Source organism: Loxodonta africana, chromosome 2, assembly GCF_030014295.1.
Source record: "Loxodonta africana isolate mLoxAfr1 chromosome 2, mLoxAfr1.hap2, whole genome shotgun sequence".
NCBI classification, from domain to species: domain Eukaryota; kingdom Metazoa; phylum Chordata; class Mammalia; order Proboscidea; family Elephantidae; genus Loxodonta; species Loxodonta africana.
The window spans coordinates 31,155,688-31,299,866 of record NC_087343.1 but is presented as its reverse complement, the minus strand read 5'-3'; the positions used below and the strand labels follow the sequence as shown (position 1 = coordinate 31,299,866).

At 35.8% G+C, this 144,179-nt stretch overlaps 1 protein-coding gene across 4 annotated transcripts; it reads left to right on the top strand.

The window, feature by feature from the left end:
• Nucleotides 1–29,885: 29,885 nt before the first annotated feature.
• On the top strand, nucleotides 29,886–129,491 carry CDH9 (cadherin 9). Of its 4 annotated transcripts, XM_023545400.2 has the most exons (12): nucleotides 29,886–30,113; nucleotides 83,342–83,636; nucleotides 89,419–89,538; nucleotides 90,077–90,244; nucleotides 93,264–93,451; nucleotides 94,446–94,699; nucleotides 118,748–118,884; nucleotides 119,584–119,705; nucleotides 121,729–121,743; nucleotides 122,181–122,289; nucleotides 122,383–122,634; nucleotides 128,591–129,491. In XM_023545400.2, exons 1-12 carry the CDS (start codon nucleotides 29,886–29,888, stop codon nucleotides 129,076–129,078), a joined length of 2,376 nt encoding a protein of 791 aa, XP_023401168.2. In that variant the 3' UTR covers nucleotides 129,079–129,491. The 4 variants fall into 4 exon arrangements, with proteins under 4 accessions (XP_023401168.2, XP_064126957.1, XP_003407934.2 ...); XM_064270887.1 differs by lacking the exon at nucleotides 121,729–121,743 and having other exon boundaries at nucleotides 122,172–122,289; nucleotides 128,597–129,491; XM_003407886.3 differs by lacking the exon at nucleotides 121,729–121,743 and having other exon boundaries at nucleotides 122,172–122,289.
• Nucleotides 129,492–144,179: the final 14,688 nt, after the last annotated feature.

The window sequence follows — 144,179 nt, the reverse complement described above, 5'->3', positions numbered from 1 at the left end:
TCACCCTTATCCATTCCCAAATTTTTCCATCACCCATAACAGAAACTCAGTACCCCCTAAGCATTTACTATTATAAGCCTCTTAAATGAATTAGTTAGCAGCAAACTTATGAATATTAAAGCCCTGGTAGCACAGTAGTTAAGAGCTCAGCTGCTAACCAAAATGTCGGCAGTTCAAATCCACCAGCCCCTCCATGAAAACCCTATGGGGCATTTCTACTCTGTGTTATAAGGTTGCTATGTCCTATAGGATTGCTGTCGTATAGAATCAAGTTGGAATTGACTCGATAGCAATAGGTTTGGGTTTGGTTTATGAACATTATTATTGATATTGTTGTTATAATTAAGTCCATTTTTTCAAATTAAGAATCTGAGGCAGAGAAAGGTTAATCTCATACCAGAATCACTCAGCTAATAAGTAGCAAAGCCTTCAGGAACAATCCTGAGTTTGCAGCCTTAAAAACTCTTCACGTTAACACTCTATCCTTAATAATATGAAATCAATGCTGCTAAAGCATAGAAGAATAATCTCATTTTTATCTGACAAAATAGAGAAATTACAAATGGGTGATAATGATTAATATTTAATTGGCACTTACATATGCTAGTGAAACAGTCTTCACCACTTTTCACCAAATAATTCTGGCTATCTCTCTTCTCAAACACATGACAGGATTTGATTGTCCTTCTTCCCACCACCTCCAAATTTAGACATAGCCCTGAAATTTGCCTGTTGAAAGATGAGTCCAAGTGAGCGTGTCTATTATGTGTTGAAAATTTAAAAGACGATGTGGAATCATCCTTGTTCCTTCTCTTCTGTATTGGTAATCATGGAAGCATGGCGATGGAGCGTCCGTTTCCTTGGGTTCCCGAGGATAGGGTATATCAGAGTTTCCCAGAGCCCCACAGTGGTCTTACAGTCTGAGCAGGAATAAGCATTTGCTTTTAAAGCAACTGAAATTTTGAGAGGTGTTTGTTACCACAGCAGGATCCAGCCTATCATGACTTGTGCATTAATACGTACCAGAAGTGACATGCTGTCTTAGCAACAACATCAAAAAAAAAAACAAAACTGTAGCACTGACCTAAGGACTCAGTTATCCAGCAGTTCGTGAAAATGTTGTCAGAGTCAAAAGATGGAGTTTTATCTGACGCAGTGGTACGGCACTTGGTGAACCTGTCACCTGTGATACCTTAGAAGGCAGGTCTTGGACCCAATGAACTGTCTCCTAGGAGAAAGTATGAGGAAACAGAATATTTGTGGGGTGTGTTTCTCATTATGGATACATTGCCAAAGTACTATAAAAAAAACAAACAAAAACCAAAACTGAGTGCCATCGAGTCGATTCCAACTCAAGAAAGATCTATTCAGATAGCCTTTTGTCCGTTTGCTGGCAGGAATATAAGGGACTGGCAGGGTGGGAGAGCCAACAAATGATAGAATAGTTATACATTTTGTGAAACTTTTGTAGCAGAAAGCAAACCATGAAAATGGTAGTCAGTCACCTCTTTTTATAAAATTTCCAAATAGATTATTGAAATAAGATTTTAGATTAAGATTTGAATTTAGATTTAGAAATTTGGTTCTCAGTTGTCGTTATGTGATGTCAAGTCAGTCCTGATTCACAGGCATCCTGTGTACAACAGAATGAAACACTGCCCGGTCCTGTGCCATACTCATAATCATTGCTCTGCTTGAGCCCATCATCAAAGCCAATGTATCATTCTATCTCGTTGGGGAAAACATCCTTTCTTTTACTGGCCCTCTAGTTTACCTAGCATGATATCCTTCTCCAGGTACTGGTCTCTCCTAATAACATGTTCAAAATATGTAGGATGAAATCTCGTCATCCTTGCTTCTGAGGAGTATTGTTGCTGTACTTCTCCCAAGACAGACTTGTTTGTCCTTCTGGCAATCCATGATGTATTCAATATTCTTCTCCAACACCATAATTCAAAAACATCTGTTCTTAGGTCTTCCTTATTCATTGTCCAGATTTTGTGTGCATATTAGGCAAATGAAAATACCGTGGCTTGGGTCAGGTGCACCTTAGTCCTGAAAGTAACATCTTTGTTTTTAATGTTTTAAAGAGGTCTTTTGCAGCAGATTTGCCCAACGCAATACGCTGTTTGATTTCCTGACTGCTACTTCCATGGGCATATTACGAATCCAAGTAAAATGAAATTCTGATGCACAATTTTCCTGACTTCAAACCATACAGTATCACCTTATTCTGTTCTAACAAATACTTCTTGTTCTATGTATAGGTCCCCCATGAACACATTTAAGTGTTCTGGAATTCCTATTCTTCACAATGTTATCCATAATTTGTTAAGATTCACACAGTCGAATTTCTTTGCATAGTCAATAAAATACAGGTAAACGTCTTTCTTGTATTCTCTGCTTTCACCGAAGATCTATCAGACATCTGCAATGATATCCCTCTTTCCAAGTTCTCCTCTGACTGGCTTGAACGTCTGCCAGTTCCCTGTTGATGTTCTGCTGAAACTGCTTTGGAATTATCTTCAGCAAAATTTTACTTTCTTGATATTAATGATATTGTTTGATAATTTCTGCATTCTGTTTGATCACCGTTTTTGTGATAGGCGCAAATATTGATCTATTCCAGTTGGTTGGCCAGGTAGCTGTTTTCCAAATTTCTTCACATAGACAAGTGAGCGCTTCCAGGGCTACATCCATTTTGTTGAAACATCTCAATTGGTATTCTGTCAAATTGGTGGGTCTTTACTTTACCAAACATGATGTCCTTCTCCAGTGACTAATCCCTCCTGATAACATGTCCAAAATATGTGAAACGAAGTCTCACATCCTTGCTCTTAAGGAGCATCATGGCTATACTTCCAAGACAGATTTGTTTGTTCTTCCTGCAGTCCATGATATATTCAATATTCTTCGCCAACACCGTAATTCAAGGGCATCAGTTCTTTGTTCTTCTTACTAATTGCCCAGCTTTCAGAAGCATATGACACTATTGCAAACACCAAGGCTTGGGTCAGTGCACTTTAGTCCTTAAAGCAACATCTTTGCTTTTTAACACCTTAAAGAGGCCTTTTGTGGCAGATTTTCCTAATGCAATGTGTTGTCTGATTTCTTGACTGCTGCTTCCATTGACGTTGATTGAGGATCCAGGTAAAATGAAATCCTTGACAACTTCAATCTTTTTTCCATTTATTGTGATGTTGCTTATTGGTCCAGTTGTGAGAATTTTTGTTTTCTTTGTGTTGAGGTGTAACCCATACTGAAGGCTGTGGTCTTTGATCTTCATCAGTAAGCGCTTCAAGTCCTCTTCACTTTCAGCAAGCAAGGATGTGTTACCTCCATATAGCAGTTGCTAATGAGTCTTCCTCCAGTCCTGATGCCACATTCCTCTTCATATTGTCCAGTTTCTGGGATTATTTGCTCAGCATACAGATTGAGTAAGTATGGTGAAAGGATAAATCCTGTTGCATACCTGTCTTGACTTTCAAGCACCCAGTATCCTCTTGTTCTGTTCAAACAACTGCCTCTTGATCTGGATCTAGCTTTTCATATTATTTGCTCAGCACACAGACTGAATAAGTATGGTGAAAGCATACAACCCTGATGCACATTTTTCCTAACTTTAACCCCTGCAATATATCCTTGCTCCGTTCCAAAGACTGCCTCTTGGCCTATGTACAGGTTCCTCATGAGCACAGTTAAATGCTCTGAAATTCTCATTCTTCAAAATGTTATTCATAATTTGTTATGATCCATACAGTCAAATGCCATTGCAGAGTCAGTAATACATAGGTAAACATCTTTCTGGTATTCTCTGCTTTTAGCCATGTTCCATCTAACATTGGTAATGACATCCCTTGTTCTATGTTCTCTTCTGAATCCTGTTTGCATTAATGGCAGTTCCCTGTCAATGTACCGTAGCAACCAGTTTTGAATGATCTTCAGCAAAATTTTATTTGCATGTGATATTAATGATATTGTTTGATAATTTACACCCTTTCTTTGGAATGGGTACAAATACGTATCTCTTCCAGGTGGTTGGCCATGTAGCTGTCTTCCAAACTTCTTGGCACAGACAGGTGAGTGCTTCCTGTGCTGCATTGTTGAAATATCTCGGTTGATATTCTGTCAATTTTTGGAGCCTTGTTTTTCACCAATGCCTTCAGAGCAGCTTGGAACTCTTCCTTCAGTACCATTGGCTCTGTATCTATATGCTATCTCTTGAAATGCTTGAACGTTGACCAGGTCTTTTTGGTATGGTGACTATGTATGATCCTTCCATCTTCTTTTGATGCTTTCTGCATCATTTGATATTTTCCCTGTAGAATCCTTTCAATATTGCAACTCGTGGGTTGAATTTTTATTTCAGTTCTTTTTGCTTGAGAAATGCCAAGCTCGTGTTTCCTTTATGGTTTTCTAACTCCAGGTCTTTGCACATTTCATAATAATGCTTTACTTTGTCATCTCGATCTGCCCTTTTGAAATCTTCAGTTCAGCTGTTTTGTCATATATTGAATTCGCTTTAGCTGCTCTATGTTTAGGAGCAAGTGTCAAAGCCTCTTCTGACATCCATTTTGTTCTTTCCTTTCTTTTTACAATCTTTTTTGCTTCCCTTAGTGTCATTCCCAACTCACCTGGTCTTTGGAAATTAGTGTTCAATGTATCAAATCTAGACTCGAGATAGTCTCTAAATTCAGGCAGGATATGCTTGAGTTCATATGTTGGCTCTTGTGGACTTGTTTTAATTTTCTTCAGATTCAACTTGAACTTGCATGTGAGCAAATGATGCTCTGTTTTATTGTCAGCCCCTGGCATTGTTCTGACTGATAATATTGAGTTTTTCCATCATCTCTGTCCACAGATGCAGTTGATTTGATTCCTATGTATTCCATCTAGCAAGGTCCATATGTATAGCTGCAGTTTATGTTGTTGAAAAAAGGTATTTGCAATTAATAAGTCACTGGTTTTGCAAAATTCTGTCATGCATTCTTGGGCATAATTTCTATCAACAAGGCCATATTTTCCAAATACAATCCATCTTTTTTGTTTCTAACTTCCTCATTCACCAATAATTATGAATGTGTCTTGATTGCATGATTAATCAATTTCAGACTGCAGAAACTGGTAAAAATCATCTATTTCTTCATCTTTGACTTTAGTGGTTGGTGTGTAAATTTGAATAATAGGCATATTAACGGGTCTTCCTCATCGGTATGTGGATGTTATCCTATAAGTGACAGTGATGTACTTCAGGTTAGATCTTGAGATGTTCTTTTTCACAAGGAATGTGATGTCATTCACCTTCAATTTGTCATTCCTGGCATAGTAGACCATATAGTTGCCCTATTCAAAATGTCCAATAACAGTCCATTTCTGCTCACTAATGCCTAGGATATCGATTGTATGCATTCCATTTCATTTTCAACAACTTCCAGTTTTCCCCGATTCATACTTTAATACTCCAAATTTGATTTGCAGCTGTTTCTTCTCATTTTGAGTCATGCCACATCAGCAAATGAAGGTCTCGAAAAACTGCATCCATGTCATTACAGTCAATCCTATATTGAGGAGGCAGCTCTTACCCAGTCATATTTTGATTGCCTTCCAACCTGAGGGGTTCGTCTTCTGTCACTGTATCAGAAAACGTTCCACTGCTATTTATAAGGTTTTCACTGGCCAGTCTTTTCAGAAGCAGACCACAAGTTCATTCTTCCTAGTATGTCTTATTCTGTAAACTCCATTGAAACAAAAAACCTCTTCACCATGGGTGACTCTGTTGTATTTGAAATACTGGTGGCATAGCTTCCAACATCACAGTAACATACGAGCCACTACAGTAAGACAAACTGCCAGATGAGTGATATTTTGTATCTCAAGCATGTAAAAGTATGTCTGACTATAGTAGGCACCAAATAAATTAAATATTTGAAGAGTAAATGGATGATTCACTTGAAGAAGTTATTCATTGGACCACTGATACATAACCACATAATCTTAAGTGGGGCTCCCTAGTATCAGAGCCTTAGGCTTGGATTCAGGTGCATGTGATTGACTGAATAAGTAATACTGGATTTGGTTCCATATAAATTGATTGGCAAGGTCTTCTAAGGAGAAATCTGTAAGGGAGGAAATGAAGAAGGATAGAGAAGAAGAAAGAATCCAACAACAATGTGGTCTCAGGTTGAGTCTAGCCTTAGCCTTGGCCTGCTCCACAGAGAGAAGCCTTTGAAGCATAAAACAGAATGCAGAGTTGACTCGCCTGAGGCAAAGGGCTGGCTACTTATACTCTAGTATCATTAAATATAAAGATCCCTGGTGCTTCAATGGTTAAAGCGTTTAGCTACTAACCAAAACGTAGGTGGCTTGAACACATCCAGAGGTTCTGTGGGAGAAAGACTTGGTAATTTGCTTCAATAAAGACTACAGTATAACCCTATGGGGGAGTTCTACTGTGTCACATGGGGTACCTATGAGTATAAAATAGACTTGATGCCACATAACTACAACGTCATTGTTTGTGGTTCTTAACAACTCTGGAAAACCCTCAGATAAAGCAGGTAGTTATAAGCAATTAGCAGCCAGATCTCACAACAGCTGTTTGGTGAGTGTACCGGCTTGGTAAGTGAGATCTGCATGGGGCACCACGGTGTCTACTACATAATCCATGTTAACACTTACTATAAACAATGCTTATGCCTTTAAAATGGTTAATGTAATACCTTAAAATCTCTCTCATATCTCATTTGTAGTTTCACAGACAAATGTTTATTGTTTTATTACATATTGAGAGAGCATAACGGAGCCCTGGTGGCTCAGTGGTTAAGAGCTCTGGTGCTAACCAAAAGTTTGACAGTTTGAATCCACCAGCTGCTCCTTGGAAACTCTATGGGGCAGTTCTGCTCTTTCCTATAGGGTCGCTGTGAGTTGGAATCAACTCAACAGCAATGGGTTTTGGTTTTGGTTTTAATCAATAGTTTCGCTTTGAAGAAATAGAAAAGGAAGTTTGCAATTATGTATTATAGGACTACTTTAGAAACTCTGGTGGTGTAGTGGTTATGAGCTATGGCTGCTAACAAAAAGGTCAAAAAAACAAAGGTCAGTAGATCAAATATACCAGGTGCTCCTTGGGAATCCTATGGGGCAGTTCTACTCTGTCCTATAGGGTTGTTATGAGTTGAACTTGACTTGATGGCAATGGGTTCGGATTTTTTTTTATATATGTTTTGGTTTCTTTCCACACACATCATTTTATTTAACCATTATATCCCCTTGTAAGGTATCCTTATGATTTCTGTTCTAGATATAATGAACATAAAACCTAGTTAATTAACTTGCCTAAGCTCATTATGAGAGTGACAAACTCAGAATATTAATCCATATATCATCACTCCAGTTTTACTGTTAATTCTACTTCTCTACTTATATAAATAGACATCAGCAATATCTATGTAAAAGTTCATAATTTTCAAAATTTAAGTCCCCCCTACCTCTGAATGTTGTTCTAAGGGCTCCGAATCTGGAGTCTATACATTTGGATTGAAAAACATTGCATCGTATTTATACTAATCCCTCATTTTACCATATCCCTCAATTATGATTATGAGTATCAATCCGAAGCAGAATTAGAAACATCTGTGAATATATCACCAATAGATATTACATATCATTTAAATATCTTGTATATGCTTTGATTCTTTGAAATTATGGTAGTAGGCAAATCTGCAGCTAATTTTGTATTTAATATATTAAGAAGCACATGTTATTTTAATACAACTTTTTAAAATATGTTGATCACTGCATTTTTATATAATTTCCTTTGCCATGCTATATATAATTTGTGCTTTTAAAACATTATTTTGTTGTCAGACCGACTGGAGGTTTCATGGAACAAACTGACAGACATGTGGGGGAAATACACATTAAAAGTCTTAAAACTGTTTACTCTGTTTAAGACTGTGGGGGCTTGCATGTTGCTGTGATGCTGGAAGCTATGCCACCGCTCTTCAGACACCAGCAGAGTCACCCATGGTGAACAGGTTTCACCTGAGCTTTCAGACTAAGACAGACTAGGAAGAAAGACCTGCCCATCTACTTCTGAAAAGCATTACCCAGTGAACACCTTATGAATAGCATTGGAGCATTGTCTAATATAATGCCGAAGATGAGCCCCTCCAGATTGGAAGGCACTCAGAAAATGACTGGGGAAGAGCTGCCTTCTCAAAGCAGAGTTGACCTTAATGATGTGGATGGAGTCAAGCCTTTGGGATCTTCATTTGCTAATGTGGCACAACTCAAAATGAGAAGAAACAGGTGCAAACAATCATTAATAATTGGAATGAGGAGGGATCAGTCCCTGGAGGAGGACAACATGCTTGGCAACGTACAGGGTCAGCCTAAAAGAGGAAGACCCTCAATGAGATGGGTTGATGCAGTGGCTGCAACAATGGGCTGAAGCATAACAACGATTGTGAGCATGGCACAGAACTAGGCAGTGTTTCATTCTGTAGTACATAGGGCCACTATGAGTCAGAACCGACTCAACGGCACCTCACAACAACAAATATGTATTGCCTATTTGCTTTAAATTAAAATTTTATGAATTTTACTCTCGCCAGTAATAATAATCAAATAAATATTTTGGTTTCCTTTTTGTACCAAGGACTATGCCCATTCTTAGTTGTTGCTTAGTGCCTTAGAGTCATACTCATAGCCACCCTTTATGAGAGAGTAGAAACAGCCCTATAGGGTTTCCTATGCCCATTCTACTATCCCTTTAATGGCATTAAATATTGTCCCTGTTTTTTTTTTTTTTTCAGTGTTTTGACTTTCTAAAGGTAACCTCAAATCTTAATCACAAAATTTTCATCTTCTTGCTTTCCATTCAGGCTGAAACTGTATTATTTTTATTTCATGTGTGATTTCAACTATTCAATTGTATTTAAATATTTTGATGGATCTCAACATTTTAAATCTAATCCTGATGATTACTTTAAATTTCAGACATGAATATCCAAATCCATACTGGATATTAAATAAATCATATCAATTTTAATATGGTCAAAATCAAAGCCTTGATTTTCTAATCCCACAACCTGAAGCCTTCCAGTGCATCTCATCAGTAAGTTATAGCTCTAATCAATTATTCAACCAAAAGCCTTAGATTTATCCCTAACTCCTCTGTCTGTACTAAATTAATCCCAATGAGCGCATTCTTTCATCAGGATTATTTCAATTGTCTTCTCACCATTCTCCCTGTTTCTTTCTTGCTTTGTGAAGTCATTTTTCATATAGCAACCAGAGTTACCCATTTAAAATGTAAGTCATGGTATGATTCTCTTCTGTCAAAAAACCTCCACTGATTTCAATATTATGAAGGTTAAAGCTCCTTATCATGGCTTGCAATGTGCTTGAAGACCTCTGCTTCTCTGAACTCATTGTCTACAATTCTCCCCTTGTTCCCTCAGCTGTAAGAATACTAGTCTCTTCTGTGCTCTCAAGTCTTCTAGTACACACATCACCCCTCCACCAAAGAATATTCATTTTACTGTTCCCTTCTGTAATTCTCCTCCCAGTGAAATCCTCATAGTTCACTCCATTCAGATTTCTCCTCAAATGTCTCCATAACTTAACTTGATGTTTTTTAAATAGATTTTTTTTTTTAGAAATGTTTTGAATTTAAGAAAACATTGAAATGATTAAAGTAAAGAGACTTTCAATATAACCCTCACCCCATTTTACCTATTATTAACATCCTACATTAGCATGGCATGTTTGTTAAAATTAATGAACCAATGTTGATGTAATTAGCTAAGTTTCATAGGGAGGCAGTGGTGGTTCACCGATAGAATTCTTGCCTTTCATGAAGGAGACCTGGGTTCAGATCCTGGCCAACGCACCTCAAGGGCAGCCACAATCTGTCTCTCAGTGGAAGCTTGCATGCTGATGTGATGCTGAGCAGGTTTCAATGGGGCTTTCAGACTCAGAGGAACTAGGACAAATGATTTGACAATCTACTTTCAAAAAATAGTGAAAGCCTTATGGATCACAACAGTCTGATCCTGCTGCACACGGGGCCTCCACGAGTTAAGGGTTGACTCTATGGCAGCTAACAGCAACAATGAAGTTCATAGTTCGTTTGGATTTCCTTAGCTTATATCTAATGTCTTTTTTCTGTTCCGTGATTCCATCCAGGATATCACATTTCATTTAGGAGCCCTGTCTCCTTAAGCTCCTTTTGGCTTATACAGTTTCTCCCACTTTTCTTTTTTTTCTTTTTGATAATCTTGACAGTTTTGAGGAGTACTGGACAGATATTTTATAGGATTCTCCTCTATTGGAATATGTCTAATGTTTTTCTCATGATTAGACTGGGTTTTTTTTTATGGATTTTTAGGAAGAAGTTCACAGAGGTAAAGTACCTTTTTCATCATATAATATCAAGGGTACGGATTTAATAATCTTGATATTGATCTTGACCACCCGCTTGAGTACAGCAGTAATTTCCAAGTATATCTACTGTAAATCTACTCATTTATCCTCCATGTCATACTGTACTCTTGGGAAGGAAGTCACTATGTGCACCCAACACTTAAAAAGAAGGGATTTATGAACCTCTTTGAGGGTGGATTACCTATATAAATTATTTGGAATATATCTGCAAGGAAGTCTTGTCTCTTCTCTGTGATTTAATTTATTCAATCCCTTATTTATATCAACGTGGACTCATGGATATTTATTTCATAAATTGGGTAACAATTCTATATCTCTTTATTTTGTTGCTCAGATTGCTTAAGCTTTGACCATTTGGGGAAACCCTGGTGGCGTAGTGGTTAAGTGCTATGGCTGCTAACCAAAGGGTCGGCAGTTCAAATTCACCAGGTGCTCCTTGGAAACTCTATGGAGCAGTTCTACTCTGTCCTATAGGGTTGCTATGAGTCAGAACTAGCTTGACAGCACTGGGTTTGGTTTGGTTTTGATTTTGACCATTTGGAGCTCTTTCTTTAGGATCCTGTATCCCTTAGGCATGCACCCATCAATGCAGTTTTTAAAAGCTTAATCATTTATTTCTTTAGTTAGTGAGTTAGTTAGTTAGTTGTGTTTTTGTAACATTATCTTACGTTCTGCCTCTGTCGCACTAAGATTTTCGAGGCTTATCTTGTATGATTCTAGTTTTAGTCCTGGAATCAGCCATTTCTCAAAGAGCCATAGTTCTTTTTATTGGGAAATGGTATTAGAAACCAGTATCTGTATGCTAGGTAAGTTCATTCCTACTGGGAAATCATTGTTTCTAAGCCATCTCAGCTGACAAAAGCAAGGAAAGATATGTATATACTGTGTATGCATATAACTGTACATATTTCTATGTGTAACTGACTGTATCTATGTTTAATTACATGAATTCATATTCATATCTCTAACTCTAATCTCTTACCACATGGAACACTGTAATAACCTCTTGTAAATTTCTCCTCCAAAAGTCAGAAACCTGGCTCACGACGCCTACCATTCATTTAATTTTTCAATTTCAGTATACATATATAGCAATATCAAACTTGTTAATCCTTTCTGCCCCTATGATAAAGAATTAGAGTGCAATAACTATGCAGAGTTCATTCTGCATTTAATTTTAGAGACTCGACTCATTCCATAGTTACTTAGGTCAGCATCCCTTCCTCCTAGCCCTCCACTGAATTTGTTTCATAAATTTGTAATACAGGTGTATTCTCTTGTCACATCCTACATTTGTTCCTGAAACCCTCCAAATTAAAAAAAAAAAATTTGGATTTTAAGATATCAGGGTTCACTCTTTGAGCTGTAGGGTTTTATGTATTCTGACAAACGCCAACATGACATACCTACCATTGTAATAGTACTCATAATAGCTCCATCGCCCCCAAATTCCTCTTTGCTTCAATTATTCATTCCTGTGTTGCTGGAAGCTATGCCACCGGTATTCAGATACCAGCAGGGTCACCCATGGAGGACAGGTTTCAGCTGAGATTCCAGACAAAGACAGACTAGGAAGAAGGACATGGCAGTCTACTTCTGAAAAGCATTAGCCAGCGAAAACCTTATGAATAGCAGTAGAACATTGTCTGATATAGTGTTGGAAGATGAGCCCCCCGGGTTGGAAGGCACTCAAAAGATGACTGGGGAAGAGCTGCCTCCTCAAAGTAGAGTCGACCTTAATGACGTGGATGGAGTAAAACTTTTGGGACCTTCATTTGCTGTTGTGACACAACTCAAAATGAGAAGAAACAGCTGCAAACAGCCATTAATACTCAGAACCGGGAATGTAGGAAGTATGAATCCAGGAAAATTGTAAATTGTCAAAAATGAAATGGAACACATAAACATCGATATCCTAGGCATTAGAGAGCTGAAATGCACTGGTATTGGCCATTCTGAATCAGACAATCATATAGTCTGCTGGGAATGACAACTTGAAGAGGAACGGTGTGGCATTCATCGTCAAAAAGAACATTTCAAGATCTATCCTGAAGTACAACGCTGTCAGTGATAGGATAATATCCATAAGCCTACTAGGAAGACCAGTTAATACGACTATTATTCAAATTTATGCACCAACCACTAGGGCCAAAGATGAAGAAATAGAAGATTTTTATCAGCTGCTACAGTCTGAAATTGATAGAGCATACGATCGAGATGCATTGATAATTACTGGCAATTGGAATGCAAAAGTTGGAAACAAAGAAGAAGGACCAGCAGTTGGAAAATATGGCATTGGTGATAGAAACAATCCCGGAGATCGAATGATAGAATTTTGCAAGACCAACAACTTCTTCATTGGAAATACCTTCTTTCACCAACATAAACGGCGACTATACACATGGACCTCGCCAGATGGAACACACAGAAATCAAATTGACTACATCTGTGGAAAGAGACAGTGGAAAAGCTCAATATCATCAGTCAGAACAAGGCCAGGGGCCGACTGTGGAACAGACCATCAATTGCTCATCTGCAAGTTCAAGCTGAAACTGAAGAAAATCAGAGCAAGTCCACGAGAGCCAAATATGACCTTGAGTATATTCCACCTGAATTTAGAGACCATCTGAAGAATAGATTTGATGCATTGAACACTAGTGACCGCAGACCAGACGAGTTGTGGAATGACTTCAAGGACATCATCCATGAAGAAAGCAAGAGGTCACTGAAAAGACAGGAAAGAAGAAAAAGACCAAGATGGATGTCAAAGGAAACTCTGAAGCTTGCTCTTTTGTGTTTCGAGCAGCTAAAGCAAAAGGAAGAATTGACGAAGTAAAAGAACTGAACAGAAGATTTCAAAGGGCCTCTCGAGAAGACAAAGTAAAGTATTATAATGACATGTGCAAAGAGCTGGAGATGGAAAACTACAACACACTCGGAGTTTCTCAAGCTGAAAGAACTGAAGAAAAAATTCAAGCTTCAAGTTGCAATAGTGAAGGATTCCGTGGGGAAAATATTAAATAACACAGGAAGTATCAAAAGAAGATGGAAGGAATACACAGGGTCATTATACCAAAAAGAATTAGTAGATATTCAACCATTTCAAGAGGTGGCATATGATCAGAAACCGATGGTACTGAAGGAAAAAGTCCAAGCTGCTCTGAAGGCACTGGTGAAAAACACGGCTCCAGGAATTGATGGAATATCAATTGAGATATTTCAACAAACAGATGCAGCGCTGGAGGTGCTCACTCGTCTATGCCAAGAAATATGGAGGACAGCTTCCTGGCCAACTGACTGGAAGAGATCCATATTTATGCCTATTCCCAACAAAGGTGATCCAACCGAATGTGGAAATTGTAGAACAATATCATTAATATCACACGTAAGCAAAATTTTGCTGAAGATTATTCAAAAACGGGTGCAGCAGCATATTGACAGGGAACTGCCAGAAATTCAGGCCAGTTTCAGAAGAGGACATGGAACCAAGGATATCATTATTGATGTCAAATGGATCCTGGCTGAAAGCAGAGAATACCAGAAGGGTGTTTACCTGTGTTTTATTGACTATGCAAAGGCATTCGACTGTGTGGCTCATAACAAACTATGGTTAACACTGCGAAGAATGAGAATTCCAAAACAGTTAATTGTGCTCATGAGGAACCTTTACATAGATCAAAAGGCAGTTGTTCGGACAGAACAAAGGGATACCGATTGTTTAAAAGTCAGGAAGGGTGTGTGTCAGGGTTGTATTCTTTCACCATACCTATTTAATCTGTATGCTGAACAGATAATACGAGAAGCTGGACTATATGAAGAAGAATGGGAGATCAGGATTGGAGGAAGACTCATTAACAACCTGCGCTATGCAGATGACACAACCTTGCTTGCTGAAAGTGAAGAGGATTTGAAGCACTTACTAATGAAGATCAAAGACCACAGCCTTCAGTATGGATTACGCCTCAACAGAAAAATCCTCACAACTGTACCAATGAGCACCATTATGATAAATGAAGAAAAGATTGAAGGTGTCAAGGATTTCATTTTACTTGGATCCACGATCAACAGCCATAGAAGCAGCAGTAAAGAAATCAAAAGACGGATTGCATTGGGCAAATCTGCTGCAAAGGACCTCTTCAAAGTGCTGAAGAGCAAAGATGTCACCCTGAAGACTAAGGTGTGCCTGACCCAAGCCATGGTATTTTCAATCACATCATATGCATGTGAAAGCTGGACAATGAAGAAAGAAGACTGAAGAAGAATTGACGCCTTTGGATTGTGGTGTTGGCGAAGAATATTGAATATACCATGGACTGCCAAAAGAACGAACAAATCTGTCTTAGAAGAAGTGCGGCCAGAATGCTCCTTACAGGCAACGATGGCGAGACTGCATCTTACATATTTTGGACCTGTTGTCAGGAGGGATCAGTCCCTGGAGAAGGACATCATGCTTGGCAGAGTGCAGGGTCAGCGGAAAAGAGGAAGACGTTCAGCGAGGTGGACTGACTCAGTGGCTGCAACGATGAGCTCAAGCATAACAAAGACTTTAAGGATGGCACAGGACTGGGCAGTCTTTCGTTCTGTTGTACATAGGGTCACTGTGAGTCGGAACCGAGTCGACAGCACCTAACAGCAACAACAACATCCAAACTTCTAGCAAACACTGAAATTTTTATTGTCTTGCTAGTTTTTCCTATTCCAGGATGTTATACAATCAAAATTATTCAGCATGTAGCATTTCAGTGCCTTCTTTCACTTAGCCGTGTATATTTAATACTCCTCCTTGTCTTTTCTTGAATTTATAGTTCATTTTGTCCTGGAACCATATTCCATTATATAGAATTTTCACAATTTTGTATCCATTTTTCTATTAAAGGGTGTCTGTCTCTTTGTTTTTATAGTTTCAGGAACCTAGTTTCCTTCCTAGTCCTTGTTGATTATGAATAAATCGTCTGTAAATACTCACATTAAGGTTTACGTGCAGACATAATGTTGTAAACCAGTTGGGTATATACCTAGGAGCATAATTATTGTGTCATGTGGCAAGAATGTGTTTAACTTTGTAAGAAACTTTCAAGCAGCTTCAATGTGGCCAACCATTTGCAAACATTTTAGCAATGAACTAGACTCCCTGTTGTGCCACATCCTCACCAGCATTTGATATTGTCTGGACTTCTTTTTTTTAATTTTAACTGTTCTAACAAGTGGGTAGTGGCATCTCTTTGTTGTTTTAATGTGCAATTCCCTAAAAACAAATTGTTCTGAATGTCTTTCCCTAGGCTTAGTTGTCATACGTGTATCTTTTTAGGTGAGATGTCTGTTCAGACCTTTTGTCCGTATTTAATTGGGCTGTTTGTTTTCCTGTTGTTGAGATGTAAGGACTCTTTGTACAAGTACTTTACCAGATAGATGTTTTGCAAATATTTTCTCCCAGTCTGTGACTTGCCTTTTCATCCTCTTAACAGTTTCTTACAAAGAGCAGAAGTTTTTAACTTTATTAAATCAATCTCAGCAGTTTTCTTCTTCTTTTTTTCCTTTCGTAGATTCTGTCTTTGTTAATGCAGCTAAAACTAATTGCCAAAATCAAGGTCATTGAGCTTTTCTTCTATAATTTTTCAACAATTTTATAATTTTTGCAATTTATATTTCCATCTATGATGCATTGTGAATTAATTTTTGTAAAAAGTGTTTAGATGGTGTTTAGGCTCTTTTTTTTGTTTGTTTGCTTCATGTGAATGTCCAAGGCTCTTTTTTTTGTTTGTTTGCTTCTTGTGAATGTCCAATTGTTCCAACACTATTTGTTGGAAAGACTATCCTTTCTCCATTGAACTGCCTTTTCTCTTCTGTCAAAGAGCAGTTTTGTTTTTTTTTTTTAATTCTATGCTCTCTAATTTGTTCAATTGACTTATGTTAATATGGTTATATCAACAGCATGCTGTCTTGATTATTATAACTTCATAGTAAGTCTTGCAGTAATTTTGCTTTAGTTTTATTTGTAACACTTAGTACTACCTACCATTATATTTATTTATTTGTTATTATTATTTATCTTTTGCTACCAACATATGGAGCCCTGGTGGTGCAGTGGTTAAGATCTTGGCTGCTAACCAAAAGGTCAGCAGTTCAAATCCACCAACCACCCCTTAGAAGCCCTATGGCACAGTTCTACCCTGTCCTGTAGAGTCTCTCTGAGTCAGAACTGACTCCATGGCAATGTTTTTTTTTTTTAATTCCCCAAATAAATGTGTTATTGCACATGGTTAGGCAGATAGCCTGGGTATGGATTCTCCTTGGTTTTCTTTATAGTCCAATTGCATGCTGTATATTTGATCTATTGGCAACCAGTTGCAAATCTTTTTGTCCAGTTTCTAGCATTTAAGAACACATTGAATAAACATGTCACCATTAATCTGTGATAATATTCAATTCTGCTTGCAACCCACCCATTACAGAAATAATACCTGGTTAGCAAGCATTCTTAAGCAAGTTATGAATATAGAAAATTTTCTCTAAACATTGATTTTTCCATCTAAGATGATAACTAAAATTATTTACTTATAAAGCATGTATCTCAATTAAATGTCTCCAAAATAAAACTACCCCCTCAATATTCTTCCTTTTGTTTGTCCTGTTATACTTTCTGGGTGACACGTTGATTGAATTCACATAACACCTCCAAAGGGAGCATCTTTGCAGTAGAGAATCACACATAATGTTGTTGTCATTTGTTCATACCCTTGATCCCCATTCATGGAGCCAATACTGGGAAAGAAAATTTTCATGCCTTTGTCCTTTTCACTGAAAGTAGATGTTCTTCACACATCATGGAAAGTCATTGATCATTGTTTATTTTCTCAATCTAGATCCACTATCCTTATAGACAGTGGTGATTTTTTTCTCAGATTCTGATATTATATTGTCTTTATAGCTTTATATTCTATTGTGCATAATGCTTCTATTGTTGTTTTGTTAGAGTATTTGCAAAAACTGGTTTAAGAGCTTCTTTCCTGGTACCATTTTATACTGCCAGTTTTCTAGGGAAGACTGAAGCTAAACCATTAAAGCTGGGGGGGTGGTAGCAGTAGCTATTAAGCATTGCTATACAAAGCTAAAGCCCCCATTTCTACCATCTAATTTTGTTTTCTGTTTTAAATTATTCTTATGGCATTTATTTAGATAAATTCAGAATCCCAAATCATAGATGACAAGAGTTAAACTTAGAGTTCTTGAAAAAAACAAGTCAGTAAGTGTTTTCAGAAAACTCTAATACCTACAAAATAAATATAACAAAATAATTATCAGTTATATACCTCACATACTTTGGATATGCTATCAGAAGGGAACAGTTCCTGCAAAAGGACATCATGCTTGGTAAAGTAGAAGGTCAGCAAAAAAGAGGAAGTCCCTCAACGAGATGGATTGAAACAGTAGCTGCAAAAAGGGGCTCAAGCATAACAATTGTGAGGATGGTACAGGACCAGGCAGTACTTCATTCTGTTGTACATGGTGTTGCTGTGAGTCGGATCAGACTCGATGGCACCTAACAATAACAAAATAACATATAACCCCGTCACCCTTGAGTTGATTCTGACTCATAGAGAATCTATAGTACAGAATAGAACTGCCCCGTAGGGTTGGTGGATTTGAACTATCTTTTGGTTAGCAGCCAAGCTCTTAACCACTGCACATATATAATCGTGTAACCAATATAATAAGCAATTATCAATTATTATGAACAACAGATGTGTTAAAGCATATATCCCTAAGTATTTCCTTGATTGTGTAAGACCCATCAATCTTGTGTCTGTTCAGATTTGTCCTTTATATACGTGTTATTTTCCTATCTAATCTATGAGAATTGTCTCTCCAACTGATTTAAGAAGCGCAATAGATTGCTGTAAAGGTCATGGACCAAGGATGCAAACAACATGTCTGATTTTTGCCAAAACCACAAAAGACGTCAGTAGTCGTAAATGATTTACTTTATCCCACCAAGCCTCAGCTTTCTCATCTGAAAAAGGATTTAAATTATATCACCGTATTCCATAGTTTTCATCAATCACATGCACTTATGTGTTATATATACATTTTGTCTGAGAAATTTTGCCTTAACAGTAAGATTAGCGTCATGAAAATTCCTGATCTGAGTTAATGTTGCTAAGTGTGTATGAATAGAGACAGGGATAAGAAACAGCAATAAAATTTAACTTTGGATGCAGATTTGTATGCTACAACATTCTCTTAACTATAAGAACGCACATTTTTCTTCTTTCACAAATAGCCAACAGACATTTTTCGCAAATGCAATTGAAATATAATTAAGGGAATAATAGCAAAATAATTTACAGTTTTTAAAGTTAACAAGATTCTAGTGAATTCCCTGATTACAAAATCAAAGTTAAACCAAATTTAAAATATTGTACTTTATGATGCATCTGATGGTATTTATTTATCAACAAAAATGTGATTAAAATGCAGAGCATTTAAGGCTGATAGAGATAATTAAGCATGGAAAATTTAGTAATCAGCTTGTTGCTATTGAGGGAATAAAGGATGCAAAGAATTTTTAATAAACCCCGTGGGATATGAGTGTGCTAACTAAAATCAAATGCAAAAAATGCCTTTTAAATTGTGCACTTTGTCTAAGACAGAGGGGTTTACAGGTGTTAAATTGGTCACAGGAGGGTTGCACTAATATTCCCTAAATGCTATAGAAATTTGTCAAGAATGATGAGGAAAACAAAGGAGATTGTTACTTAAAGTGCTTCAAAGTTCAAACAAATATATTCTGTATTATATACCAGTCACATTGTTGAATGCATACTTAATCCCATTTTATGTTCATTTTTATGACTATTACTCTTCACATCAAATATTCTGTTAGAAAAATCTAAAATATTTCAAAAGACTTGCATATTTTCTTCTCGGTCAACTCTTTTCAATACCTCTGTTAACTTGTTTCTATAATGGAATATCAAGTCAATCTCATGTCACCCTAGGCTCACATTAGGAATTATCCAGTTTAGATACTAACCGATTAACCAATTGTTGTTAGGTGCTATTGAGTTGGTTCCAACTTATAGCTACCCTAGGTACTACCGAACTAAACGCTGCTCAGTCCTTTGCCATGCTCACAATTGTTGTTATGCTTAAGTCCATTGTTGCAGCCAGTGTGTCAATCCATCTCGTTGAGGATCTTCCTCTTTTTTGCTGATCCTGTACTCTACCAAGCATGATGTCCTTCTCCAGGGACTGATCCCTCCTGATAACATATCCAAAGTATGTAAGACGCAGTCTCACCATCCTTGCTTCTACGGAGCATTCTGGTTGTACTTCTTCTAAGACAGATTTGTTCATTCTTTTGGCAGTCCATGGTATATTCAATATTTTTCGCCAACACCACAATTCAAAGGTGTCAATTCTTCTTCGGTCTTCCTTATTCATTGTCCAGCTTTCACATGTGTAAGATACAACTGAAAATACCATGGCTTGGATCAGGCATACCTTAGTCTTCAAGGTTACATCTTTGCTTTTCAACACTTTAAAGAAGTCTTTTGCAGCAGACTTGCCCAACGGAATGCATCTCTTGATTTCTTGACTGCTGCTTCCACAGGTTTTGATTGTGGATTCGAGTAAAATTAACCAATTAGATAATTAAAATTGTGCTAAGTAACGTGAGGGAAATAAATCAATGATAACATAGAAAGCAATTTCTACTGAATAGGAGGAGAATTGTTTTTGAAAAGGCTGTTACAGAAGACTTCTCAAGAAAGCAAAATATGGTATTTTTCTATATACCCATTGCCATCGAGTCAATTCCAACTCCTAGCGACCCTATGAGACAGAGTAGAACTGCCCCATAAGGTTTCCAAGGAGCACCTGTTGGATTCGAACTGCTGACCTTTTGGTTAGCAGTCGTAGCTCTTAACCACTACGCTACCAGTGTTTCCATTTTTCTATATACATTCTGTAAATTATGGTATGTATATAGAAAAGGTGAAAAAAAGAAAAGAAGTTGGCTATGGGTGATCTAGCTAATATGATCCAGGTCAGAATGTAAGTGAAAGCAAAGGCCCTGCACTGGAGAAGTGTTTACAGCACATAAAAGAGGCTTTTAGGTGGACAGTTATGGGGCAATGTTACCTGGCAGCTACACAGTTAACATCAGGAGTTATGACATTAGTCAGACAGAATTCAAATCCTCCTTCCCCGACCTGTTGTTGTTAGTTACATTGGATTTGGCTCTGACACATGGCTACCTCATATGTAACAGAGCAAAATATTATCCAATTCTACTCCATCTTCATGATTGTTGGTATGTTTCAGCTCATTGTTGTGGCTATTGTGTAATGTCTTTCAGCCTAGAGGCACTATAACAGACGATATTCTGTTGTGATCCATATGGTTTTCATGGATTAATTTTCAAAAGCAGATTTTGAGGCCTTTCTTCCTAGCCTATCTTAGACGACTCGACCTCCACATAGTTCACAAGCTATTAATCTATGAGTTATACTTTACTTCCCTTTTCTCTCAGCCTCTATGAACATTACATAGTACTGAGCATCTACTCTTCTTAGTATCTGAATATGTGACATCTATCCATGTCCTAGGTCTGGTTTCCTAAAAGCAGACACCAAGGGGCAGATTCATGTAAGCAAGAGATTGATTAAATAATTACTTCAGGTAAGGAAGTAGGGAAGGAAATGAGGGAAGGACAGAGAAGCCAAATAAAAGTGTAGTTTTTGGCAAAGTTTCAACTGCAGTGTGGTTCTGTAGGGGAGCTCTGGATTTGAAATGTTGTCTGGGTTTGCACATTTGTGCAATGGCGAGGCACTGGCTAAGCAGTTTTGGTGGGGGAACTGTTATAATCTTGCAGGCACTTCAGACTCCCAGTGCATGAGAACAAAGTGGCCCCAGAAGCCAAGGGAAGTTCTCCAAGAGAGTTACAAGTTCAGGCGATTAGAAGAAAAAACACACAAAAATTGTAGTGTATGTGGTATGTGTATATGAGTGTGTGTGCCTGCGGCCATATTAAATGCTCAAAGTGAATCTGACCGGAGTAGCAGTGTCCACTTCAAACCACTTCACTATATGCCAGCAATATCTCTTATTGGACTGTAACAATAGACTCTAAATGAACTTCCCATTAGTCAAATTCCTTTCCTACCCTCAAATCTAACTCAAGAGCCAAACTGAATTTTTCTGTAATGGACAATGAATAAGACCGACCAAAGAAGAATTGATGCCTTTAAGTTGTGGTGTTGGCGAAGAATATTGAATATACCATGGACTGCCAAAAGAACGAACAAATCTGTCTCGGAAGAAGTAAAACCAGAATAGTCCTTAGAATTAAGGATGACAAGACTGCGTCTTACATATTTTGGACATGTTATCAGGAGGGATCAGTCCCTGGGGAAGGACACCATGCTTGGTAAAGTACAGGGTCAGCAGAAAAGAGGAAGACCTTCAACAAGATGGATTGACACAGTGGCTGCAACAATAGGCTCAAGCATAACAAGGATTGTGAGCAGGGCGCGGGATTGGGCAGGGTTTTGTTCTGTGGTACATAGGGTCACTATGAGTCAGAACCGACTTGAAGGAACCCAACAACAACAACAGCAATTGACTGGGATCATGTTATGTAAAAATCTTCCAATGGTTTTCCATTGCACTGAGAGTGAAGATGAATCCTTAAGCTAGTTTACAAGGGTCTGTGTGTCCTGATCCCTTCCTAAGTCTCTGACACCAAATAATGCAATGGCCTTTTCTGTTGAAGGGCCTACATGCCACAAAGAGAAAGTGGGCATCTTAGAGAACGGACGACAGTTAAGGAGGAGTGTGCACTACAGTTCCCTTTGTAAGGGTGACCAACAAAGACAATGGCCATGAGAAACTCTGGGGAAAAGAAACCAAGGTCACCCAGATGGTCAACTAAGGAATATATTACAATTTAGCAAAGTGAGACAGCGGCTGTCTGTGAGGTTGTGTGGCTGTTTGTTTACTGCGTCATCATCCATCTATACAATATGGGGCATGTTCTGGGCCAGTGGTCACTAGAAAGTTTTTTTTTTTTTTTCATTACTCTTTTTTCTAAATGCTATTTGACATGATAGTTTCTGACATTTTACACATGGTTGTACATTTGTTGTGGTTAAATTTATCTATTATTACATAGTATGGAAGGTGAGAATGCTCCTCAGAAGTGACGATGGAGAGACTTTGTCTCATGTAGTTTGGACATATTACCAGCAGGGTCCACTCCCTGGAGGACATCATGATTGGTAAAGTAGAGGGTCAGTGAAAAAGAGAAAGATCTTCAATGAGATGGTTTAACACAGTAGCTGCAATGGGCTCAAATATAACAACAACAATGAGGACCAGGCACTGTTTCATTCTGTTGTACATAGGTTCACTATGAGTCAGAACAGACTGGACAGCACCTAACAACAGTAATATTGCAAGGTTAGTTGTTGTTGTTAGGTGCCGTCAAGTCAGTTCCGACTCATAGTGACCCTATGCACAATAGAACGAAACACTGCCCAGTCCTGCGCCATCCTTACAATCGTTGTTATGCTTGAGCTCAAAGTTCCAGCCACTGTGTCAATCCACCTCATTGAGGGTCTTCCTCTTTTCTGCTGACCCTGTACTCTGCCAAGCATGATGTCCTTCTCCAGGGACTGATCCCTCCTGACAACATGTCCAAAGTATGTAAGACGCAGTCTCCCCATCCTTGCCTCTAAGGAGCATTCTGGCTGCACTTCTTCCAAGACAGATTTGTTCGTTCTTTTGGCAGTCCGTGGTATATTCAATATTCTTCGCCAGCACCACAATTCAAAGGCGTCAACTCTTCTTCGATCTTCCTTAGTCATCGACCAGCTTTCACATGCATATGCTGTGATTGAAAATACCATGGCTTGGGTCAGGCGCACCTTAGTCTTCAGGGTGACATCTTTGCACTTTAACACCTTGAAGAGGTCCTTTGCAGCATATTTGCCCAATGCAATGGGTCTTTTGATTTCTTGACTGCTGCTTCCATACGTGTTGATTGTGGAACCAAGGAAAATGAAATCCTTGACAACTTCAATCTTTTCTCCATTTATCATGATGTTGCTCATTGGTCCGCTTGTGAGGATTTTTGTTTTCTCGAAGTTGAGGTGTAATCCATACTGAAGGCTGTGGTCTTTGATCTTCATTAGTAAGTGCTTCAAGTCTTCTTCACTTTCAGCAAGCAAGGTTGTGTCATGTGCATAACGCAGGTTGTTAATGAGTCTTCCTCCAATCCTGATGACCCATTCTTCTTCATATAGTCCAGCTTCTTGTATTATTTGTTCAGCATACAGATTAAATAGGTATGGTAAAAGAATACAATTCTGATGTGCACCTTTCCTGACTTTAAACCAGTCAGTATCCCCTTGTTCTGTCCAAACAACTGCCTCTTGATCCATGTAAAGGTTCCTCAAGAGTACAATTAAGTGTTCTGGAATTCCCATTCATTCTTCGCAGTGTTATCCATAGTTTGTTATGATCCAAACATTCAAATGGCTTTGCATAGTCAATAAAACACAGGTAAACATCCTTCTGGTATTCTCTGCTTTCAGCCAGGATCCATCTGACATCAGCAATGATATCCCTGGTTCTTGTCCTCTTCTGAAACCGGCCTGAATTTCTGGCAGTTCCCTGTCCATATACTGCTTCAACCGTTTTTGAATGATCTTCAGCAAAATTTTGCTTTGTGTGTGGTATTAATGATATTGTTCTATAATTTCCACATTCAGTTGGATCACCTTTCTTGGGAATAGGCATAAATATGGATCTCTTCTAGTCAGTTGGCCAGGAAGCTGTCTTCCATATTTCTTGGCATAGACAAGTGAGCACCTCCAGCGGTGCATCTGTTAGTTGAAACATCTCAATTGATATTCCATCAATTCCTGAAGCCTTGTTTTTTGTGAATGCCTTCAAAGCAGCTTGGACTTCTTCCTTCAATACCATCAGTTCCTGACTATATGCCACTTCTTGAAATGGTTGAATATCGATTAATTCTTTTTGGTATAATGACTCTGTGTATTCCTTCCATCTTCTTTTGATGCTTCCTGTGTCATTTAATATTTTCCCCATGGAATCCTTCACTATTGCAACTTGAAGCTTGAATTTTTTCTTCAGTTCTTTCAGCTTGAGAAACGCTGAGCGTGTTCTTCCCTTTTGGTTTTCCATCTCCAGCTCTTTGCACATGTCATTGTAATACTTTCTTTGTCTTCTTGAGAGGCCCTTTGAAATCTTCTGTTCAGTTGTTCACTTCATCAATTATTCCTTTTCCTTTAGCTGTTCAACGCTCAAGAGCAAGTTTCAGAGTCTCCTCTGACATCCATCTTGGTCTTTTTCTTCTTTCCTGTCTTTTCAGTGAGCTCTTGCTTTCTTCATAGGTGATGTCCTTGATGTCATTCCACAACTCGTCTGGTCTGCAGTCACTAGTGTTCAGTGCATCAAATCTATTCTTGAGATGGTCTCTAAATTCAGGTGGGATATACTCAAGGTCATATTTGGCTCTCGTGGACTTGCTCTGATTTTCTTCAGTTTCAGCTTGAACTTGCAGATGAGCAATTGATGGTCTGTTCCACAGTCGGCCCCTGGCCTTGTTCTGACTGATGATACTGAGCTTTTCCATCGTGTCTTTCCACAAATGTAGTCAATTTGATTTCTGTGCGTTACATCTGGCAAGCTCTATATGTTTTTTTTTTTTTATAGTTGCTGTTTACGTTGGTGAAAGAAGGTATTTTCAATGAAGAAGTCGTTGGTCTTGCAAAATTCCATCATTTGATCTCTGGCATTGTTTCTATCACCAAGGCCATATTTTCCAACTACTGATTCTTCTTCTTTGTTTCCAACTTTTGCATTCCAATTGCCTGTAATTATCAATGCATCTTGATTGCATGTTCGATCAATTTCAGACTGTAGCAGCTGATAAAAATCTTCTATTTCTTCATCTTTGGCCCTAGTGGTTGGTGCATAAGTTTTAATAACAGTCATATTAACTAGTCTTCCTTGTAGGTGTATGGATATTATCCTACCACTGACACCTTTATACTTCAGGATAGATTTCGAAACATTCTTTTTGACGATGAATGCCACACCATTCCTCTTCAAGTTGTCATTCCCAGCATGGTAGACTGTGTGATTGTCCTATTCAAAATGGCCAATACCAGTCCATTTCAGCTCACTAATGCCTAGGGTATCGATGGTTATGCGTTCCATCTCATTTTTGATGATTTCTAATTTTCCTAGATTCATACTTCCTACATTCCAGGTTCCCATTATTAATGGATGCTTGCAGCTGTTTCTCCTCATTTTGAGTCATGCCACATCAGCAAATGAGGGTTCCAAAAGCTTTACTCCATCCTCGTGATTAAGGTAGACTCTACTTTGAGGAGGCAGCTCTTCCCAAGTCATCTTTGAGTGCCTTCCAACCTGGGGGGCTCATCTTCCAGCACTATATCAGACAATGTTCCGCTGCTATTCATAAGATTTTCACTGGCTAATGCTTTTCAGAAGTAGACTGCCGGGTCCTTCTTCCTAGTCTGTCTTAGTCTGGAAGCTCAGCTGAAACCTGTCCTCCATGGGTGACCCTGCTGGTACCTGAATACCAGTGGCACAGCTTCCAGCATTACAGCAACACACAAACCCCCACAGTACGACAAACTGACAGACACGTGGGGGTGGAAGATTATTAGAAGACACAAATAGTCCTGATAAAGGATAATTAAATCCTTTGCTGAACCAAACTTATTGCTGTCAAGTCGATTCTAACTCAAAGCAGCCCTACTGGACAAACTAGAACACATAGTCAGTAGGGTTTCCACGTCTGTGCTCAGAATCGACTCAACAGCAATGGATTTGATATATCTATCTTTTTTTTTTTTTTTTTTGGAATCTTTGTGGAAGCAGCCTGCCACATTTTCTCACACAGAGAGGCTGGTGGTGGGTTGGAATTGTCAACTTTTTGGTTAGCAGCTGAGTGCTTCACCACTGTACCAGCAGGGCTCCTTAAAGGATAATTACCATCAGCTTAATATTCTAGAGTCAGGAACTGAAGTAGTAATGATGTGACCTTTGATTTTCTTTCACTCTCAAGTGTATGTGTTTGTGGTTATGTGCATTCATAACGTTAACTAAGAGTATTTTTTAATACTAGGTTCAGAAATTAGGGCGTATGTATATGCTAAGAAAAGCCAAGAACTGTAGATAATAGATACCATCTGTCTTGAGAGAAGTACCACCAGAATGCTCCTGAGAAGCAAGGATGGAGAGACATTATCTCTCATATTTTGGACATATTATCAGGAAGAATCAGTCCCTGGAGAAGGATATCATTTTTTGGTAAAGTAGAGGGTCAGCAGAAAAGAGGAAGACCCTCAACGAGATGGATTGACACAGTGATTGCAACAATGGGTTCAAGCATAATAATGATTGTAAGGGTGGCGCAGGACCGGGTAGTGCTTTGTTCTGTGATAGGTAGGGTCGCTACGAGTCGGAACTGACTTGATGACACCTAATAACAATAACAATAGTATTACCTGCCAATGACTCTTCTCTTTTAGCCTGTACCAAAAACATATCTACTTGACTATATGGGAGCAGCAATGGTTGATGATGATGATGATGGTGGTAATATTTACATTTTGAAAATTTATATGCTATCACTGTGCTAACTACATTCACTATTTTATGTAAAATAGTAATGTCTAAGGCTGTGGGATTGAAATCTGGCATCAAAACTTAAATTGCCTATATGACCTTGGACAATTTACTTAAATTCTCCATGCCTCAGTTTTTTCAACACCGTATATGAAATATGGCATTGTAAAAATAAAATAAGTCCATGTAATACATATACCTATTATTCTGTATTGATAAAATTTCAAAAGTACAAAATTAATAAGTGTCTTGTGTCGTGATGAGTTGGAATTGGCTCAACCCCAATGGGTTTTGTAGTGTGTGTGTGTGTGTGAGGTACTTATTATTTCAATTTTGTAGATGGAGAAATTGAGATGCAGTGATACTGGGTGAGTTGCCCAAAGTCTCATAGATAGTAAATTGCCCAAAGTCTCACAAATAAAGCCAAGATTTGAACACAGAAGTCAGAATATAGAACCTGTGTATATGACCTTTATGACTTCATAACCCCACGCATGAATGCATAGTTTTTTGGTCTGGGATAGGGTACCTAACTGAAGCCAGGCAAATCAGAATCCATTCCCAGGAAATTTTAAACTCTGTTTAGGAAAAACTCTCAGTTGCTTTCTGGGATGGAAAATGTTGAATATGAACTCTGGAAATAGTATCATGCATATCCTCCATTAAACTGAGGAGGTTTAGTTCAAAGTGAGAAAGAAGAACCAAAATGTAAAGAGAAGTAGATAGAGCCTGTGGATGGAGAGAGAGAGAGAAAATGGAACTACATGCTCAAGCCCCTAATTCTTGTTTTCAAGAGCAGGAAATTCTTAGCTACTTATTTTCTCCTGTCATTTTTTTTCCCCCACACTTATTGTGATTCCACAATCCCATTAATTTTTTCTATGCTTATACTAGTTTGAGGTATGTTCCTATTGCTTACCAAATAGTAATGATAATAGTAATACTCTTGTGCTATAAATTGAATGTCTTACTATTTAAATAATTTCGCTAATAAATAAAACTAATTCTGGAATACTAAATTAATTAACTTTATTAATTCAAAAAGAACCAACCATCTCAGTAGAGAGAAATCGTTTAAAAATTCTCCATCAAACTATTCTACAGGTAAAGCAGTGTTTTAGGCTGGATTCTCCAGAGAAGCAAAACCAGTAAAGCGTGTAAATATTATATATAGAGAGAGATTTATATCAAAGGAATGGCTCACGTGATTCTGAATCTGAAATGTCTCAAGTCTGTATCAGGATAGAGGTTTCTCTCAATTCACTTAGCTGCAGCGGCTGGTGAACCCAGGATTGGCAGGTTGGAGAGCGGGGTTCCTGCTCTCAGGCTGTGAAGACTGATGAATTCCAAGATCTACAGATAAGTTGATAGCACAAGTCCCAAGAGCCAGAGGTCAGATGAACAGGAGGCAGCACAGGATCCAGAATGAACAAAGAATCTAGAACATTTGCTTATATTTGGATGCAGGCCACACCCCCAAGGAAAATCCCTTTCAACTGATTGCCTACTCACAGTAGATTCAATCATGGGAGTGATCACATATGAACACTGAGAATCATGGCCCAGCCAAGTTGACCCACAGTCTTAACCATCACGTGCAGCCATGTCTAAGCTTACAGTATCATTGTATGTGCTCTTCTATCATATTATTTTAGGAAATAAATATGTGTTGTTTTTAATAAGCAAGTAAAATGTTTCTGTTTATGATCACATGCTCCTAAGATTAAACAAATTCAAGTGGCTTACTCAAATGCTTGTTGGAAAAAAACAGCTATCAACTGTAAAAGATCTTTGAGAAGTATCTATAGGATTAACTTGAGCTGTAAACCTTCACCTAAAGCGCAATGCAAAAAAAAAAAAAGGTATAGGGGATCAGATTGACAACAGCAACTTGAAAGATAGGAACCTTAGGGGGCAGTGAATTTATGTTAATGGGGGAGGAACAACTCAGAAAAAGAGGGTGAGAATGTTTACACAACTCGAAGAATGTAATCACTGTCTCTGGATGGTACATGTAGAAACGGTTGAATTGGTGTATGTTTTGCTGTATATGTTCTCAACCACAAAATAAATAAAGTTATTAAAAAAAAAAAAAAACTGCAAACAATCAGCATGGGGTTACCAATCTCAAAACACAACCCAAAGTGTATTTGTTGCAGTTTATTTTGTTTTTAGTCAACATCTCAACCTATTACCTAAATTAAATAAATAAAATTGTAAAAATTGGTAGATTGTGAGCAGAAACCAACATCTGTAGAAGTGTGTAGGTTCTCACATATAAAATACGTGTATACCAATGAAGTTTCTACTTTTATTTATTATAAAGATTTTGGGACTCTCAATGTAAACACTAAAAATTAACTGGTGTATTGCAGTTTCTTTTTTTTTTATATTTAATATTTTGAATTATATATTCACACTTGTATGGCTAGAATATAATAATTTTAAAATCATGTTAAATTCCTGCTCTAATTTACTTGAACTATGTATGTCTCCCTACTTACCTATGTAATGTAAATTTTTAATGCTAGTTTACTGGATGAATTTTATGTCATATATACGTCATAAATAAAAATGTCTACATATTTTTTTATATTATCAAATTAAACAAAAAACTAGGGTAAATTTTATAGTTTACAGGTTACATGAATTTGGACCACAAGCTAATAAAATTATATTGTCTCCCTCCACTCCTTAGGGGACACAGAAAATACATTGAATTTGACATCTTGTTGAAGCCGCAGATAATGAGGACTTACCATTGCCTGCCATTATTAATTTGGACCTATATGTTCCATATAGTTGATGCCATTCCATTCCAAGAGAAAACTAACAATTATTTACCAAGCAAAAGGACTTTGGATCTGACAAAAGATAATGGTAAAATGTTACGTCGCAGCAAACGTGGCTGGATGTGGAATCAGTTCTTCTTGTTGGAAGAGTACACAGGTACAGACACGCAGTATGTAGGCAAGGTAAGAAGTTTTATATGGGAAATATGAAGACTGAATGTGAGAGCTATTTATCATTATTATTTTGTACAGAAATTTGCATACCACTAAAGGCTATTTTTTTTTTTTCCTTAAAGGCTATGTAAAAATATTTGACTAATACCATGGCAGAAGGGGTGGTATTTCAAAGTCTTTGAGTGGGTTAGGGTAGGGATGTGATTTATTCAGGTAGTTAAATGTAGGTCAGTAAGCATGTTGTCGTTAGGTGCTGTCTGGTCGATTTCGACTCATAGGGACACCATGTGACAGAAAAGAACTGCCCCATAGGGTTTCCTAGTTGTAATCTTTATGAAAGCAGGAAACTAGGCCTTTCTCTCATGGTGTTGCTGGGTGGGTTCAAACCACCAACATGTCAGCAAGCAGGTCAATACCCATAGCAAGCATCAAAATTAAATAAGTCATATATTAACTTGATTAGTTATTACTAACCAAGACGTGATTTAATTTTATGTATATGTATCTAAGAAAAAAAAAAAGGTTTTATTTAAATTTAATTGAAAATCATGGGTAAATAATAATCCGGCATGTTAAATAAAGCAAAAAAAATTCAATTGTAATATACCAAAAAAGGGGGAGGGGGAAGAACACTAAAATATGTTGGTTAAAATTAGAATGCTCTGTGTGAGAGAAAAGATGACTTGCGCTACATCTAGATGCTTCTATTTCTTATTATTAACAGAACTGGACTACTTCCTGCCAGGTTCAAGCATTCTAGACATGCAAAGGAGGGAGAAAGAATATCACGTTTGCAGTAGCAAAGTCAACAGTTTTTTATTAACAGTTACGGGGAAATGGCAATAGAAAACCTGTAACTCCTTTCTGGAGTCCAATTTTGAGGAAATCGGGTTTTTTTTTTTTTTCTTGTCTTTCTCTTTCTTTCCTGTCTCAAACAAGTGACAGAATCTTTCCTACATCCGTGGTTTTCCACATGCTTAGTCACCCTCCATATTATCCACACTCGGAAACCCAGGTGGCATAGTGGTTAAGTGCTACGGCTGCTAACCAAGGGGTCGGCAGTTCGAATCCACCAGGTGCTCCTTGGAAACTCTATGGGGCAGTTCTATTCTGTCCTGTAGGGTCGCTATGAGTCAGAATCAACTCTACGGCACTAGGTTTTTATTATTATTATTATCCATACTCAGGATTCTTCCCAAATTAATCTCAATACTGAGACCTATTTCCAAATTCTGAGAATAATAATAATAAAAAAAAAAACAATTATGAATACTAACATTGTCTGGAGATCATATACATATTTACCATGACACTTGGCACATGAGTTTGTAAGTATTTGTCCTGGTCAGAGTATCAAAGAATCAACTGGCACCATGAGGGAAATATGATAGAATAAACCAAAAATAAAAAACATACGAAGAACCTTGTACCACAAAAGGTATGCCTGTAGCTTTTAAAAGATAAATATATTTATTTGGTGGAATTGGCAAAATCTTGCCCAACGTCTTTATTTTTTTTTGAATGTGGCAATATAGTGTATTTTTCAAATGCAGCCTTCTTTATCGAAAGCCTATTATTTCCTCTTCTGGATTCATATAGTTCACTTGCTGAGCCTTTTTTCCATCTTATTTTTCCTCAGGTTAGTCATATGACATCCTCCAGCATCCCTCATTTGACATCAATTTTCACACTATACTTAATAACTAACGTCAGGATATTTCAAGTTCAACTGGAAAACATTTGTGTCTAAGGACCTGAAGTTGCCTTATGATCCTTATTCAGAAGCAGTGTATAAAGGACAAATTTAGGTTTCAGGGTCTTACATGAAGGATTTTATCTTTGGAGATTCACAGATACACAATAACAGCCACAGAGAGACTGGAGATACTCGTAATCTTAAGGCAATCAAATCTCCACTATAAATATTTTTTTCTTGTTAAAAAAAAAAGTTTCCTTCTAAAAATTGCATGTGCATTGATTAATTCTTAAATTGACCACCATTATTGCAATGACATTTTGCTACACATGTTGCACCTTAGATCTTTTTGCACTATCTTGCTTAATTTTTAATCAGCTCTCTAATCCATTATAAGCAATTACTAAATGTGCTTATTTTTATTTAATTACTTTTTGTACAATATTTTATCATTTGCCTCGGGAACACCATCTCTTTTATCACCCAAGGACAGGTTAAGGTGTATCATTTATTGCATCTACTTATCCTTGACAATGAGATCATGAGCCTAAGATGGAAAATCAACTACAGTAGTCAAGATTTTTGGTTTAGTGAGAAAAAGGAAACCAAATTTTACCTGTCAACTATATATATATATATATATGTATTTTAATACTAAATTAATTTTTTATGAGAAAAAAACATGTATATGAAACAGAAACTTCAACAAAACAAAATCCCCATATTTTCTTTGTGGGAAAATTGCTTTCACTATTTTGTTGTAGGTCCTTGTCTTAGATAAGCCATGTGACATATTACTGTTGTTGTTAGCTATCCCTAACTCATGGCAACCTCATGCACAAGGGGTCAACCTTTATAATTGATAGAGTTTTCATTGGATGATTTTTCTGAAGTAGGTTGCCAATATTTTCTTTCTAGTCTATCTTAGTCTAGAAGCTCTGCTAAACCTGTTCCGCATCACGGCAACGTGTAAGGCTCTACTGACGGATAGGTGGTTGCTGAGTGTTGGCCAGGAATGAAAGCTGGGTGGGCTGCTCATTCCTCTTTAACATTTGTTAAGTTATTAAGGGCCTACCTACTCTCTCCCAAAATACTCTTCTGGTTTTTTTGTCATTATCTATTTACATATTCAGAGACTAGCCAGGCTCTTCCCTCTGAACTTATTCAAAAGCATGAACTCTGATAAAGGTTTAACTTCTTGAACACCACAAACACTATCTTTTTAACCAGGCTGCTTCTGGTTTCTCTGGTAAACCCAAATCTAGTCTTCCAGGATCTACAGCACTGGTTATATCCTCCGTGCAGTGTATCTACGAAACCAAACCCATTGCCTCGAGTTGATTCCAACTTACAGCAACCCTATAGGACAGAGTAGAACGACCCCATAGTGTTTCCAAGGCTGTAATCTTTACAGAAGCAGGTTGCCACATCTTTCTCCTGTGGAGGGGCTGGCAGGTTTGAACCACTGACCTCTCTGTTAGCAGTCAAGCGCTTAACCACTGTGCTATGAGGACTCCTTCCTATGAGGTATAGACCTGCCATGTTCATCATGCCTCATATTTGGAAAAAGATGAGTGGCTTCTAATGGGAAGCAATTTTTCTAGCTTGTTTTTAGTTTTGCAGAAGGTAGGTGTCACAGAAAATGACAAGAATCATTTTAATTTATAGGTGATATAAAATTTTGTGGCATCAAGTAGACATATGGTTCGTGTGTATGAAAACCAGAGTTTGATTTTGAATTTAGAGGAAACAATCTTAGAACAAATAAAGTGGTGGGAGCATAACTTAATAAGCTACACATGTGAACACACACAAACAGTGAACTTATAAGTTCAATACAGACTGTACCTTTCAGTAACTGTCTAGAACTTGGCAATCACTTAGACTTTCTAAGCCTTGGATACTTGGGAGATTAAATTAAATTCTTAAAATTTCTTTTATCTCTAAATTTCTGATTTTTTTTTTTAGGATTCCCAAAGAGGGGAAGTGCCACTGTGGGCAGAAAGAGCAAGGAACTAGTAAAAAATTAATAAAATTTTTCATATGGATAAACCCAAGGATGGAGGAAGTGGGATTGCATATGACATGATAAAATAAATTTTTCAAATGGGAAGATTAGTCTAATGGGATGAGGCTAGACTGCTACTTTGGGCCCTGAATATCTGTTAAAAGCTCTGGTTCAAATAGGTGTCCAGTGTGCCTTCATTGATCAGGTTGGATTGAAGAAGGAAGAAAATGATTTAAGACAATATTTTAAGGAAAAATGTTGTAGGATTTTTCCTTCTGTTGTTTAAAATATTTGTAATCAAGAAGAAAAACAAAAATGTTGGAATTAATATCAAGGTTTTGTTTTTCACAATAATATAATGTCAAATGTGATCGGTCACTTTTGACTGAAACTGTCAGAGATTTACAAATTCTGTTCTCTGTAATAAAAAAGAATCCTTTTGTTCTTACTCAAGAGAATTACAAAGTCATAACAATTGCTACCTAGCTTCTGTATAATTTGAGTAGATACATGGGACTGGATTACATAAGCTTAATAATAACGCAGCTCAAGAGAGGAATTAAAATAATTTTAACAACAAGCATAGCAAATGCTACTAGTCTGCTAGAGAATCTTCACGTGCTTGAGATTTTCTACGCATTAAATCTAGGTCCTAAAATATCCCTTGTTATTATAAATTGATCTTATGTGAATTTTTAATGACAATTGAGCAGAATCTAATGTGATTTCACCAGCTATAAAACCATAGTTATTGCATGAAGAGATACAAACTTCCAGTTGTACTGCTTATTTTTTGATGGAAAATATTAGAATTCATGCAATAGTTTGGAAATACTGACTTAAATGACCATTACATTTTAATGTAAAGATATGCATTTAGCACTTGTTTTATGCAGGGCAAGGTACAGGATGTCAATGAAATCCTTGTAAGTAGTTACTAGGAGAATAAGATATCTTTGTGTCAGTGTCAGTTCTCCGTTTTTTACATTTTAATTCAGTAAATTGTTATTCCAGAGTTGAAATCATCATGAGTATAATCATAGAATTCTCGAGTGGCAAGGGAATTGACATTATAGAGTACAAACTTCTTGGATGGAAACCCTGGTAGCATAGTGGTTAAGTTCTACAGCTGCTAACCAAAAGGTCGGCAGTACAAATCCACCAGGCACTCCTTGGAAACTCTGTGGGGCAGTTTTACTTTGTCCTATAGGCTAGCTATGAGTCAGAATCGATTCAAAGGCAGCGGGTTGTTGGTTGGATTTCTTGGATACAATCCGTTATGTGTTGCCAAACACATGAGAAATACAAGTACCAGATGAAAAACTAATAGGAGTCTGGTTTTTATTAAATTGGAAAATCAAACTGTGGCGTGAATCTCTTTTGGACTTTACTGCATTGATACATTGACAATGCACTAAATAATATTTCCTCAGAGCCTATATATAAGAAATGTATGTACTTGAACAGAGAATTTTCTCCTTAACCCTCAGGTTATGGCAGTTTGCTGTGCGCAAGTAATATGCAAAATAGAAATTAGAGAAATAAAATCTCAATTTTACTGCGGGAGGGTTGGTGAATTTTTATAGTATATTACAGGGTTTTTCAGAACCGAAATAAAATGTCTTTTTGAAGGTTTTAGAATGTTATTACTGTAGAGCTGTACAGTCATGTCTGCTACTGATTTATGGACACATTTTATTTCAAAATTCTCTTTATATATTGGTTGTTTAAAATAAGCCACATGAGAAAAATATTAAGCATATGACTACATTCTGAAGACAGCCTACAAAACCACATTTGAACTGAGTTCTATAGAAATCTACTTTCATAATACAGCCCCGGCTTTTAATACTTATTGCCAATACCCTAGATAGTACAGTTTTACCTCTACACTGGACCATTGCATTGGCCCATTAAACTAGCTTTTCCTTTTCCTTTTCTTTTCAGTTCTGAAAAACAAAATTATACACTGTCGCTTGAATAACGACAACCATTTGTGCAAAGTATCTATTGAAAACTAATCCAAATTTATTTGAGTATAATACAAAGTATCCATTATTCTTGAATATGCTAGTTTATCTTCTATTTCCCATAACTGTAGCCTTACTTCTAGCTAAAATGAAATGTTTTATTTTCCATGATCCTGATCTCTATTTCATCATGTCTACAGGCCATTTCCTGGGGAATATCTTACCTCCTTTTCCAAAATCTCATCTCTCCTCCTTGATTTATGTCCTATCACATATAAAACCAAAAGCCAAACCCATTACCGTTGAGTCAATTCCGATTCATAGTGGCCCTATGGGACAGAGTATAACTGACCCATAGAGTTTCCAATGAGCGCCTGGTGGATTTGAACTACCAGCCTTTTGGTAAACAGTGATAACTCTTAATCACTATGCCACCAGGGTTTCCTTATCATATATACTTCCTCTTATATTCAATTTATCTTTATTCTTCCCAGCTAGAATCCCCCTTTAAATCGCTGAGATAATCTACCACAATTTTCATACATGGAACAATTTCAATTTTCGGCGTCTAACTTCCATTTCATTTCCTAGAATCTTTGAAGTTTTAGCATTGAATCTGTGTTGGGTTTCAGTGTTTTTTGCCTTTTTTTTTTTCCTTCCTCAAATGCTTGCAATCATACTTTCATTCAAAATAACTATTTTGCTAATAATACAATAGCTATTAAACATTTTTTTATTCCTAGTTTTGAGAGATTGACACTGTAAAAAAAAAAAAAAAAACAGAAAGAGTAGAGAAAGTTAAAAGTAAATGTTTTACCTTTTCTTGAGTTACTGTAGAGTCAAACTGAATATATTTGGTTTGTTTTTGCTGTTCTTCCAATTTTTTTCTTGTATTTCCTTAATACTCAAGAGTCCTAACTATAATCAAGCCCCTGCCATTTTCTCTAATCCCTCTAACTCCACATGATTTAGAATCACTACGACTCCAAAACAATTCCTATGTCCTTAATGTAGACAGCTTTAAGTTGGTATAAGGAATTAAAAGCTGGAATTAAGCACATTTTGACTGATTGAGATATTGTATGTAGTCCTAGGCATATTTGCATTTTAAAATTTAAGTAAACCACCCCCCTGCCCTGACCCAGCTTGAATCTAAGTGAATATTAAGCCATTTAAAAAATTACAATGTGGGAGAAGGTGTTTATTAATATGATGACAAAATTATGTGTGATTTTTTTCTGAAACATTCCACTGCTTTCAATGTCTCTTCCTCTTCTTCCAAATTTGCAGATCATCAAATTTACTTTACCTACTCCTCGCTGAAATAAATAAATAGTTTAAGTGACAGAATTCATTAGGATAGAAGAATGGGGATTAGGAAAAAAAAAAATTTAAGCACAATCTTTACTGTTATTACTGTTATTGTCGTTGTTGCTGCTGCTATCATTATTATTTAATAAAGCAGTATGTTCTTCCAGGTCTAGAAAATTAAAAATTAAAGAAAAAAATACAAATGACTGTATTCACAGCCCTGAGACAAAGTTAAAGTATTTACATATTCCTTCTACTTATTTACTTGTTATATTTTTTAATACTGTTGAGTTCAGTAGCTTATACCTGATAGTTTATATCTAAGAGCTTATACTAGTTTTTATCTTGCCTTTCTCTTACTGTGTTTTTCATATTATTAATGAGTTAGTATTAGCCATGTCATATTATATCATATACACAACCATACTAATGTAAACTTTTCCCCAGTGTTCACAGACAGAAAACACATACAGTCACATGCACGCCCCTCTGTGATAGAAATTTCGTACTTGATGCTTTTAGTGTATCTTAAATTATCTTTTTAGGCTAGATGGCTACAAGTGGAATTCCCAGAGTCAAAGGTACTGTTTTAAAACTCTGGGTACATTTTAGCCAAGTGCATTACAGAACTTTATAATGTGTCCCTTCCAACAACAGTAAATCAGTGTACCAATTTAGTTGGCTGACATGTTGGATGTTTATTTATAAGGTTGGGATTGTGCTTTAACACGAATTTTCATCATGTGTATTACTATTAAATTGATTTTTTTTTTTTAATGAACATCTACAATGTGTGGCACTATGCTAATCCTAGAAATAAGAGTAAAGGTGATATGGTCTTTATCTTAAAGACATTCTCTTTCTACAAAAATCAAAATACTACCATTGCTAGCCTGCTGTGAGAATGATCTGATACAAGGCTCAGTTTTTAGAAAAGCTAATTTTTCTTTTCTTACCCAGCAGACTGACTTCCTAACACCAGAGCTCTATTTAGCTTACTCTGGCACGAGAACCACTTTCTAAATTATTGTTTGTTTGCTTGCTTGTTTATTTAAGAACTGCCATATTCCTGTATTCCATTGAATACAGAAATGTGTACCAGCTGTTCACAAATACTCACAATTTATTTGTGCAAAGCCTTTGTAACTTGTCCATGTTGTTGTTGTTAGTTGCCCTTAAGTTCCCATAGATTGCTACCTACTCACAGTGACATTACGAATAACAGAACAAAACATTGCCCAGTCTAGTGTAATTTTCACAATCATTGGTATATGTAAGCCCACTGACATGGCTATTGTGTAGTGCCTTCCAACCTAAGGCGTTTGTCTTCTAGCACTATTAAATGATATTTTATTGTGATCCATAAGGTTTTCATTGGCTAAATTTCAAAATTAGATTACCAGGCCTATCTTCCTAGTTTGTTTTATTCTGAAATCTCCAATGAAACCTGCTATCATGGATGACCCTGCTGGTATTTGAAATACCAGTGGCATAACTTCCAGCATCTTAGTAAGATGCAAGCCACCAAAGTATGACAGAATGACAAGAGGTAGTAAAATTTGTCCATAGTATATCACATGTTTTATAGTTATGGTGAAATTGCGGGTTGTAGGGATGTTTGAAAGATATCCTGAAAATATCTACTCCTCTTTATACTGATTTCATGAGGTAATTGAAGTTGCTCTTGATAGACAATTGAATACACACTTGGCGGAATTCCCTCCGTAAATATTTTACTTCATAGCCAGAATCTCTTATAGTAGAGATTAGAATGAACCCTCATATTCACAACTTTACAACCGAAAACAGAGGTTAACAAGTAAGAGAAACTTAGCAAATATAAGGGGAGAGGTCATTTTCCAACAATGGGAATAATAAAGTATTTCTTTTTATTTGTCCATGCTATGAAAAATCTGGCTTTCTTTCAAACGAAGGTTTTTCTTGGCAAATTGAAACCATATTCTCTTACACTCTATAGTTTATTGATCTTGTTGTTGTTAGGTGCCATCGAGTTGGATCCTACCCATAGTGATCCTTTGTACAACAGGAGGAAACACTGCCCAGTCCTGCACCATTTTTGCAATCCTTGTTATGCTCAAGTGTATTGTTGCAACCACTGTGTCAATCCATCTCATTGAGTGTCTTTCTTGTCTTCACTGACCTTGCCAAACAAGATATCCTTCCCCAGGTTGCTGATGAGATTTTCTCCAATCCTGATTTTGTGTTCTTCTCTATATAGTCCAACTTCTCAGATTATTTGTTAAGCATACAGTTTGAATAAGTACGGGAAAAGAATACAGCCCTGATACACACCTTTCCTAACTTTAAACAGTGCAGTGTCCCCTTGTTCTGTTCGAACAATTGTCTCTTGACATATACACAAATTCCTCATGAGCACAATTAAGTGCTCGGGAATTCCCATTCTTTGCAATGCTATCCCTAATTTGTTATGATCCACACAGTTGAATGCTTTGGCATAGTCAATAAAACACAGGTAAACAACTTTCTGGTATTCTCTGCTTTTCAGCCATAATTTATCTGACGTCAGCAATGATACCCCTTGTTCCATGTCCTCTTCTGAATCTTGCTTGAACTTCTGGCAGTTTCCTGTCAATGTACTGCTGCAACCATTTTTGAATGATCTTCACCCATATTTTTCTTGCACGTAATATTCATCATATTGTTCAATAATTTCCACATTCAGTTGGATCACCTTTCTTTGGAAAAGGCATAAATATGAATCTCTTCCAGTTGATTGACCAGGTAGCTGTCTTCCAATTTTCTTGGCATAGATGAGTGAGCACTTCCATTGCTGCATCCATTTGTTGAAACATCTCAGTTGATATTCCATCAATCCCTGGAGCCTTGTTTTTCACCAAAGTCTTCAGTTCAGCTTAGACTTCTTCCTTTAGTATCATCGGTTCTTGATCATATGCTACCTCTTGAAATGATTGAATTCCTACCAATTATTTTTGATACAATGACTCTGTGTATTCCATCCATCTTCTTTTGATGCTTCCTGCATTGTTCAGTATTTTGCCAACAGAATCCTTCACTGATGCAACTCGAAGCTTGAATTTTTTCTTCATTTCTTTGAGCTTGAGAAATTCCGAGTGTATTTTAGTTTTTCTTCTCAAGCCATTCTTTGAAATCGTCTGTTCAGCTCTTTTACTTCATTGTTTCTTCCTTTTGCTCTAGCTACTTAAAGTTCAAGAGCAAGTTTCAGAGTCTCTTCTAACATTCATTTTGGTTTTTCTTTCTTTACCATCTTTTTAATGACCTCTTGCTTTCTTCCTGTATGATGTCCTTGCACAACTCCTCTGGTCTTTGGTCACTATTGTTCAACGTGTCAAATCTATTCTTGAAATAGTCTCTAAATTCAGGTGGGATATACTCAAGGTCATACTTTGACTCTCATGGACTTGTTCTAATTTTCTTCAGTTTCATCTTGAACTTGCATATGAGCAATTAATGGTCTCTTCCACAGTCAGCCCCTGGCCTTGTATTGACTGATGATGTTGAGCTTTTCCATCATTTCTTTCCACAGATGTAGTCAATTTGATTCTTGAGTATTCCATCTGGTGAGGTCCATGTGTATAGTCACCATTTATGTTGGTGAAGAAAGGTATTTACAATGGAAAATTCATTGATCTTGCAAAATTCTATCATGTGGTCTGCAGCATCATTTCTATCACCAAGGCTTTATTTTCCAACTACTAATCCTTCTTCTTTGTTTCCAAATCACCAGTAATTTCACATTCCAATCACCAGTAATTATCAATGCATCCTGATTGCATGTTTGATATATTTCAGACTGCAGAAGTTGGTAAAGATCTTCTATTTCTTCATCTTTGGCTTTAGTGGTTTGTGTGTAAATTTGAATAATAGTTTCATTAACTGGTCTTCCTTGTAGGCCCCTATGGATATTATCCTATCACTGACAGTGTTGTACTTCAGGATGGAACTTGAAATGTTCTTTTTGATGATGGATGCAATGCCATTCCTCTTCAAGTTGTCATTCCCAGCATAGTAGACCATACCATTGTCTGATTCAAAAGGCCAATACCAGTCCATTTCAGCTCACTAATGCCTAAGATATTGATGTTTATGCTAGTGGTGGAGCGGTAAACCATTTGTGCCACCAGGGCTTATGCAAGGGATATGAATGGTCACTCTTGACTTGTCACAGTCTAATTAATATTATATGTCTTAGCATATAGCATACATATTCTTTTTCTGCTTGTGTCATATATTTTCCTTCTGTATATGTTATAAGTTGTATAAAACATTGTTAATTTTTATTATTTGAAGGAGCCCTGGTGGTATAGTTGTTAAGCACTCAACTGCTACCCAAAGATTGGCAATTCGAACCTACCAGCCACACTGCTGGAGATAGATGTGGCAATATTTTTCTGTAAAAGTTAAACAAGAAAAACAAAACCCATTGCTGTCAAGTCAATTCCTACTCATAGCAACCCTATAGGACAGAGTAGAACTTCCCCATAGGGTTTTCAAGGTGCAGCTGGTAGATTTGAACTGTCAACTTTTTGATTAGCAGGCAAGCTCTTATGGCCTTGGAAACCCTGTGGGGGCAGTTCTACTCTATTTTATAGGATCACTATGAGTCGGAATTGACAGCAATGAATTTTTGGTTAATTTTATTATTTAAATAGTTACTTATTCATTTAAAACTTAGAAAAAAACAATGTGTTTATATTAACCTGTATAAGTACCATTTCTAATCAGTGCTTCTCATTTCTTCCTGAAGATTTGAATTTACTTGTGGTATCATTTCCATTCAACTTGAAACACTTCCTCTAGTATTTTTTGTAGTGTGGGTCTACTAAAAATAAACTTTCTTTGCTTTTGTTTGTGTGAAAATATCTTTGTTTCACTTTATTTTTTTCATAATATTTTCACTGGATATAGAAACCTTGGCTGACCTTAAACTTGTGTGCATGTGTATGTGTATTTTCTTTTAACACTTTAAAAAATTTTTGCAACATTGTCATCTGGTTTCTGTTAGTTGTAATAAGAAGTTAGCCATTATTATTACCATTTTTTTTCCCAATACAAAATCTATGTTTCTCTGCCTGTAAGGTTTTATCTGTATCTTTGGTTTTCAGTAGTATTTTTGGGCCCTCTCCCACTCTTTTTGGTATCTCCAAATACAAAGACGTTAGGGCACTTGAGATTGTCCCACATTCCTTGTGATTTTGTTTTACTTTTTTTCTTCAATACTTTTCTCTATGCTTCAATTATTTTAACTGTATTCAAATTTATTATTTCTTATGTTTCTTTATCCAATCTGCTATTATACATTTTGCTTTCATTGCAGATGTTATAATTTTCAGCTTCAGGTTTTCTTGTTTATATATTTTTATAAAATTCCTCATATCCTTGTCCATTATTTCAATATGCTCTGCAAATTATGTAATATTATTTGAAAAAAAATAGTACAGTGTAAACTTTAATCCTAATATAACTCCCTAAGTAATCATGTTCTGGTGTTTCATTGGAAAACCCAAAGTGTTTACCAAGCACATTTATCTAAGAGGAGCTTCGGCTTTAAACTCTTCTTTCCTAACACCTGGCCGTTGCTAAAATCTCTGCTCAATTTTTCCTCTTCCTGCTGTTTCTTTTCTCTGGGTTCCTTGGAGTCTCACTCTTTACATTTACCGTTTAGAAGTTAGTCATATGCCTAAGTAGACTGTGTGGGCAGGTTTTAGAGCTAACTCATCTGTGGCTTCCCTATTTCCTGGGTTTTCTCTTCTCAGTTTCAGCCATTATGGCCACCCTGAAGGTGGGGTCAAAGGTGAGAAAGAATAAACACATTTTAAGAGAATCCCTAGCACTTATTTTCATGGAGCACCTCATACAGTCAGTGCTTTTATCAGTTATGGAAAATTCTCTAGTAATAAAAGTACTGAAACTGTGTGACATTAAGAATGCCATTAAGTCCAAGAGGATAGTGCTAGAGAGAGTCTCTGATTATGAGCACTTGTAACATAGCAGAATTAATTTTAAAGAGGTTATTTATTGACCATCTCTTAGTAGGAGCCTTAGGGAGATTGAAAGAAGTCCAGAGAAGTCATAAATGCAAATTTAAAAACAACTCTTAGCAATCCCAGGAAATCAGTGTTACATTTTTTCTCATATTAATTTCTTTGCTTGCATAATTTAGCCATTATCACTGTATGCTTTGCATATCTCTTAAGGCCTTAGTCAAAGGCAATAATATAAAATGGGAAGATTTGGTATTAGAGGGTGAAAAATATAATTAGAATATTCCAGTATTTTTGAAATTAAAGGTAACCAGTAATAAAAGGGTCTACTTCATCATATAATAAACACGTTTTTATTCTAAGTATGCAAGCAAAAGTTAAATGCAAACATAGTAAAGAATGATGTAAGGAAGATAATGTAAGATGAATAATCCTACAGCTTATCAATAATTACTTTTATGTGAGATAAATTGCCTGTAGTGCTTTTTCTGTCATAAAATGTGTATGTGTTAAATATCTACAGAATTAGTGTTATACCTCAAATGCAAACTGTGTTCTGACCTTTGTATATTCATTGAAGCATGATCATATTCTGAGGTTTCAAAATAGTTTTTCAGAAACAGGTTTTTATGGTTATGAAATACTGTGTCATTTAGAAAATAATATTATAAAGAAACACATTGTAAATGACAGTGAATATAAATATTTCTTAATCAATGAATGTTGTTGTTGCTGCTAGGTGCTATTGATTCAGTTCCAACCAAAAGCAACCCAGTGTACAACAGAACAAAACAATGCTCAGGCCCACGACATCCCCACAATTGTTATGCTTGAATCCTTTGTTGCAACCACTGTGAAAATCCATCTTATTGAGGGCCTTTCTCTTTTTCATTGACCTACTACTTTACCAAACATGATGTCCTTCTCCAGGGTCTGGTTTCCCTTAATAACATGTCCAAAGTATGTGAAACAAAGTCTCACCATCCTTGCTTCTAATGAACAGTCTGGCTGTAATTCTTCCAAGAGAGGTTTGTTTCTTCTTCTGGAAGCCCATGGTATATTCAGCATTCTTTGCCAACACCATAATTCAAAGGCATCAATTCTTCTTCAGTCTTCCTTGTTCATTGTCCAGCTTTGGAAGGCACTCAAGAGATGACTGAGGAAGAGCTACCTCCTCAAAGTAGAGTCGACTTTAATGACGCTGATGGAGTTAAGCTTTCGGGACCTTCATTTGGTGATGTGGCACAATTCAAGATGAGAAGAAATAGCTGTAAACATCCATGAAAAATTGGAACCTGGAATGCATGAAATATGAATCTAGGAGAATTGGAAGTTGTCAAAAATGAAATGGAACACGTAAAGATTTATATCCTAGGCATTAGTGAGCTGAAATGTACAGGGATTGCCAATTTTGAGTCAGAAAATCTTATGGTCTACTATGTCTGGAATGACAAACTGAAGTGCAATGGTGTTGTATTCATTGTTAAAAAGAACATTTCAAGATGTACCCTGAGTTGCAAAGCTGTCAGTGATAGGATAATATCCATACACCTAGAGGAAGACCAGTTAATACAACTATTATTCAAATTAATCCACCAACCTCTAATGCCAAAGAGGAGAAACTCAAAGATTTTTTTCCAACTCCTGCAGTGTGAAATTGATCAAATATGCAATCGAGATGCATTAATAATTACTGGTGAACTGAATCCAAAAGCTAGAAACAAAGATGGAAGTTCAGTAGTTGGAAAATACAGCCTTGGTAATAGAAACTACGCAGGAGATCACATGATAGAATTTTGCACAACCAATGAATTCTTCATTGCAAATACCTATTTTCAACAGCATAAATGGCAGCTGTATCTGTGAACCTCACCAGATGGAAAACACAGGAATCAAATCAACTACATCTGTGAAAAGAGATCACAGAAAAACTCAATATCATCTGTCAGAAGAAGGCCAGGGGCTGACTGGAGAATGGACCATCAACTGCTCATATGCAAGTTCAAGTTAAAGCTGAAGAAAAGTAAAACAATTCCACGAGAGTCAAAATACGATCTTGAGTATATCCTACCTGAATTTGGAGACCACCGCAAGAATAGATTTGATGCACTGAATGCTAATGACCAAAGACTAGACGAGTTGTGGAAAGACATCAAAGATACTGTACGTGAAGAAAGCAAAAGGTTATTAAAAGGACAGGAAAAAAGAAAAGACCAAAATGGATGCAGAGCAGACTCTGAAACTTGATCCTGAAGGTAGAGTAGCTAAAGTGAATGCAAGAAATGATGAAGTAAAAGAGCTGAACAGAAGATTTCAAAGGGCAGCTTGTGAAGACAAAATAAAATATAATGAAATGTGCAAAGACCTGGAGTTAGAAAACCAAAAGAGAAGAACAAGCTTGGCATTTCTCAAGCTGAAAGAACTGAAGAAAAAAATTCAAGCTTCAAATTGCGATTTTGAAGTGTTCTATGGGCAAAATATTGAATGACTCAGAAAGCATCAAAAGCACATGGAAGGAATTCAGAGTCACTGTACCAGTAAAAATTGGTTGACATTCAAGAATTGGTTGACGTAGTATATGATCAAGAACCAATGGTATTGAAGGGAGAGTCCAATGTACAGTGGAGACACTGAGGAAAAACAAGATTTGAGCAATTGAGGGAATACAAGTTGAGATGTTTCAACAAATGGATGCAGTGCTAAAGATGTTCACTCACCTATGGAAGACAGCAAACTGGCCAACCAACTGGAAGAGATCCATATTTGTGCCCATTCCAAAAAAGGATGATAACCAAGATGCACAAATTATCAAAAAATATCATTAATTTCACAGTCAATTAAATTTTGCTGAAGATCATTTAAAGTGGTTGCAGCAGTACATCCACAGGGAATTGCCAAAAATTCAAGCCCAATTCAGAAGAGGACCTGGAATGAGGCATATCATTGCTGATGTCAGATGGATCTTGGCTGAAAGCAGAGAATACCAGAAAGATATTTACTTGTGTTTTATTGACTATAAAAATGTATTCAACTGTGTGAATCGTAACGAATTGTGGATAACATTGGGAAGAAATGAGTTCCAGAACATTTAATTGTGCTCATGTAGAACTTGTACAAAAACCTAGAGGCAGTCATTCAAACAAAGCAAGTGGATGCTGCATGGTTTAAAATCAAGAATGGTGTACATCAGGGTTGTATCATTTCAACATATTTATTCAGTTTGTATGGTGAGCAAATAATCCAAGAAGCTGCACTACGTGAAGAAGAATGTAACATCAGGATTGGTGGTAGACTCATTAAAAAGCTGCTATATACAGATAGCACAAACTTGCTTGCTGAAAATGAAGAGGGCTTGAAGCACTTATTGATGAAGATCAAACACTACAGCCTTCAGCATGGGTTATACCTCAACATAAAGAAAGCAAAAATCCTCACAACTAGAGAATCAGCTTGGTTAACTTCCTTAAGATATCACAGTTAGGCATACTGTAGATGTAGGACTTGAATCAGGTATGTAGGAGTAAAAAATCTAGTTCTAAACTACCTTATCATCCTTCCCTGCTATTGAGCAACTTTAAGAGAAGGTGAACCATTGGCAAAACCAGCACACTGTGCTTTCATGGCAGACATTAACAATCAATCCCAGCATCCTTTCCCACTACCCCACCCCAGTACCCCAGTGCCATCAAGTCGATTCCGACTCATAGCGCCCCTATAGGACCTTTCCCACTAAGTGTAGACAATCCACAGAATCTCGCTTCTTACAGTATCTCAGGGAACCAATACTCTAAACACTTATGCCAACTCCAGTTTAGAATTCTGAATAGCTTCGGTACAGCATTCAATAAATATTAGTTATTATAAGACAGTGGTTTACCAAGAAAATAGACATCTCCATTAGACCCAAACAGACCTCTGACTCTCCCATTTACTAGCTACAAAACTTGTTGTTGTTGTTAGGTGCCTTCGAGTCAGTTCCAACTCATAGTGACCCTATGTACAACAGAACGAAATACTGCCCGGTCCTGCACCACCCTTACAATAGTTATGCTTGAGCTCATTGCAGCCACTATGTTAATCCACTTTGTTGAGGGTCTTCCTCTTTTCTGCTGACCCTGTATTCTGCCAACCATGATGCCCTTCTCCAGGGACTGATCCCTCCTGACAATATGTCCAAAGTATGTAAGATACAATCTCACCATCCTTACCTCTAAGGAGCGTTCCGGTTGTACTTCTTCTAAAACAGATTTATTTGTTCTTTTGGCAGTCCCTGGTATATTCAATATTCTTCGCCAACACCACAATTCAAAGGTATCAATTTTTCTTCGGTCTTCCTTATTCATTGTCCAGCTTTCACGTGCATATGATGTGACTGAAAATACCATGGCTTGGGTCAGGCGCACCTTAGTCTTAAAGGTGACATCTTTGCTCTTCAACACTTTAAAGAGGTCCTTTGCAGCAGATTTACCCAATGCAATGCATGTTTTGATTTCCTGACTGATGCTTCCATTGCTGTTGATTGTGGATCCAAGTAAAATGAAATCCTTGACAACTTCAGTCTTTTCTCTGTTTCTCATGATGTTGCTCATTGGTCGAGTTGTGAGGATTTTTATTTTCTTTATGTTGAGGTGCAATCCATACTGAAGGCTGTGGTCTTTGATCTTCATTAGTAAGTGTTGCAAGTCCTCTTCACTTTCAGCAAGCAAGGTTGTGTCATCTGCATAACGCAGGCTGTTAATGAGTCTTCCTCCAATCCTGAAGCCCTGTTCTTCTTCATATAGTCCAGCATCTCTGATTATTTGCTCGGCATACAGATCGAATAGGCAGGGTGAAAGAATACTACCCTGATGCAAACCTTTCCTGACTTTAAACCAATTAGTATCCTCTTGTTCTGTCCAAACAACTGCCTCTTGATCTATGTAAAGTTTCCTCAAGAGCACAATTAAGTGTTCTGGAATTCCCATTCTTCGCAATGTTATCCATAATTTGTTATGACCCACACAGTTGAGTGCCTTTGCGTAGTCAATAAAACACAGGTAAACATACTTCTGGTATTCCCTGCTTTCAGCCAGGATCCATCTGGCATCAGCAATGATATCCCTGCTTCCATATCCTCTTCTGAAACTGACATGAATTTCTGGCAGTTCCCTGTCGATATACTGCTGCAGCCATTTTTGAATGATCTTCAGCAAAATTTTACTTGCATGTGGTATGAATGATATTGTTCTATAATTTCCACATTCGGTTGGATCACCTTTGTTGGGAATAGGCATAAATATGGATCTCTTCCAGTCAGTTGGCCAGGAAGCTGTCTTCCGTATTTCTTGGCATAGACAAGTGAGCACCTCCAGCGCTGCATCTGTTTGTTGAAACATCTCAATTGATATTCCATCAAATCCTGGAGCTTTGGTTTTCACCAATCCCTTCAGAGCAGCTTGGACTTCTTCCTTCAATACCATCGGTTCCTGATCATATACTACCTCTTGAAATGTTTGAACATCAACGAATTCTTTTTGGTATAATGATTCTGTGTATTCCTTCCATCTTCTTTTGATGCTTCCTGCGTCGTTTAATATTTTCCCCATAGAATCCTTCACTATTGCAACTCGAGGCTTGAATTTTTTCTTCAGTTCTTTCAGCTTGAGAAACGCCGAGAGTGTTCGTCCCTTTTGTTTTTCCATCTGCAGCTCTTTGCACATGTCTTTATAATACCTTACTTTGTCTTCTCAAGCTATCCTTTGACATTTTTTGTTCGCTTCTTTTACTTCATCAATTCTTCCTTTTGCTTTAGCTGCTCGACATTCGAGAGCAATTTTAAGAGTTTCCTCCGACATCCTTCTTGATCTTTTCTTTCTTTTCGATGACCTCTTGCTTTCTTCATGGATGATGTCCTTGATGTCATTCCACAAATTGTCTGGTCTTCAGTCACTAGCATTCAATGTGTTAAGTCTATTCTTCAGATGGTCTGTAAATTCAGGTGGGATATACTCAAGGTCATATTTGGCTCTCGTGGACTTACTCTGATTTTCTTCAGTTTCAGCTTGAAATTGCATATGAGCAATTGATGGACTGTTCCACAGTTGGCCCCTGGCCTTTCCCTGAGTGATGATATTGAGCTTTTCCATCATCTCTTTCCACAGATGTAGTCAATTTGATTTCTATATTTTCCATCTGGAGAGGTCCATGTGTATAGTCGCTGTTTATGTTGGTGAAAGAAGGTATTTGCAATGAAGAAGTTGTTGGTCTTGCCAAATTCTATCATTCGATCTCCAGCATTGTTTCTATCACCAAGGCCATATTTTCCAATTACTGATTCTTCTTCTTTGTTTCCAGCTTTCGCGTTCCAATCACCGGTAATTATCAATGGATCTTGATTGCATGTTTGATCAATTTCAAACTGTAGCAGCTGATAAAAATTTTCTATTTCTTTATCTCTGGCTATAGTGGTTGGTGCGTAAATTTGAATAATAGTAATATTAACTGGCCTTCCTTGTAGGTGTATGGATGTTATCCTATCACTGACAGCCTTATACTTCAGCGTAGATCGTGAAATGTTCTTTTTGACAATGAATGCAACACCATTCCCCTTTAAGTTGTCATTCCCACCATAGTAGACTATATGATTGTCCAATTCAAAATGGCCAATATCAGTTAAATTCAGCTCACTAATGCCTAGAGTATCGATGTTTATACGTTCCATTTCACTTTTGACGATTTCCAATTTTCCTAGATTCATACTTCGTACATTCCAGGTCCCGATTATTAATGGATGTTTGCAGCTGTTTCTTCTCATTTTGAGTCATGCCACATCAGCAAATGAAGGTTCCAAAAGCTTTACTCCATCCACATCATTAAGGTCAACTCACTTTGAGGGGGCAGCTCTTCCCCAGTCAACTTTTGAGTGTCTTTCAACCTGGGAGGCTCATCTTCCAGTACTATATCAGACATTGTTCCTCTGTTATTCATAAGATTTTCACTGGCTAATCGTTTTTAGAAGTAGACTGCCTGATCCTTCTTCCTAGTCTATCTTAGTCTGGAAGCTCAGCTGAAACCTTTCCTCCATGGGTGACCCTGCCCTTGTCTGAATACCGGTGGCATAGCTTCCAACATCACAGTAACACACAAGCCCCCACAGTATGACAAACTGACAGACACGTGGGGGTTAAAACAACTTAAGCAAGTAAAAAAGGAAAAAAAAAATCCTCACAACAGGACCAGTAAGCAACAGCATGGTAAGTAGAGAAAAGATTGACATTGTCAGGCATTTCATTTTACTTGAATCCACAATTAACAGCCTTGGAAGCAGCAGTCAGGAAATCAAAGGGCATATTGCATTGGGCAAATCTGCAAAAGACCTCTTACAAGTGTTAAAAACAAAGATGTCACTTTGAGGACTAAAGTGTGCTTGATCCACGCCACAATATTTTCAATCACCTCAAATGCACACAATAACTGGACAATGAATAAGGAACACTGAAGAAGAAGAGTTAACGCCTTTGAATTACTGTGTCGGTGAAGAATATTGAATATACCATGGACTGCCACATTGACAAACAAATCTTTCTTGGAAGAAGTACAGCCAGAATGCTCCTTAGAAGAAAGGATGGAGAGCCTATGTCTCATACTTTGGACATGTTATCAGAAGGGATCAGTCCCTGAAGAAGGACGTAAAGTAGAGGGTCAGCAAAAAAGTGGAAGACCCTCACAAGACGGATTGACACAGTGACTGCAACAATGGGCTCAAGCATAACAAGGATTGTGAGGATGGAGCAGGATCTGACAGTTTTTTGTCCTCTTGTACATTGGGTCACTGAGTCAGAAGCAACTCAGTGGCACTTAACAAAAACACAGCAATAACATATATGGAAGTATGTATACACATATGCTAAATGTACATTTAACAATATATACAACATGTTACATTATATAACATGGTATATTTTATTATTTACTACTTTAATTGTGTTAATATTCAATATTAATATTTTAAAAATTATATTTACTTAGATAGTTTTTCTCAAACCTCATTTTACCAGCAAGACCTTTATTATTATTTTTCTTCTTTTCTCTATGTAACAGTTAGTTGCTTATTGATTATATTTTTGTTCTCGTTGTTGAACCAGACTTTTTTTCTGATTTATTTTTAAACTATTTGTTTATCATTAGTTTATATTCATCCTACTTTTCTTGGTTTTGCTTGTTTGTTTACTGTGTATTGTCAAGGTATGGGTGAAGAAAAAAGGTATTTGAATTGCCTTTGCTTCCTGACAAAGCTCTTCCCAGTCACATAGCCAAGAAGGCTCATTGTTTTAAAAAATTTACTTCCTGGAAAAAAACTCAAACCCTGAAGTGGAAGTTTACAGTGGCCACATGTAACTATTTTGTTTTCACTTCCTGTCTTACAAGTTCCTTTTGAACTTTCTACTCTTTCATTGCATTGCATATGTAACAAAGTTGTTTGAAATAAATTAACATCACATCATCATGTTTTTTTTTTTTTTTACTGAATTTTATCATATCTATCTACACTGATTTATTCTTTAATGGTTTGGGTTTTTGTTTTGCTTTTCCCTAGTTCATTGAATGGCATATATTAGTATTCAATTCAATGTCATTTTTAATCTAGGTTTTTGAGCACAGGACTCTAAAGTAGTTTATAGCTATAATAATCACTGCACTGATTAAGCACAAAATATCACAGCTAAAAATGAACAGGAAGATATATTCCAAACCCATTTGATTGCTTTACTGAAGTTTTGCAAAGGGGGGGGAAAAAAAAAGCATATTTCACCTATTTACTTCTTTATTTTCATAAATACAAAATCATCATTCCGCTCACTAAAGATAACCTTTTCTTAACATGAATACATGATCTTAACAAAATGAAGAAGTGGGAAAATTCAAATATTAGAATATATTATGCAAGATATTTAGGTAAGACTGAACAATATCAAATAATATAAATATTACAAGTAATTTTAAATGTGAACATGTGTTGCTAACACAATTTTGAACTCTTAAATTCACTTGTGATATTAAGCAGAAAATGAGAACAATACCAAAAAAAAAAAAAAATCAATTCAAAGAAATATTCACTAATACATAGTCCTTTTTTTTTTTTTAAGGTGCATTAAGGTGGAGAGATACCCAAACCCACCCAGTGCCCTTGAAGGTGGAGAGATAGAGGCTCTGAAATCAGTGAAATATCAACTTTGTTAAAATCACTTGTAAATCTTTGGCCATGCAAGAGGTTAAAATTGATGAATACTAGCCTATAATTTAGAGTCCTGGTGGTGCAGTGGTTAAGAGCTCAGCCGCTAACCCAAAGTTTGATAGTTCAAATCCACCAACCGCTCTGTGGAAACCTTATGCAGTAGTTCTACTCCTTCCCATAGGGCCGTTATGAGTTGGAATTGACTCGATGGCAATGGGTTATTCTATAATTATATGCTTGTAATAAGTTTAAATTCAGTCACAACTTTCTATTGGTAATTAATATGACTTGTACGTTAATCTTTAAGGGACATATTTAGTAAATTAATACAAAATAAAATAGACACCTTAATGGGAACTTTTAGCTAGTGTACAAAAGAAAATTATATATTGATGCAATCAGATATCTAGCAAGCCTCTCCAAAGGCTATACACACCATTGCAACTTACAAAACAAACAACAACAACAAAAATACAGTTTTCCTCAAGTCGATTGTGACTCACAGCAACCCTGTGTGTTGCAGAGTAGAACCGTACTGCATAGGGTTTTCAAGATTGTGACATTTTGGAAGCAGGCCTTTGTTCTGAGGTGCCTCAGTAGGTTCAAACTGCCAACCATTGGGTTAGCAGCCAAACAGTTAACCATATGTGCCACACAGGGACTGCCATTGTACCTGAGGTTATCCAATGTCTTAAGCTGTAAGCTTAAGTATAGACATAGTATAGGAAACACATTAAATAATCAGTTTTAAAGCCCTGTCTTGCAATCAGGTATAACATCAAATTTGGAATGATAACTTACTATTGCATTCGTTAAAAACATGTGACATGCAGAAGGTACAACCTTGCTTGCTGAAAGTGATGATGCTTTGAAGCATTTACTGGTGAAGAACAAAGACTACAGCCTTGAGTATGGATTATGCCTGAAAGTGAGGAAAACAGAAATCCTCACAAGTAGACCAATAAGCAACACCATGATAAATGGATTTAAAAAAATGAAATTGTCTTATTTAGTTACTGCAACAGTCAAGCAATAAAAGCGCTTATTGCATTGGGCAAATATACTGCAAAGATGTCTTTAAAGTCTTAAAAGGCAAAGGGTGACTTTGACAACTAAGGTGTGCCTGACCCAAGCCATGGTCTTTTCAATCACCTCATACAAATGTCAACACTATTTTATTCATCATATATGATTGATTTCCTGGTTCTACAGATTTATCTTTCAAACATATAAGTGCAGCTACCTATCTGTTGCTTCTGTAAGTAGTTGGTCATTCAGTGTCTTTCATTAGCCCAGGAAAAACTGGATAATGAAAAAGGAAGACAGAAGAAGAATTAATGCATTTGAATTGTGGTATTGGCAAATACTGAATATACCATAAACTGCCAGAAGAATGTACAAATCAGCCTCTGAAGAAATACAAACAATGTTCCTTGGGAGAGTTGATGGTGAGACCGGTTCACTTACTTGGACACATCATCAAGAAAGACCAGTGTCCAGAAAAGGACATAAAGTTTTATAAAGTACAAGGTCTTCAGAAAGGAGAGAAACCCTCAATGAGATGGATTTTCGCAATAGCCACAACAATGGACTCAAACATTCCAGTGCTCATGAAGATGGAGCAGGACCAGACAACTTTTCATTCTGTTATAAGTAAGGTTGTACAACTAATAACAATAAGAAACATTGCTTCGATTAGCAATCCCAAGGATGACTCATTTTTCTCTTTCCTTAACTTGTTCTAGGATCCCTAACTTGCAAATAAAGAACTGGAACAGTGGACATTTTAAATTTTTGGCCACGTGCTGTGAGTCTTGATAACAGTTCTTTTTATATTTTTATGCATTGTCCCATTAAAAAAAAAATAGGACCACTAAAAGCCATCCATTAGAGAAAGTACAATAAAACCTGTGAAAGCTGAAACCTATGTAAGGCAAGAACCTGTCAGAGAAGGAAAACTCAAATATTTCCCACTAATCGAGAGTGATAGAACAGTGATTAGACTGAACCCTGTCCAAGGCAGAAAACTTGCAAGACCTGGGAAAACAAGAGTCCCAGGGAATTCTGGCTCTCACAGGTTTCGCTGTATTAAAAAAAAGATAAATTCAAGGAAAATAAATGCACTGAGTTTATTCTTTATGTCACCTCTCTTTTATTCATCTTATGTGATTGATCTCCTGGTTCTACTGGTTTATCTTTCAAACATGTAAGTGCGGCTATCTGTCTTTTGCAGCTGTAAGTAGTTAGGCATTGCTTGTCTTTCATCAGCTTTGTTATGTTGGATTCCTAACTGGTCTTCTTCCCTCTGATTATTTATTTCACTTCCAAATTAGCTTTCTATACTTTTACCAGGGTGTTGTGGTTGTTGTTAGGTACCATCGAGTCGTTTCTGACTCATAGCGGCCCTATGTACAGCAGAACGAAACACTGCAGCATCTTCACAATCGTTGTTATGCTTGAGGCCATCATTGGAGCCAATGTGTCAGTCCATCGAGTTGAGGGTCTTCCTCTTTTTCGCTGACCCTGTACTTTACCAAGCACGGTGTCCTCCAGGGACTGATGCCTTCTGATAACATGTCCAAAATATGAGACGTAGTCTCGCCATCCTTTCTTCTAAGGAACATTCTGACTGTACTTCTTCCAAGACAGATTCGACTGTTAATTTCGCAGTCGATGGTATATTCAGTATTCTTTGCCAACACCATAATTCAAGGACATCAATTCTTTGGTTTTTCTTATTCATTGTCCAGCTATTACTTGCATATGAGGCGGTTGAAACCACCGTGGCTTGGGTCAGGTTCACCTTAGTCTTCACGATAACACGTTTGCTTTTTAACGCTTTAAGGAGGTCTTTTGCAGCAGGTTTGCCAGATGCAATGTGTCATTTGAGTTAGTGGAGTACTTTTTCTAAATTTTGCATCAAAATATTATCCTCCTTCTTAAACACTTTTAATTCTTCTTCTTTTAGGGAAAATGTTCAAATCTGTCAAGCATGCCATTCTTTTAAAAGCCCTTAGCAATATGACATTTACTATTTGCTATAGGTCCCTATGAGTCAGAATCAACTCAAAGGCAACATGATGTGGTATTCTCCACATCATAATCACAACATATTTAATTTACCATTTGTAATTCTTTATTAATCCCCACACAGTCATAGCTTCTACATACCCTCCATTCTACGCTCCGATCATTAAATTCTGATCAGATTTTAGAAGGTCAATGTCTGATGTAACTTTTTCCACCTGGTAGTCAAAAGGGGTTGTTCTGTGCTCTGTAACTACACAGTTTATAGTATTTGTATAACTACTTATCACACAGTTGTGTGTGTGTGTGTGTGTGTGTATTGTGAGTTCAGCTGTGTACAGGCTCTAAGAAGAAAAAAAAATATTTAATCCACTTGTATTTCCAGTGGCCCCAGCATAGTGAATACGTGTTAAAGCACTAAGAACAAATTTTATTATAAAGGGATTAAACTCTAGGAGCAAACATGGCAAAGCAAATCCTCTCGTCAAAGTACATTTCAACCATGTATTTGATTTTGGCAACATGTACAAATAATGTGTTGCATGATAATGATTCACGCTAAATATGCTTCCTTTTGATGGCAGGTCTTACATTTAATGAATTTTATGCATTGAGAGCACAATGGATAATCCCATATAAAGCTAGTCCTACTGAACAGGTATTGCTCTAAAGTTGGAATGAAATAGTGAGACCAATAATAAATTGCTGTAGTTAGCATTCCCTAGAGTGTAAAAATTGCCTCTTGAAAATGATGCATTCAAGGCTATAACCTTCGTTTGTATTCTGTAAGGTATAATATGACCGATGAGTGAATCCTAATTTTCTCTCATGTCATTTCACTCGTGGTAATGTGTGCTCCATCTTGACCATTTATTTTCTTGGTGAATAATGCTAGAATCATACAGTACGCATTCCATTTTCTGACTTTGTGGTCAAGGCTAGAAATATAGGCTCCCATTTTAACTTTAAATAAGGTTGAAAAGAAGCAGAGTTTGCATTTATGTCAAAAGGAACTTCAAAGAATAAAAGGGAGCCGAAACGTGTGAATTGTGATAAGAATGGCCTCTTCTGTGTCAGAAACACTTCTGCCGTTTTTACTGCTAGCATTTTTCCCCCACTGTGGTTCAGAAAATGTAGAGGAAATGAAAGTTTATGTTGGTATTCAATCTGAATTATATATGAAGATCCCGGGACCATTTTTATTGTGTCCACACTAGACATTTGAATCACTGTAACGCTTGCAACATTTACTGGAAAAATCATCTTATTTGTATTTGTATTTGTACAGGTGTACAGAGTAAGGTTGATTTTGTAACATTAGTTGTTTTTTTTTTTGTTTGTTTTTTTAACAAATCATATGTAGTCTATGTAAATATATGGAAAGAAAATCAGCGTAGGCAGTGAAATGCAGGTCCTGATTACTAATGTACAAACTTCAGGGAGCACTCTACTCTGTCCTACTACTTTGAAGTTGTTACAGTGATTTAGTTATTTTCTATGCTTATTTTCAGCTAACAAGACTGGTAACATGATGAAACTTGAACAGTGAAGCTTGATAATGTATTTCCAAGTAAAGCTTTCTAGGTTGGGAGAAATATATATATATATATGATGACCTTGGCTGCCAACCAAAAGACTGGCTGTTCAAGTCTACCAGACCAGCTGTGCCTTGGAAACCCTATGAGGCAGTTCTACCCTATTGTATAGGGTCGCCATTAGTTTGAATCAACTTGACGGCAATAGGTTTGGGTTTAAGTGTGTGTGTGTGTGTGTGTGTGTGTATGTGTGCGTCAAATATAGAACTGAAAAATGTGTCTCAGGTAGCATGTTCTATAGATCATATATATGCATGTTTGGTGTATTTCATCTTGACCATTTAAGAGCTCAGCTGCTGACCAAAAGGTGGGCATTTCATCTTGACCATTTAAGAGCTCAGCTGCTGACCAAAAGGTGGGCAGTTTGAATCCACCAGCTGCCCCTGGGATACCATATGGAGCAGTTCTACTCTGTCTTATAGGGCCACTATGAGTCAGAATCAACTGGGTCGTAATGGGTAATCAGTGTTCTTTATTTCTTTCTATTAATCTTTAAACTCCAATTGAAGATACATTTTCTCAACTTATTTTGTGATTTAATTAGCATTCGTTGAGTTACTTCATTTATGGGGATCATTTCATAATGTCCATTGTAAGAATCTGTCTTTTTTTTTAAAGAATGGCAAAGGCATAATCACAAACATGCATGGGTTTTCATGGTGGCTTGGTGGTTAAGTGCTTGGCTACTAACCAGTAGGGTCACTATAGGGTTACTGTAAGTAGGAATTAACTCCACGCTGAATTTTTTTTAAATGTGTATTTTGTCCGTTGCTCTAGAAATAAAGATCCAATAATGAAGTAAAAGCAGCCCAGTTTTTCTACATCAGAGCCTTTTGGGCAGGGTTAGTGGTGGTGATTTATCATTCATTTATTTATTTTATACTGATTTTATATCTTTGTAGCAAGCAATAAATTAATTTTACAGCTTTGTAGTGAGCAATAAATTAATTTTCTGTACTATTCTGGTTTGGCTCAAGTGCCAGCAATGGACAGTTCACCATAAATAAAGATGAAATTGGGACTCAGTGCCTTTTGGCTTTGTCTCAACTTTTTGTACACATTTTGAAGATGTCTAGGACATGCTGGTGAAATTACTCACTTTCAAACACATGTACCTCTCATGAAAAAGAAAGGAGGATTCCAAGAGCAGAGAGCCCTGAGCCCCAGAGGATTATTCTCAGGCTTTGAAATCTAATGGAGGTTGCCTAGCTAGATTTCAGAATTGATTGGGACTAGTCAATTCTTTCTGCTTTCCATTTCCTTCTCTTTTGAATCTGAATGTTCATGTCTCTTATCCAATACCTATTCCATCATGGCACTGTTGGGGCAGATCACTTGTTTCTAGTTTCACAGGTGAAGAGGATTTTTGTTCCATGATGCATTATATCCAGATATGATTGTTGTTAGGTGCTGTCGAGTAGGTTCTAACTCATAGCAACCCTACGTGCAACAGAATGAAACACTGCCTGGTCCTGTTGCTATGTTGTTATCCTTGAGCCCATTGTTGCAGCCACTGTATCAATCCATCTCATTGAGAGTCTTCCTCTTTTTCCCTGACCATCTACTTTACCAAGTATGATGTCCTTCTCCAGGGACAGGTCCTTCCTGATAACATGACCAAAGTATGTGAGATGAAGTCTTGCCATCCTTGCTTCTAAGGGGCATTCTGGTTGTACTTTTTCCAAGACAGACCTCTTAGCTTTTGGCAGTTGAAAACACCAAGACTTGGGTCAGGCTCGCCTTACTCCTCAAAGACACTTTAAAAAGGTCTTTTGTAACAGATTTGCCCAGTGCAATGTGTTGTTTGATTTCTTGACTGATTCTTCCATGGACTTTGATTGTGGATCCAAGTAAAATGAAATCCTAATTTCTGATCCCTGGAAACTGTTAATACTTTCCTATAAGGAAAAAGGTTCTTTGCAGATTGATTGAGGATCTTTAGCTGGGAAGATCATCCTGGATTTTCTGAGGGGTCCTTACATCCAATCACAAGTGTCCTTACAAGAAGGAGACAGAGGAAGATTTGATGCCCACAGAAGAGGAGGATGCAATGTGACCATAGAGGCAGCAATTGGAGTGATGCAGCCACAAGTCTAGGAATGCTGGCAGACTCCAGAAACTGGAAGAGGTGAGGAGCAAATGCTCCCCGAGGGATTTTGGAGAGTTTGACCCTATAGGTTAATTGTCCATTCTCAAGTCCATTCTCTTTCTAAGTCAGTATTACCATACTATCTAATTATAAGGTAACTTTTTAAATTTTCTTTCTGTCTTTTCTTTTTTAATTGTGCTTCAAGTGAAAGTTTACAGTGCACCTTAGTCTCTCATACAAAATTTATACACACGTTGTTATGTGACCCCAGTTGCTCTCCATATAATGTGACTGGACACTTCTCCTTTCAACCCTGTTTTTCCCATGTCTGTTCAACCAGCTCCTGTTCCTTTCTGCCTTCTCATCTCACTTCCAGGCAGGAGCTGCCCATTTAGTCTCATGTATCTACTTGAGCTAAGAAGAACACTCTTCACAAATATCATTTAATATCTTAGAGTCCAGTCGCATATCTTCTGGAGTCCCTTCAGTCCCAGTCAGACCATTAAGTCTGGTGTTTTTACAAGAATTTGAGTTCTGCATCCCACTTTTCTCCTGCTTTGTCAGGTAGTCTGTTGTGTTCCCTGACAGGGCTGTCAGTGGTGGTACCTGGGCACTATCTAGTTCTTCTGGTTTCAGGCTGGTTGAGTTTCTGGTTTATATGGCCATTTCTGTCACTTGGGCTTATGTTTCCTTGTGCCTTTGGAGTTCTTCATTCTCCTTTGCTCCGGGTGGGTTGGGACCAGTTGGTGCGTCTTAGATGGTCGCCTGCTAGCTTTTAAGACCCCAGATGCCACTCACCAAAGTGGGATGAAGAACATTTTCATAATTAACTTTGTCGTGCCAATTGACCTAGAAGTCCCCTGAAGCTACAGTCCCCAGACCCCTGCCCCTGCTACTCTGTCCCTCCAAGTGTTTGGTTGTGTTCAGGAAACTTCTTAGCTTTTGGTTTAGTCCAGTTGTGCTGACTTCCCCTGCATTGTGTGTTGTCCTTCCCTTCACCTAAGATAATTCCTGTCTACTAGTTAGTGAATACCCCTCTCCCCCTGCCACCCTCATAACCATCAAAGAATGTTTTCTTCTGTGTTTAATGCTTTTCTTCAATTCTTATAATAGTGGTCTCATACAATATTTGTCCTTTTGTGACTGACTAATTTCATTCAGCATAATGCCTTCCAGATTAATCCATGTTATGAGATACTTCAAGGTATCATTGTTCTTTATCCTTGTGTAATATTCCATTGTGCAGATATACCATAATTTGTCTATTCATTCATCTGTCTGTGGGCACCTAGATTGTTTCCATCTTTTTGCTACTGTGAACAGTGCTGCAGTGAACATGGGTGTGCATATACCTATCCGTGTGACGCCTCTTATTTTTTCTAGGATGTATTCCAAGGAGTAGGATTGCTGGGTCCTATGGTAGTTCTATTTCTAGCTTTTTAAGGAAGCACCAAATCAATTCCCAAAGTGGTTGAACCATTTTACGTTCTCACTGGCAGTATATAAGTGTTCCAGTCTCTCCATAACCTCTCCAACATTGATTATTTTGTGTTTTTTGGATTAATGCTAGACTTGGAGTGAGATGGTATCTCGTAGTTTTGATTTGCATTTCTCTAATGGCTAATGATTGTGAGCATTTCCTCATGTATCTGTTAGCCAACTGACTGTCTTCCTGGTGAAGTGTCTGTTCATATCCTTTGTCTATTTTTTAATTGGGTTGTCTTTTTGTTGTTGAGGTTTTGCAGTATCTTGTAGAATTTTAGAGATTAGATGCTGATTGGATCTCTCTTAGCCAATTTTTTTTTCCCAGTTAGTAGGCTTTGTTTTTACTCTTTTGGTGAAGTCTTTGGATGAGGATAAGTGTTTGATTTTTAGGAGCTCCCAGTTATCTAGTTTCTCTACTGGTGTTTGTGCATTGTTAGTAATGTTTTGTATCCTTTTTACCCCATGTTTATGTCACGTTGCCCCATTTTTTCTTCCATAATCTTTATCATCTTAGGTTTTATATTTAGATCTTTGATCCATTTTGAGATAGTTTTTGTCCATAGTGTGAGGTATGGTTCTTGTTTCATTTTTTTGCAGATGGACATCCAGTTATGCCGGCACCCTTTGTTAAAGAGAATGACTTTTCCCCAGTTGATGGACTTTGGGCCTTTGGCAAATATAAGCCGCTCATAGGTGGATGAATTTATACCTGGATTCTCAGTTCTGTACCATGGGTCTATGTATCTGTTGTTGTACCAGTACCAGGCTGTTTTGACTACCATGGAAATATAATAGGTTATAAAATCAGGTAGTGTGTGTCCTCCCACTTCATTTTTCTTTTTCAGTAATGCTTTACTTATCTGGGGTATCTTCCCTTTCCTTATGAAGTTAGTGATTTGTTTCTTCATCTCATTAAAAAATGCCATTGGAATTTGGATCCGGATTGCATTGTAGCTGTAGATCACTTTGGGTAGAACAGACATTTTCACAATGTTGAGTCTTCTTATCCATGATTAAGGTATGTTTTTCCACTTATGTAGGTCTCTTTTGGTTTCTCACAGTAGTGTCTTATAGTTTTCTTTGTATAGGCCTTTTACGTCTCCGGTTAGATGTATTCCTAAGTATTTTATATTCTTGGGAGTTATTGTAAATGGTATTGATTTGGTGATTTCCTCTTCAACGTTCTCTTTGTTGGTGTAGAGGAATTCAACTGATTTTTTGTATGTTTTTCTTGTATCCTGATACTCTGCTGAACTCTTCTATCAATTCCAGTAGTTTTCTTGTGGATTTTTCGGGGGTTTCTGTGTATAAGATTATATCATCTGCAAATAGAGATACTTTTACTTCTTTCTTACCAATTTGAATGCCCTTTTTTCCAGGCTAATTGCTCTGGCTAGGACCTCCAGCACAATTTTGAATAGGAGTGGTGACAAAGGGAATTCTTGTCTGGTTCCCTTTCTCAAGGAGAATGGTTTCAGGCCCTCTCCATTTAGAATGATACTGGCTGTTGGCTTTGTATACATGTCCTTTATTTTGGTGAGGAATTCCCCTTCTATTCCTATTTTGCTGAGAGTTTTTATTATGAATAGGTGTTGGACTTTGTCAACTGCCTTTTCTGCATCAATTAATAAGATCAGGTGGTTCTTGTCTTTTTCGTTATGTAATGGGCTACATGGATTGATTTCTAATGTTGAACCATCCCTGCGTACCTGTTATGAATCCTGCTTGGTCATGGTAAAATTTTTTTTTTGATATGTTGTTGAATTCTATTGGTTAGAATTTTTTTTAGTATTTATATCTATGTTCAAGAGGAATATTGGTCTGTAATTTTCTTTTTTTGTGATGTCTTTACCTGGGTTTAGTATCAGGGTTACGCTGGCTTCATAGAATGAGTTTGGAAGTATTTCATCCTTTTCTATGCTCTGGAATACCTTTTGTAGTAGTGGTGTTCACTCTTCTCTGAAAGTTCACTAGAATTCTCCTATGAAGCCATCAGGGCCAGGGCTTTCTTTTTGTTGGGTGTTTTTTAACAGCTTTTTCAATCTCTTCTTTTGTTATACTTTTTTTTAGCTGTTCTACATCTGTTTTTGTTAGTTTAGGTGCATTTCTAGGAATTTGGCCATTTCCTCTAGATTTAAAAATTTATTAGAGTACGTTTTTTCATAATATTCTGTTATGATTCTTTTAATTTCAGTCGGGTCTGTTGTGATATCATCCATCTCATTTCTTATTCGGGTTATTTGCTTCCTCTCCTGTTTTTCTTTTGTCAGTTTGGCTGATTACTTATCGATTTTGTTGATCTTTCCAAATAGTCTGCTTTTGGTCTTGTTAACTGTTTCAATTGTTTTTCCATTCTCTGTTTCATTTAATTCTGCTCTAATTTTTATTACTTGCTTTCTTCTGGTATCCCAGGGCTTCTTTTGCTGATCACTCTCCATTCGTTCAAGTTGCAGGCTTAATGCTTTGATTTTGGCCCCTTTTTCTTTTTGAATGTGTGCATTTATTGCCAAAAATTGACTTCTGAGCACTGCTTTTGCTGTTTCCCAAAGGATCTGGTAGGATGTGTTTTCATTCTCATTTGATTCTGTGAATTTTTTATTCTGTCCTTACTTTCTTTCTTAACCCAGTAGTTTTTGAGCAAAATGTTGTTCAGTTTCCCGGTGTTTGATTTTTCTTTATTTCTTTTTTTTCCTTGCTTTTTCTGCTGTTGATTTCTAATTTTATTACTTTGTTGTCAGAAAAGATGCTTTGTAATATTTTGAGGCTTTGGCTTCTTTTACAGCTTGCTTTATGGCCTAATATGTGGTCTATTGTGGAGAATGTTCCATATGAGTTAGAAAAGAAAGTATGCCTGGCTGATGTGGGGTGGAATGTTCTCTACATGTCTATGAGGTCAAGTTATTTGACTGTGGCATTTGGATTTTCCATGTCTTTATGAGCTTCTTTTTGGATGTTCTGTCTTTCACGGAAAGTGGTGTGCTGGTCTCCTACCGTTATTGCGAAGCTGTCTATCTCTCTTTTCAGCGCTGTTAGAGTTTGTTTTATGTGTCTTAAAGCCATGTTGTTGGGTATGCAGATATTTACTATGGTTATGTCCTCCTGGTGTATTGACTCTTTAATCATTACATAGTATACTTCCTCATCCTTTTTATTGGATTTTACTTTAAATTCTATTTTGTCACAAATTAATATTGCCACTCCTGTTCTTTTTTGATTATTATTTGCTTGATATATATATATTTTTTCCATCCTTAAATTATAGTTTGTTTGTGTCTTTAAGTCTAAGATGTGCCTCTTGTAGGCAACATGTAGACAGATGATTTTTTTTTTAAATTGGGCTTTAAGTAAAAGTTTACAAGTTGAGTTAATCTTTCATACAAAAACTTATACACACCTTGCTTTGTACTCCTAGGTGCTCTCTGCCTAATGGGATAGCATGCTTTTCCTCTCCACCCTATCACCCTATATTCTCAATGTCCATTCTACCAGCACGTGTCTGCCTCTGCCCTCTCATCTTGCCTCCATATGGGAGCTGCCCATATAGTCTCAGTATGTCTGCTTGAGCCAAGAAACTCACTCCTCACCGGTATCATTTTATGTCTTAAATCCAGACCAATCCCTGCCTGAATATTTGGCTTTGAGAATTGTTTCAGGCTTGGCTTAACAAAGGGTCCAGAGACCATGACCTCCAGGGTCCGCCTAGTCTCAGTCAAACCATTAAGTCTGGTCTTTTTATGAAAATTTGAGGTCTGTTTCCCACTGCTCCATCAGGGATTCTCTGTTGTGTTCCCTGTCAGGGCAGTGATGGGTGGTTGCAGGGTACCGTCTAGTTTTTCGGGTCTCAGGCTGATGTAGTGTCTGGTTTATGTGGCCCTCTCTGTCTGTTGTGCTCATCTTTACCTTATGTCTTTGGTGTACTTCATTCTCCTTTGCTCCAGTTGGGTTGAGATCAATTGATGCATCTTAGATGGCTACTTGCTAGGGTTTAAGGCCCCAGATGCCACACTCCAAAGTGGGATGCAGCACATTTTCTTAATACATTTTGTTATGCCAATTGACCTAGATGCCCCCTGAAACCACAGTCCCCAAATCCCTGTCCCTGCTACTCTGGCTTTCTATGGATTTAGTTATAGTCATGAAACTACTGTGCTTTTGGTTTAGTCCAGTTGTGCTGACCTCTCCTTTATTGTGTGCTGTCTTTCCCTTCACCTAAAATAGTTCTTCTCTATCTAACTAGTGAATCCCCCTTGCCCTCCCTCCCCACCCTCCTAACCATCAAAGAATATTTTCTCTGTGTTTAAACTTTTTCTTGAGTTCTTACAATAGTGGTCTTATACAGTATTTGTCCTTTTGCAACTGCACTCATCATAATGCCTTCCAGGTTCCTCCATGTTATGAGATGTTTCAGGGATTCATCATTGTTCTTAATCACTGTGTAGTATTCCATTGTGTGACTGTACCATAATTTATTTATCCATTCATCCGTTGATGGGCACCTTGTTTGCTTTCATCTTTTTTTTTATTGTGAACAGTGCTGCAATGAACATGGGTGTCCATATATCTGTTCTTGTGGTGGCTCTTATTTCCCTAGCATATATTCCAAGGAGTGAAATTGCTGGGTCACATGGTAGTTCTTCTAGCTTTTTAAGGAAGAGCCATATCAATTCCCAAAGTGGTTGAACCATTTTACATTCTCGCTGGCAGTGTATAAGTGTTCCAGTCTCTCTACAACTTCTCCAACATTTATTATTTTGTGTTTCTTTTGCATTAATGCCAGCCTTGTTGGGGTGAGATGGTATCTCATTGTAGTTTTGATTTGCATTTCTCTAATAGCTAATGACTGGAAACTTTTACTCGTGTATCTGTTAGCCACTTGAATGTCTTCTTTGGTGAAGTGCCTGTTCATGTCCTTTGCCTATTTTTTAATTGAGTTTTCTTTTTGTGGTTGAGATTTTGCAGTATTATGTAGATTTTAGAGAACAGACACTGACCGGATTTGTCGTAGCCAAAAACTTTTTCCCAGTCCGTAGGTAATCTTTTTACTCTCTTGAATGATCATAAGTGTTTGATTTTTAGAATCTCCCAGTTATCTAGTTTCTCTTCTAGTTTTTGTGCATTGTTAATTTTGTTTTGTATACAGTTTCTGCCATGTATGAGGACTCCTAGTGTTGTCACTATTTTTTCTTTCATGATCTTTATCATTTTAGATTTTACACTTAGGTCTTGGATCCATTTTGAATTAGTTTTTGTGTATGGTGTGAGGTATGGGTCTTGTTTCATTTTTTTTTTTTTGCAGATTGATATCAAGTTATGCCAGCACTATTTGTTATAGAGGCTGTCTTTTCCCTATTTAATGGACTTTGGGCCTTTGTCAAATATCAGCTGCTCATATGTAGATGGATTTATGTCTGCATTCTCAATTCTGTCCTTTTGGTCTATCAGATAATGTTTTTTTTATCCATTCTGATACTCATTTTCTCTTTATTGGTACATTTAGTCCATTTACATTCAGGATAATTATTGATAAGTATGAATTTAGTGCTGTCATTTTGATGTCTTTTTTTGTGTGTCTGTAGTTGATAGTTTCTTTGATCCACTTAATTTCTGTGCTGAGTTATTTTTCTTTATGTATTTTCTTTTCATCTTTTGCATTGTTGTTGATTTTGTATTTGCTGAGTCTTTATGTTTTTCATGTCTTTTATTTTGATATGTAGAATTCTTAGTTTCCTTTGTGGTTACCTTAATATTTACCCCTATTTTTTCAAGTGTAAACCAATCTTTTTATTTCTTTATATTGCCTTGATTTCCTCTACAGATGAAAGATCAACACTACATTTTTTGTCCTTTTTTTATTTTAATGTTGTCATCTTTTACATAATGACATCTTTGTTTCCCTATTTTCAGTGTTTTAGCTTTGATTTATTTTTGTGATTTCCCTATCTGGGTTGATATTTGGATGCTCTGTCCTGTGTTCTAGTGTGGGGTTGTTATCTGATGTCATTTACATTCTAACCAGAGGACTCTTTAGTATTTCTTTAAAATTTAGTGTGGTTTTTGCAAATTACTTAAATATTTGTTTATCTGGAAATGCTCTAATTTTGCCATATTGTCTGAGAGACTGTTTTGCTGGATATATAATTCTTGGTGGCACTTATTTTCCTTCAAGTCTTTATATATGTCATCCCATTGCCTTCTTGCCTTCAAGATTTCTGCTGAGTACTCCAAGCTTAGTCTTATTGACTCTGCTTTGTAGATGACTGTTCATTTCTATCTAGCCACTCTTAAAATTCTCTTTATCTTTGGTTTTGGCAAGTTTATTTTAATATGTCTTCTGACTTTTCTTTTGGGATCTACCTTGTGTGGGTTTCAATGTGAGATTTTGGAAAGCTATCTTCTCATCTTTCACGAAATCAGGAAGTTTTATGCCAACAACTCTTCAACAATTCTCTCTATATTTTCTGTTATCTGCCCCCCTCCATTCTGGTATACCAGTCAATCGTAGGTTATTCCTCTTGATAGGGTCCCACGTAACTCTTAGGGTTTCTTCATTTTTTAATTTAATTTTTAATTTCAATTATTTCCTCTGATTTCCTCATATAAGTTGATGTCAAGTGTGTTATTTTCAATCTCACTCATTCTGACTTCCATTGCCTCAATTCTGCTCCTGTGACTTTCTATTGAGTTGTCTAATTTTGAAATTTTATTATTAATCTTCTGGATTTCTGTTCCCTGTCTCTCTGTGGATTTTTGCAGTCTGCTAAATGTGTCACTATGGTCTTCTGTAATCTTCTTAAGTTCCTCTTTTGCTTTGTCTGCATGTTACTTGTTCTGTGTTTTGCCTGATCTCTTTCCTGATCTCATTAAGAGTTCTGTATATTAATCTTTTTGTATTCTACCTCTGGTAATTCCCTGAAATTATCTTACTCCAGAAGATTTCTTGATTCTTTGTTTTGAGAGCTAGCTGAAGCCATCATGATCTGCTTCTTTATGTAATTTAATATTGACCATTGTCTACAAGCCATCAGTAATTTATTATATTTATTTATTTTATGTTTGCTTATTGTGTCCTAGCTTCTTGATTTGTTTTGTTTTGTTTTGATATGCCTATATAGGCTGCTTGTGTGGGCTAATTTTATTATTGGCACCTTTGAAGTTCTAAATTCCTGTCACCCAATAGTTAGGTCTGTTACTAGGTATGTGAGCCCAGGAGGCTTTTTAATTTTCTTGTATGGTTTGAGTTCAGGTGTCCAGCTATTTGGTCACTAAGCGTGTGGTATATACAGTCCTAGTTGGGCAGGGGTGATTGGTGTAGGCACAGGTATCTGGCTGCAGTAGGGGGTCATGTTCTGAGCAAGGCAGGGGGCTGACAGCACCCCTGAGTGTTTGGAAGTAAAGCTTCTCCCTGTTCCCTAGAGCACGTAAGTGGGTGGGTTTTACAGCCAGGCTATGGATACCCAGTGCCGTTGGCAGTAAGGACTGGGAGGCACCACTTATTCTTGGACCCATGTCATGGGTGGCTAGGTGGCATGGGTGGAGCCAGTAGTCTTCGGGCCCCTGAAGTGAGTAGGTGAGGTCCCTGCTTAATAGGCAGAGTGGTGTCAAATGTCACGAACTTGGCTGTCCACCATACAGGTGATACAACCGAAGTTAGGCTTCAGGTATATACCCTGTTGTACTGTGCTAATGAGGGCCTATGCTCGTGAAATGGGCCTACAAAGGTCTATGCAGGGGTGAAAGGCATTCAGAGTCCATGGACCCCTTTGCCTGTGCCTAGGCAAAGGAGCTGTGCCTGCCTTGAGTTCCCAGCTTAGAGGAGCTATCAGATTATTTTTTTCCTGTTTGTTAATTTGTTTCCTCTTCAAAGCCAGAAGAATGGGTCAGGGTGAGCAATGAACCCTACTTCTAGCCCAGGAGTCAGGGCTATCACTGAAGCCAGCTCAGGGCCCAGGGCAGAGCAGAAGGGGTGAGGTAAATGGGAGAGGAGTTTTGTCCAAAGGGGTGTTTTTTGATCCAAATGGTAGGTTAGACACATGTACTTATTTTTCTCTAGTTGAGCACCACTTTTCACTTGTTCTGGAGGCAAGGGTAGGCTCTCCACCACTCGGTATCTCCCATGTGGAAAACACGTCCCAAGTGGCACTGCTTGTCTCACCGTGCACAACTGATCCAGCTTGCAGGGTGTCAGTTTCTGCTGGGTCAGGTCTAGCAACCCCTGGCTACTTCTGAACTGTCTCTTCCTCTCCTGCCATTCAGTTCAATTCCTTAACTTTGCCTTTTCTATTCACAGCTCCTATATTGTCATATATAATTGATTCACTTGTTTTTTTTCTGATCTTTGTTGCAGGAGGGACTACAGGAAGCATTTGACTGCTCCACCATCTTTGCCCACCTCACTTTTTATTTTCTTGTATTTTCTGCTATATTTTATGCGATGAGTAATCTTACTAACACCATGGCAATGAATTAGATTTGATCCGTGTAATGGCTAATAGAAACTTTCTTTTCAAAGCCTATTAATCATGATGATATACCTTCTGAGCCTCAATCTGACCTTTCATGAACTCCGGATAGCTAGCTCTAATGATCTAAGTCATATCCTTAGCATTCCACTGTCCTTATAAACAGTTATTTAATTATCTCTCTCTCTTTCTTGCTTTTTTTGTTTGTTTCTTTCTTTCTGCATCTAAAAAAAAATGGATAAATCCACTTTATTTTTTTTCTTTAAATTTGGTTGATGACACAATAAAGCTATAGGCAAAGAATCTATGTGTATCCAAACACTTCCCTGAGAATAGAAACCTAGTAACTTTCCATTGTCATATCAATAGCTCTCAACTTTTCCCAGTATTCAGAATTGCCTTTGCCTTTTTCAATCACAGTTTTATTATCTGCAAAGAGTGTTTCTGCTGCTTGTCAAACATTAAGGCCACCATCATTCTATGATCTTTCAGGAGTGAACTAGGCAGCCTGCTGTGCCTTGACTAAAACAGAATGAAAGAGTTTGTATCACACAGCAATGGGGGTGGGGCAGGAGATTATTAAGAGACTGTACCTTCAACTTCTGGCCAATGAAGCAGAGAACTTTGTAAACTACCACCGAACCCCCCACCATCAAAGGATACTGTTTAATATAGCACTTCCACTTCATAAATTAACTTTACTCTTTTACTCCTCATCGCTTAAGATAATATCTATATTTCTAACATCAGAATTATCTGAAGACCTTTCATTGTGAAAGGATTTTTAATCAATATTAATGGATTGCCTTTCAAATAAGTTAAAACCATCAGTTTCTTTTGGGAGCCTTTGGGGGTTAAAAACTCAATAGGTCTCTGCTATGTAACCTGATAGATTTCTGCCAAAGGCTGCAGTCTGTGTATGTGTTACTTACAGATACTTCTAATATCAGTGAGCTGTTGGATTACAGGGCTTATTGGGACTTTCTGTGCTATAAGACCCCCTGTAAATACTTCAATACTTTTTTCTGCTCAGGGCTTCACTCAAATTTATATTTCTTCCTATAAGTAGAAATTAATAGAATTCCTGAATAAGAATACAATTATGTCAAAATTCAAATATTTATACCAGTCTCTGAGAGTCTTATTATTGGCAGAGTATATGGGATTTTTTTTTTTTTTTTCTTGTCATTTGAGGAATGTCACTGGTTGCTCCAGCTTACATAATTTTCAGGAACTTTACAGATTTCAGTGGGCCTTAAATTTTGCTCAAATTAGCAGCCAGTCTATGCTTTTTTTTTTTTTTTTTATGCTTATCATATAATTGATTCCAGCTCTTAATGATTCCTGAGATCCTTCTTTTGGCGGTGGTGGTGGTGATGGTGGTGGTAAGGGAGGGTATTTATTATGATAGCATCAACGTAAGATGCTAACTTGCTCTTAAAGATTTTAGGCCCAAACCTCTCATCACTAGAGTATGGCATTCAACTGTCTCTGAAACAAAACAATGAATGTATACGGAGAGCCATTCAAGAAGAATCCAAATTCTTCTTGACTGTGATCCACATTTGGGGTAGAAAAGAAGGCACTGCGGGGTCTATTATGGCATACCAACACCCCTTGACCTGTTGCAATTCTTATATAGTATTAACTGTATCAGGATCAACCAAAGGAATCAGAAAAACAGCCTCTTCAATACTTAATAGCTTTTCCTCAACTGTGAACTATCCTGTCATCTGCTGCTGCTGCTGCTGCTGCTGCTGCTGCTTCTCTCTCTCTCTCTTTTTTTTTTTTTGGTATTGTTTCTTTCTGAATCTACATAATACAGGATAACTCCACTTTAATCTTTTTTCTTTAAATTTCATTGATGATACAGTAAAGCCATGTCCGAAAGGGAGTTGGTTGGAATTAAATCTCTAACTTCAATCAGTCCCTTAGCCTTAGTATTAGTAGTGATCTATTGTTTATCCTTAGAATTTTGTACTGCTTCATATTTTCCATTAATAAGGACATTTTTGAATATTACCATTTAATCTATTTGAAGGGAAGACAATGAAAAAGTCACCTGTGAGAAGAGTAAAGCAGCATGCCCCATTCATACATAATATTCACAAATCACAATTATGGATTCTGATAAAAGTTACAAAACATTGAATCCTACTAGAGGGTAGAGTATCCCGAAAGTATAGTTCATTTAAGGGTGGTTGTTGTTGCTGTTCAGTGCCATCAAGTCAGTTCCCACTCGTAGCGACTCTATGTACAACAGAATGAAGCACTGCCCAGTCCTGCACCAACCTCACAACTGCATTGTTGTAGCCACTGTGTTCATCCTGACTTCCAAGGAGCACTCTGGATGTACTTCTTTGAAGACAGGCTTGTTCATTCTTCTGGCAGTCCATGGTTTATTCAATATTCTTCTCCAACACCGTAATTCCAAGGCATCAATTCTTCTTTGGTCTTCTTTATGCGTTGTCCAAGGGTAGCAAGCATATGAGGCAATTGAAAAAACCATGGCTTGGGTCAGATGCACCTTAGTCGTCAAAGTGACCTTTTTGCTTTTGAACACTTTAAAGAGGTCTTTTGCAACAGATTCACTCAGTGCAATACGTTGTTTGATTTCTTGACTGCTGCTTCCATGGGTGTTGATTTTGGATCCAAGTAAAATGAAATCCCTGACAACTTCAATCTTTTCTGTTTATCATGATGTTGGGTATTGGTTCAGTTGTGAAGATTTTCATTTTCTTTGTGTTGAGATGTAATCCATACTGAAGGCTATAGTCTTTGATCTTCAAATTGTGTCATTGGCATATCTCAGGTTGCTAATAAGTCTTCTACCAAACCCGATGCCACATTCTTCTTTATGTAGCCCACCTTCTCAGATTATTTGCTCAGCATGCAGATTGAATAAGTATGGTGAAAGGATACAATCCTGACACACACCTTTCCTGATTTTAAGCCACACATTACCCCTTATTCTGTTGGAAAGACTGCCATTTAGTCTATGTACAGGTTCCACATGAGCACAATTAAGTGTCCAAAATGTGTTATCATCCACACAGTTGAATGTCTTTGCATAGTCAGTAAAACACAGGTAAAAATCTTTCCCGTATTCTCTGCTTTCAGCCAGGATACATCTAACATCAACAATAATATCCCTCATTCCATGTCCTCTTCTGAATCTGTCTTGAATTTCTGGCAGTTGCATGTTCTGAGACTATATTTTTAAACAAATATTTTATTAATATTAAAATTTAATTTAAATTTTTGGTTTTATTATCATCTAAAAATATTGAACAATATGTATAAGAGATACAAGTAGAAATAAATGACATGTTTCTTCTTATTATTGAAAATGACACTACAATGTATATCCTTTGGAAGATATGTAAAGAAAAACAACAAAAGTGATGAGGATATAAAAAATACTGAAATATCTGAATATGTATTACTAGGATTCTTAAGGGGACAGAGAATTAAGTTATCAATCAGGGTCAAGAAATTTTGGAAAGTCATTTAGTTTTCATCAACTGAAAACCATCTCTACTGTGAAGAATCAAGAAACAAAAATGAAATTACAGAAAAAAAACCGTAAAGATTATAAATGGAAAATTATTGAGATAAACCAGGAATCAGTGGAAATTCAAAGTGTGATTATGTTGGATGAAGTAAAAAGTAGCATTTGCAGAGAAAAAAACTAAATGAATGAATAAGAAGAAAAATTTATGCCTGTAGTATATGTGGCATAAAAATAATTAAGAGAAAAAGAAAAGACAGGAAAAATGGTAGATATGATGCAGAGAAAGTAATAGAATGGAATGGTTTTGAAGAAACCAGAAACACTAAAAATGTAGCAATAATCAAATTTAATAAGCATACTTATAATACAAATATAAAAAAGTACTCTTATTAGCAATTTAATTTATTGAATACATGTTATATGCTAGAAATTCACCAAAGACTTTGCAAACATAATCTCATTTAACCTTTAAGTAAGGCTGTGAAATAATTGTTGTTGTTGTTAGGTGCTGTTGAGTTGGGTCCTACTCATAGCAACCCAATAGAACAGAGTAGAACTGCCCTATAGGCTTTCCAGGGAGCAGCTGGTGGATTTGAACTGCCGACCTTTTGGTTAGCAGTTGTAGCTCTTAACCACTGCACCACCAGGGCTCCAAAGTAGTTAGTTTAACCCAATTGTCACTTGAACTGAATCCATTTGTCTCTTAAAAACAAATGTTATAGAGAGTGTGTTGTAAGTCACATAGCAGTTTTTCATCTTGTGCGTCATCCTGCCCACTTCCATCTCCCAGCCAATTTCCAACGTCATGTGCTAAAAGTTTACATCCATTTTTCTAGGCTCAGAGCTTCTGTTGAAATCTGTTTGAAACAGTCTTAACCCCTTGAAATTTTAATTTAGCCTAGTCCTATCGTGACTAATTCTCTCTCCCCCTAGCTACTCTTTCCTCTCTGGATTCCTCATATTCCTGTGAGCCTGCTATATATACCACAATGGATGGTGCTGGTTATGTATGGTGAGACTTCCTGTTGCCATTGAGCCAATTCCAACTCATGGTGACCCTACAGGACAGAGTAGAACTTCCTATAGGGTTTCCAGGGCTGTAATCTTTACTGGAGAGGTTGGTGGGTTTGAACCTCCAGCCTTTTGGTTAGTAACTGTGCATTTAGCCTCTGAACCACAAGTGCTCCTTATGGGGAGAGTGTCAGGAGAAAAAGTGTTCACCACTGTCTCTAAACAGAGTTGAAAGATAATGATTTTTTTGTTGTTGTTTTTGTTTTTCTGTTTCTGGTGGTCAAACACACTTTGATGGTAGTATTGGGAGAAGAGTAACTTCATTCCAATTCATGGAACCCTGCTTGTTTGGTCTATTCCCATACACCAAGAATGTATTAATTCATGGGACCTCTGAAACAGGATTTCTTCATTTCTATCCATAGATGGTTCACCCGCAGCAGAGACTTCTAGGCATCAGGAAGATACCTTTTGCCTTAGGATTGCCCAAAAGCAAAACAAAGCAAAATGTATCAAAATCTTGATCAGATGATAAATCAACAATATAGTTTTAAATAATTTGGTTGCAGAGCATAGTCATTTATAACTCAATGATCAATTAACAAAGAGAGACTGCATAACCAGTTAAACCAGGCAAAATTAATCTACAGAACCCTAAATATTGTAAACAAACTGACCCAAGCTGCTGCTGGGGTAGTTTCAAACGTTAAACAGCATATTAGAAATCAATAACTAGTCCATCTTGTCTTGACCAAAAGTCAGTATCAGTCTTTCAGGCATCCGGTAGATAAGCAGAGGTCCGCCTAAATGCACTGGTAAAATAATTCACAGTGTAAGAGCACAATCATCCCTAAAATATGCAATAATTCAAAACCCAAGGTCGCTGTCCGAATAAACAGGAGCTTTTTTTTTACGCTCTGTGAAAGAAGAATAGAATTTGGAGGCATTGTAGTAGGTTCTGTTGTTTAGGCTCATTCCACTAATTTCTCTCTTAGGAATTGGACTCAGAATACTGGACCTCCAGAAGACTTTGGGGGTTTGAGATGAGAGCAAAAGAGTACCCTACATTCTATTCTTAACTCTGGAAAGCAATAGTTCTGTTCATGTTCTCCATGCCGCAATAACAAGAAGCAGTTGAGTAGAGAAATCTGCATGGTATGTTATGGGCAGTGAATTTCTGAGGTGGTACCGCCAGGACTGTATGGTCCCAAAGAGGCAAAGAAAAACAGCAGACATTTCTTCGTGGTTTGAGAAAGGGCCAGGATTTTACTTCAGACGAAAAGATCCAGTTGAGTAAAGCATGCTTATGACATAACAAAGTTAGGCTGCTATAGAAAACATCAAGATCAATTCCATGGACCCCAGGGAACACCAATCTGAAAGGGTGAAGTCTTCCCTGAATCTGGTTATTGTTCATCACTGTTTATATTTAGCAGGACAAGATACTCTCTAAAAATTTAATCAACCCAGTTGAAGAAGGTACAGTTTTATGTTAAGGAAAAATACTAATTGACTATGTTTTAAAACTGAACAATGCTGAATTGTTTGAATATATTTGAAAGTGAATAGTGTGAGAAGTTTTGTTTACGTGTGTTGAATGTTTGACAGAAGACACTCATTCACTTTTTCTTTCAAGGAATACTTAGTAAGCAGAAGCTCTGTGCCGTGCACATTTGAGTTCCATGAAAATCACACCTCAAATGGATAAGATTTATTCATTCAAAGTTGCACAATATGGGAGGTAGAAAATAATACCTCTCTCTTGCTCCTGGAGCCCTGGTGGTACAGTGGTTAAGAGCTACATCTGCTAACCAAAAATGTCTGCAGTTTGAATCAATCAGCTGCTCCTTGGATGCTTATGGGGCAGTTTTCTCTGTCCTATAGGATCACTATGAGTTGAAATTGACTCAACAGCAACGGGTTTGATTTTTTTTTTTTTAACTGAGCCCTCCTAGTATAGTGGTTAAGAGCTCAGCTGCTAACCAACAGGTCAGCAGTTCGCAACTACCAGCTGCTCCTTGGAAACCCTATGGGGCAGTTCTGAACTTTTCTATAGGGTTGCTATGAGTCGGAATCTACTCGACAGCGACTGGTTTGGTCAGGCTCCTGGAAATTTTTTCACAGAAGGTGAAGCAGGTTAAAAGCACAAGTCTTTTTTTTTTTTTTTTTTTCCAGTGTCTTCCTTCCGCATTAAGAAAAGTTTACAATATCTTAAGTCATTATTTGTCATTTCAAAGTATGTTGAACACAAACTTCTGAAGCACACACACACACACACACACAAATCACCTGCAATTCAAGTCTTTAAAGTAAGTATTGATTCAATCATCTTTTTCTCTAGAAATTTTGCTATCCATCCTACACGCATTCTTAACTTTTTAGTCAATAATTTCCCACAAAATTCCTCCATGGGTTATTTTTCGGAAGTATGAGTTTCAATTGTGTTTTCTCTATTAAATGATAGAGAAAAGTCATGACTACTTAAGCAATTCTCTGACATATTCTATTTTAATTATTTTAATACAATTTAGGCTATGACAAATAAGCATCTTTATAGACATACCTCAAGGTATGCCTTTTATATCCTTATGGAAAAAAAATTGCATTGGGATAATTGTCGAAGAGTATGCAAATTTAATTCTTTGAAGGAAGATGGTTATTTCCTTAGTATAATTTTTTTTTTTAACAAATTCACACACTTACCCCAAGTTTATATATCTTTTCCAAACATTACCTGTTATGATTCTTGTAGTCACTTTAAATCTGGGAGTAAAAAAAAGAAATTACTTTTCCAGTCTTTTAATAACCAGTCAGAATTAATAGATTTCTCATATAAATATATGTATTTTTTATCATGACATTTTATGAAATGTGATTATATCCTTAACTGAATTTTCAACTAGTATGAGGTTTTTACTGATTTGTAAAGCTTCATTTTATATGGGCAGTGTGAGTATTATTGTGAGTGCATGTGTGGATATTTCACCAATCTATCTTTTCTGCTTTAATTTTCTGCATTTTCTAGATTACAACAGCTGCTCTCATATTTCAGCTAGAATTTAAAACAGATTGACCAAGTTTCAACATAATTTAGAGATATTAGCGCTGGTGGTCCAGTGGTTAAGAGCTACGGCTGCTAACCAAAAGGTCAGCAGTTTAGATTCACCAGCTGCTCCTGGAAACCCTTAACTGGGCAATTCTACTCTGTCCTATAAAAAAAAAAATAGGGCCACTATAAGTCAGAGTTGGCTCCACAACAACAGGTTTTTTGTTTTTTAATTTAGAAATTAACTGGTGAGGGGGGCGTAGGGAGGATAGACATGTGTTTTTATGTGTTGTGCAGTTGGTTCGGAAACCCAGGTGGCGTGGTTAAGTGCTACGGTTGCTAACCAAGAGGTCGGCAGTTCAAATCTGCCAGGCGCTCCTTGGAAACTCTATGGGGTAGTTCCACTCTGTCCTATAGGGTCGCTATGAGTTGGAATCGACTCGACAGCAGTGGATTTGGTTTTGGAGTTGGTTCTGACTCATAGTAAACCTATGTAGAATAGAACAAAACACTGCTCAGGCTTGTGCCATCCTCACAATTGTTGCTATATTTGAGCCCGTTGTCGCAGACACTGTGTCAGTCCATCTCATTGAGAGTCTTTCTCTCTTTTGCTGACCCTCCACTTTATCAAGCATGATGTGCTTCTCTAGGGACCAGTCCCTTCTAATAGACCTATGTATAATATTAAATATTCCTTTCCAATAACATGATGAAGCTATTGCTTTAAACAGATAATTTATGTTCCATCCTGAAGATATGATATTGTCTCTGTACTGATACTACAAACTTAGTGAAAATATACTCAATATTTCATAATTTTGCATATCTGTAGCATTGTATTTTCTTTTCCTGCAACATAAAACTGATCACTAAAATAAATATGATAATCTATCTTCAAGGGTACATAGTACAACACAGTATTCTTGCAAATATTTTGAACATTTATTACACAATTATTAAAATATCTATAATGCTGTATCATATTTTAGCAACTGTCATCAATAGTTATTTTGGATTTCCTCATTAAGTATTGAACAAGAAGTTAGAAAACTCCAAAAATATTTTTGAAGGAAATGTGAGAATTTTGGATAATAATTATTGTTCATCTTGGCATGCCCCTGCATTAAAATCAGTTTTAGTCAAAAACACAAAACAAAGCAAACAAAAAAAAAAAAACCCAAAAAACTTACTCTTAGTTTTTAAAGGAAAATTGTTTAGCAATATGTGTTAACTTTGATTTTGCTATATTTAAGATTATTCTTTAATATTTAGTGACTGTGAGAAACCAGGTCATTCCCAGACTGATTTAAAAGCCCTTGTGCCTTCATAACGGGCCACAATTTTGCTCAAAGTTACTTCCCATGTTCATGAGCTAACTGGGATTGCAATATTGGCAGGAATATTGGTTTCAAACGTATGCTAAATATTTGGCCTATTTTGCATGTATGTATTTTAATTTTCTCAAATTCCTCAATGTAAAACAGAGTGCTACTGGAAAGTAATGATATTCCAAAAAGTCATCTAAAAATCATTGTGTTTTGTGTATATTTACCCAAGTACAGAAGAAGCAATTAAGTTATTTTCAGTGTGACAAGAGAGAAAACTAAGTGAGTCACCGAGATCTGAAGGAAGGCATTGTACTTCCGGTCCTGGTAATTCTCCAGGCACTTTGTGTGGGCTTCATTCTGTAATTAATAAAAACATATTCTTAAGATTTCTACTTCACTTTATTTGATCTTATGAAAATTTTTGAATTTTGGTTTCATGTAAAGGATTCTTATTTTACTTCGCTTATTGTATTTTTTTATTGTGTAATAGATTTTGCCACTGATTTTTTTTTTCAGGTCTAAATATATGGCTCAAAATCAATAATGAGCATGACACAGCAACTCGATATTTTAATAAAATAGTTTTCTTATTGTTAGATTGCACCAGACAATAGCTATTGGGAGTTTCATCCTTAAAATGTAAATGAAAAGACATCCTTTTAAAGTGTGTGTGATTGTGTGTAAGATAATTCTTTTAAAACAATGTTGGAAATTAACAGAAAAAAGAATATAGTTAAAATAAACCAAGGGGGAGAAAAAAAAAAAAAAACGTTGCCAATGAATCAATTCTGACTCAAAGCGACCCTATAGGACAGAGTAGAATGGCCCCATAGGGTTTCCTAGGAGTACCTAGTGGATTCGAACTGCCAACCTTTTCGTTAGCAGCCATAGCTCTTAACCACTACACCACCAGAGCTTCCATAGTTAAAACAGGTGGAAGGAATTAGAGAAGGTGGGAACTAAATGATAAATCTAAAGTCAAGATTTGAATGACTGAAATAATAATAAAATTTTTGCAAATATTTTATTTTATAACTAAAATTCATTATTTTCAGACAATATATTCTGAATATCCTATCATTTGCTAAAATATCTTAGTTTCTGTTTGGAAGTCATCTTCAGTCCAACCATCATAATTTTAAAATATACTTAATTTTCCTTGAGTTTTTTTTTTTTTAATCGATCAGAGAAAGTGTAGTGGCTATGATTACTATCACGTTTGGCTAAATATTTTTCCAGACTCCTAAATATTTGTCTGTCAGTTTGTCATACTGTGTTGCCTTGTGTGTTGCTGTGATGCTGGAGTCTATGGCACTGGAATTTCAAATACTAGCAGGGTCACCCGTTGCGGACAGGATTTCATGGGACTTCCAGACTAAGACAGACTAGGAGGAAGGGTCAGTTTATCTACTTCCAATAATTGGCCCATGAAAACCCTACAGATCACAGCAGAATATTATCTAATATGAGCCCCAGGTTGGAAGACACTCAAAATATCCAGTGTTCACAACAATGGACTTGAGCGCATCAACAAATCATGAAGAAAACACAGGGCCAGACAGTGTTTACTTCTGTTTGCATGAAGTTGCCATGAGCTGGAAGCAACTTGATGGCATCTAACAACATCAACATACTTGTATTTAGAGTTACCAGTAGAAGAGAGGACACAAAAGTAATTTGGAAAAAAAAACTTTTTTTTTTTCTTTTTTTTAATTTGGTGACAAACAACCCACTAAACTAACAATGTCACTGAATTCCAAGCAAGATAAACAAAAATCAAATCTAGATAGTAAAGTCAGGCTGTAAAGAACCAACAAAATAATATCAGATGTTTTAATGAGAATAAAATTCTTGAAAAGTGGGTTGTTTTCATATTTTTTTAAATATCTAATTAAATTATAATGTCATTATCTAATAATGTGTGAGAGATATAGATTTTGCTCCCCGCACATTTTAATAAATCAACAAAAAGTGTAAAATGAAACATTTCTTAATGGCAAAAAAATAAATAGCAACATGTTTTATTATTATATTATTACAATTATGTTAAATGACAGGAAATTAATTTTCAGTTGTGTATACATATGTAAAATTTCCTATGCAATTCATGTAACAATACAGACTTTTTTCTATTTTTTATTAACACATCATTTTATATTTTGTTTACTTATTAATATTTTCCATAAAATAGAGTTTTGAGATCCCTTTACATAATGCATTGGCTTTGCCAAACAGAACTTATTCTTCCACAGTTAATAGTAAAAGGCAGCTACACCCAGGATTTCCATTGTCTTAGTCTAAAAACCCTGGTGGTGTAGTGGTTAAGAGCTGTGGCTGCTAACCAAAAGGTTGGCAGTTCAAATCCACCAGGCACTCCTTAGAAATTCTGTGGGGCAGTTCTACTCTGTCCCATAGGGTCACTATGGGTCAGAATCGACTCAGTGGCAATGGGTTTGGTTTTTTTATGGTTTAGTCCAAAAAATTTATTGGACAATATTGACAATCATGTTTCTTTGTTTGTATTGTATTGTTTTCCTGAATGTATAAAGGTGAGAAGAGTACAGTATTATTTGAGGAAAGACACTTCATACTTTAATTACTTCAATTTTTGTTACCAATTCCTTTGACTTTTTTTCCCCATTTCATTGAGAAATTAATACTAATTTATTCAAAAGAATGTGTAAAACATCTCAGTTAAAATAGTAGAAAAATAAACAGCTGCTATCAACATCATCTGATGAGAGTATTTTTATGAAAAAGATGTAAAAAGATATAATGACTTTTTATAAACTGTGTTTTCATATGAATATCTTACTTAAAAGTATGTACTTTAATCAGTGATTTACTTCAAACTAGGTAATTTCACAGCAGAGGGATTCATTTTTTTTTTTTTTTTAGTGTCTGCAGATGATTCCATTGTATATTAATTAGCCTAACCACATCCAATAAGATGCATATTTCACTTGTTTATAATTTTTGTGAATCAAGTACAGCTTCTAATACATATCATTCTCTATGTACATATCTATCTGTTTCATTTCTTCCTAATTTTATTTCATTAAAAACATCTTTTCTTTCTTTCCTCTTGGAATAAGAATACCAGCAATGCAAGGATACATGTACAAAAATATGCATTATAATGTTGTTTGAAAAATTAAGATGTAGTCATTAAAAGAATATTATTTGCATATAGAAATGCCTGATATGCATTTTATTTAAAGAAATTTGATTTTATGATATGATTTTTCTAATAATCAATGATGAATAAGCTTGCATATATGTAAAAGGATACTATGAAAAAAGGGGAAACATTTGATCTTTTAAGTAACGTGTATCCAGATTCTAGGGATTTATTAGAAAAAATATTAGTCTTTCTCTTAAATTTTAGTTTAGTGGAGATGGTAAACAATTACAGAAAATATCGTGACTATTGAGAGTGGAAGTGAAGTGTGCAATGAATTCTATTGCAGGCGCAGCTACCCTATCTGGAGAGTCAGGAAAGGTGTCCCTGAGGATGAAACTTAAAAATTTAGTATGATAAATACATACAATTTAGGTCAAGGAAAATACAGAGAAGATAGAAGAGTGTTAAAGGATGAGTGAAGCATATGCAAACATCAGGAATTAGAGCTAGAACAGGCCCTTTGGGAAATGAAGGAAAAAGAAAAACATAACAAAGCAGAGCAATTGGTACGTATAGAATGCAAGAGGCAAAAGAGGCAGAAATACTTTTGGAGGATCAGTGAGATTATCAAGGATTGAAAAATAAGGCTACAACATTTGCATGCCATCCCTCCAGCAATTAGAAGTATGTTTGTTATAAGGTTTATTCCAATTCAAAATTTCTGTGACCATATGATAAAAGTAAACATTTCTTTTGTGTTGTTTGTTATATTACTCCCTTTTTATGGAAGAAGTTTAGAGAAACAAATTACCTTCCCCAATGTAACATGAGAAGCCCTGGTGGCGTAGTGCTTGAAAGCTTGGCTGTTAACCAAAAGGTCAGCAGTTCAAATCCACCAGCTGCTCCTTGGAAACCCTATGGGGCAGTTCTACTCTGTCTTGCAGGGTGGCTATAAGTTGGAATTGACTGGACAGCACCTAACAACAACAACAGCAACAACAATGACATAGCGAGTTGCATGACACAAACCCTGTATTTTAATGAATATTTTAAGCTAGGAAAAATATGACCAGATTTGTGATACAGAAAAGTGTTTGAAGTAGAGCAAGAGTGGAGGCAGGCATCAGTTCTGGCATTTCTTCAGTGGCCCAGATATGATAAGATGGAGGGCAACATCAGAATGGTAACCTTAGGAATGGATATAGGTAGATGAGTAGGGAAGATATTTTACAGAAGAAAAGGCTATTTTGATGATTCTTTGGATGTTGGGTTTGGAAGTGAAGGCTGGTTAAAATGTGAAATGTAGATTTCTAAGTTTGGCTGCCATAAAAAAAGAACGTGCAGATAGTCCAATAATTCAAAGATGTAATGGGACACAACTCAGGAAGAGGTACAGCCAGGATGTCAAAGGAATTGTGAAGCATATGATAGAAGACAGCATGGTGAGGACAGGTTGGTTAAGAGTCAAGTTTCAGAATAATATTTGAACTGCAAAAACTTTAAGATCTGGTCCAATTCAAACAATTTATGACAATGTGGTTGATTTGTCTATTTTAAATACTCAAAGATCATTCCTCCACTTTAATAATTAATTTTTACAGATTGGGATATATGAAATAAGGAAAGATAATTTATGAAAAAAAAATCCTAACTTTTTTCTTAAGAAATTATTTACATGGCCACAGGGTAGGGGAAACGCTATTTTACATGCCTCAAAAAGCTTATAAATCAATTTCTAAAAAAAGAACTTTATTATCTAAAGAATTAGGTACCCTTTCATGGCCATATACAGAATAAAAAATTACATTTCCAACTGTTCTCTCTGAGGACAGAGCCTGTGCTGCTAAAATTTGTTATGCTTCAGGGTTTGGGGTGATGTGGAGGTGAAGGAAAAATAGTTTATAACTAACGTATACATCCTAAATTTACCAAAATAGTGAGTTTGGAAATGCCTCATATCTTTAATTTTATTGATTTTAAAAGTTATTTAGTTTTCATCAAGATTTTTACAAGTTCCAGGACAATGGGTTTTATCTTTTCATTGCATTAGAGGCTTAGATCTTGGTAGCCATCTCTTTAGAAATATCCTGACAACACTGTATTGTGAAAAAATATTCATTTTTATTATGTTTTAAATCTAATCACTTATGATGTGTAAACATAATTGCTTAAACTTTTTTTTTTTTTTTTAGTATAATCAAAACTGAAATGTTTAGGTTCTCCTCAGTGAAAATGAACAAAACCATTGAGATCGTCACTACGGTGATGTTCTCTGGAGACTAATTGATATCTGTCAATATTTGTGTACTAACAATGCATATATTTACACAACTCTTCTTTTCTACCTCTCTGAAGCTTCACACTGACCAAGATAAAGGAGATGGAAATTTAAAATACATATTAACAGGAGATGGAGCTGGCAGTCTGTTCGTTATAGATGAAAACACAGGAGATATTCATGCGGCAAAGAAACTAGACAGAGAAGAAAAATCCCTATACATTCTTCGTGCCAAGGCAATAGACAGAAAGACCGGGAGACAGGTGGAACCTGAATCTGAATTTATCATTAAAATCCATGATATCAATGACAATGAGCCAAAATTCACGAAAGACTTATACACGGCCAGTGTTCCTGAAATGTCTGGAGTCGGTAGGTATTTGCTAATCAATTTAAGCAAACTTATTTCTGTGTTTGCCCAAGTAATTATGATGCTTTATAGTTATGATGTGTTCTTTTTCAAGATAAGAGCTGTAAATGGAATCCACTCTTTAGTATTAAGCAACTAGTTTTAATTATTTCAAATTCCATATATCTTAATACCACTTGCTATACTTTAAGTGATATCAAAGATGATTGCTGAGAGCGTTATCCCGTTACATTACAATCAACACCCTCACTTCTATCTACTCCACTGCATACAAATGGCAGTCAAGTTGAATATGTTTCTGCGTGAAACGAAAGGAATATGCAAACACAGTCAGCGTTTTTGGAAATTTTTGTTTGCATTATTTTGAGTAATAACTAATGCTTGCATTTGACAAATATCCTTTGGAATACTGTCTCATTTGATCATTAAAACAACCTTATGTGGTAAGCATGGTAGACTGAACTTTAAATCCCTATTCTGTTAATTAAGAAACTAAGGTTCAGGAAGATTAAACAAGTGAATTAAGATCAAATAACCTGGTTGCATCAGGACAAGATTCCGGGTCTTTTTGTTATTGTAGTTCACATTTCACTATTGAACACCGAGATTTTCATGCAAATTGAAAATAATTATTTAACCTTTTAAGGCTGCCGGTATTTTTATATACCACTTATTATTATATGATGTTTTCATCTGTCTGACTACCTTCATCTTTATTAGTATGAAAGATTCAGATTTATTAATAAGATAATAAAAGGGGATTCTTTAAAATTAAATGTTTCTGTAAAGCAGTGATATATACTTATTGTACTATAATATCCAAAGAGCCCTGGTGGCACAGTGGTAAAGTGCTCAGCTGCTAAACAATAGGTCAGTGGTTTGAACCCACCAGCCGCTCCGCAGGAGAAAGACCTGGCAAGTCGGCTTCTGTAAAAAGTACAGCCTTGGAAACCCTTCGGGGGCAATTTTATTCTGTCCTATAGGGTCGCTATGAGCCTGGACAGCACACAACAACAACAACAATATAATATCCAAAATATGCACCCAGGTTCCCAAATCTGTTACCACTTAGTTTAATGTAATTTCAAAAGCACTTTTAAGTATATGATTTCAATATTATCGTAGTTAATATATTTCAGTCTAAAATAATGCTTAATTAAGAGAATCAAACTTATGTCCACCTTTACTGAGTTATTAACGTAGATAATTTTCTTAACCATGTGTGCTGTCAACTCTGAAGGATCAAGAGATTGTAAAGAAGGTTCTTCCCTCTAAACCTAATATTGGAATCCCATCTACACAGTTCTACTGCTATTTCACATATTCAGTCCAATAATGTGAAAAAGACTTATTAAAGTACTGTGGGATCATAAAGCCCGAGATAAAACATGAGTCAATCTGTTTTCTTTGTTTCTTTCTTTCCTTTCCTTTTCTTTCTTTTTCTTCCTTCCTTCCTTCCTTTCTCTCTCTCTCCCTCCCTTTCTTTTCTTTCTTTCTCTCTCTCCCTCCCTCCCTCCCTCCCTCCCTCCCTCCCTCTCTCTCTCTCTCTTTCTTTCTTTCTTTCTTTCTTTCTTTCTTTCTTTCTTTCTTTCTTTCTTTCTTTCTTTCTTTCTTTCTTTCTTTCTTTCTTTCTTTCTTTCTTTCTTTCTTTCTTTCTTTCTTTCTCTCTCTCTCTCTCTCTCTCTCTCTTTCTTTTCTTTCTTTCTTTCTTTCTCTCTCTCTCTCTCTCTTTCTCTCTCTCTCTTTCTGTCTTTCTTTCCTCCCTCCCTTCCTTCCTTCCTTCCTTTATTTCCATTTTTATATCTCTTAGCCTTTTACAGTTTCCTGGATAGTACTGAATTGATTCATATAATAATATATGTCATATCCTCTTAATTGAAGTATATTTGAGATGATGCAACATCTCAAATTACAATCTCCAAATCAGTCTTCTATAACTGAGCCTTCTGTAGCAGTTTGGTTATCTGGTTAACAACTGCAACCTCTGTAAAATATTATTGCTTTTCTTGTATGTAAGTTTCTTTGCCTGTGGTTTTGGCACCTGTCAGCAAATACTTTTTCATTTGTCTTTCTCCAAGAATAGAGATACCTGGAGGAGAAAAAAGCGCAATTAAGATGACAGAAATATGTCATTATGAGAAATTTGCCTTATAATTTGTTTTGAGTATATTTTTATAATCTTCAAAGTATTATCTCACTTTATAACATAATCTTATTCTTTCAGACAATATTGATATATAGTTTTAGATAACCTGTGTTTTCCTCCTGTATTATTTTTTGATATTTGCCTTCTCCTCAATGTCCAGAATTCCAACAAAACTAAGGAAAACATTTGGAAGTTAGCCATATGATTCAGATGACCAGTGTTTGGAACTAATGGCTAATGTCCAGAATTCCAACAAAACTAAGGAAAACATTTGGAAGTTAGCCATATGATTCAGATGACCAGTGTTTGGAACTAATAAATAACGGTTTGAGAAGTACAGATAAATATAATATTATATCTAAATTAAAAAAAAAAAAAGATGTGTTCTCTATCCTGAAATAGTGTTGCTTTTTTACTGTAAGTCGCCTGTCTTATTTAGAAGAAAAAATTTATAAAAATTAACTTACTATAATATTTGAAGATATGATTTGCATTGCTTTTACCTATACAAATAAACTATTTTACATAGGAAAACTCAAGAGTGATATTCAGGAATCTTTTTTCAGGCTAAGTGTGATGCACATATTTATAGTGAAAGTCATGCCTTATCAAAAAAATAAAGTATGCATATTTAAATGAAGTAATTTGCAATGATTCAATACCAATTTTTTTTTTTTTTCATTGTATTAGTGATTTTCATTTAAATCAGAGTTGATAACTCCCACTAGTTAACTCTGGGGAAAATAGAAGTCTAAAGAAATACAACAAAATGCCTATTAATATCCTCTTCTTTCTAAAGCTACCCTCCAATGTTCCCCTTTAACATTGCTCTCTCCTACTTTCCCCCTTCTTTGTGTTCATTTTTATGTCAATGTATTTGTCTCTCATGTTTGTCTCTATCAACTCCTCTCTCTACTTTTATCCCTTCACTCTGTTTTTTTTTTTTTTTTTTTTTTCTGTCACAACCATATGCCATATTCAATTCTGGTGCTCAGAATGACATGTCAACTCCAACAAACTCTTTAAACTGAAACTAATTAGCATCTACTGATCAAAGCCAATAATCTGGATGACATAGAAGGATATATAATGAAGTAAAATGAAATATACTTTAGTTAGAATGTTTGTACCGGTTTCCCTACATTTTTTTTTTTTTTTTCATTTCTTATGGTCATTACATCACTGACTAAAGATTATGTGTCTACCGCCTTGTATATTTGCATGTATTCAGTTTCATTTGGACAAATTTCCAGAGTGTAAATGTGGTGGTTTTGAAAACATGCTTTCTGATTGATTGCATTTTCCTCTTAAATGTTCCCTCAAAACGTGATCCAGTTCCTCACTACTACCAGAAAACCCTAGTTAATTTTTCGCAAGTTACATACAAGTGTACTCACTTTGAATATGTCTTTTAACCATTTATAAACTTTATAGTGTAAAATACATACATTATTTCTTATCCAATTTTATTACTAAATCATATTAATTGTGTAAAAATTTCTGAGAAAACACTCCCACACAAGCAAATTAACTTTCCATTCCCTATTGTCCCTTAGGTATTATTTCCTTTTGTTATAATAAATAAAACATAAAATCATTTTGTTTATCTGTGTTTAAAACACTTCTAATAGTGATCCTGAGAGATGAGACAAGTAGTGTGTAAGGTGTTTGAAGCTATATAGCCACACCGTAGCATTGGTTTCTATTCTTTAGAATATAATTTAGAAATATAACTTGAGAGCATAACTTCAGAAAATAACTTCCTTACCGTTTATTTAAGTATTTTTGGATAAATTAAAAAAGGATACACCTACAATATGGAGCACAAAATCAAAGCAAAATTTAACAAAATAATTGTGTTAAAAGGGGTCAGAAAAGATACAGAAATCTGTTACCTTGTGTGCCCATTGTGAAAGCTTACAATGATACCACAGTAAAAGAAAAATGAAATTGGTAACAAAAGAAATGCCATTTTTTTAATTAATGACTACATTTTGACATTTATGCTCAATAATTCATATTTCAATAATATTTCCAGATGTGAAAACAATTCTTAGTCTAACATATATTCAAACAGAGTTTTATAAAATATAAATCAGAAAATTCTATTAATTGAACTGCTCAACATTATCATGGGAAAAAAAATCATTTATCACTTTTGCTTGTATCTGTGTGGAACGTGGGTACAATATTTTTAAATGATCAAATATTACAGCTGGGATAGATTGAGAGAGTATGTACTGTTTTCATCTCACATGGCACATTCATTCTGCTCAAGTTGAGGACACAGAGGCCTCAAAGAGAAGAGCTTTATCATATCATATTATGATATATATATGAATAAGCGTTTATTTAAATACATAAATTGCTCAATTCATGTGTTCATATTCATGCCTGTTGCTAAATTCCTGTGTTCATATTGAAATATACTAATAGAAAACTATTAGTTTACTATAATATACAGTATATTAATTTTTGGAATTTACATAAGCATAAACACATAAAATTTGAGAAGGATTCATTAAAGCTCAATTAGAAAGCTTTTTTTTTTTTTTTTTTTTTGAGTATGTAATGTTTGTGGGACATTAAAGTAGGTAACAGTACCAACATGGAACTGTCCCTGTCCTCAAGAATAAATCCTATGTAGGAGACAAACTTGAGAAAAATTATAATATAGTTGAAAATGTCCAACGAACTCATTTTTCACAAGTGAATACACAACAGGCTTCAATGGACAGTGGTTTTAGAACCATTCCTTGAATCTTTACAGAGATCCAGGGAAACATAAGAAAAAGTCCATCAATATATTTCATTACCTTTAGCTCCTGAAAATAGCTCCTTTCAAGTTGTTTTACATTTTAAAAGATGATTCGTAATAGTAAAAATAGAGTAAATTAAATTTCATAAAATTATAAACAGAGGGCAGTGTTGAATTACTGCACTGCATGTGACACAGAATCGCACTTTATCTTTTTATAATATCTACTGATTTGCTTACATTCAGCAAATAGCTACCACTACACAGCACAGTGACAGGCATGACCAATCGGAGTACGTAATCTATATTTTAAGAAAGACACAGGTGTTTCATTATCAGATACATCTTGTACGTAAAAATATTTCACAGTCAATTTTATGTGATTTTTTTTTATAAAAGCAGGCTTCTTTATATTTCATTCAATTTACAGTATAGTTCATTTATCCAAGTAAAAAGCAGTGTTATAATGTTATCAGTGTTACATTTTTTAATGTATCTTCCCAATTAGCAATAATTGTATTCATTGGAAATTACATATTCATTTTATTTAGTGGAAAATTTCAGGCCCTCACGATATTTCCAGCTGATTAAAAATGCAGTCCATTAGTCTCGTTATATTCCTTTGGGTGATAAAATATTCTTCAGATTTTCCATTTTTTTTTAATTTACTCCAATAATAAAATAAAGGGATGTTCAAATTAAAAAAGGATGGGGGGGGGACTGGATAAAGGCAATTTTTTAGAATGAGACCATTTAAATAAATTTCTTGAAATATTAATACCATTTTCTAACACATCACAGTATCAACACTGTTTTATCAGCAAGAGACTTGCAAATTGAGACATGTTTAAGTGTCTGCGTTTGGGGGGGCTTCACTTAGGTACATCTGTTATACAAGTGACTGCAACGGATGCAGATGACGCCAACTACGGAAACAGTGCTAAAGTGGTCTATAGCATATTGCAAGGACAACCGTATTTTTCCGTGGACCCAGAATCAGGTAAGAACATTTTACATTTGGTCTCTACTACGTCTGGATCCTTAGAGATGTTTGTGTATTTTAAAATCTATTCATTCAGCATTGTTTCAATTTGTTACCTATTGCTATTCTATAGAAACAAACTTTCTATTATTTGACTATTTAAATTGTTAGCTCTTTAGCCTACTGTTTATTAAGTTTAAATTTAAAACATTAAATCGAAAATTTCAGATTTCACAGAGCTTTTTCCACTGTGGTATAGGGAATACACAAAACCTAGAGTGTAAAATCATCTCAACTAAGGCAACTTGTTTCTCTAAATTATTTTTAACTAAAGGTTTGGTTTTGTAACAGAATGATACTTACACTGATTTAGTAAGCCTAATTCCTAAACAATAGCCATGGTGGAATTATTTCTTTTTCGTGAGTTAAGCTAAATTGGTTATGGTACACCAACATTTATCCGTTTGTTATAATTAACTTCTGTAAAATGGATCTTGCATAGCTTAAAAAAAATCAGAGAATAAATACCAAAACATCTGTCTTCTTTCTCCAAAAGGCATAATAAAAACGGCATTACCAGACATGAGTAGAGAAAACAGAGAGCAGTACCAGGTGATTATACAGGCCAAAGACATGGGTGGCCAGATGGGAGGCCTTTCTGGAACTACCACAGTGAACATCACCCTGACGGACGTCAACAACAATCCTCCCCGATTCCCCCAGCGTAAGGAAGGTTTCATTGATTCATGCTGAAAAGCCTCTCCAAAGCTACTAAGAGATCTGATATTTAATGAGTAGTTTCACTGCTGTGCTCAGGCAAAAACATAAAAGACAAATCTACAAAAAAAAAAAAAAAATCGCTTCCCCACAGTTGAAAATGACAGTGATTAGTTTGTACATTTTTGAGTTGGTAGTGGGGGAAAATAAGGATATGAGGTTCTTTTGACAACTTGAACTATTTCTTCTACCTTTTGAGGAGTTATAAAGTTTTCAGAATATCTTTCCCAATTTTTACTCTGCTTAACCTATCCTTTCTTTCTTTTCTCTTCCCTGGCTAGGAGTGTGGGTTCTGAAGTCCAAATGCCTAAATTCAACTTTTTATCTGACACCTGTCTTACGTTAGTTATCTGTTCTATACATAAAAATTATAACTCCTATTTAAACAAAGACTCAATTTTTTAACACCTCTGAAATCAGATAGTATATTAAAATCAATGCTGATCATTTTAATTGGCAGCTTTTTTTTTTTTTTTTTTTGCTGGCCATAGTTATAGTATACCTCAGATGTGATATCTTAGGCATAATTTTAAAAAAACTCATTGCTGTCCGGTTGATTCTGATTCATAGCAACCCTATAGGACAGGGTACCACTGCCCCATAGGGTTTTCAAGGAGCGCCTGGTGAATTCGAACGGCTAACCTTTGGTTAGCAGCTGTAGCTCTTAACCATTATGCCACCAGGATTTCCTAAATATAATAAAGGATGGTATAATTTATGTAATGAAATGGTAAAGACAAACAGTTAATATCCTTTCAATCATCATCATTTTAGCCATGGATGCTTTGCCTTCCATGAGGTCCTACAAAAACTGATTCCAATTTCTGGAAAAAATGCTTCTATTTTGCAGTAGATAAAAGTATAAAGGACTCTACCTTAAATTTTTCAAATAAAGAATCTCATATTGAAATTTATGACATTGATTCCAATAGAATAAAGCACTTTTCCAGGCTAATCAAATTTGAAATACTTGATGATATAACTTTCCTTGGTCAATATATTCATATTGTAAATGTTAAACAGAAGACTTGGCTGAGGAAAAGATTGATAGGTCTAAATAACATAACCTTAAACTGTGGATTCGGTTTCCTGAAATATAAACTGAAAGAGTATAATACTGAATTCTCCAATGACTTGCAACTCTGTAATTCTATGATATAATCTCAGCAAAAAGCTTGAAACCATAATAATAACAGTAAAGAGTCTCAACGAGAATACACTGAGCTAACTATGAATATTACAGACCGAATCCTATGCAATTCTCAAAAAAAAAACAACCCAAAACTATGAGTTAATTACTATCGTTTAACTTAGGTTCGGACTATTGGGTTAATATGAGTAGGAATCGAGATTTGACTAACTTGCGCAGTAGTGAGAATTCAAACTCAAAACAAACAAAAAAACCAAACCCGTTGTCATCGAGTCGATTCCGACTCACAGCAACCCTGTATACAGGACAGAGTAGTACTGCCCCACAGGGTTTCCAAAAAGCAGCTGGTGGATTCAAATGACCTACCCATTGGTTAGGCAGTAGGATTTATACATTTTAACTACCAAGAAAATTGGAAAGAGAATAGACTTCAAAGTCAGAAGGACTTAGTTTTCCATTCTGCTTTTCTCAAGACTGGAGGATTTCCTTGAGCCCTGCCCTTCAGGATATGATACCTATCTAATTGAGAGAATTAAATAAATTAGTACAAAATGCTTTAGGCCCTTGGGTGATTCTATCACAGATGGTCCTAGACCTGGCTTAACAAAAAGTGCAGCCTACTGACCAAAACCTGTGGGTGATTTTGGCTGGAGTAGTGAGATGGGTCCTAAAGGGTCAGCAGGACCCATCGGACAAGGAAAGATATTCTAGAGGGCATGGAGAGAGGGAACAGAAATTCACGGCCCATGTCCCCAGAAAGTTAAATTTTTCCTCAGTTAGTCCTGAACTCACTCAGTTTTCCCTCAATCAGGGGCAGCCCTGGTAGTAAAAAATCTCAGGTCCTAGAATCACCTTGGTCTCAGTTCTTAGCTCTGTTGCTGTGTGACTTTGGACAAGTCACTTCCCCTCTCTGAGCTTCAGTTTTCCCTTCTGTAAGATAATGGCAATGAAAGTAATTACCTTACCAGAGTATTGGCAAGAGAGAATGAGTTCATGTGTACTAACATGCCTAGAATATAGTAGGTACTCAATAAACGTTGCTGATTTCTTCTTAAAAAAAAAATGCTTTAGGCCTTGTGTGGGGCTCAGCACATAGTAAGCATTTAAAAATATTTCTGACTTTTATTAACTTTTTTTGTATTATCATCACTATTGTTTCTTGAACAAATAGTTTTATAAACAGCAGTATTAATATAATAAATGGCTGGACTTGCAGAAAGCAGAAGCTATGCCCTAATTAAAGGAATTAATATTAAAACAAGCAAAAAGGAAAAAAAATGTATATATATAAGCATATGTGTGTATATACATATATATATATTCCATGCACAAAAAGAAAACAATAGTTGGTTTTCTTATCCCTTTAAATAATTTTTTCTTTCCTTCTTTAAATTTCTACCCCAATGTAGAATATAGTAGTAAATGCACGTTCTTTTAGATAATTTAATATTAGTAAAAATATGTAATGGAAATTTGAAATCCCCAGATAACCAATAAATAATGGCTTTCTTGTCCTTTTAAGTCAAAAGTTCTGGATTCCAATACCAGATCTACCATCTATTACCTAAATAACCTTAGAACATTCAATTTGTCTTTCTGAGAGTTATATTTCTCATTTACAAAATGAGATTCTTCAGCCTTTCTAAGTTATTTTTCCAATTTAATAGAGCTATAATTTTTGACAGCTTACAATTCGATGTGATGAAAAAGCTCTCCCAGTTTTAAGTAAATTTATTTAATTGAAAAAGGCAGGGGAAATGAAAGATTTTTGTTATCTAAAACTGAAAATTCAAAACAGCTCTGATTTAATTTCCAGGTACGTATCAGTTTAAGTCTCCTGAGTCTGTACCTCTTGGAACTCATCTTGGAAGAATAAAAGCCAGTGACCCTGATGTGGGGGAAAATGCTGAGATGGAATACAGCCTTGCCGAAGGAGACGGAGCAGACATGTTCGATGTCATCACTGACAAGGATACACAGGAAGGGATTATAACTGTCAAACAGGTTTCTTTTCACTGTCTTCATTTTTTTCATCAAGGCCTCTGGAGTTTATTTTTTTGCTTTTCGGTAAGGGAAGAAAAGCCTAGGATTTATTTTATCCATCCTTTACGTACTGTCTATCCTTCATATTCCTGGGGATGGTCGTCGTGATTTCAATTCAGTAAGTTAAGCATCTTCATCACTGACCCTTATTATAATGGTATAAAACCTCAGCTTCTCGTGCAGGTAGACAACCACCAAACAAAGAATCCCTAAACTCAGAAACATTTGTTCATATTTCTCCACGGGAGAGAAAGCAGTCACACTGCCATCACTCTTATTTCATGCACTTTAAAACATATTTTAATTGTCAGTGTGATGGTCTTTTTAAACAGATGAAACATGAAGATGCTCTGTTCTCATATGTTTTGTTTTGTTTTTATTTTTGATGCAGTATGGGAGAACATTCTGAATTTCCATGACATAGAATAATCCAGCAAAATAGTCATTATTTTACATTGTTCTGGTTTCTGTCATTTCATTCATACCTGCCTTTCCATAAATGCTCACATTAATGACTTATAAATCCATTTTTATTTTTAAAATACCAATTTTAGGAAAGAAAGAGCTAAGCAAGGAACTTATATGAACAGTTTGCTAACCCTATTTTATCCTTCCTCTAAATTGCGATTGTGTTTAACTTTAATAACAATAATTTATATATCCATTAAATAATACTTAATTTCCATTTTACCACTTAAAACTAAAGTACATTACTAAGTGGGAATCAATCTAAATGTGTATACCAATACATTTAGCTAACTCCCTTTAAATAAGTACAAGGCAAAACAAATATTTACTAATTTATTTGACATACCAAAGAAACAATAATTGAGAAAGCTTTTTAACCATAATTGTTGTTACCCTCAAGAGAGCTAGTTATTAAATTTCAAAAATTGTGTTGCATTTGTATTTTCAACATTATGTTAATATTTTTTTTTTTTTTAATGAACTCCAGAATTTAGATTTTGAAACCAAAATACTGTACACTTTAAGAGTGGATGCAAGTAACACTCACCCTGATCCCCGATTCTCACACCTGGGACCTTTCAAAGACACAGCGGTCGTCAAAATATCTGTGGAAGACGTAGATGAGCCTCCTGTGTTCAGCAAAACGTCTTACTTGATAGAAGTAGATGAAGATGTAAAGGAAGGCAGCATCATTGGTCAGGTTACAGCATATGACCCAGATGCCACGAACAATTTAATAAAGTAAGTATTTTGAGAAAACCTAAGCTTTCAGAAGAATTTACAATTTTCTTCCTTATTTACAAAGTTTGTGGGAAAAAAAGTCATACAGTGTATGGTCAAACACAGTAATGATGCAAACACTTCCACGGCTCAAATTATTTGCTGGACTATTGTCTTAGATATAGATGCTCCTATAACAGAAATACCACAGAAGTGGATGGCTTTAAAAAAGAGAAATTTATTTTCTCACAGTCTAGGAGGCTAGAAGTCCAAATTTAGGGCACCAGCTCCAGGGGAAGGCTTTCCCTCTCTGTCAGTTCTGGAGGAAGGTCCTTGTCATCAATCTTCCCTTGGTCCAGGAGCTTCTCCGGGCAGGAAACTCAAGTCCGAAGGATCCACTCTGCTCCTAGTGCTGGTTTCTTGGTCGTATGAGGTCCCCCTCTCTCTCTGCTCGCTTCTTTCTTTTACCTCTCAAAAGATATTGGCTTAAGACACAATCTTTAATCTTGTAGATCTCATCACCATAACTGCCACTAATCCATCTCATTAACCTCATAGTAATAGGATTTACAACACATTGGAAAATCACATCAGATGACAAAATGGTAGACAGTCACACAATATTGGCAATCATAGCCTAGCCAAATTGATACACATATTTTGGGGGGGACATAATTCAATCCATAACATCTATCTTCTAAATGCTCTGGATATATGGTTTTATTTGACTGTTATCACTCTACAAGATAAATCCTCTTACTATATATTTTTCTGCTGATGGTAAGGCTGAAGCACTTAGCGTTTAAATGACTTCCGCAGTAGTTAGCCAGTGGCAAAACTGTGTTTTAGAACCAGGCATTCTGACTCCAAAATTTGTGATTTTAATCCTCTTGATTTGATGTTATTCACATTGCATTGTCCCTCTTGCTTAAAACACACCTCAGATAATTGATGATCTAAATAACTAAAATGAAAAAAAAAAAAAATTCTTTTTCTGGTAATGGTAGCCAGGCACTGCGCAGTTCTTCTAGTCTCAGGGCAAAGGAGACAGTTGTTCATGGAGAAAACCAGACATGCATTCAATTTCCTAGTCTGATCTCTGACTCTCCTTCTTCCTCTGTTGCTTCAAATGAATGGAAGCTAATTGTTGTAACTTGAATAGTTGCTTGCTAGCTTTTAAGACCCCAGTCATTACACAATGTAATAGGAAGTACAATAGAAATACTGAAAAACAATGTTAGGTCCATTGATTGGAATGTCCCTCAAAACCTTGACCCTAAACCACCAAAACAAGGAAACAAATCCTATGAGGTGTTTGGTTGTGCATAAGCAGTCTCAGTAGCTGCTTTTTTTTTTTTTGGTAAAAATACATATTGCACAGTATTTGATGATGCAACATTTTTCAGATGCACAGCTTAGTGATATCAATTACATTAATCAGTCATGCAACCATTATTTTAATTGATGCCAAATTTCTCATTACCATAAACGTAAAATCACTGCTTCCCAAACGAAAGCTCCCCTTTTCCTCCTCCCTCCCCCCAAGTAACCACTGTTAAACTAAATATTTTGATCAAAGATTATATAGAATCTTGATGAAAAGGGGGAAATATTGAACAGAATTTGATATTTCAGTGGAATCCAGACTTTGTACAGGCATTGAGGCTGAACGAACCCCCAAAACTATTTCCTTGAGATACCCCTTAAACTTTAAACCATAACTGTCACGTGAAGTTTTTTTTTTTTAATTCTGCTTTAGATGATTTACAGAGCAAATTAGTTTCTCATTAAACAATTAATACACATATTGTTTTGTGACATTGTTTGCCAATCTCACAACGTGTCAACACTCTCCCCTTCTCAAACTTGGGTTCCCCATTATCAGCTTTCTTGTCCCCTTCTGACTGCTCAGCATTGCCTCTGGTTCGGCGTGCCCATTTAATCTCATTTTGTTTTATGAGCCTGTCTAATCTTTGGCTAAAGGATGAACCTGAGAAGTAACTTCAGTACTGAGATAAAAGTCTTTTTTGAACCAAAATTACCTTATCTTAATTAGCAAAGTAAGTCTACTTTGAGCATTGTACATTTTTTTCAAAAGAGATCAAAGTTTCTTTTTTTTTTTTTTTAGTTGTACTTTAGATGAAGGTTTACAGAACAAACTAGCATCTCATTAAACAGTTAGTACACATATTGTTTTAGGATGTTGGTTAACAACCCCATAACATGTCAACACTGTCTCTTCTTGACCTTGGGTTCCCTATTACCAGCTTTCCTTGTGCCCTTCTGCCTTTGGGTCTTTGTCCCTGGGTTGGTGTGCCCCTTTAGGTTCTTTTTGTTTTATGGGCCTGTCAAATGTTTGGTGAAGGGTGAAGCTGAAGACTGACTTCATTACTGAGCTGAAAGAGTGTCTGGGGGTCCCACTCTTGGAGTTTCTCTGTCTCTGTCTCTGTCAGACCAGTGAGTCTGGTCTTTTTTCGTGAGTTATAATTTTGTTGTACATTTTTCTCCAGCTCTGTCAGGGGTCTTCTATTGTGATCCCTGTCAGAGCAGTCATTGGAAGGACATCAGGCTTGGTAAAGTAGAGGGTCAAGGAAAAAGAGGAAGACACTGGATGAGATGGATTGACACAGTGGCTGTAACAATGGGCTCAAGCATAGCAACTATTGTAAGGATGGTGCAGGACTGGGCATTGTTTGGTTCTGTTGTGCATAGGATTGCTATGAGTCGGAACCTACTAGGCAGCATCTAACAACAGCAGCAACATGTCAGCTGAGGTAGATGTTCCCCAAGACCATGGTCCCCTCAGCATTCAGCCCTGCAATTCCACCCCTCAGGGAGTTTGGATGTGTCAATGGAGCTTCCATGGCCTTGCATTGTACAAGTTGTGGTGGATTCACCAGTATTGTGTACTGTCTTACACTTCACCAAAGTTGCCACTTATCTATTGTCTATTTAGTGTTTTCGTGTCCCCATCTTTCCCCTCCCTCATAACCATCAAAGATTATTTCTTTTTGTGTATAAACCTTTTCATGAATTTTTATAGTAGTGATCTCATACAATATTCGTTCTTTCATAATTGACTTACTTCACTCAGCATGATTCCCCTCAGGTTCATCCATGTTGTGAGATGCTTCACAGATTCATCGTTGTTCTTTAGCTTTGAGTAGTACTCCGTTGTGTGTATGTACCATAGATTGTTTATCCGTTCATCTGTTCACGATCATCTAGGTTGTTTCCATCTTTTTGCTATTGTGAATAATGCTGCAGTGAACATGGGTGTGCATATGTCTATTTGTGTGAAGACTCTTATTTCTCTAGTATGTATTCCTAGGAGTGGGATTGCTGGATCATATGGTATATCTATTTTTAGCTTTCTAAAGAAGCTCCATATCATTTTCCAAAATGGTTGTGTCATTTTGCATTCCTACCAGCAGTGCATAAGAGTTCCAATGTCCCCACAACCTCTGCAACATTTGTTATTTTTTTTATTTTTTAATTGTGCCAGTAATGCTGGGGTGAGATGGTATCTCATTGTGGTTTTGATTTGCATTTCTATAATAGCTAGTGATCACGAACATTTCCTGATGTGTCTATTAGCCACTTGAATGTCTTCTTTGGTGAAGTGTCTGTTCTTTTTTTTTTTTGCCCATTTTTAAATTGGATTACTTGTCTTTTTGTTGTAGAGGTGTTGGATTTTCCTGTAGATTTTAGAGTAGACCTCTGTTGGATTTGTAATAGCCAAAATTTTTTTCCTAGTCTGTAGGTTCTCTTTTTACTCTTTTGGTGAAGTCTTTTGATGAGCATAAGTGTTTAATTTTTAGGAGATCTCAGTTATCGAACTCATCTTGAGTTTGCATGTTGTTGTTTGTGGTTTGTATCCTGTTAATGCCGTGTATTAGGGCCTCTAGCATTGATACTATTTTTTCTTCTATGATCTTTATAGTTTTTGGCTTTATATTTAGGTCTTTGATCCATTTCAAATTAGTTTTTGTGTATGGTGTGTGTTATGGGTCCTGTTTCATTTTTTTTTTTTGCAGATGGATATCCAGTTTTGCCAGCACCATTTGTTAAGAAGATTGTCTTTTCCCCATTTGATGAACTTTGGGCCTTTGTCGAAGATCAGGTGATCGTAGGTGAATAGGTTTACATCTGGATTCTCAATTCTGCTCCACTGGTCAATGTATCTGTCATTGTACCAGTACCAGGCTGTTTTGACTACCATAGCTGTATAGTAAGTTCTGGGGTCAGGTAGAGCAAATCCTCCTACTTCATTCTTCTTCTTCAATAGTGCTTTACTTATTAGGGGCCTCTTCCCTTTCCATTAAAAAAAAAAAATTAATGATTAGTTTTTTCCATCCCTATAAAGAATATTGGTGGTGTTCGAAATGGGATTACATTGTATTTGTAAATAGCTTTGGGTGGAATTGACAGTTTCACAATGTTGATTCTACCTATCTATGGGCATGGTATGTTTTTTCATTTATGTAGATCTCTTGGTTTCTTGCAGTAGTGTTTTGTAGTTTTCTTTGTATATGTCTTTTACATCACTGGTTAGGTTTATTCCTAAGTATTTTATTTTTTTAGGGGCTGTCGCTATGAGTCGGAATCGACTCGATGGCACTGGGTTTGGTTTTGGTTTTATTATTATAAATGGTATTGTTTTCCTGATTTCCTTTTCATCATTTTCTTTATTGGCATATGGGGTTACAGCTGAGTTTTGTATGTTTATCTTGTACGTTGCTATTCTGCTGAACCTTTCTATTAGTCCAGTAGTTTTCTCATGGAGTCTTTTGGGTTTTCTATGTATAGTATCATATTATCCACAAATAGGGATAGTTTTACTTCTTCTTTACCAGTTTGGATGCCCTTTATTTCTTTTTCTTGCCTTATTGCTCTAGCTAGGTGTCTTAGCCATCTAGTGCTGCTCTAACAGAAATACCACAAGTAGATGGCAAAGAGAAATTTATTCTCTTTACAGTCTAGTAGTCTACAAGTCCAAATTCAGGGAGTCAGCTTCAGGGGAAGGCTTTTTCTCTCCACCAGCTGTGGAGGAAGGTCCTTCTCGTCAATCTTTTCCTAGACTAGGATTTACTCCACTCAGGAACCCTGGGTCTAATGGATGCTCTCTGCTCCCATTGCTGCTTTCTTCGTTGTATGAGGCCCCCACTCTCTGCTTGCTTCCGTTTCCTTTTATCTCTTGTAAAATAAAAGGTGGTATAGGTCACACTCCAGGGAAACTCCCTTTACATTAGATCAGGGATGTGACCTTAGTAAGGGTGTTACAGTTCCACCCTAATCCTCTTTAACATAAAATTAAAATTACAAATTGGAAGACAACCACACAATACTGGCATTCATGGCCTAACCAAGTTGACACATATTTTTTGGGGACACAATTCAATCCATGACAGCACAATGCTAAATAGGAATGGTGATAAAGGCCACCCTTGTTTCTGTTCTCATGGGGAATGTTTCCAGCCTCTATCCAAAAGAAAGATGTTGGCTGTTGCTTTTGTATGAATGCTGTTGGTTTTGTATAAATGCCCATTATTATGTTGAGGAATTTCTCTTCTATGCCTATTTTATTGAGAGTTTTTTTTTTTTTTTTTTTACCAGGAATGGGTGTTGGACTTTGTCTAATGCCTTTTCTGCATAGATTGATTCTTTTATTTATGTGCTAGGTTACACTGATTGATTTTCTAATGTTGAACCATCCTTGAGTACCTGGTAGGACTCCTACTTCGTCGCAGTATATTATTTTTTTGATATGATGCCGAATTCTTTGGGCTAGAATTTGGTTGAGAATTTTTTGCATCTACGTTCATGTATTGGTCTGTAATTTTTTTTTTTTTTTTTTTTTTTTTTTTTTTGAGTCTTTGCTTGGTTTTGGTATCAGGGTTATGCTGGCTTCATAGAATGATTTCAGAAGTATCCATTCCTTTTCTGTGTTCTGAAATAGTTTGAGTAGCACTAGTGTACTCTCTTCTCTGAATGTTTGGTAGAATTCTCCAGTGAAGCTATCTGTGCCAAGGTTTTTGTTCTGTTTTGTCTTTTTAATTGGGAGTTTTTATTCTTATTATTATTACCTTTTCAACCTCTTCTCTTGTTATGGGTCTGTTCAGATTTTCAACATTACTTTGTGTTAGTTTAGGTACGTAGCATGTTTCTAGAAATTTGTCCATTTCCTCCAGGTTTTCAAATTTGTTGCAATATAGGTTTTCACTATATTCTGTTATGATTCGCTTTATTTCAGTTGGATCTGTTGTAATTTCCCCCATTTCATTTCTTCTTTGGGTTACTTGGGTCCTCTCGTGTTTTTCTTTTGTCAGTTTGGCCAGAGGTTTGTCGATATTGTTGATCCTTTCAAAGAACCAAATTTTGGTTTTCTTGATTCTTTCTATTGTGTTTCTATTCTCTATTTCACTTACTTCTACTCTGATTTTTATTATTTCCTTTTTACTGGTGGCTGTGTGCTTCTTTCACTGTTCTCTTTCTATTTGTTGGAGTTGTGTAGCTAATTTTTGTTATTTTGTCCCTTTCTTCTTTTTTGGATGTGTTCATCTATTGCTATAAATTGACCCCTGAGCACTGACTTTGCTGTGTCCCAAAGGTTTTGGTAAGATGTGTTTTCATTCTCATTTGATTCTAAGAGTTTTTGATTCCATCTCTAATTTCTTCTGTGACTTGGTTTTTAAGCAGGATGTTACTCAGTTCCATGTAATTGATTTTTTTTTCTTTGTGTTATTAATTTGTACCTTGATGGCATTGTTGTCAGAGAAGATATTTGTATTATCTCAAAGTTTTGGATTTTATTGAGGGTTGATCTCTCACCTAAGATGTGGTCTTTTCTGGAGAACATTCCATGTGCATTGAAAAAGAATGTGTACTTTGCAGCTGTTTGGCAGAGTGTTCTGTACATGTCTGTGAGGTCAGGTTGGCTGATTGTGGCCTTTAGATCTTCTGTATCTTTGTTGAATTTCTTTCTAGATGTTCTGTCCTTTACTGACAGCAGTGTGTTGAAGTCTACTACTATTATTTGGAACTGTCAGTTTCTCTTTTCAGTGTCGTTAGAGTTTATTTTACGTATTTTGGAGCCCCATCATTAGGTGTGCAGATATTTATTGTGGTTATATCTGCATGATGGATTGTCCCCTTAATCATTGTATAGTGCCCTCCTTTGTCTTTTATGATTGTGTTTTAAAGTCAGTTTTATCTGAGATTGGTATTGACACTCCTGCTCTTTTTTGGTAGTTGTTTGCTTGATATATTTTTTCCATCCTTTGATTTCTAGTAAATTTACATGTGTGTTACTAAAGTGTGTCTCTTGTAGACAGCATATTGATGGATCCTTTTTTTTTATCCATTCTATCACTCTCTGTCTCTTTATGGGTGCATTTTGGCAGTTTATGTTCAGTGTAATTATTGATAGGTGTGTTTACTGCTGTCATTTTGCAGTTTTTTTTTTTTTTTTGGTGTGTGTGTGTGTGATGCAGGCGTTTTCTTTGTTCCTCTTACTCTCCTATGCTGAATTCCTTTTATTTGTGGATTTTTTTTAATTTCTTTTGTTTTTGTAGATTTTGTGTCTACTAAGACTTTATGTTTTTCTACTTTATTTTGATGAGTAGGTTTCTTAACTTTCTTTGTGTTTACCTTGAAATTTACTCTTTCCTTCTTAAGTTTGACCCAGTCTATTATTACTTGTTATCGCCTTGCCTTCCACTCCATTAAAAAGTTCTATACCTACACTGTTTATTCCCTCTTTCATTGTTCTGATGTTGTCATTTACAGATTAAACTGTCTGCTTCCCTGTTGCAAATGTCTTGCTTTTGAATAGTCCTTGAGAGTTCATTTCCCAGGTTGGTATCTGGCTGGTGTGATATTGAGTCCTTAATTCAGGCTGTGGTCTGATGGTTCTTATTTTCAAACATTTTTTTTTTCTTTCAAGGTTGTATACGTGTCATCCCATTGCCTTCTTGTCTGCATGGTATCTCCCAAGTAATCAGAGCTTAGATTTATTGTTTTCCCTCTGTATGTGAGTTTTCGTTTTTTCTTGAGCTGCTCTCAGGATTCTTTCTTTGTCTTTGATTTTAGCAAGTGTGATTATGATATGCCTTCGTGATTTTTTTTTTTTTTTTTGGAATCTATCCCATATGGGGTTCATTGAGCTTCTTGTATGGTCACCTTTTCATCTTTCATGATATTAGGGAAGTTTTCTGTCAGCAATTCTTCAATGATCCTCTGTGTTTTCCATTTCTTCTCCTGTTCTGGAACTCCAATCACTGGCAAATTTATGCTTTTAACTCTATCCGACATCATTCTCAGGATTTCTTAATTTTTCTTCATTCTTTTTTTCTGACTTTTCCACAAAGTTGTATTAAAGTGTTTATCTTCGATTTCGCTGATCCTGTCTTCAGTTGTTTCAAACCTGCTCCTCACATCTTCTGTGACACTGTCCATTTCTGAAACCTTGTTTATCTTTTGGATTTCTAGTTGTTGTTTTTGTATGATTTTTAGTTCTGAATTTTTTTTGATATTTTGTTCCTGTATAATTTTCCTGAATTCTTTCATTGTGTTGTCTGTATTTCCCAGGAATTTGCCTGTCTTTTCATGAACTTGTCTATTTTTTCCTCATTTTCATCTGCTTTTTGCATCAACTTTTGGATAGCTCTGAATAGTAGCTATCAGTACCTATCAGGTATTTCTAGTGCCTTTTCTTCTCCTGGAAAGTTATCTGGTATTTTATTTTGGACACCTACTGGACCCATCCTGTCCTGTTTTTGTATATGCTTTTATATTATCTACTGTGTTTGGGACATGCAGTAGTTATTTTCTTTGTTTATTGATTGTAGATTTGTTTCTTTCATTCTGCTTTTTTTGTTTTATTTGGTTATGTTTGATTGGGGGGGGAGGCTCCATGTTCTTTGTTGTTTGCTCATCTGTGGGCACGATACTTTTCATCTCCTTGTCCAATGGGCAGGGCCAATCACTCAGCTATGGTGCAACAGGGCAGGTCCAGCAGGTGCTCTGTCTCCTGCTTTAAGCACCGTGAAGCTTTACTCCCATACTCCCTGTCTGCCAGGAGTCCACGATGGTGATTCTGTGCTCTCTTAGCTGATAGAGGACTTCTGCTTGTATCTCTGCTTTCTGTCCTTTCTCTTTCAGTTTCTTCTTCCATTTGGTGCTTGGTTGAGTTATCTCTTCATTTGACTCTTAGGCTTCCAGGATTGACATTTGTCTCTGTTTTACTTAGTTTTTTGGGTGGAGGGACAGTGTGGTGGTTCTGTCTATAACACCATGTTTGTTCCACCTCCTGCACTGTGCTTTTGTAAAAGAATTATCTATGTGAGATCAAATTAAGAAAAGCAGCTTGAAGGTTTAATGAGGAGCTTAAGGCCCAGCGAATTTAAGTAGATGGTGGTGGAATACTTTGGAAAAGGATAGCAAGAATGGTTGCACAACTTGAATGTAATCAATGCCACTGAACTGTATGTGCAGGAGCTGTTGACAGGCTCTATCTTTGGCTGTGTATATTTTCACCAATATTAAAAATAAGAAAATTAAGAAGTCAGTGATCCTTTATTCAAGGAGCTCAAAGATGAGAGCTGTAAAAACAATTCAAACAATTATAAACACTGTTAAAACTCAAAAAAAAAAACTTATTTGTTTACAAATGATATTATGAAATATCTTTTTTTGAAAATAGTCACTAGGCACACTTTATATCAAAATTTTAAAATAAGTGCATTTTATTTCCATAAAAAACAGAGAATTATCTGGAAAGAGTAGTGATATTTTACTCAGTAAGAACTGTAAAAGTATTATAATTAGCATAGTCCAGTATAGGATAGTATATTTTTCTGAAATTTTAATATCGTGTTCATTAAAATATTCTAGAAATTTAAAGGATCGTTTTATATAGTTCTTAAGGAAAATGCAAATATACTTTGTAATTGACATAAATGGATGAATAGGATGGGTGGAAGAGGATGGAAGGACATATGGATGAGACATACAGTGCTGGGGGATAGACAAATAATAAATTGCCTGTTAAATATGTAGCTAGTAAAATGCCTAAGATTCTGTTAGTTTAATTAAGGGAAATAAATGATTCAAATGTGATCAGGCAAAATTTTCTAGAATTTTTGTCAGATTGCCACACATAGAAAATTAATAATCACAATACTACATATATAATTAACTAATTTTAATTTAGGATATAATTACTATTCAGCTGTATTAATTCACAAAACAATGTTTACCAAACATACCCTAATGAAGATTTAATTTGTTGGTGGAATTAATATATTTTTGAGCATGTTAATATTTGCAGTAATGACAAAGTCCATACAATTTTAACCAGTAGTTAAAACCCACAATTTATATTACCTTGAACTATTTGGTTAGTTTTAGGTTAATTAGAATATAATTAAGGAACTTCCTTTTTTAGTAAGATATATGATTAAGTTCAAATTATGTATATTTTGTATATTATTCAACATTATTTAATAAAACTTAAGTTCTAATTATACCAATGCATAGAAGATTATTTTACTCTATCCAAATTTTATTAACACATATAAGGTATATTTACTTAAAGTGTCCACATTGTTTAAAACAAAGTTCCTAAAATGAAATCTAGTTTTCTAGTGGTCTATGTGTATAGTATTAGCTTGTTCAAAAAAAAAAAAAAGTTTATTTATATTTTGTTGAAATAGTATGGGGCTGGCTCACTTTGGAATTCCTTGTAGTTGGATCTAATCTGAATTTTTTTTAAAACAGTGATGAAAAAGGAAGTTTAAAGTTCTTTTTTTTTTTAATATTCTTTGTAATATTAAAATGGAAACAAATTCCCACCTTTATTAAACAAACCAAAAAAAAAAAAAACAATTACTCATAAAAGTAACTATAAATGCCCAATTCTAAAACAAAGGAGATTTTGGTTGTGCCTTCATTTCTCCTTAGCATTTCTTGCAAAAATACTTAGGCTAAAAGTCATACTCATGAAAAAAAGTGATTTCTTATAACTTTTTTCAGTTAAAATTATCTGCTGATAGAAAGTTGTAGACAGCAGCAGTTTTTTTTTTTTTTCATATGGTGAACCTTTCCATTGTCAAATTATTGGACATTCTAAGACTAAATGAGATGAAATATTGATGATCCATGTATTCATTAATTTTTCATCTAGTATGATATGTTGCATATCAGGGATTCAGTAAATGTTGGTTAGCTTGATGGAGGTATATTACTTTTTCCATGTAACTAAGGCTGTTTATTTACTGAGAAAAGAACAACAGGTGTTCCGTCAAGTGTGATCATGTCTTTAAATTGCACAAATTAAAATGTATGATTTGATAAATATTGGCATATTGGTACACCTGCAAAAACATCACTACAATCAAAATAATGTCCATGTTCTTTATCTCCACAAGTTTCCTCATGCCCCTTTGTAATCCCTTATTCCCAAACCTACCCAGAATCAACCCCATCCCCAGGCAAATACTGATATGCTTCCTGTCAATACAGATTCAAGTAGATTAGATTGTATTCTCTAGGATTTTGTATAAAAAAAAAAAGTGCATTTTTTTTGTCTTTTTTTTCCATTTAACATAACTATCCCAAGATTTATCCTTGTCACCGTATGCACCAATGGTTCATCCTCCTTATTGTGAATAGTATTCCAGTGTATAGAAATACCAAACTTTGTTTATCTTTTCACCCATTGATTATCATTTGGTTTGTTTCCAGTTCTTGAATATTACATTTGTACACATTTGCTTTCATTTATCTTGGGTAAATACATTAAAGTGTTATAGCTGGATTTTATGGCATATGTATGCTTACTTTTTAAGAAATGTCAAATTTTTATCTAAGTAAGTTGTGTGACTTTGTGTTTTCACCAGTGCGGATGATAAAACCAAACCAAACCAAACCTAGTGCCATCGAGTCGATTCTGACTCATAGCGACCCTATAGGACAGAGTAGAACTGCCCCATAGAGTTTCCAAGGAGTGCCTGGCGGATTCGAACTGCTGACCCTTTGGTTAGCAGCTGTAACACTTAAACACTACGCCACCAGGGTTTGGTTTCAATTATTCCACATTCACATCAGCACTTGATACGAACTTTTTTTTTTATCCTTTCTAATAGGTGCATACCATATCATTATGTTTTTAATTTTTATCCCCCTATGATTAATGATGTGGAAAAACTTCTCATATGTTTCTGTGCCATCTGTAAATGTTCTGTGATGCAGTATCTATTCAAATATTTTACCTACTTTAATTGGGTTATCAACTTTTTTTTTGCATACAATTTATAATGCTTTATGTATGAAATCTTTGCCTAATCCAAAGTCACAAAGATCTTTTATTTCTTTTCCAAAAGATGCAGTGTTTTAGGTATTATATTTATATTTTCGATCAATTTTAAGTTTTCTTTTGTGTGTGTGTGTGTGTAATATATGGATCAAAGTTCTTTGTGTTTTGCATATGGATAGTTAATACTTCCAGCAACATTTGTTACAAAGACTACCCTTTCTTCAGTGAATTGCCTTTGAATTTTGTTGAAAATCGGTTTTCTATATATGTGTAGATCTATGTCTGAATAATCTCTTCTAGTCCAATGATCTATTTTTTTATGCTTACATAAATAACATACTTTCAAGTAGCTTTATAACAAGTCCTGAAAGCAGGAGATATGTGACCCTACATTTATTTATTTATTTTTAACCATTTGGTTATTCTATGCCATTTGCATTACTAAATATCAATTTCTACAAAGTCTATAGGAATTTTGGACTGGGATTGTGTTGAATCTATACATCTATATAGGCAGAATTGAAAACTTAATGATAATGAGTCTATTAATTTGTAAACAGGGTATATCTCTCCACTTTATTTGGGATTTTTTTTTCAGATATGTTTTTTGTTTTATGTGTACAAATAAAAAATATATTTTGTCAGATTTAACATTTTGATTCTATTATTTTGATTTTTTTAATTTCAGTTTCTGGTAGTTTTTTGCATATAGAAATAAAACTGATTTTTATATGTTGATCTTGTTTCTCACAACCTTGCTGAACTCACAAATTAGAGTCGTTTTCAAAGTAGAGTTGATCTTAATGACATGCCTGGAGTTAGGCTTCCGGGATCTTCATTTGGAGTTGTGGCACAACTCAAAATTAGAGGGAACAGCTGCAAACATCCAATAATAATTGGAACATGATATATACAAAGTATGAATCTAGGAAAACGATGTCATCAAAAATGAAATGAAACTCATACAGATAAATATCATAGGCATTAGTGAGCTGAAATGAATTGGTATTGGCCATTTTGAATCTGACAATCTTTTGGCCCACTATGGCAGGAAGGACAAATTAAACAGTAATGGCTTTGCAGTTGTTAAAAAAGAACATTTCAAGATGTTCAATCCTGAAGTACAATGCTGTCAGTGATAGGATAATTTTCATAGGCCTACGAGGAAGACCAGTTAATATGAGTATTATTAAAATTTGAAAACTAACCACTAAGTCCAAAGATGATGAAATTGAAGATTTTTACCAACTTTTAAAGTCTGAAATTGATCAAATATGCAATTAAGACACATTGGTAATTACTAGTGATTGGAACGTGAAAGTTAGAGACAAAGAATAGTGACCGATAGTTAGAAAATAAGGCCTTGGTGATAGAAATGATGCCAAAGATCGCATGATAAAATTTTGCAAGACTAACAATTTCTTCTTTGCAAATACTTTTTTTCAACAACATAAACAGTGAACATACACATAGACCTCACCAGATGGAATTCAAAGGAATCAAATCAACTTCATCTGTGGAAAGAGATGATGGAAAAGTTCGATATCATCAGTCAGAACAAGGCCAGGGGCTAACCGTGGAAAAAAAAAAAAACAAAAAACTGTGGAACATACCATCAATTGCTCATATACAAGTTCATGCTGAAATTAAAGAAAATTAGAACAAGTCCTCAAGAGCCATAGTATGGCCTTGCATATATTCCACCTGAATTTAGAGACCATCACAAGAATAGATGTGATGCATTAAACACTAGTGACTGAAGACTAGACAAACTGTGGACTGACATCAAGGACATTATACATGAAGAAAACAAGAAGTCATTAAAAAGACAGGAAAGAAAAAAAAAAAAGACCAAAGTAAATGTCAGAAGAGGCTCTGAAACTTGCTCTTGAATGCCAAGTAGCTAAAGCACAAGGAAAAAATGATGTACTAAAAGAGCTGAACAGAAGATTTCAAAGGGCAGCTTGAGAAGACAAAGTAAAATATTGTAATGACATGTGCAAAGAGCTGGAAATAGAAAACCAAAAGTGAAGAACATGCTTGACACTTCTAAAGCTGAAAGAACTGAAGAAAAAATTCAAGCCTCAAGTTGCAATTTTAAAGGACTTTACTGGGAAACTATTGAATGATGCAGGAGTCATCAAAAGAAAATGGAAGTGTTACACAGAGTGATTGTACCAAAAATAATTGGTCAATGTTCAATCATTTCAGAAGGTAGCATATGGTCAAGAACCTATGGTACTGAAGGAAGAGGTCCAAGCTTCACTGAAGGCATTGGTGAAAAACAAGTCTCCAGGAATTGACAGAATACCAGTTGAGATGTTTACACAAAGGGATGCAACACTGGGGGTTCTCACTCATCTATGCCAAGAAATTTGGAACACAGCTACCTGGTCAACCAACTGGAAGCGATCCATATTTGTACCCATTCCAAAGAAAGGCGATTCAACAAAATGCTGAAATTATCAAACTATCATTAATATTACACACAAGTAAAATCTTGCTTAAGATTATTTAAAAGCTATTGCAGCAGAGCATGGACAGGGAACTGTCAGAAATTCAAGCCAGATTCAGAAGAGGACATGGAACCAGGGATATCATTGCTGATGTCAGTTGGATCTTGGCTGAAAGTAGAGAATAACACAAAGATGTTTATCTGTGTTTTATTGACTATGCAATGGTATTTGACTGTGTAGATCATAACAAATCATGAATAACATTTCAAGAATAGGAATTACGGAACTCCTTTTTTTTTTTTTTTTTTTTTTAATTGTGCTGGTGAAGAACCTGTACAGAGACCAGGAGGCAGCCGTTTGAACAGAATAAGGAGATAACCAGTGGTTTAAAGTCAGGAAAGGTGTGTATCAGGTTGTATCTTTTCATCATACTTATTTAATCTGTATCCTGAGCTAACAGTTGTGGACTATATGAGGAAGAACATGGCATCAGGATTGGAGAAACACTCATTAATAACCTGCAATATGCAGATACCACAACCTTGCTTACTGAAAGTGAAGAAGAATTAAAGTACTTACTAATGAAGATCAAGGACGACAACCTTCAATATGGATCACATCTCAACATAAAGAAAACAAAAATACTCACAACCCTACCAAAAAACAACATCAGCTGTAGTTTTTTCTCACTACACCACCAGTGTTTCCAGTAACCCTATAGGTTATCTAATTTTTATGTGTGCTGGTTTTTTATTTTTTCTTGATTTTTTTTTTCAGGGAATTTGTGCACGTAATTGTTGATTTTACTGACGTAAAGTTGTTTAAAGTACTTACACATTATCCTTTGGTTATCTCTATTGCTGGCTGATCTCCATGATATTTTTAATTTGTATTTTCTCTTTCTCTCCTTTTCTTTTTTTTTTTTTTAATGTTATCTTTTAAAGTTTTTTGGTTTTCTCAACGAATTAACTTTTGGGTTTTTTCTTTTCTAAAATTGTTTTTCTGTTTTCTATTTCATTTCTTTCTGTTCTGATCGTCATTATTTCCTATCTTCTGCTTAAAGTTAGTTTTAGTCCATCTCCTCTTTTTTTTTTTTAGTTTGAAATTGAGTCATTGATTTGAGACCTATGTTTTCTAATATGTGTGTTTTAGTGGTATCAATTCCCTTCTACATGCTGCTTTAGGGGTATCCCACAAATGCAAACATGTATATATATATATAAAACCCTCTTGACTAAGAATACTATCCTTTTCAGTAAACCTTCTTTATGTGCTTGAAAAGACTGGAAATTCTCTTGTATGTTGTGCTCTCCAATTATCCAATTAGATCATGATGATTGAAATTGCTATTCAATTTGTCTATATCCTTTCCGATTTCTTGCCTATTTGGCCTGCCAATTATTAACAGACAGGTGTTGAAATCTTCAGTTATAATTGTGGATTTCTCTGTTATTAATTTTTTCTCATTTTTTGTTTCATGTATTTTGAAATTCTATTGGGTGCCTAATGGTCTACAATTGTTATGAAAAAATGAGAAATTAAAATTTTTCTCATGTAGTCACCCATTTTTATCTCTGGAAATTTTCTTTGCTCTGAAAATTAATGTCTGGATTGAATTGTTTCCCTCCAAAAAGATATGTTGATGTCCTATCTATGAAAGTGACCTTGTTTGTGAAAAACATCTTTGAAGATCTTATCAGTTAACAAGAGGTCATACCAGAGTAGGGTGGATCCTAACTCATTTAAGTCTTATCCTTTAAAAGACCAGAACAGTTCCAGAGAGTTAAAAGAATGGCCATGTGACTATAGATGCAAATGTAAATAAAGGAAAAAGGAATTTCTGGGAGTCACCAGAAGCTAGGAGGAAGCCAGGGGACATTTTCTTTCCAAGAAGGAATCAACACAGCTAATACTCTGACTTGGACTTCTGGCCTCCAGAACTATGAAATAACAGGTTTCTCTTTTTTATAAGTAACCCAGTTTGTGGTGTATTGCTATAACAGCCCAAGGACACTAAGGTACAGGCATTGTATGATATTAATATAGGAACTTCATTTTTTTTAATTAATGTTTCCAGAGTAAATATTTTGTGTTCTTTTAGTTTTAACCTATTTCTGTCTTTATATTTAAACTAGGCTTCTTGTAGGAAACATATAGTTGAATGTTGACTTTTTATACAATCTAACATTCTGTGTTTTCGAACTGAAATGTTAAGCCATTTATATTTAATGTGATTATTGATATGGTTAAGTTTAATATAAAAAAAACTTTCTGCATTTGCCCATCTCTTTTGTTAATGTTATGCCTTTTTTGGATTAATTCTGCATTTTGAGGCAGGAAATTCCTTATCATTTCTTTTCTAGGCTTATTTACTATTGGTATTTTTTATGTGTAAGAATTACAGATTAAGAAATTTTTGTTTTACTTTCTTTCAGTACAGTATTAATGCTATTCTGCCTGTATTTTCCTTTATCTCTCTTTAATTTCTCAGTTGTGCATACAATTGCTTTTAAATTTTTCTCACTAGTTTTAAGAAATTTGATTATAATGTGCTCAGGTATATCATGCTTCCCTTGTAATTGGGGCTCATTGAGCTTCTTGAACGTGACTTTATAGCTTGGGTCAAAATTGGAAAAATTTCAGCTTCTCTTTAGCATTTTTTGTTCTACTCTTGTATCCTTCAAGGAAATTAATTACAATTATATGAGGTCACTTGAATATAACCATTGATATAAAGTTTGTTTTATCAACTTTTTTTTTCTCTTTGTCGTTTACAATAGTTCCTATTATAACATCTTCATCTTCAAGTTTACTCTTCTTCTGATATATTTAATCTTCTGTTAATTCCATTTAGCATATTTTTCATTTCACTCATTGTCATTTGTTTTCTAGAATTTCTGTATATATATATATGCTCTTCCTAAAATGTTTATTCTTTCCTCTATCTTAGTATGAACGTAGTTAAAATAGTTTTTTTCCTAATGTCATTTTCAGCTAATTCTATCAACTATATCATTATTTGCTAAGTTTTGATATATATATTTTTTCTCCTTTTTATGCAGTTATGTTTTCCTGTGACTTTGCTTGTTTTTAATATTTTAGTGCATGACAGACACTGTGACTTTTACAATGTTACACATTCTGGATAGCTTTGCATTTTTATAAACATTCTTGAGTTTGTTCTCATGTGTTAAGTTGTGTGAAATACCTTGATCTTTTTGGATCTTTATTTTGTGCTTTATTTGCTACAATTGGGAGGTCCTGAAAGGTGCAAATGGTTAATGTGTTTGACTACTAACCAAAAGGTTGGAAGTTTGAATCCACCCAGAGGTATGTCAGAAGGAAGGCCTGGTGATCTACTTCTAAATTATCAGCCATTGAAAACCCTAAGGAGCACCATCTTATTCTGATACCTACCAGTAGTCATGAGTCAGAGTTGACTGTGTGGTAACCTCTAAGTCAAGCAGTCCTTACTTAGTCTAGGACGTACTTTGCTTCATTAATGAGACAAGAACTTTCTGAGTAGTCTCCCCCAAATCCTATGAATTATGAGGTATTCCACTGTAGTTGGTGGGACCTGGAATTGTTTTAAATTAAGTATTAGCTCATAGTTTTCACTAAGCCTTCTGATGGGTTATTTCTGAACCTTCATGCTATCAGATCTCATGCATGTTCTAGTTAGTACTTTAATGAAGAGTTGAGTGAGATTCTCTTCAGATTCCGGTAGTTCTCTCCTTCTGTGAGACTCTGTCCTCTGCAGCACTCTTCTGTGAAACCTCTAGCCACCTTGGTCTCACTGGACACTTAGCATCATCTCCTAAATTTAGGGAGATCGACAGATTACATCTGGTTTCCCACTTCTTGCACCGTGTTCTGCAAAGTCTTTCCAGGCAGCATGTTGGGAAGTTTTAGGGATTATCTCACTTTTTTCCTTTTCTTTAAAGATTATTCTCCTTGTTTCCTGATGCCCAATGTTTACAAAAATAATTGTTTCATATATTTCATCTTTTTTTTTTTTTTAAGTTGTTCAGGATGGAATGGTAAATCCATCTCCTTTTATTTCATACTTGGCATAAGAAGACATTCAAGAAAATTGTTTTTAAACAGTTTTTGGTCATACAATCATAGTAATTTTAGATAACATGGAAGATGAAGGAAATTTTGTAGCAAGACATCTATAATTCTTTCCTTAATATATATTCTGCTGTCATTTTGATACATGTCCATCAAGTATTTCACAAATGCTTTTGTGCTTCATTTCTTATATTACTGAAGTTATGTACAAATAGGTCCATGCATTTTTTATAATTATGAATATTTTCTAATGTCATTAAACATCTTAATACATTTGTATCGTATAAATATCACATGATTATATAGGAGAAACATCAGTGATAGAAATTTAGATTGTTTGGAGATTATATGTATATATATATACATGTATATATCCTCTCTCATATCTGATAATTTCCTCAGGATACATTTTTAAGAGTAAAATTTCTGGGTGAAATACTGATAGTAAAATTTACTGTCTTACTTCCCAGTGTGTAAAAGTGGCTGATATTTTTTCTTTTTTCATGTATGTAGCAATCCCAAAATAGGTGTTTTTTTGTATAAGGTCTTCAAGCCTTGCAGGAACAATAGACAGTACTTTCACCTATAAAGGCTCAAGAACTATGACAATGAAAATATTGAGAACAAAATAATCTCAAACTGTTCCTTGAATTATTCTGCAAATTCTGCCGATGTATAAGGCTGTACCTGAAAACATAGGGGATGGTCTGATTCCTGTTCGCATATGAAATCTATGTAAAATAGAAAAGAAAATTAGATATCCCATTATAGTGTGAAGAAAGAAGAAAGAGCAGCAATAATTCAACAAGATGCAACATTGTAACATGAAACTCTTCTGTTTGCTCTGATGGATTTTAGAAGGATGGCTGATTCCCAGAGCAGAAATAGGCTATGATAAGCATCATGGAGGACTGTTTTTCAAGGCAGAGCTTGTGAACTAATTCCTATTCACTAGTAAATTTATTCATCAAACATATTTTCTGAAATACATCTGCCACTTGCAACCTGAGATTATGGTTACAATTAGCAGCTGTTGTCAGCTGTCTCACCTCATTAGTAATCACGGATACCCCAAGTTTTAGTGTTGATTATAGCTTTAGAGATTCTGAAAGAACATGTCTCATTTCACACTTCTTTTATGCTCACTATATTTAAAGTTCAACATATTTTAGAAGTAATCTTTTCTACTGCAGTCAAATTGAAAGCAAGTAAAAAAAAAAAAAAAAAAACACTTGCTGGCAAGAAATTTAGTTATGTGTCAATAAAATGCATGTGATCCTACCATAAGCTGTATCAGGGAATTGAACTCATATAGCAGTGTTTCCTTTATACATACACACACACATACATAGATACATAAAAAATGTTATTTATTGCAAAGAGAATGATAATAACAATAATAAAACAATGCCACTTATCTCTTAGAAACCGTGGTGGTGTAGTGGTTAAGAGCTATGGCTTCTAACCAAAAGGTTGGGCAGTTCAAATCCAGCAAGCACCCCTTGGAAGCCCTATGGGGCAGTTCTACTCGGTCCTATAGAGTTGCTATGAGTCAGGATTGACTTGACATGGCAACGAGTTTGGTTTTTGTTTTATTTATCTCTTGAAAAATATTTGAACTACTTGTTCAAATGAAATAATTATAATTTTATTATGTAGCCACATTCTCTTTTTGAGTGGGGATGAAGGTTTCAGATTTTATAGCTAAAAAAAATATTTGTGGGGTAAAAATCTGGAAAAGAAAGAGAAAATCCATAACCTAACTATACAAAGTTAGTGAAAAGAAGTACCTGGAATCTAGTTAAGGAAAGAAATATTTTCCTTTTCTTTAGCATATTTCTGCATTCATCTTGTTTGTTATGGTGCCCATAATTTAGTTTCGGTGTTTACTTACAGTGAGTAAAGCTACAGGGATTTGATACGTTTCTGGCTCTTAATCGTAGAACATAAAGATGAAAAGCAAACAACAAACAAAACCAGAGTTCAACTTCCACAGGCCCCGTTCTCCTGTGTTCTTTCCCAATTGTTATTTGCTGGGCTATATGTTTGGATCCTGTCCCTGCAGAAGGTACTCATATCAAAATTATACCAGTGGTCCTTTTTTAAACTTATTGTTCAAAATTCAATGTAGGGAGATCAATAAAATATTACTGTTATAATAGACCATCTGCTGGGAGATAGAGATACCTTTGCTCTTAGGTTAAGTGTTTTTCAGGCTTTCTCTGGTTATTTGTTGTAATTCAATATATTTATTATTAATAGGCAAACCAGAACATCCTATTCTGTGTTGAAAATAGAAACTCTGGCTGCTAAATAAATGAAAATTTTCTATGGGCCTTGACAAGTTATGAGAGACATCATTTGCACTGGGGCAAGATTTCTGAATATAGACCTGGATGTTTGCAATTTTCAAGTTAAGTGAACTATTTCTAAGTCATAGTGATTCTCCTTTCTAAATTTTTAATTTGACAAATAATGTCTTTCAAGGTTGAATTTAAGACTAGGTCAGCCGGAAACTTCAACTTATTTTGGTCCCACAAAAGCTCCAGATGAAACAATCTTGAGAGTGCATGACATTAGAATTGTTAATTATTCCTCAGTCTTATAAATCCTCATGCTAATAACATCTAGGGCAAGTAGCAAAAGGGGGCAAAACATATTTTTTGTTTCCTTCTTGTGGCTCAATGCAAACAGTAGGAAGAAATCCAAGATTTTTTCAGCCATAGGAAGATAATGGTTAATTAATGACCTTTTCAACAATGCAGAAAAAAATATTTATAGGAGAATATTGTGAAGTGTTAAGCCCTGGTGCACAATGGCTAGCTTGGCTGCTAACCAAAAGTCAGTGGTTCAAATCAAGCACCACCTTGATTTTAGCACAGTGAGACTGTAGTGGAATTCTGACCTACAAAAGTATAAGATAATAAATTTGTGTTGGGAACCCTGTGGGGCAATTCTACTCTGTCCTATAGGATCACTATGAGTTGGAATCAACTCAATGGCAACAGGTTTGGTTCTTTTGATTATTGTGAAGTGTCTTCCGTTAAACTCGTGGATATGGTTATGTTCTTGTACTTTGCTTTCTTTTTTGCTCATTTTAAGTTTGTTTTCATTCACAAGCAGAAATTGGTATAAGTATACAGAGAAAATAAAACTTTTTTTCTTTTTTCTGTGTTTTAGTAACTTTCTGCTTTTCTCGCAAATACCTTGTAAAAGATATGTGTACCAAATATAAATAAATTCTACATCAGCTACTAAATTGTGAGAGGGCTCAGATTATTTATTAAATTCAGCATGTTTCTTGTAACAATAGGCCAACTCACATATCCACATATCCTTTGTTAAAAACAACCCAAACAAAAATGAACTCTAGAATCTAGAAAAATATATTTTCATCCATTATAAAAAAGTCAATATTTCATAGTGTTTAGAAATGAAATACCTATCACTTATATTTGTTATAGCCAGTGCCAGATAGTGAGTATGTTACAGATTTTTACTGGGAGCCATAATTTGCCAATTCACACACACACACACACACACACACATCATTTGCTAAGAACCTTTAACATGATAACTAGAAAAGCGAGAAACACACCAGATACTGATTAGTCTGTTTGTTGTCCTTCATTGTTCCTCCTTTTCTCTGGCCTTAGTCCAAACACTTTATTCCTTGGTCTAAAGCCTTATCTACACAAGATCTGGCCCATGGACTTACAACATGGGTTTGACCAAAGGATTTGTTAGAAATGCAGAATCCCAGCTCACAAACTAACTTCCTCAATCACAATCTGCTTTTTTCACAAGATTCTCAGCTGAGACATATGATTATTAATACGTGAGAAGCTCTGTTAAAGAATCCACAACAGAAATAATCAGATGTAAAAATCATAGCTAGCACAGCATAACGTGGCCAGATGTAACTGAAGGATTTGCATATAAGCTAGCCTTTTAAATACCTCTCTCTTTTGAGTATGTGTTAGTTCTCTATTGCTGCCATAACAAATGACCACAAACTTAGTCGTTTAAAACAACACAAATGTATCATCTTATAGTTTTATAGGTCAGAATTTCACTACAGTCTCATTGTGCTAAAATCAAGGTGTTATCTGTCTGACTGCTCTAGAGAACAGTTTGCTTCCTCACTCAGGTTGTGAAGCTCATCTCAGTTTCTTGCACTTGGAGGATGAGATCCCTGTTTCCTTGGTGGCTGTCAGCTGAAGGACCATCCCCAGTTTTTAGGGACTGCCTTCAATTTTTGATTGGTGGCCCCTTTCTCCATCTTCAGAGCTGTGAATGATGGGTTAAGTCTTTCTTACACTTCAAATCTCTCCTCTTTTTTCTTTCTGTCACATTTCGGTGGCCCACTTTGCTGCTTTCCTCTTTCACTTTTAATGACTCATATGATTTGAGGCTATCACGGTAATCAAGGATAATCTTCCATTTCAATGTTGTTAACCTTAATCGCATCTACAAAGCTACTTTTGCCATGCAAAGTAACACGTTCCTAGGTTCTTCGTACTAGAGTGTAGATACCTTTGGAGGAGGGTGGCATTATTTTGTCTTCCATAGAGGAATTACAAAGTTGCAAGTAACTGATTTCATATCCAGTTCTGATGAGTTACAGAAATCTCTGATAACATATCATGTCATTTTTTATTTAGAATAGGTTGTAGGGATAGATTGGAGGAAAACCTTTGATGTAGCTGAGATGTTCTCTGAATAATATTCATTGAAGAGCAATGAATTTTATAATAACTTCTCTGTATTTTTTTTTTTTTTTTATTCACTTATAGAGGACTCAGGACACATTTCCTTAGGTTTTGTTTTGTTGTTGTTTTACATAATTTCCATTTATTCAATGCTGTTTTGTCTCTATCAAGTGATTATTGACTTGTTAATGTGTCTCAAGCACTGTGATAGTGCTATGATAGGATAAGTGAATCAAATGCCATTTAAAAGCTCACTTAAAAGCTGTCACAAGGACTCACAAGTACAAGTAATGACTAAACTGTACATAATTATAGAACAGTAACAACAGAAGCTGTTAAATATAGCAAATTGTTTAAATGAAAGTTCTTTTAAAAATGGAGTAAAGTTACTAGCATCTTACAGATTATGTCTTTGTCAGCTCATTGTGTGAATTGCCTAAAATTTAAGGAATAATAGAAGAACTAATGATCATAAGGCAGTGCTAGAACTTATGAGTCTATTTTCTGCCAGATACACTGTGGACCGGCACACTGATATGGACCGGATTTTTAGTATCCACTCAGAAAATGGCTCTATTTTCACCCTGAAGCCCCTTGATCGAGAATCATCCCCGTGGCATAACATCACCATTACAGCCACAGAAATAAGTAAGTTGGAGATAAACCCATATGAACACATTATCTTTAACTAAAGTGGTGAAAAATGGCATTAGGTAGATTCTTTTCCTTGAGTGAGATATTTTATCATTAGGAAAATCTGAAAGAGACGATTCAGAGTGTGTTAGATTTTTATCATTCTTTTTTTTTTTTTTTTCCTGTTTTAAAATGTCCTTTATTTCCTTAGATCTTTATGAAACATTTCACCTTATGCAGGTCATTGTGCTTTATAATAGATTGATGCATTCTTTTCCCATCTCCTTAATACAAAAAAGAAAATTATTCTATCAGTTATTTTCATCTGATATGTCACTAAGTATAGGATTCATAATGTCAACATTATTACACAGATCCACATATGTCTATCCTCAACAAATTATTCATTTATTTTAAACTTGATTCTTTTTTACACCTTACTCTAAGATAGAAATATAACTTAGCCTCATACAAATAATTATTTGGCCTAAGAAAATTATCTATTATAACTAACACTTTGTCCTCAATCATATGCTGCTTTTTTTATTCCTGCTTTCTATTTGCACCATGTAAGCAAGCTGAGATATTCGTAAACAATCCAGTCCAGAAGGTGAATACCGCAGAAATGATCCGTTGCTAAGTTACAAATGGGGCGAGTGGCATCACTGCTTCTCTGTAAATGAGCCTGAAGTCTTACACATGTTCTCATTGCAGATAACCCAAAACAAAGTAGCCATGTTCCTGTCTTCATCAGAATTTTAGATATAAATGACCATGCACCGGAATTTGCCACCTACTATGAAACATTTGTTTGTGAAAATGCAAAACCTGGGCAGGTAAATAAAAATTCTTATAAATTTGCTTGTTATTTTCTCCCAACAAATCAGAAGAGATTGCATTCATTTATTTTCACTACTTTTTCCATGCAAACTATTGTCATTCATCCTTGCCGCCTCTTTATCTCCCCTTATCAAAGACCTTGCAGTGATTAAAAAAAAAAATAATAATGTTAACTTATTTTACTATGGAACCCATGACACAACAGGGGAAATTTATACACTGGGTATATAACAGATACCATACATGTCAAAAGCCTTATTATTCATTATTAGGCTGATGTTGAGTTATATCCATGAATAGGATGGATATAAATTATTAAATAACACATGAAGCAAATTAACAAATTGCTCCCTGTTAATGTAAAGGGCATCACTATTTTGTGGATTACATTTTGCTCCATCTAATGATTCTGCCAGGACACTTCGGTTTGATGTATTTTGTTGTACTTTTCTCTTAATTTTCATGTTATTGGAATAAAAGTATATTTATAAAATAGTTACAAAGTCCTGTTATTAAGTAGTATTCCAGATAGCACTAAGATATTTTGGAATAAATATCTCATAATAATTTTCATATGAATTCTCCCAAAATTATTGAGGTTGAAGATTTTTTCATAAATCTTTATAGCCTATATATATTTTTTGACCACTTGTCTATTAGTATGCTCATCTTTTATTAATTCATGTGAGTTATTGAGATATTACACTTGGAGTATAGCATTTTTTTAATAAATTATCAATGATATTAACTAATTATAATGACTATAGTCTGTAATATTACTCTTAAAATTTCTGTGCCAAAGATCCATGTAGCCGGAGCAAAAATAATGTTTCTGTTAAAATGAATCAAGATTAATATATATATATATATATATATAAAGCAACTAATATACACTCTCTTAAAATATGGTTGAACAATGGCCCATATAATCACTTCAAGAGTCCAGATGTTAAAATCAAAGAAAAAAATATTGTTTATGACTTAACATATTACTAAAATTAGATTTGTTATTTGCTACTCAGAATGAGGAGGTAAATGAGCCAGGATATTAGATTTTGTATAAAATTTTTCTTTTGTTATGCTCTAATTTTCTAAGGAGAAGAGTATATTAAATTCATATTAATAAACATGTACTTTCATAAATGTACATAAAGAAATGTAAGGTTACATGTCACTCTGTCAATAAAATGAATGAAATATTAAACACCAAATTAAAGAGTAAAAGTATTGCCTGGTGAATGTGCAATGATATGGTTATAGAAGGGATGCAGTAACTGAGACAATGGGTAAAGTACTATGAAATTCAAATAATTACTCAACACTGAGTGTTGGACAATTATACTTGCAAGTGGTACAACTGTTTATTTTTGTAGAAGAGACATCTGAGAGTGAGGTAATTAAATGACTGTGATTTCAAATCACACAAATGGCTGATCCAGGACTAGAGAAACAGGCACCTTGATGGGTAGCTTAGTGCATTTTCCAAAATAAAATGGGATTATTCTGCATAGTCTGTTCTTTGCTGCACCATCTGACACTAGGGCATACCCCTGGCCTATATTGAGGGCAGCCAAGAGGTACTGTAATTTCTCAACTTTGATAATGTTTTTTACAAATCTTTAAAACCATTTATTTATACAATTATTTAAACTTTACAAATGTCATTCAAAGAAAAACAAGCAATTTGAATAGATAGTATTTAATAAAACAAAATAAAGAGTATTCATGTGGCCTCATACCTTTAAAATCTGTTGGTTTCTGATATATGATAAAATGTTATTTCTAAAAATGAGTTAATAGCCTTCTTAATCTGTGGATGTGACAATGCTTAACATTTTTGTCAAAAAAAAAAAAAAAAGGATTAACTATTTTTTTTGCCTTCTTTTTTTTGAGAAAATTATCCTCAAGTAGAGTCAAGAGATCAGTAGCAATTTATAATAAAACAGAACTTTATATTGGAGTATCTGAGTAGCACAAACGGTTGAGTGCTCAGCTATTAACCAACAGGTTGGAGATTAGAATCTGCCCAGAGTTGTCTGGGAACAAAGTCCTAGTAATCTGCTTCCGAAACATCACAGCCATCAAAAATCCTATAGAGGGCAGTTCTATTCTGAAACACATGGGGTCACAATGAGTCAGAATAAAGGGGACAGCAAAGAATGGTGCTAGTGGTGGTGTTTTATAAAAGTGCTGGAAAAGGATAGATATGGAAATGATCATGTTTTTTATGTATATGCTGATGGTGGGGAAAATGACAATGAGGCATAGTGATACCCTGCAAACTCATAATCAATGAACATTTTTCATTCTAAGTTAAGTAAATTACATTTGACAGAATCATTACAAACCTTTACATAATCTCTGGAAAAGCAATTTCGTTTTGCTTTGTTTCTTTAACTTCAGTAATAGATTTACGGTTTCTGTTTGTTTGTTTTGTTTTATTGATTGATTGTTGGTTCCAGTTGATTCAGACTGTCAGCGTCATGGACAAGGACGACCCTCCCCGAGGCCACAAATTCTTCTTTGAACCAGTGCCAGAGTTCCCCCTCAATCCGAACTTCACCATCATAGACAATAAAGGTAGAGCACATCTTTGAAAGTAAAATGTATGAGACTTTAAGATACAAAATGAAAAACTGGTCTGAGTTTCTTTTGCCTTTGTTTTCCCCCTAGATAATACAGCAGGAATTCTGACTCGGAAAGATGGATATAGCCGCAACAAAATTAGCACCTATCTATTGCCAATTTTAATCTTTGACAACGACTATCCGATTCAAAGCAGCACTGGCACGCTCACCATTCGAGTGTGTGCCTGCGACAATCAAGGGAACATGCAGTCCTGCAATGCAGAGGCTTTGATCCTCTCGGCTGGCCTGAGCACGGGGGCTCTCATCGCCATTCTTCTCTGTGTCTTCATACTGCTGAGTAAGCAAAGCCGCTCTCAATGCGCATTTAACTTACAAAATGCGCTCCCTCTTTGCCCAGTGATCGTACGCTGAATAGTACCCTTCTCTCTAGCTCAAAATTGCAAAATTTTAACTTGTTCATAAAATTGTTCTTTCAATTAGAAAAAAAAGTACATATATATGTGTATATATATCTATATATATACACACACATATACATATGTACACACACATATAGAAAGAGCCCTCGTGGTGCAGTGATTAAGAGCTCAACTGCCAACCAAAAGGCGGGTGGAATCCACCAGCCACTCCTTGGAAACCCTTTGGGGTGGAAATGAATCAGAATCAACTCCATGGCAACGGGTTTGGTTTTTCTTTTTTCTTTTGGTCATATATACATATATGTGTGTGTGTGTGTTATTTTCTCCCCTGTGGGGATAGGTCTAGGTTTCTAGACATCAAAACCCAAGAAATAATAGCTAGTGCTAATGGAGCCCTAGTGGCATAGTGGTTAACAGCCCGGCTGCTAACCAAAAGGTTGGCAGTTTGAATCCACGAGCCACCCCCTGGAACCCTTATGGGGCAGTTTTCTCCTGTCCTATAGGGTCACTTCAAATTAGAATCAAGTCCATGGCAACAGATTTGGTATTTTATATGTATAATATTTTAAAATATTCTTTTAAAATGTTTTGTATTTATAGTGTTTAGTGCTAAGTAATCATGCTGACTATTCTAAAGCCGTTGGCTCTGATAATCTGTTCGACTTTTGTATAAACCCTATAAGGCAAAAATTTTTATTTTCATACAGAAAGGTTAAATAATTTGTCTAAAAAATCACTCATGTAGAAAGTGCCTTAGCTTTACCTAGATTGTTCTACTTCAGAATTCTTCATTATTCTCAAAACTCAAGACTTCTTTATCTTTAAAAACAAAATATCAGAAAACACTAAACTGTGTAAATCAAATACCTAATCGATAAACGAATTAAAATTGGCACAATGATATATTTTTTCAGTAGAAATGTATAGGTACAATATATCAAATTAAAAAATGAAAGTTTAGTTTTTGAAATATCACTGTGGCACTGTGGTCATACCTAGTTCTGCAGTGTTTTCAAAATAAAGTCGTGCTTCCAGTAGGAAATGTTTTATTGAGCATACCCTAACAGGACAACTGTTTAATTCAATTAAACAGTTGTTCTGCTATAAAACATTCCAAAAAAATGTTTCCATCAAATACCCATCCAAAAATTCTTCTGCTTAGGGCAGGAAAGCTAGCCAAATTTATGTTCTGATGCTCGTATATTCTGGCTTCTTTTCACTGCAAATCCTTTTCAAGTGATCTGGGTGAAATCCCTTTTGCCAGATATCCTTGCAGGACTTCAGTGAGGGATTGAGAAAAGTAAAGGGGAAAAAAAAAAGTTGTCTCAGTCGAAATGATCTGACTATTTAGAAAAATTTTTTTCTGGGGTCGTTTAGAACACACACACCACTGCCATCACCACCAGCACTCCCCACCTCCACCCGCTGCTAGAATGTTCAATTCCTTTGCAAAATATTTTTGTATCCCCATGGAGATTCAAATGTGGCTTATTCTTTGTGCTACATGCTACAGATCTCATATTGTTTATTTTTTCAGACTGTTCTATTTTCCTAATTTAGAACAACATGAAAATAAATGTTGCAATTTGATTTTTTATTTCTACATTGCTGTAGTACACACACACACACGCACACACACACAGAGGCAGAGATACAAAGGTGAACAGAAGCATGCCTCCCACAAGAAAAAAGAAAAAAAAAAGTTTAGATGACATTAACAAACTGAATTCTATAACCTTTTTCTCTATGCAGGAATTCTAGGAGGCTTATCTTGAAAAGGTTGCCAACTTTTTGTCCTGAGCAATTTTGAAGGCACACATTTCTTATTTTTTTTTTAACCTTCCCATCTCATTGCCCAAATGTAGAGTTATCTTCTAATTATTTTTGTTAAAATTGGTTCTAATTCAAAGAGTTTCATTATCAAATGTCACTAAGGTACCCTTGCTCTTTTTTTTTTTTTTAACGGCTAGACAAAGTTATGCGGTTCTATAGTTAAGAGAATCTGCTCTTTGCGAGACAGTGAAATAGCACAGGCAGTAATATTTTAGAGCTGTGAGTCAGAATCGACTCGACAGCACTGGGTTTGGTTTTTTTTGGTTTACCCTCTTCCAGGAGGCTTGGTGGCGCAGTGCTTAACAGACTGGCTGGTAACCAAAAGGCCAACCATTTGAATCCACCAGCCACTCCTCGGAGACCCTAAAGGTTAATTCTACTCTGTCCTGTAGGGTCCCTATGAGTTGGAATAGACTCAAAAGCAATGGGTTACCCTGTTCCAGTTTAAAGGAATGTACTTTCTACCTTAGATCTATGTTATAAATTAAAATGGGAGATTAAAGCCTAGATTTTTTAGGGCTTGTTAAGCCTTTTAGTTCCATGCGCATCTTCAGTGGTTCCATGTACCTCCTTCTCAGGATAATAATTAGAATTCATAAAAATAGAATGTACATGCATGAGAAAATATAAATATCATTATCTCAAAACTAAAACATAATGTGCTTGTTTATTAAGATATAAATGCCATGTTCTAGAGGCAAGGCTAATGGCTAGTATAGTCACGCAAAATGATGGTTTGGGATATTGCTCGTGACAGATACATGTATGATTACTGGTAGTTTAATAGTCACACATACTGTTACAATCACTGTTTGTTGCCAATATTCAAAATGAAAAGAAATGCTAAATTTCAGTTACAGATTATTGAAAATAATGGTGGACTTTTCTCCACTGCTTGTGCTAGCCTCTATGAATTATATTCACATATCCTAGATAAAGAACTCCAGCCTAGAGAAATAAAGCAGATAATTTTGACCTACCTGTGGAGAGATAACTCAGAACATATTCTTAGGTTCATTTGTGAACATTGGTAATGACCATAACCACGAAGTACATCTGTCATGGACTGAATTATGTTCCCCCAAAAATGTATGTATCAATTTGGCTGGGCCATGATTCACCGTGTTGTGTGGTTGTACTCTATTTTGTGATTGTAATTTCATGTTAGAGAGGATTAGGGTGGAATTGTAATTTTATGTTAAAGAGGATTAGGGTGGGATTGTAACACCTTTACCAGGTCACATACCTGATCCAATATAAAGGAAGTTTCCCTGAGGTGTGGCCTGCACCACTTTTTATCTCTTAAGAGATAAAAGGAAAGGGAAGCTAGCAAAGAGTAGAGACCTCATATCACCAAGAAAACAGTGCCAGGAGCAGAGAGCATCTGTTTTTGGACCCAGGGTCCCTGCACAGAGAAGCTCCTTATCTGGGAGAAGATTGATGAGAAGGCCGACAGAGAGAGAAAGCCTTCGCCTGGCGCTGACACCCTGAATTTGGACTTTTAGCCTACTTTACTATAAGAAAATAAACTTCTCTTTGTTAAAGCCATCCAGTTGTGATATTTCTGTTAAAGAGCACTAGATAACTAAGACAGAACTTGGTGCTGAGAGTGGGGTACTGCTCTAATGGATACCTAAAATGTGGAAGTGGTTTTGAAACTGTGAATGGATAGAGTTGTGGCAATGCCAGATGATCATCAGGAGCAGAGAGCCTGCAGTGGCAAAGCAGTGGCAGTAGCAGAGAGCCAGCGGCACCAGAGTGCTGGAGCCAACGCACAGAGTGAGAGAGCTGACTGCCTACGTGCAGGAGGCTTCCTGGTGGAGTAGGGTGACTCCAGGCACTTATTGGTAGAGCTAGGCTTGCCGACCCACAGAGCTGGAGAGCTGAGTTCCTGTGTGCAGGAGGCTTCCTGGCAGAGTGGGGTGCCTCCAGGCACTCATCAGTGGTGCTACTGAGTTTCAGAACACTTGCCTCAGCAGGGCAGATGTGGTTGTGAAACCCCAGAGCCCAGGGGCCAAGAAACCAGGAAACAGAAGCTAAAAAGACAAGGAACACAAGAAGCCTGAGCTGCCTCACTCTCAAAAGGTATGGTCATGACTTCAGGAGTTTCAAAGGGCGGAACCAGGCCTCTGGTGTTTCTAAGGGTGGAGTTGCCACTCAGATGGACTAGGAGAATGATCCTCCTAAAGCCAAGGGAGCAGAGTTGCTGTCGCAGTGGGCCTGGAGGGCAGAGTTGAAGCCCAGGGCCAAGGGGCTTCTACTCAGAATCCGGAGGGTGTGGCCAATACCGAGAGGCTGGAGGGCAAGGGTCATTTTGTAAATTTCCTCAGAGAAGAGAGGATTATTTTCAAAGCTTTAAGGGCTAATTTAACATGTTCTGTAGACTTGCTTGGTTCCTGTTATCCCTTCTTTCCTCCAGTTTCTCTCATTTGTTATGGAAATGTCTAGCTTGTCCCTGTTCTGCCATTGTACCCTTGGAAGCAGATACCTTGTATTCTAGATTTCACAGATGAAGAGGAATTTTTGGATTTTGGACTTGGAGTTAAGACTTTTGCTATGATCTGATGGAATGAATATGTTTTACATGTTGCAAGGATGTGATTTTTTGGGGACCAAAGGGTAGAATGTCATAGATTGAATTACATCCCCCCAAAATGTATGTATTGATTTGGTTGAGCCATGATTCCCCATATTGTGTGGTTGTCCCCTATTTTGTGATTGTAATTTTATGTTAGAGAGGATTAGGGTGGAATTGTAATTTTATGTTAAAGAGAATTAGAGTGGGATTGTGACACCCTTACCAGGTTACATCCCTCATTCAATGTAAAGGGAACTTCTCTGGGGTGTAGCCTGCACCACCTTTTATCTCTCAAGAGATAAAAGGAAAGGGAAGCTAGTAGAGAGTAAGGACCTCATACTATCAAGAAAACAGTGCCAGGGGCAGAGCGCATCCTTTGGACTCAGGGTCACTGCACCGAGAAGCTCCTAGTCTGGGGGAGGATTGATGAGAAGGCTGACAGAGAGAGAAAGCCTTCCCCTGGAGCTGACACCCTGAATTTGAACTTTTAGCCTATTTTACTGTGAGAAGCTTCTCTTTGTTAAAGCCATCCGCGTGTAGTATTTCTATTATAGCAGCACTAGATGACTAAGACCAACATCTTAACAAAATAATGGCACTTTATGATTTTTATTTTGCTTATAAAAAATAGAGTACTTAAAATTAAGTCATTCAATATTATATTTAGTAAGAAGCCAGTTTTTCTACTACCTGGTATAAATTTGGTATATTTAAGATCTGTGTTGGCCTTAATTAATTTTATGTCCGTCCTTTAATAGGAGAAAGAGTACAGACTTGTCTCATTTTTACTAAATAGTTTCAATAAGTCTCCAAGATAATTGTAAGCATAACTCATCATATACTGTGAAAGCTGGAACTAGACATGATTTTCTTGCTTTTCTGTGTCTCAAATGTTTTCCACCTTTGGCAGGATGCAGTCTTACCACTTTTCTATCACTGGTTTTAGGGGAAAATATTTGAGTTTTCCTTCTCTGACAGGTTTCTGCCTTATACATTTTCCAACTTTTGTGCGTTTTACTGTATGAGGTGGCATACATCTAATGGAGTCATTGAGAAAATATTCATTTGAAGTCCAGTTTCTCTTGGGGTAATAACAATTCAGGCTTCAGCACCGAAGTGCTTGGAAACAAACTTACATTTGAGAAGAGAGAAATGTCAAGGAATATCAGTTCAATAATGTCAAATGCCATGATTGAATAAAGTATCTCAATGTTAGCGCCAAAGGAGAGTGAGTCTTGAAAGTAAATTAATTGCTCTGTGATAACTGTTTCATTATCAATATGGTGTATGCAGTCATTGGCCCAAGGCATTCTGTGTTCCTATAAGATAGTTACTCTTTTATCCACGATAACAGTAACACCTCCTACATGCCATAAATCTTTCACAGAAGTATACCATTTTAATTTAATTGTGCATGATGAAATCTCACTATTTTTCTCATTTTTTTGTTTGTTTTTGAATAGTTTTAGTTGTGCTGTTTGCTGCACTGAAGAGGCAAAGAAAAAAGGAGCCTCTGATAGTTTCAAAAGACGATGTCAGAGACAACATTGTGACCTACAATGATGAAGGGGGCGGAGAAGAAGATACTCAAGCTTTTGACATCGGCACGTTAAGGAATCCTGAAGCAAGAGAAGACAGCAAACTTAGAAGAGATGTAATGCCTGAAACTATTTTTCAGATAAGGAGGACTGTGCCTCTGTGGGAAAATATTGATGTACAAGATTTTATCCATCGAAGATTAAAAGAAAACGATTCAGACCCAAGTGCACCTCCTTATGATTCACTGGCAACCTATGCCTATGAAGGGAATGATTCCATAGCAGATTCACTCAGTTCTTTGGAATCTCTCACAGCAGATTGTAACCAAGATTATGATTACCTCAGCGACTGGGGACCTCGTTTTAAAAAATTGGCAGATATGTACGGGGGTGATGACAGTGATCGAGACTAAGAGTATTGTTTGACTTGATCAATATTAGTGGAAGCACTGTCTTTGTTACTAGATTCAGTGGCCTGCACTCTCTTTCTGGGAGGAAATAAAACAAAATCGAAATCACAAACAATATGTAGGTGTTGTCTTAGTAAAGGTTTCCTTAATCAGTAAGTTTCTGTGAATGAATATGAATGACATAGATTAAAAAATAATGATAATAACCAGTTCACCCTTTTTGCCTAACAATCGCTGAAGGGACGTATATCACATGAATAATCAATAAAAATACTTAAAAGGCTTTTTGTGCCTTTTCTTAGATGTATGAACTTTATAATTGTTTTCCTAATTGACTTATAGTCACCTTTCCTATTAAATGAAATGTTGTGCAACTGCTTTATAAACTAAAATGGAAAAAAATATATCCCTAAAGAGTAGGAATGATTATTATTGCCATATTTATTTAGTTGAAGAATGTCTCTGTGTTAATTCATTCATATTTTTATAAATGTATATTTATATTTTTGTATTTTTATGAAATAAACTAGTATTTATAAAAATAAAATTTATTTTACTTAATTCTTAGAGGCAGTTCTGATCTCACATAAAACTGGAAATTGTAAATCTCGAAATGTAAAACATGATTTACTCAGGGACAAAGCAGCTAAGAAATTACTCCATGGGATTGAAACTAGAGTGTTTTGGGACTATGAAAAACTTTGGTACAGGCTTTGATTTTCTGTTTCTATCACTTCAAAATGAATACAATTTTTTGAACCACTGATGTCTACCCATTAATAGGATGTGAAACACATTTGGAATATAAAATACTATAAATACAGTATGGATAATAAACTTTAAATTTTTTGCACAAGACTTTACTGTTGGAAAAACCAGTCGATTTTATTTGAGACTAAGTGAAGAATGTATAGGTAATGTTATGCAGATGAAAAAAAGTCTAAATCACTCTTCCTCTATTAATAGTATAGTTTCTAGAATGAAAAATATGTTTTGATTTTTTTTTTCCACATGATCAGACAATTTATAGAATATGAGCTCAGCTCTGGGTGACACATTTAAACTTTGTATAGAAAAACTATAATTTGTTTTAGCTTTGTGATTTTATTGAAGATATTTAAAGTCATTTTGTTTGAGGAAATCTTGAATGCTCTAGGAATACACAGACTGGAGAAAAGAAGCAGAAAATGATGTGATGATTCACTAATGATTGAGATTGTCCACAAAACAGAATATAGGCACCTAAAAACATGGGAAGGGAGAAGAAGAGAAAGGGAGAATCAGGCAAAATAATTATTTGCAAATTTCTGAAAGACTGCCATGCAGAGAATTTGCTCTGTTTTGTCCTGAAGAATAAAACCTAAACCAGACGATGAAAACAGGGAGATTGCATCTTAACCATTTTCCGGGTCAAGAATTATCCTTTTTTTTCCCTCTTTTACTGTTGCTGTTAGGTGCCATCGAGTCAGTTCCAAATCATAACTACCCTATGTACAACAGAATAAAATATTTCCTGGTCCTGCTTTATCCTCACAATCATTGCTATACTTAAGTGCTTGGTTGCAGCCACTGTATCAACCCTACCTTTTGCAGAACCTCCTCTACTTTGCTAAGCATGATATCCTTCTCCCCGGACTGGTGCCTCCTGATGAACATGTAAAGTTTTAAGGTGCAAATGTCATCCCTTCTATGACCCTTAAGCGGAATTCTTCTAGGCAGAATTTTACATTGATTAGTCTGTTACTAAGGCAATCCACTTTAAAACCTACGCAGTTACAGATGTGCCCTTATGTATTCTACTATGTTGCTATTTTGCAAAATTTTTTGAAGGCTGAAAATCTCTCAATAACTATTATCACCAATATATAACATGTATAAAAGATTTAATTCAATGCTAAAAAGAAAAATACTGAGCACTGTCATTTGAAATTGTCGTAATGATTAGAATTCCCCAGATGATTAAAAGTAGACATTATAACCTAATTAGATTTCACATTATTAGCTACATTCTAGCATGGACCATACGAATATTTGAGAAGCTGAATACAGTGATATTGGAGGTAGAAAAAAAAATAATTGCACATTTACTAAGGCCCCTTGTAGTCCGGGTATTCCATAATCACTAGAGGGAAAAGTAGCAATATGTGAACAAATTCTAAGGGGGCCTATACAGATTGTAAGTGTAATGGCTATTCAAAAACGAAGAAATTGTAAGAATTTAGAAAGGAGAGAATCATTAACTATACTTAGTCTGCCTGGATTTAATATGCTCGAAATATAAAGAAAGCTACAACAAAGCAAGATCCTACAATCTATAGACCTACCATTGCTGTGAAAGAGCCATATTGATTCAAGACAGAATTTTAAAAAAAAAAGAAAGAAAGAAAAGTACCGTCAGGTGGATTCAAACTAGCACGGCTCAGCATAGGGTTTTCAAGGACTATGAATTTTTGGAAATGGATCACCAAACTTTTCTTCCCAGGCACCTCTGGGTGGATTCAAACTGCCAACTTTTTGATTAGTAGCCAAGGGTCTAACTGCTCCACCCAAGGACTCTTACAAAAATAAAACAAAACATATTGAATGTGCAAGATTGATTATGAAAACATGTTCATATTACAACTATTTTTTGACAAGTCATGAGGTTAGTTTCATTTTCTTGATTTGTGGAATAACTGATAAATGTATATGGAAGCCTTTATAAGGACAGAGCTAACAGTTTTCCTATTTGCTAATAAGTCTTCTGTAGAATTTGCTGAAAATCAGAAGATATGATTCGATCAAAGATATTGCCAGATTTGTGTAATATTAATACTTCTGATAATATATTGTTGTTGTAAGGTGCCGTATAGTCAGTTCCAAATCATAGCTACCCTATGTACAACAGAAAAAACACCATCCACACAATCTTTCTTATGTTTGAGCCCATTGTTGCAGCCACTATGTCAATCCCTCTCATTGAGGGTCTTCCTCTTTTTCATTGACCTTCTAATTTAGCAAGCATGATGTCCTTTTCCAGGGACTGGTCTCTCCTGATAACATGTTGAAAGTACCTGAGGTAAACTCTCACCATCCTTGCTTCTAAGGAACATTCTGACTTTTACTTCTTCCAAGAAGCGCATGGTGTATTTACTTCTGGCAGCCCATGGTATATTCAATATTCTTCACTAACATCATAATTCAAAAGTGTCAGTTCCTCTTTTTCAGTCTTCCTTATTCTTTGTCCAGCTTTCCCATGCATATAAGACAATTGAAAATACCATGGCTTGGGTCAGGTACACCTTACTCTCAAAAGTGATATTTTTGTTTTTTAACAATTTAAAGAGGTCTTTTGCAGCCAATTTGCCTGGTGCAATATGTCTTGATTTCTTGACTGCTGCTTCCATGGGCGTTGATGGCGGATACAAGAAAAATGAAATCCTTGACAACTTCAACATTGTCTCCATTTATCATGATGTTGCATATTGGTGCAGTTGTGAGAATTTTTTTTCTCTATATTGAGATGCAAGCCATAAAGAGGGCTGTAGTCTTTTATCTTCATCAGTAAGTGCTTCAAGTCTTCTTCACTTTCAGCAAGTAAGGCTGTGTCATCTGCATGTCACAGCTTGATAATAAATCTTACTCTAATCCTGATGTCACATTCTTCTTCATGTAATCCAACTCCTCACATTGTTTACTTAGCATACAGATTGAACAAGTATTGTGAAAAGATACAACCCTGATGCATACCTTTCTTGACTTTAAATCATAGAGTATCCACTTGTTCTGTTCTGACTGCCTCTTGTTCTATGTACTAGTACCTCATGAGCACAATGAAGTGTTCTGGAATTCTCATTCTCTGCAATGTGATCCATAATTTGTTATAATCCACACAGTCGAATTCCTTCCATCTTCTTTTAATGCTTCCAGCCTCATTCAATATTTTCCCCAAAGAATCCTTCAGTATTCCAATTCAAGGCTCAAATTTTTCTTCAGTCATTTCTTCATGAAGAATGCTGAGCATGTTCTTTCCTTTGGTTTTCTAACTCCAGGTCTATGCACATTTTATTATAATATTTTATTTTGCCTTCATGATCTACCCTTTGAAATCTTCTGTCCACCTCTTTTACTTCATCATTTCTTCCAATTCACTTTAGCTACTCCACATTCACCAGTAAGTTTCAGAGTCTCTTCTGACATCCCTTTGGTATTTTCTTTCTTTACTGTTTTTTTAATGGGCTTATGCTTTTTTCATGAATGATATCCTTTATGCCATTCCACAAATCATCTGGTCTTCAGTCATTACTGTTCTGTGTGTCAGATCTTTTCTTAAGAAGGTCTCTAAATTCAGGTGGGATATACTCAAGATCATATTTTACCTCTAATGGACATGTTTTAATTTTCTTCTGGTTCAGCTTGAACATGCATATGAGCAATTGATGGTCTGTTCCACAGTCAGCCTCTGGCCTTGTTCAGACTGACAATATTGAGCTTCTCCATCATCTCTTTCCACAGATGTATTCATTTTGGTTCCTGTGTGTACCATCTGGAAAGGTCCATGTGCATAGTCGCCATTTATGTTGTTCAAAAAAAGTGTTTTCAATATACAAGTCATTGGTCTTGCAAAATTCTATCATGTGATCTCTGGCATAGTTTCTATCATCAAGGCCATACTTTGCAACTACTGATCCCTCTTCTTTGTTTCCAGCTTTCACATTCTGATCACCATTAACTTTCAATGCATTTTGATTGCATGAATGATCAATCATAGGCTGCAGAGTTTTATAAAAACCTTCAATTTCATCTTTAGTATTAGTGGTTGGTGCATAAATATGAATAATAGTCATATTAACTGTTCTTCCTTGTGGTTGTTGCTGTTAGCTGCCATGGAGTCAGTTCCAACTCATAGTGACTCTATGTGTACCACAGAGGGAAACACTGTCTGCTCTTGCTCCATCCTCACGATGGTTGCTATGCTTGAGGCCATGGTTGCAGCCACTGTGTCAGTCCATCTCGTTGACGGTCTTCCTCTTTTCCACTGTTGTTATTAGATTCCGTGGAGTCTGTTCCAACTCATAACAACCCTATGCACAACAAAACGAAACACTGTCCAGTCCGGCAGTTACAATCCTTACAATCGTAGTTATGCTTGAGCTTACTGTTGCAGCCACTGTGTCAGTCCACCTCCTTGAGGGTATTCCCCTTTTCCACTGACCCTGTACTTTGCCAAGCATGATGTCCTTCTCCAGGGACTGATCCCTCCTGACAACAAGTCCAAAGTATATAAGACTCAGTCTTGCCATTCATTCTTCTAAGAAGCATTCTGGTTGTACTTCTTCCAAGACAGATTTGTTCATTAATTTGGCAGTCCATGGTATATTCAGTATTCTCCAATACCACAATTCAGTGGCATCAATTCTTCTTTGGTTTTCCTTATTCATTGTCCAGCTTTCACATGCATATGATGTGGTTGAAAACACCATGCCTTAGGTCAGGCACACCTTAGTCTTCAAGGTGAAATCTTTGCTTTTCAACACTTTAAAGAAGTCCTTTGCAGCAGATTTACCTCACGCAATGTGTTTACATTGAGGTGCAATCCATACTGAAGGCTGTGGTCTTTGATATTCATTAGTAAGTGCTTCAAGCCCTTTTCACTTTCAGCAAGCAAAGTTGTATCATCTGCATAATGCAGGTTGCTAATGAGTCTTCCTCCAATCCTGATGCCCCATTCTTCTTCATATAGTCCAGGCTCTCAGATTATTTGCTCAGCATACAGATTGAATAGGTATGATGAAAGGATACAACCCTGATGTACACTTTTCCTGACTTTAAACTAATCAATATCCCCTTGTTCTGTCTGAACAACTGCCTCTTGATCTATGTAAAGATTCCTCATGACTTTTCTGCTGACACTCTACTTTACCAAGCATGATGTCCTTCTCCAGGGACTGATCCTTCCAGACAATATGTCCAAAGAATGTAAGATGCAGCCTTGCCATCCTTGCTGTTAAGGAGCATTCTGGTTATACTTCTTCTAAGACAGATTTGTTCATTCTTTTGGCAGTCTAAGGTATATTCAATATTCTTCACCAACACCACAGTTCAAAGGCATCCTTTTTGGACTTCCTTATTCATTGTCCAGCTTTTGCATGCATGCGATGCAATTAAAAATACCATGACTTGAGTCAGACAAACTTTAGTCTTCAAGGTGACATCTTTGCATTTCAATACTTTAAAAAGCTCCTTTGCAACAGATTTGCCCAATGCAGTGTGTCTTTTCATTCCTTTACCGCTGTTTTCATGGGAGTTGATTGTAGATCCAAGTAAAATAATACCCTTGACAACTTCAATCTTTTCTCTGTTTGTCATGATGTTGCTCATTGATCCAGTTGTGGGGTTTTTGTTTTCTTTATATTGAGGTGTAACCCATACTGAAGGCTGTGGTCTTTGATCCTCACCAGTAAGTGTTTCAAGTCCCCCTCTCTTTCAGCAAGCAAGGTTGTGTCATCTGTATAAAGCAGGCTGTTAAAGAGTCTTCCTCCAATCCTGATGCCCCATTCTTTTTCATATAATCCAACTCCTCGGATTATTTGGTCAGCATAACAGATTGAATAGGTGTGGTGAAAGAATACAACCCTGATGTATACCTTTCCTGACTTTAAACCAAGCAGTATCCCCTTGTTTTGTACGAACAACTGCCTCTTGATCTATTTATAAGTTCCTCTTGAGCACAATTAAGTGTTCCAGAATTCCCATTCTTTTCAACATTATCTATAATTTGTTATGATCCACACAGTAGAATGCCTTTGTGTAGTCAATAAAACACAGGTAAACATCCTTCTGGAGTTCTCTGCTTTCAGACAGGATCCATCTGACATGAGCAATGATATACCTGGTTCCACAACCTCTTCCGTATCCAGCTTGAATTTCTGGCAGTTCCCTGTCAATATATTGCTGCAGCCATTTTTGAATGATCTTGCTTGAGTGTGATATTAATGATATTTTTCAATAATTCCTGCATTTGGTTGGATAACCGTTCTTGGGAATAGGCAAAAATATGGATCTCTTCCAGTCGGTTGGCCAGGTAGCTGTCTTCCAAATTTCTTGGCATAGTTCTTCCTTGTAGGTATATGGATATTATCCTATCACTGACAGTATTGTGCTTCAGGATGGATCTTGAAGTGTTCTTTTGGATGATGGATATGATGCCATTCCTCTTTAATTTGTCATTCCCGGTATATTAGACCATATGATTTTCTGATTCAAAATGGCCAGTACCAGTCCATTTCAGCTCACTAATGCCTAGGATATTAATCTTTGTGCAACTAGTTTCATTTTTGATGACTCCGAATATTCCGAGATCCATACTTCATACATTCTGTATTCTCATTATTAATGGATATTTGCAACTGTTTTTTCTCATTTTGAGTCATGCCACCTCAGCAAATTAAGTTCCTGAACACTTTCCTCCCTCCATGCCTTTAAGGTTGGCTCTACTTTGAGAAAGCAGCTCTTCTACAGTCGTATTTTTAACACCTTCCAACCTTATCTTCCGGCACTATATCAGACAATGTTCCACTGCTATTCTTAAGGTTTCACTGAACATTCTTTCCAGAAGTAGGCCACCAAGTCCTCTTCCCAGTGTATTTTTGCATGGAAGCTCTGCTGGTACCTGTCCAACAATGGTGACCCTGCTGATATTTGAAATATTGGTGGCATAGCTTCCAACATCACAACAACATGCAAACCACCACAGTATGACAAACTGATGTATATGTGGAATCCTATAAGTTTCTAATACTTTACAAAATTCTTATAATGAGGAAAGTAGAATTTAGGGCTCAGAAGAAACAGGTTTTCTTATTTCTTTACTGACAAACTAATGAAATTATTTATAACTCACAAAAAGAAAGACCAGAATTAGTGGCCTAACAGAGGCTAGAGAAATTCCAGAATTATGGCCCCCCAAAACCCTTTTAGCTCAGTAATGAAGTCACACCCGAGATTCACCCTTCCTCCAAAGATTAGGCAGACTCATAAAACAAAATGAGAGTAAAGGGGCACACCAGCCCAGGGTCAAGGACTTGAAGGCAGGAGGGAACAGAAAAGCTGGTAATAGGGGCCCAAGGTTGAGAAAGGAGAGTGTTGACACGTCATGGGGTTGTTAACCAATGTCATAAAACAATATGTGTACTAACTGTTTAATGAGAAGCTAGTTTGTTCTGTAAACCTTCATCTAAAGTACAATAAAAAAATTACTAACTTATCCAGAAAAATATACATAATAATGTTTACTCTTATTAATATTGGATACTTTTATTTTACTAAAGGTACATGATATATTCTGTAAACATTAGTTTCTGTCACTTGATTTTCATGAGCCTTGGGTTTGGTAAAATTTAAGGATAATTAACTCTAAATGTATTAACTTTAAATGTGTGCTGACTTCCCAAACAAAATGAATTAATTAGCTTTGATTAATTAATCCTAAAGGTTGAATTAAATTAAACTTAGTTGAATAAGAATTACTTGAAATATAATTAAAACTTAATCGCAGTGTTTTTTCGTAATGTTCAATAATTTTCATAACAATATAATACACATGTATATTTATATTTGAATTTTTTTTTCAGTGTGCGGAAACTATTGACATTTTTTGATCTTTAATACACAGTCTGGGTGTTATTACATTAAATTCCATTCTCAGGTATTTAAAATGGATTTTCCTGATTCAAAGAGTAAACAATAAACAAGTTAAAAAAAGATAAATTGCAGTCTTGTTGATTCTTACTCTTGGAGACCCCATGTGTTACACAATAGAATTGCTCCCTAGGGTTTTCTTGTCTGTAAACTTTTACGAAATCAGCTCACCAGGCCTTTTTACCATGGAGCCACTAGGTAGGTTCCAACAGCCAACCTTTATGTTAGCAGCTGTAGCTCTTAACCATTACACCACCAGTGTTTCCTTTATGTTAGTAGCTGAGCACAAACTGTTCACGTGAGTAGGGCTGTCTCTAATAAAACAAAATAGCATTAACAATAAAAGAAAGCAAACAAATAAGGGGAAAAATAAAATGCCTTCTCACCTTTGTCAGAGGTTCAACTGATCCCAGTTGATCATTCCTCCCACTTTGGCATAAACACCAGTTGACTTCCAGAATTCTTCACCCTTTGGATTATCTTTCTACTTTAAAGTAATCCCTCTCAGTTTTCTTTACTGGTTCCTTCTCTTCTTTCTATATTTTGGAGTGGTACAGAGAGCTCTGTCTTTGGGTCTTTTCTTCACTATTTAAATTCACTTTCCCAGCTTATATCTCCCTATATATGTTGAAAAATTTTAAATTTGTACCATACACCTTTACCTCATTTTTAAAATCCAAATCTGTATTCAACTACCTATTCTCAATTTCCACCTACATGTCTAATAGGCATTTCAAAAGTAACATGTACAAATTTTAAGCTATGGGTCTTACTCCTATATCTGCTCCATCTTCAATTTACCACATCTCAGTTGATGAAAACTCTATCCTTCTAGTTGTTCAGGCAAAAAACCTTGCAGTCATCCTTCTTCCTTGCATTCTGTTATCATTCATATCTAAAATTCTAGAAAGTTCCATTATTTTTACCTTCAAAATTTATCCAATATACAATGGCTTTTCATCACATTTTCTGCTACAAACTTGGACTAAACTTCTTACCTGGATTGTTGCAATATGTTTCTAAATGTTCTTTCCCTTTCTAGATTTTGCCCCTACCATCGATCTTCAACACAGCATTTGAACATCTTGTTTTTCTATTCAAAACTCACCAATTGTTCTTCATTCACAAAGTCAGCCCTCCCAATTGCCTCTATGGCTTTATCAGATGAGGTCAGTATTATCTGTTTAATCTGATCCCCTCTGAGACTTCCGTCAGCTCTTTTCACTCCAGGTAACTTGGACTCCTTGTTGCTTCTAAACAAATGCCAAGCATTTACCCATTGGACTGATTGATCAGTCTCCTTGGAATATTTTTTCCCCAGATAGCCACAAACTCTGTCACTTCCTGCAAGTCCTGATTCAAATGTCACCTTCTTAAGGATAACTACATCTACCAATCTATTTAAAATTATAATCCCCAATGCCTAATTCTCCTTTCTCTGATTTTTTTTTTAAATAAATGTTTTCCATAGCACATATCACTATCAAATATATTGTAGAATTTGGTTTTGTCTTATTTCAAACAGAATTTAAACCCTTTGTGAGCAACAATTTTCATCTATGTTCTATACTAAAATATCCCACTTGTATTGGCATGCAGTAAATATTTGCTGTGTGTTCAATGAAATGCTTAATAGTATAATTTTATAAATTCAGTAAAATATCATAAATATACATGAGAAAAAGTAAAACAAATGTGAACAAAGGGGTGGATAATACTCAAATTTATTATAATGCATATTCCTTCACTTAAATATTGATTATAATATAGTCTGTTAAATTCATGTACAACTTGCTCAATTCTAGTTGATCAAAATTAAGTGACTATTCAAAAAGATCTTTTAATAATTACTGAACTATATGAATATTTTTCCAGTTTGAAAGGAGAAAACTTTCACATTGAACTAAAATTGTATTCTGTGATATTTTCTTCTGAAAGAATATGATAATGGGATTTTATGAGATTTCAGACCTTCAATTCCCAATATCAAAATCTAAACATAAGCCCACACCAAGAGGAATTAAATGAATTGCCTTCTCTTCTGCCATGGCAATTATCTTCACAAACTCATAGTCTTTAGACTGCTTTCAGCCCACTATTTTCTTATGCTTGAGTAATAGAATGTGGGTTCTGGCAAACTGAACAACTCTAAGAAAATGTTTTCTTACTTAAAATGCTTTCCGAATTTCAGTATTAAGATTTGGCAATTTTTTCTAAATAAACATTTTTTGACAGTTTATATGAAATAGGAAAATCAGTTCTTTAAGTCTATATAATCCACATAATAACTGGAGACATTGGGGTCTCATTGTACCTGAAGACTGAATTTTGGGGCAGAATATTGTTAGCTAATATGGTGTAAAAAATGTGCCAAATAGTATCATATTGTTGAGTTTGTTTTTTTAACTCAAGATATTGCACATACAATATGTTTCTTTCTAGTTTTCCTTGAAAAAATTAATATCTAACAACATCGTGCTCTAATTTTGCATGACAATATGTGAATAAATACAGCCCAAGACAGATGCTATATGGTTATATAGAGCATTGTATTTTTATTTTATTAGATTAGATTCTCCATCAAACTCTGGTATATTTTTACAAACATGGTGTATATATATATGTATATATACACACATACATATATAACAATTAAAATACATAAAAATTACATTTATCAATTTACCACACTTTTTATAACTTCATGTCTAAAATGACAGAAATAGATAAACCCTCTTGCACATCATATTATCATCCTTTCCACTCCAGTAGCAAGCTCTGGTCTGCAGGTTCTATAAACGCTTCCTGTGTATAAATTTGTATCTTACTATATATGTCATCTGACTCATAGCGACTTTATAGGACAGAGTAGAACTGCCCCATAGAGTTTCCAAGGAGCGCCTGGTGGATTCAAGCTGCTGACCCTTTGGTTAGCAGCCGTAGCATTTAACCACTACACCACCAGGGTCACTATGAGTTGGAATCGACTCGACGGCACTAGGTTTGGTTTTGGTTTTTCTTTATGTACAATTTATAACAAGAAATCTCAGTAATAGTTTCTAAAGTTTTCAATAATAGTATAATGTATGTGTGATTTGAAAATTACCATTTTTTCACTCCTGGTTATGCTTTGAATAGCCTCAATTTTTATGTATTATGGGTAGCTCATTCATTTGACTTCTACAGAGCATTCTATCACTAATGTGTCTATTTCCATATTAATCCACACTGATGTTGTATCCTGTTTCCCACTATTGCTAATAAAATAGCATTTGATATACTTTTGTATAATTACATGTGAAGGAAGGTATACTTTTCTCTAATTTACATGTGCACAGGTATGGAAATAGTGAAACATTGTGAATGGCCTTCTTCAAAATATGCTATTTCTCAATAACTTACCAAAATATTATATACTACATCAGCACTGCATTGTATACAAGTTTTTATTCCCCCACATCCTGTCACCTTTCTTATTAGCATACTTTAAAAACAAATATGATATTTTGATGGCTGTGAAGTGATAGCTCATTGATTTAATTGCATGTCCTCACTGCTATTTCTGCTTGCTGAAAGTGAAGAGGATTTGAAGCACTTAGTAATGAAGATCAAAGACCACAGCCTTCAGTATGGACTGCACCTCAACATAAAGAAAACAAAAATCCTTACAAGAGGACCAATGAGCAACATCATGATAAACAGAAAAAAGATTGAAGTTGTCAAGGATTTCCTTTTACCTGGATCCACAGTCAACAGCCATGGAAGCAGCAGTCAAGAAATCAAAAGACACATTGCATTGGGTAAATCTGCTGCAAAGGACCTCTTCAAAGTGCTGAAGAGCAAAGATGTCACCCTGAAGACTAAGGTGCGGCTGATCCAAACCATGGTATTTTCAATCGCATCATATGCATATGAAAGCTGGACAATGAATAAGGAAGACTGAAGAAGAGCTGACACCTTTGAATTGTGGTGTTGGTGAAGAATATTGAATATACCATGGATTGCCAAAAGAATGAACAAATCTGTCTTGGAAGAAGTGTGGCCAGAATGCTCCTTAAAGGCAAGGATGGGGAGACTGCGTCTTACATACTTTGGACATATTGTCAGGAGAGATTAGTCTCTGGAGAAGGACATCATGCTTGTCAGAGTGCAGCATCAGCGGAAAAGAGGAAGACCCTCAATGAGGTGGATTGACACAGTGGCTGCAACAATGAGCTCAAGCATAACAAGGATTGTAATGATGGCGCAGGACCGGGCAGTGTTTCGTTCTGTTGTGCGTGGGGTCGCTATGAGTCTGAACTGACTGGACAGCACCTAACAGCAATAGCAACTGATATTTTGGTTAAGCATTATTTTTTCTTATATTTTTGGAACATTTAGGCAATTTTAGGAGACCTTGGGTAGCCCAAATTGCTAGATGCTCAACTACTACCCAAAGGTTGGTGGTTAGAACCCACCCAGAGTCTCCATTGAAGACAGGGCTGATGGTCTGCTTCAAACATTTAAAACACTTTGAAGCAGTTCTACTTCACACTCATGGGGCCGCCATGAGTAAGAATTGAGTCTAAAACAACTAACAACAACAACAACACCAACAACCAGTAACTTTATAAATTACCTGCCCGTGAATCTGTTTTCTTTTAGATTTTTATAATTTCTTACTGTTTTTATGTTTTTAAACATGTTTAATCATTTTTAGTATATATTATAAATATATATATATTACAAATAAAAGGCTTCTCTTTTCATTATATTTAGCTTCATTATAACCAAAATTATGTATGCTATCTTTTATGTTTCCCCTGCTGTTTTTTGCTTGGTTTTCTCTGTATTGCTAATGGAGCCCTGGTGGTGCAGTGGTTAAGAGTTCAGGCTGTTAACCAAAGGTTGGCAGTTTGAATCCACCAGCAACTCCTTGAAACCCTATGGAGCAGTTCTACTCTGTCCCATAGGGTCCCTGTGAGTCGGAATCACCTTGACAGAAACCTGTGTGTTCTTTTTTGTTTGGCCTCTCTAATTCTGTCCCAAACTCTCTGCCAGTTTTCTAATTTTCTTTAGAGGTTCATACATACAAAAAAGCATAGAAGCAATTTCATCTTCTTGAAGAAAAGTCTTTTTAATTTTCTGACATACTCTAGTCTTGACCAATCCCCACCTAAGCTGAAGATTTCATCCAAATATCTCCTTCCATATTCAACCTGGAGAGTCTTTGATCTTCCCCCCAGGGTTGGAGTCCAGAGTCTCTTATTCCACGTTTAGTACTTCCAGTTTGTTCTTCCTCCCCACAAATACAAGACACTTCAGACTACCCATTTCCTAAATGATGTTATTATTTATTTTTCCTCTAATATTACAACTTCATTATATTTTAAGATAAAAAGGTTCCTTGGTAATCAATTAGTTTTTTTTTTTTTTTTTTTTTTTAATCTCTATTTGTGCACAGTACCTTGAAATTTCACCACTATGGATATATTTTAATCCCTAGGTCACCAGAAATCTCTCTCATGAATACGTATACAATCACTTAATTATTTGTAATATTTGCCTATGTCTTGCAGGGCATGAGACATTTGAGCTTCTCTTATCATATAACATTGCCCAGAATTATTTTTTTAACTGTGAATGCAATTATTAATGATTTTCATAGTTTCTTTGTTTTGTAATTATTGATTATTAAGCATATAATTAATATGTACACTGATATATAATTTCTTTTTTATTTTTTTAGAATAATATAGAAGTATAATATATATTAAAATTATCATATTCCTCAGATAAAAAAAAAAGGCATGAATATTTAGATCTGTCTTTGTTTATTTTTAACATATTGATTATATATTACCTAAAAAAAAAAATTTTTTTTTTTTTTTTTTTACCATTGCCTATTTTTTTTTTTTTTTTTTTTAGTCTCCTAGAAGAAGCATTCAATAGCTTTCATGCAATCGGACATTCAGTATGTTACCAATCATTTAATAACCTAGTAAAACATTATCTAAAAAATTATTTTATGTGATAACAACTGAAGCCATGTCAAGTGTATATTTCCTATACATTCATTTGCATTAGTTGTAATTATGAGAATGAGTCACATCTATTATCACTTTCCAATGTTAACTTTTTAAAAAATGTCTTATGTTGTGTGATGTGTTTATTTCAAAATGTATTCTTATAGAAAATACATGGGTGAATTTTTATACTATTAATAACATTGGTATGTTGATAAAAGTAATTATTTTAATCAAAAGTATGGCTTCAAATTGCAATCTACTTTCTTCAGGGTGTTTTATCAATGAAATAAATATCCTTGGTAGGTTCTTATGTAAGTGACTGATTAATTGATTTATTAATTTTATAATGCCCTAATTGGCTCAATGGCAATGGGTTTTAGTTGGGTTTATGTGAGGCTATGTAAAAAAAAAAAATAC

Excerpts from the sequence above, each read along its gene's own strand:
- CDH9 (XM_023545400.2), top strand. The coding sequence starts at position 29,886 with ATGAGGACTTACCATTGCCTGCCATTATTAATTTGGACCTATATGTTC. Across the intron at positions 83,637-89,418 it reads TCCTGAAATGTCTGGAGTCG|GTACATCTGTTATACAAGTG; the intron begins GTAGGTATTTGC and ends GGCTTCACTTAG. Across the intron at positions 93,452-94,445 it reads GGATTATAACTGTCAAACAG|AATTTAGATTTTGAAACCAA; the intron begins GTTTCTTTTCAC and ends AATGAACTCCAG.